The 137,003-nt window shown below is 53.0% G+C and overlaps 7 protein-coding genes across 21 annotated transcripts in view; 5 read left to right on the forward strand and 2 right to left on the reverse strand.

Annotated features, from left to right (window-relative positions):
- Nucleotides 1-6,139: 6,139 nt before the first annotated feature.
- Des (desmin) lies at nt 6,140-13,207 on the forward strand. 6 transcript variants are annotated; one of them, XM_027397296.2, is made up of 9 exons: nt 6,140-6,717; nt 7,900-7,960; nt 8,059-8,154; nt 8,256-8,417; nt 8,578-8,703; nt 9,148-9,368; nt 10,783-10,826; nt 12,242-12,324; nt 12,515-13,207. In XM_027397296.2, the coding sequence occupies exons 1-9, from the start codon at nt 6,140-6,142 to the stop codon at nt 12,554-12,556; spliced, it is 1,413 nt and encodes a 470-aa protein (XP_027253097.1). In that variant the 3' UTR covers nt 12,557-13,207. The 6 variants fall into 6 exon arrangements, with proteins under 6 accessions (XP_027253097.1, XP_035295137.1, XP_035295138.1 ...); XM_035439246.1 differs by having other exon boundaries at nt 9,169-9,368; XM_035439247.1 differs by having other exon boundaries at nt 9,217-9,368.
- A 7,583-nt stretch (nt 13,208-20,790) lies between these two features.
- Speg (striated muscle enriched protein kinase) lies at nt 20,791-76,031 on the forward strand. Its single transcript, XM_027397297.2, has 41 exons — nt 20,791-21,184; nt 29,918-30,007; nt 30,090-30,426; nt 33,164-34,467; nt 36,252-36,395; nt 36,844-37,026; nt 45,826-46,001; nt 46,219-46,307; nt 47,148-47,323; nt 49,785-50,045; nt 51,150-51,308; nt 51,424-51,613; nt 51,721-51,944; nt 54,484-54,603; nt 54,842-54,946; nt 55,105-55,311; nt 55,571-55,694; nt 55,781-55,956; nt 58,609-58,721; nt 59,193-59,361; nt 59,556-59,652; nt 59,776-59,976; nt 61,278-61,335; nt 61,870-61,947; nt 62,034-62,212; nt 62,635-62,661; nt 63,210-63,362; nt 64,174-64,216; nt 65,233-65,301; nt 65,518-67,486; nt 67,745-67,876; nt 70,692-70,808; nt 70,978-71,145; nt 71,239-71,361; nt 71,552-71,719; nt 71,832-72,411; nt 72,834-73,073; nt 73,156-73,379; nt 74,185-74,260; nt 74,543-74,692; nt 75,014-76,031. The coding sequence occupies exons 1-41, from the start codon at nt 20,791-20,793 to the stop codon at nt 75,204-75,206; spliced, it is 9,786 nt and encodes a 3,261-aa protein (XP_027253098.1). The 3' UTR covers nt 75,207-76,031.
- Nucleotides 76,032-80,300: 4,269 nt separating this feature from the next.
- Gmppa (GDP-mannose pyrophosphorylase A) lies at nt 80,301-93,136 on the forward strand. 5 transcript variants are annotated; one of them, XM_035441045.1, is made up of 14 exons: nt 80,302-80,632; nt 80,740-80,886; nt 81,389-81,449; nt 81,544-81,641; nt 82,909-83,012; nt 83,348-83,534; nt 83,842-83,901; nt 84,941-85,071; nt 85,997-86,131; nt 86,257-86,354; nt 86,525-86,571; nt 86,736-86,828; nt 87,004-87,172; nt 87,563-87,909. In XM_035441045.1, exons 3-14 carry the CDS (start codon nt 81,410-81,412, stop codon nt 87,661-87,663), a joined length of 1,263 nt encoding a protein of 420 aa, XP_035296936.1. In that variant the 5' UTR covers nt 80,302-80,632; nt 80,740-80,886; nt 81,389-81,409; the 3' UTR covers nt 87,664-87,909. The 5 variants fall into 5 exon arrangements, with proteins under 5 accessions (XP_035296938.1, XP_035296936.1, XP_027253111.1 ...); XM_035441047.1 differs by lacking the exons at nt 80,740-80,886; nt 87,563-87,909 and adding an exon at nt 92,961-93,136 and having other exon boundaries at nt 80,301-80,632; XM_027397310.2 differs by lacking the exon at nt 80,740-80,886.
- Nucleotides 93,137-95,471: 2,335 nt separating this feature from the next.
- Asic4 (acid sensing ion channel subunit family member 4) lies at nt 95,472-115,974 on the forward strand. Its single transcript, XM_035438845.1, has 13 exons — nt 95,472-96,095; nt 101,994-102,063; nt 102,895-103,191; nt 107,058-107,137; nt 111,257-111,401; nt 111,507-111,634; nt 111,819-111,981; nt 112,391-112,447; nt 114,285-114,438; nt 114,991-115,082; nt 115,162-115,241; nt 115,444-115,548; nt 115,701-115,974. The coding sequence occupies exons 1-13, from the start codon at nt 95,514-95,516 to the stop codon at nt 115,812-115,814; spliced, it is 2,067 nt and encodes a 688-aa protein (XP_035294736.1). The 5' UTR covers nt 95,472-95,513; the 3' UTR covers nt 115,815-115,974.
- A 752-nt stretch (nt 115,975-116,726) lies between these two features.
- Nucleotides 116,727-121,324, reverse strand: Chpf (chondroitin polymerizing factor). The gene is made up of 4 exons (XM_027397317.2): nt 120,804-121,324; nt 119,300-119,873; nt 118,692-118,871; nt 116,727-118,389 (listed from the first exon to the last, which is right to left on the reverse strand). The coding sequence occupies exons 1-4, from the start codon at nt 121,115-121,117 to the stop codon at nt 117,133-117,135; spliced, it is 2,325 nt and encodes a 774-aa protein (XP_027253118.1). The 5' UTR covers nt 121,118-121,324; the 3' UTR covers nt 116,727-117,132.
- A 162-nt stretch (nt 121,325-121,486) lies between these two features.
- Nucleotides 121,487-127,857, forward strand: Tmem198 (transmembrane protein 198). The gene is made up of 5 exons (XM_027397321.2): nt 121,487-121,921; nt 122,246-122,450; nt 124,673-125,248; nt 126,466-126,668; nt 126,995-127,857. Exons 2-5 carry the CDS (start codon nt 122,285-122,287, stop codon nt 127,130-127,132), a joined length of 1,083 nt encoding a protein of 360 aa, XP_027253122.1. The 5' UTR covers nt 121,487-121,921; nt 122,246-122,284; the 3' UTR covers nt 127,133-127,857.
- A 127-nt stretch (nt 127,858-127,984) lies between these two features.
- The window catches only part of LOC100766443 (obscurin like cytoskeletal adaptor 1), a 19,320-nt gene continuing 10,301 nt past the window's right edge, over nt 127,985-137,003 (reverse strand). The window contains exons 9-21 of one of the 6 annotated variants that reach the window (XM_027397311.2): nt 135,742-136,014; nt 134,934-135,209; nt 134,572-134,859; nt 134,139-134,414; nt 133,307-133,576; nt 132,906-133,178; nt 131,693-131,959; nt 130,798-130,910; nt 130,077-130,233; nt 129,755-129,916; nt 129,359-129,463; nt 128,771-129,040; nt 127,985-128,123 (exon numbers count right to left, since the gene is read on the reverse strand). In XM_027397311.2, the coding sequence (XP_027253112.1) occupies nt 128,116-128,123; nt 128,771-129,040; nt 129,359-129,463; nt 129,755-129,916; nt 130,077-130,233; nt 130,798-130,910; nt 131,693-131,959; nt 132,906-133,178; nt 133,307-133,576; nt 134,139-134,414; nt 134,572-134,859; nt 134,934-135,209; nt 135,742-136,014 (2,738 nt within the window). In that variant the 3' untranslated portion in view covers nt 127,985-128,115. Of the gene's footprint in view, nt 128,124-128,762; nt 129,041-129,358; nt 129,464-129,754; nt 129,917-130,076; nt 130,234-130,347; nt 130,439-130,797; nt 130,911-131,692; nt 131,960-132,905; nt 133,179-133,306; nt 133,577-134,138; nt 134,415-134,571; nt 134,860-134,933; nt 135,210-135,741; nt 136,015-137,003 lie in introns of those variants that run through there. The other 5 variants (XM_027397314.2, XM_027397313.2, XM_027397315.2 and 2 more) reach the window with 5 other exon arrangements.

Below are 137,003 nucleotides of genomic sequence, written 5' to 3' on the forward strand. Positions count from 1 at the left end.
GAATCTCCAAGTAGATAAAGCCAGATAGGGCTCGTGAGTAACCTAATATTTGTTTGCTCTGCAAATAGAAGTGAAACTTAATTGGAGCTGTTTCTTGTACAAGCTTGTGCTAATAGGAAATAGGCATGGACCAAGGCAGGAAAATCAGGCTGAGGTACAGAATAAGGTCCAGGCAGGTCTGGGCTACTCAGAAAACCCCCATCTCAGAACAAAACAAAGAAAGGAAGTGGGAAATATGGAGGGAGAGAAAGAAGGAAAGAAAACAAATAGAGAACTTAGCTCAAACAAGTAGAGACAGTTAAGAAGCACAGGCTGGGATTTCCAATTGGCAAGACAAAGGAAGGCAGATGCAGCAACCGATCAAGCATTGTCTTTGCTTTGTCTTTGTGTCTGGCCAGTAAATGCTTCACCCCTCTGCTCCCTGTATGGAACTCTTGAACCACTTCCCTTTGCAATTGCCTAAGCCAGAAGTCATTGTTAGCTCCAATAAACTCCAGCATCTGTTTGTTTTTTGGAACAAAATCTGTAGTCCAGGCTAGCTTGAAAGTTGCTATGTAGCCAAGAACTAACTTAAATTTCTAATCCTCCTGTCTCTACCTCCAGCGTCCTAGGGTTATAGGCATATGCTAAACGTGCTCAGTTTCCATAGTGCTAGGGACCAAATCCAAGGCTGTGTGTATGTTGGGCAATTGAGCTGGATACCCAGCCCTGCTCAAACCAACTCTTCAAGATTTGTTGGGGGAGAAGAGGTGGCTCAACAGTCAAGAGCACTGGCTGCTCTTCCACGGGACCTGGATGACCTTAGATTCCTAACATCCACATTGCAGCTCACAACCATCTGTAACCCCAGTCCCAGGAGATCCTATGTCTTCTTCTGGCCTTCTTTGACACCACATCCCCATGGTGCAAAGACATACACACCAACAAAACACCCATATACATGCAAATAATAAATAATTTTTTTCCTAAGATCTGTGCCTCAGTTTGCTTTTTGACGGTTTTTGTTGTTTGTTTGATGGGTTTACTTTTTTGAGACAAGGTTTCTTTACATCATCTTGGCTGTTCTGGAACTCACTCTGTAGACCAGGCTGGTCTTGAACTCACGGAGATCCTCCTGCCTCTGCCTCCTGAGTGCTGGGATTAAAGGCATGGGCCACCATGATTGGCTTTGACAGGTTTTATTAAGGGTAGGAAGGAGAGGCGGGTGGAGCATTATTGTTAAATGGTTGTGGAGTTTCAGTTTGGGAAAATGAAAATAGTTTAAGGATGGGTAATGATAATGAGTGCACAACAGCGAGAATGAACTTGATGCTGTTGATTTTTCTAGAAATGGCAAAAATGGCCAGGCACCGAGGCACAGGCCTATAATCCCAATACAGGGGAGAGCAGCAGGATCAAGACAAGTTTAGGCCAATTTGGTCTGTATTATCAAGGCTTAGGGTATCCAGGGCTACAAGGAAGAACCTGACTCAAACAAACAAACAAACAAACAAACAAACAAAGTCAATTTTATTCTACATATATTTTATAATAATAAAACTTCACTGTTACTAGGGTATTAAACAGGACACTTTCTAAGATGCCTGTGCTTAAATGGGTGTTTAACACAGCTGACTCAGCTGAAGACAGCTTGACTCAGAACAAGCATGTGAAATATTTTAAAAGGGGAAGAAGCCAGGTGTGGTGGTACACACCTGTAATCCCAGCTCTCTGGAGGTTAAGGCAGGAGAATCTTGAGTCTGAGACCAGTCTGGGCTACAAATAACAACAACAACAACAACAAAAATTTTAAAAGGTCAGTTCCAAATATATGCTCAAAGTGTCTCTAGGACAACAACAGCCATCATCTAAAATTTGGTTGTGTGGCTCAGGGGTGGGTACAGGGTGGGATGGTAACCATTATAAAATGGGAGACAGTAACTTTTCACTAAACTCTTGTGGTTTTGTTTGTTTGTTTTTTGTTTTATGAGACAGGGTTTCTCTGTGTAGCTTTGGAGCTTATCCTGGCACTCGCTCTGGAGACCAGGCTGGCCTTGAACTCAGAGGCAGAGATCCGCCTGCCTCTGCCTCTTGAGTGCTGGGATTAAAGGTGTGTGTGCCACCAACACCCGGTTTACTAAACTCTTGTGTATCTTGTGTTTTGACCACGTACACTGCCCAGCCAGGAAGATGATTATTTTTAGTGTGTCCATTTCCCAGTGACCTCCTCTCGAGGCCAAGGTCTTGCTCCAGTGGCACTGTGTGATTTGGAGTGTTTCTCTTTCACCTGCATTCTAGACCCCAGAGTGTTATTTCACTGGCCTCCACGGCAGCAGATCCTCAGGAGTGGAACTGCATTTTGGAAAAAGTCCCAGCTGGTTTGAAGCCAAGTCTGGTAGTTGTTGATTTTGACGAGAGATGATGCAATTTATTTATTTGTTTTCTGCCTCATTTCACTAAGAAACTAAAGGCCTTAGCTGGTCCGAAAGCCAATTCCCTTATGTGTCCTAGGGATGGTTGTTGAGGCCCCAGCAATGTCCTTTCAACAGTGTCACAGAAATGAATGTGCAATGTCCTTCACACCCCTGTTTCTTTTGGCTGGCTGAAGCCAACATCAAGGGCCTTTAGTGGAAAAAAAAGTTTATTGATCCAAGTGGAGGGCAAAGCATGAGACCATTCAATACAGACAACTGCACCCAGGTCAGCAGCTTCTCCTCCCCAGCTTTCGAAGACTAGTTTGTAGACAGCTCCCCTCCCCAACAAAGGATGGGGAGACAAGGCAACCACAAGAGGCCAGTTTATCACACCTCATTCCATTCACAAATTACAGAGGAGATCTTTGTACCTGTTCAGGGTCCATACACCTTGAGCCAATTCTTACTCTAGGAGATGCTATGATAAGACTGGCTAGGATCAGAGTCACATAGCTATTCCTTGAGCTGGTAACAAGAGGCACAGTGTCCTCAAAGTGAAGGAAAGGGCAAAAAAGCTTACGGACTGTGTTAAGTGGCAATGACAACGAAAGGTGCTGCCTGGGCTGTGTTAAGGACCCATAATGCCTCCAAAATCCTCTAGAAGCATACAATCTAGACTGGAACCTGAGACCCAAAAATAACTAGAACATAACAGCTTGCACTGATTTGAAGGCTGGATAAGAATATCTGAAACTCCTCATCCATCGAATAAGCTTGTCTCAGGAATAAAAATTAGATAGATGTTCAATGTGAGCATCACCTGCTATAGTCACATCCAGTCTGGGGCCAAAGCCTAGATCCTCACTGTGCTGAGCTACAAGAATGGGATTTACACCAGCCCATGCTTCATGAGGTTGTTGGAGACCTGGGGAATCATAGGCGTGGCGTTCTCAGCAGACATCAGTACATATAAGGCATTGTTGGTGTTATTGTTGTGATCTTTATTGTCTCCTGGGCCTGTTCAATGACCATTGCATAGTCATGCGAGGCTGCTTGTCCCCACTCTATGACTAAGGACACTGGGGGTTAGGGAGGTAAAGGACATGCTTTCTAGCAACTCTTTGTGAACAGCCCTGGGCAGGACCAGTGCTCCTAATCCAGCGCTCTGCTTCCAGGGTTAATGCTGTGGCTACTAATCTAGCCCTCTATTTCTAGGGTTTGCATTCCCAAAGGTTCAGTCCTATGAAAGACCTATAGAGGTCAGGGAAGGTAAGGAGCCCCAGAAATGTGCACGGAGAAACGTAGATGCCCTTAGGGCTCAGAGAGGGCCCTGTGCTGAGCGAAAGGGAAGGGCAAACCCTCTCTCTCTCTCTCTCTCTCTCTCTCTCTCTCTCTCTCTCTCTCACACACACACACACACACACACACACAGCTTTCATTTTTTGACTTTTTTTATTTGAATTACAAACAAGATTGTTTTACATGACAATCCCAGTTCCCTTCTCCCTCCCATCCTCCCCTACCACCCCTCAACTAAAACCCTTCCTATCACATATCCTTTCTTCTATTCTTCACCTGACTCAACCTTTCTGCTCCCTCATGACCTCTGCATTCTTCCTTTTCTTCCCTTTTCATTCTCGTAGCTCCCTCCCCCCTCTTCCCATGCTCTCAATTTGCTCAGGGGATCTTGTCCCTTTTCCCTTCTCCAGGGGACAATGTATGTCTCTCTAAGGGTCCTCCTTGTTTCCTAGCTTCTCTGGCAGTGTGGACTGTAGGCTGGTAATCCTTTACTCTATGTCTAAAATCCACATATGAGTGAGTACATACCATGTTTGTCTTTTTGTGATTGGGTTACCTCACTCAGAATGGTTTCTTCAAGTTCCATCCATTTTCCTGCAAATTTCAAGATTCCATTTTTTTTTTTCTGCTGAGTAGTACTCCATTGTGTAAATGTACCACATTTTCTCTATCCATTCTTCAGTTGAGGGGCATCTAGGCTGCTTCCAGTTTCTGGCTATTACAAATAGTGCTGCTATGAACATCGTTGAACAGATGTCCTTGTTGTATGAATGTGCTTCTTTTGGGTATATGCCTAGGAGTGGAATTGCTGGATCTTGTGGTAGACTGATTCCCATTTTCTTGAGGAGTCGCCATACTGATTTCCAAAGTGGCTGTACAAGTTGGCACTCCCACCAGCAGTGGAGAAGTGTTCCCCTTTCTCCACATCCTCTCTAGCATAAACTGTTATTAGTGTTTTTTATTTTAGCCATTCTGACAGGAGTAAGATGGTATCTCAGAGTTGTTTTGATTTGCATTTCCCTGATGGCTAAGGATGTTGAACACTTTCTTATGTGTCTTTCAGCCATTTTAGATTCCTCTATTGAGAATTGTCTATTTAGTTCTGTACCCCACTTTTTAATTGGATTATTTGGTGTTTTGGAGACTAGCTTCTTGAGTTCTTTGTATATTTTGAAGATCAGCCCTCTGTCAGATGTGAGGTTGGTGAATACCTTTTCCCAGTGTTTTGTTTTGCTGACTATGTCCTTTGCCTTACAGAAGCATCTCAGTTTCAGGAGGTCCCATTTATTAATTGTTGATCTCAGTGTCTGTGCTAATAACTGGTGTTATGTTCAGGAAGCAGTCTCCTGTACCAATTAATTCAAGGATATTTCCCACTTTATCTTCTAATAGGTTCAGCACACACACCTTTCTTGACACTCATATCTCCTCAGGTGCCTGGCCCCCAGTCCCCAGAATCCCTCTCCTGTACCTTGCTTCCTAGCTCATGCGTTCATCCTTGTCTATAAATACCAGCTCTGGTATTTCGGCTTGGCAGCTGTTGCTGCCAGGGAGATGGCTGGGTTGACACGCAGCTCCTGACAAAACACAAACCCCTGGTGTGAGTGGGTGTGGGTGGTATGAGTAGGGGGATGAATCAGAGAAGTGGGGGAGGGAGACAGGGGCTGCAGGAGTCAGGCGAAGGCAATGTTCCCCACAGTTGGAAACATTCACCAGAATCTTTCTGGACATTTTCTTGCTGGTTATAAACTTGAGGGAAACAGGAGGCCTGCCCTCCTCCAGAGGGAAACTGAGGCTCAGAACTAGAGCCCAGGTATCAGTGGTATGCATAAGCAGTCAGGCATTGGCCAGGGTAACTCTCTGCCTAATGTGTGCCCCCCTACCCTACAGGTCTGTCTAGAGACCCCTTTGATGATCTAGTAGACTCCTGTCTGGTCTTTACCTCCAGCGGCTGGAAACCTCAGCCTCTTCTAGCAACCTTTGCAAATAAAATACTTTGGGAGTTCCTTCTTGTTCATTCTAATGACCTAAAAGTTTCTCCTTGAAGAAGCAGCGGCCTCAAACTAATGAAAATCTCTAGCCTGCTCTCCCCAGGGTAAGGCAGGATTCCAAATGTAAAGAGACCAGTCTGGGGTCTCCTGTCAGCTAGCTGCCGGGTGAAACCCAGGCCTATCTGTTTTCTCTCCTCTTGGGGCAGCTCAGGGGCACAGGCCTCTTGCAAGGGAGCTGTCCTCCCCGCCCCCTCGCTTGTGGCCGCCCTTTCCTGGCAGGACAGAGGGATCCTGCAGCTGTCAGGGGAGGGGCTGCAGGGGGGGTGATGTCAGGAGGGCTACAAATAGTGCGGACGGCTAAGGGGCTCTGTCTCCCCTCTTCACATCTACTCTCCAGCCGGCTGCCTGCCCGCTGCCTCCTCCGTGCGTCTGCCCAGCCTCGTCCACGCCGCCACCATGAGCCAGGCCTACTCGTCCAGCCAGCGGGTGTCCTCCTACCGCCGCACCTTCGGTGGCGCCCCGAGCTTCTCGCTGGGCTCCCCGTTGAGCTCTCCCGTGTTTCCTCGAGCAGGCTTCGGCACCAAGGGCTCCTCGAGCTCAATGACATCCCGCGTGTACCAGGTGTCGCGCACGTCGGGCTCCGGGGCCGGGGGTCTGGGGTCGCTGCGGGCCAGCCGGCTGGGGAGCACCCGCGCGCCATCCTATGGCGCTGGCGAGCTGCTGGACTTCTCGCTGGCCGACGCGGTGAACCAGGAGTTCCTGGCCACGCGCACCAACGAGAAGGTGGAGCTGCAAGAGCTCAATGACCGCTTCGCCAACTACATCGAGAAAGTGCGCTTCTTGGAGCAGCAGAATGCCGCGCTCGCCGCTGAGGTCAACCGGCTCAAGGGTCGCGAGCCGACTCGGGTCGCTGAGCTCTATGAGGAGGAGATGCGCGAGCTGCGGCGCCAGGTGGAGGTGCTCACCAACCAGCGCGCCCGCGTCGATGTGGAACGTGACAACCTGATCGACGACCTACAGAGGCTCAAAGCCAAGTGAGGGCCCAGCGCCTCCCAGATCTTTCCCCTTTACCCCATCCCCTTGCAGGGAACAAGGCGCCCCCTCCGGGATCCTGTGACCCTCCTCACCCCATGTTTGGAGGTCATTCCCCCGTGTTCCCTAAAAAGAGATGGTCCCCCGATCTTTCTATTGCTCTTTCTATGTAACACTGGTGTAGTTTTCTTTGGGAGGTAGATAGAGAGAAGAAATGGGGGATCTTGGTGGGCCTATTGCACAGTGGGCAACCGCCTTTGAAAGGATGCTAAGTTGCTCTAGTGGTGGTGCTGTGGTGACTGTAACAGAGGCAAAGCAGAGGGCCAAAGCATGGTCAGAGGATGAAGGAAGAGAGGCTGGTGGAGCCTGGAAAGCTGGATGCAATGGGAAGAGTAGGAGGAAGGAAACCAAACAGTAACTTTCAGTTCAGCTGTGATGAAGCCCTAGGGAGGGGTGAGGTGGGGAGCTTGGCCCCTTGGCCTAGCTGAGGTAGTGCTATTGTACTAAGTAAAAGGATAGGCTTGAGTAAAGGGGACAGTGGATTAGGCCTGTGGCCCTTTTAAAGCTCAAGAAGACCAGCCCATTCTACCACAACCCAATAAGAAAAGGCTGAGTAATTCAGGTATGGGGGCACACCCCTGTAATTCCAGCACTTGGAAGGATGATTCAGGAGGATTGCTGTGATTTGTAGGTAAACCTGGGATGCAGAGCAAGTACCAAGCGAGCTGGGCCTACATAGCGAGACTTGTTTTAGACAATTAAAAACAAAAATTAAGACAGAAAAAGTTTTGTACATTCACGGTTCTGCTTCTGCTTACCCTGCTGAGCAGAGTTAGTTACCTTCTTGCCACCAAAGTCACAAACATTTATTTAGTTGCTACATGGGTCAGGCTAGGCCTGAGAACATAGAGGTGGGTAAAATAAAACACAGTTCCTAACCCCTGGGAGGTCAATCTATTTGGGACATAGACTTCAAGGGTGTGGCTCCAGGGCTGAGACTGAGCCACTTCCTGCCCCCCCCCGTGGGCGGGGCCTCTGCTATTTTTTTTCTGGGCCTCTTGTTTCTACCCAGCAACCAGGACTTGTCCCTGTGTCCTGAGCTGGCTCCCTGATAGGTCCCCAGCCAGTGGTTTCTATTGATGGCACTGTACCTCACCATTTTTCTGTCTGTCTGTCCTGGCTAGGCTACAGGAGGAAATCCAACTGAGAGAAGAAGCAGAGAACAACCTGGCTGCCTTCAGAGCGGTGAGCCCTCTTTGGTCCCTAGCAGTCATCTCTCTTTTTTCTCCCTCGGCTCCACTCGAGCTGTTCCAGACCCTAACATTGTTGTTTCCCTTATCCAGGATGTAGATGCAGCCACTCTAGCTCGCATCGACCTAGAGCGCAGAATCGAATCACTCAATGAGGAAATTGCATTCCTGAAGAAAGTGCACGAAGAGGTACCAGGGCCCAGCTAGACAGTGGGCTGACTTTGGAATGGGGATATGGAGGTGCTTTGGGAGGGTCTGGAAGGGGACTGATGCCCAGCTGTGTCCTGCAGGAGATCCGTGAGCTTCAGGCTCAGCTTCAGGAACAGCAGGTCCAGGTGGAGATGGACATGTCCAAGCCAGACCTCACAGCGGCCCTCAGGGACATCCGGGCTCAGTACGAGACCATTGCAGCTAAGAACATTTCTGAAGCTGAGGAGTGGTACAAGTCCAAGGTAGGTGGTCTGGCCTGGGGACCCTGGCACTTGTCCTTTATCTCCACTAATGCTTCCTGTACCTGATCTATGGAGTAGGGTGAACCTGGGATTTCCATACTCCCTTGCCCAAACTGCATCCTGCTTCTCTCCATCTCAGAGTCCCTTTCTCTGCCCTCAGGTTTCAGACTTGACCCAGGCCGCCAATAAGAACAACGACGCCCTGCGCCAGGCCAAGCAGGAGATGATGGAGTACCGGCACCAGATCCAGTCCTACACCTGCGAGATCGATGCCCTCAAGGGCACCGTGAGTCCTCCCCACCCCCACGAGCTCAGCCTCTTTCTGCCCACAGCTTAGTTCCGCACCCTCACTCTGTGACACTTTGAGCCTATTACAGATCCTCTGGTCTCCATCTCCTCAAATGTACAGGGAGGTAAAGGCAGATGGGTGGTGGATTCCTAGTTAGGTACTGAGGAGTCAGAGGACTCCTGGGGGTGTCTCCCTTGGAGGACTAGTATAGATGCTCCGTAATTAGGTGGTTTATTCTGAGGGGCCACCTAAGACTTCTCTAGAGCTCACGGTTCCACAACTGAGAAAGAAGCCTTTGACAATTCTTTTACCTGACCATGACCATGTGGTGTTGTCTCTAACCTCCAACACTGGGTCTCTTTCCACCCCAATTCTCTAGTGCCCTCCTTCCTAGATTTGCTCTGAGACTATCCTTGACTTGGGCCCCCTCACCCCCTGCAGAATGACTCCCTGATGAGGCAGATGAGAGAGCTGGAGGATCGCTTTGCCAGCGAGGCCAGTGGCTATCAGGATAACATCGCACGCCTGGAGGAGGAGATCCGGCACCTGAAGGATGAGATGGCCCGCCACCTGCGGGAGTACCAAGACCTGCTCAACGTGAAGATGGCCTTAGATGTGGAGATCGCCACCTACCGGAAGCTGCTGGAGGGAGAGGAGAGCCGGTGAGGATTTAGGGTAGAGTACTGGGAGCTCAGTCCATCACAGATCTCAAGAAGACCTGGCAACAACTCTGTATAAGAGAGACCACTATTCTGCCAGTCACAGAAAATTAACCAGGGCCACCTGGGTAAAGCAAGATGTAATTAACAGGTTTTTTATAAAAAGAGAAATGTAAGTATTCCCTTATCTACCTTTAGAATTAAGAACCCGCAGCATAAAATCATATTCAGCAATCAGTAATAAAATATTACTGCCAGTCTAGGGAGAGATGAAAGCAGAGTGGAAAATGAGGAGGAAGAAAGGGGAGGGGATCTGCTAGAGACAAACAGAGATGGAGAGGCAGGCAGCCTTGTACATGGAAGGCCGTAGAGCAAGGAGGCTGATTTAGTGCACACACAAGCAAATACAAGCACACCTCACAAAGGACAAGTCACAGACAATGTGTTCAAAGCAACCTGCCCAACCTCCAGATACAAGTAACAGGAGTGTAAGGGAGTCTTCTGGGAAACAGAAATAGTGTCAGTCTGTATTAGATGAGCAGTTACATGGAGACAGATACTTCTCAAGACTCACTAGATGTGTCCTAAAGGTTTGCCCATCTCATTGTATGCAAGTTTGACATCAATTTAAGACAGATCCACTATGCCAAAAAATGGTATCATTGATACTCATAAAAGTGTGGCAGTCATATTTAGGTATGGACTTACAAGGAGAATTCAGGATTTTTTATTTGTTTCTTTCTTTTGAGAAGGGCTTAAGGTAGCTCAGGCTGGCCTCAAACCTTGTTATGTAGTTCAAGGATGACCTTGAACATCTTGTCTCCATTTCCTAAATGCCGGGACTTGAACAGGCTGTCCTGTCATGCCTAGTTTATATGGTGCTGGGGGCTGAACCACAGCTTCGTGCATGCTAAGCAAGCCCTTTAGCAGCCCAGCCATATCACCAGCCCCTGAGTTCTGTAATGTGACATCTACATCCAACACAACATGGATGACCTTTTAAGGTAGCTAGAGCCAGATGCCCTTTTCTAGACTAGGCATAAATGGCCCACTCCTGGATCTGGCCTGCATGGGGGGGGGACACAAAGTGAGTATCACTACCAACTGCTGTTCATGCCTCCTCCAGTGCCAGAAGCGAGGAGGACCTGGGGACCTGGAGGGTACAGTGGGATTAGGCATCTTGGTGTCATGCCCAAAGTTAGGGTTAGAATGTGTGATCTTCTAGAAGGGGCAATTCCTGGTATACCTAGAGTTAGTTTTTGATCTGTGCATTGTGGGTAGTGAGAGTTTGGGGCTGGGATGACTAGGACAACTGGAAATAGTGTTTAGGGAGAAGTAGTCTAAAGAGTGATGGGAGTGATTTCCGGAAGTTTTGAGTGTCCTTAACCCTCTGGGGACATGGTCTCTCCCTTTTCAGGATCAACCTTCCTATCCAGACCTTCTCTGCTCTCAACTTCCGAGGTGAGTATGCTGGATGGTACAGGTGGGGCAGCAGGGGCCAGAGAGTCAGCTTGGGTAGCCCAAACCTTTTAGGTGAGAAGGATGGAACCCTGGAGCAGACCAGGTGTGAAGGAGAAAAAAGACTGTAGATAAGGCACCAAGACAAGGGCAGGGAGGTGGGGGTATTGGTTCCATCATGCTGACTACATTCCCTGTGCCTTCTGAACTGCTGGGTCTCGAGAATCAGGATGTGTTCTGAATGGCAAACTCTGGAAGCTGCAGGGGTGTTCCCCTGGTAGTAGGAGCATATCACGCACTGGGCAGGAAGATACCCCTTGCTCATGATCTGTCTGGCAGGCTGCCAGGGAGCACTTGGTACACTGTTCTCTGCCTGTTTGTTGAGTGCCTTGTTTGTGGGGAGCGAGATGTTGGATGCACGTTTGGAAAAAGGAAGCCAAATTTTAGCAAAGCCAAACAATGAAGAGAATGAGATTTGAGGGCATTCTGCCATTCTGACATTAGCAATATGCAGATCAAGTGCCTTCCCAACCCCAGAGAGCAGAGAAGCACTCACTAATGATACATTAGGAAAGGGAGTCGGAGATCTTGGCAGCTTCTCCTTTCCTAGATCAAACCTTTTACGTCTTCGATGTTCATTTCCATCAGGAAAAATACATGCTGTGCTCCATCGAGTCAAACGTTCATTACAGGCTACTTGCTTGCTAAGGGATTCATGAACGACAAACGCCTGACACCAAGGAACTAAATGTGACCCCCACTATGAAACTCAGACTTCTTTTTTCACTTAGTTGTTTATTCAGTTACTAAGTATGCATTTTGCATATAAAATCACTTTTGCTGCAAATCAGTAGCCCCGAGTCACAATCCGGGAAGTATCATGGCTGTTGTTTCCCAGAGAGGAAACAGGCACAGTAGGGCCAGTGCAACAGCCCAGTGAATCAGTGACTAGCTTTTGCATTAAGACATCATGCAGTTCGTCCACAGAAAAAGAACTGGAGCCTCTAAGTTCCTCCCACAGGTCCACAGGCCTGGGCTTTGGGGCTCTCTGTCTTAGAGAAGAGTCCACGGATACATACTCATGCAGGACTCTTCTGAAAATCCAGAGGCTGAGAGGGAACAAGGAGGGATAGGGAACTTGAGGACCGGAACTGGGTCTTGGGTCCCCTGCTATCCTGCACCAGCATTCTCAGCACCATCTTTTGGCTCTTAAAGTCAGCTCTTTAGCACTACTGGCTTTACAGAACCATCTGTTGGGTGCTGGATTCAAGGTTCAGGTCTTGAAGAAGGCAGAAGGTTGTCACAAGGAAGGTGGAAGTTGGCTAGCGTACGGGGCAATGCAGCCTGAGTGGAGTTCCATCCAAGGTGCAGCTTACGTATGAACCTGCCAGGCTGAGCTTGGGGTGTGTCTATTATAGAAACCAGCCCTGAACAAAGGGGTTCTGAGGTCCACACCAAAAAGACGGTGATGATCAAGACCATCGAGACCCGGGATGGAGAGGTGAGTGGTCTATTGGACCCCTTGTTCTTGGTGTGAGTAATGGTGTGTCTTCCAGCCAGGTGTCTTTCACCAGCTGGGTGACTTCCTACCTGAATGGGGGTGAGGAGGTCCTGCTGCTGTGGGGTGGAGTAAATGGGGCTGAGGCACTTCTTTGCCAGCACTGGATGGACTGCATTTCTGTCATGCTCAGGTCGTCAGCGAGGCCACACAGCAGCAACACGAGGTGCTCTAAGCCAGACACTGTCCTGGCCCCCAGCCTCACTGCCTCCTGAAGCCAGCCTCTTCCACTCTCGGATGTCACACCCAGCCACTCTCCTTCACTCACAGCCTCTGACCCTTCCTCACCGATCACCCCTTCGTGGTCTTCATGCTGCCCAGGAGACACCCCAGTCACCTCTGCAGACCTTACCATGAGTCCTGGCTGTTGGCAGTCGTCAAGCCTGGCTCTTCAGATAGGACCTAGTTCAAGTCATGACCCTTTCCCTCCCACCTTTGTAACCTCAGGCTCTAGCCTTTGGCTTTGGAGAGGGTACCAGAGAAGGTGTTGGGATCTGTAGGGTCAGAACAGAGCTGTATAGACACCCCCACATTCGACCCCCAGCCTGGGTCAGAGATGGAGTGAAGCCTCTCAGCTGAGGTGGGGGAGGGGCTAAAAAATGTCCGTATGCCCCCTCTCTTTCCCACCCCAGCCCAGGATGGGCTTAGAAAAGCTGGGGCTGTAAGAGGGAACCCGAAGGTGCTGGATGTGGGAGCAGGAGCTGCAGAAGGAGAGTGGATGGGTGAGCAGCTGGAGGGAAAAGAAGAGAGAGGCAGAGAGTGGGCTCAGGCTGGTGGGAGGGTACCGCCTCTCACGCCTGCTCCTCCCGCTGCAGGGGCCCTGGACAGAAACAATAAAGAGCCAAGCACAAACCTACATGCCCCTGCTGTCTTGACTGATGAGTCTTTCAGGGACCCTGGACCCTGTGATACCACCCGTCACCCTGAGATTGACTGTGTCACCCTCTTGCCCAGCTAGATTGCCCTATGGCCTCCCAGGCTGCAGTCTGTGTGCTGTATAGGGGAAGCTGGATAAGGGGCTTCTGTTAAATGCCACAGTGCCGCCCCTTTCCTTAAGCCTCCTATCCTACCTTCAGATCATCTGGACATCTGGGTGAAGGCAGGGCTGGGGACAGTTCTCTTCCACAGGCTGACTGGCTGGCCTCGAACTCACAGAGATCTGCCTGCCTCTGCCTTCCGAGTACTGGGATTAAAGGCGTGCGCCACCAACGCCTGGCTACTTTTTTCTTTTTTTTGAGACAGTATCTCATATAGCCCAGACTTGCCTCAAACTCCCTCTGTACCCAAGGTTCAACTTGAAATTCTTGATCCTTTTGCTTCAGTCTTCCAAGTACCTTTTAACCCTTTCTAAGGCTCTTTAATACCCAGAGGCCAGTCCAGGCAAAGTAACAATGTTCATAAAAGTGCAGACAAAATTTTTACATGGCTAAGAAGGCTCAACACTGAGAAAATGTCAACCTATCTTTCATCCATATGCAATTCCAATGGAATGTAGTGTCATTTACATACCAAAGGGAGCCAGGGGAGGTGTGCTGCACGTACCCCTACCCTTAGTGCTGGGACTCAAGAGGTGGACATTCAATGCCAGCCTGGGCTACTGAGTGAGACCCTTGTGTAAAAAACAAAAACAAATCCAAACAACAACACCCAAGGACACACAAAAGGAAAATTTGAGAGAGTAAGGGAAAACAAGAGGGGGTGTACAGGAATTATTAAAGAAAAGAAAAAGAAGAAATAAAAAGAGAAACTAGAATAAAACACATTGTGAGGCCACGATAACTTTGTATAGCAGTTCTCAACCTTCCTAATGTTGCCACCCTCAAATACAGTTCCTCATGGTGTGGTGACCCCAACCATAAAATTATTTTGTTGCTACTTCATAACTGTAAGTTAGCTACTGTTAATAGTTGTAACGAAAACATCTGATATGCAGGATATCTGATATGTGACCCCCAAAGGGGTCACGACCCACAGGTTGAGAACCCTGACTTAGAATGTTTTGTTAATGAAAAGGAACCGTATAAGACATTCATTCATGTACTAAAACAAGCTTCACATATGTATGGATCACTGGTGTGTGTTTGAGGAGGCATTTCAGTCTCTGGGGGAAGACTTATCAATAGCTTAGAGACAACTGAGTAGCCCAAAGGTCTGGGTGCAGGCATGAAGATTGTCTTTCTTTCCATTTCTTAAAACATGTTTCAGGTCAATGAACGATTTTAGGAACATGATAAGGCCTTGGACCTGAGGCTCCATGCTGCTCCTCCCATGTCTAAGTGACTGCCCTTTAAAGGAGGTAGAAGATCGTAGAAAAAATCAAAGAGATGATGAATACATTCAGGTGTAGTGGGGATTCATTCTGCCAATAGTTTTGAGGTACCGGCCTTAGGGAGGGGCTTTGGTGTGCCGACATAATCCCTTATAAGGAAGAGGAGGGTCTCTCTTGCTCTCTCTCTTGGGTGGTGATAGGAGACCTGATGGCAGGCAGCGTCCTGTACCTCCAGGGCTCTTTACCTTCATTGTGTGTGTTCCCCAAATAAATATTTGTTATTCTTTTGTTTTTGTTTTTGTTTTTGAGACAGGGTTTTGAGACAGGTGGCTTTGGAGGCTGGAACTAGCTCTTGTAGATCAGGCTGGTCTTGAACTCACAGAGATGCATCTGCCTCTGCCTCCTGAGTGCTGGGATTAAAGGTGTGCGCCCAGATCTTGTTATTCTTTTATTTGGGCATTCATGGACTTCCTTAATCTGCTCTTCATATAGGTTTCAGGTGAATAAACCAATGAGGCTTTAGCCTTAAAGTCCCTACCAGTCATTCTAAAACAGCTTTCCAAAATCCTTTAAGGTAGTGTTGTCTTTCTTCCCCCTTTGGATACACCTTTGTGTTACCAGTTTCCAACTTTCCTGAAGCAGGTCCATTTTGAGGATCCACTCCAAGTCCACACCTTAGCCACCTGGTCATTCCGTCTCCCACATGCTCTAATAGAGTCAGCCTCTCACAGAACACGGACCAGAATGACAGTCAGTGTCTTTATGTGAGTTTAGAGCAGGAAGCATGAGCAAAGAGTTGTCTATCTTTGAAACTCACTGACTTCTCTGGAGAATGTCTGGGCTGAGGCCCTGGCCCTGGTGGATAAGACTGCCATGGCAGCCTGAAAGAAGATTCTAGAGCCTTGTTGTTCCCCATCATCTGAGTGAATTATGTGTACTCATCTTCTCCATACAGGGCAAAAGGACACCTAGCTGGGGGTGGGGGGTAACCTCACTGTCCTAAAATAACAGCTCAAGTGTCCTTAGGGTGGTGGACACTGGGGGCTCCAGACTCAATGAGACCTCAGACATCCCTCATACAGGAATCCCCTTTCCAGCCTCATCCCATTGAATCCTTTGTGGCAGTACTCTGGAGGCCCCTCCACAGGGGATGCTCTGAAGCGAAGCCTTTCCTTCAGATACCTGTCTCCTGGGACTGCACTTGCCTGTCCTCAGACAGGAGGCCAATGCTGCCCTCCACCCCCAAAGGGTACATTCTGAGTAGAGCTTTTCTGAGCCTGCTGGCTCCTGTGAGCTAGCAGTGACTCAGGGATGGAGAAGACAGACCACAGAAGGTTCCAATCTCACATGGCTATGAACCTAGAGTCAGGTCTCCAGTCACCTTAGCCCAGTTGCTTCCATCGCAAACTCTCCCCGTTCCTTGAGATGCTGTGGAGCTTTCTACAAGACTCAGAGGCTTCCTATAGCCCGCAGGCCAGGCTCAGGCCATCTCCAATTCTCTCTGAGGAGGAGAGCAGGAAGGACTGTAGAGGCAGCTAGATCCCAGTGGGCACTTTCCTATCCCATCTGTCCACTCTGGCTGGACTCCAGCCCTGCCCTCTGAGGTCACTCCATCCCCCCTCCTTAGTCTCCACACAGCTCACCAGGGCACATATGCAAATGAATCAGTGACCTTTGATTCAATACCTAAAAATGTCAGCTGCCCAAGGACAGTTTTTATCTATTTTATTCACTATTATAGCCCTTGCACCCCAAAGAATACTTGGTACACAGTAGATACTCATTAAATATTTAAATACTTCCTGAATGAATACCCACTGGGCACGTTTATTTACTTTTCTCTATATTAAATATTCACTAGGAAGGGCTGGTGATACCCACTTCTTCACCGATTCAATGGATGTTTATCGGGGTGTCTCCTCACCTCATGTGCACATAGTATGCCATTACGACTTGGAGGATGGGGCTGGAGAGATGGCTCAGCAGCTGAGAACACTGGCTGATCTTCTAGAGGACCCAGGTTCGATTCCCAGCACCCACATGGAAGCTCACAAACACCTGTAACTGTAGTCCCAGGGGGAACCGATGCCTTCTTCCAGCCTCTGTGAGTATTGCATGCATGTGGTGTACACACATATATTCACAAACACTCACACACATAAACAAAAATAAAATAAAAATAAATAAAATCTCAAAAGCAAAAAACAAGGTATTTTATAGACCACTCAGAGGAACCAGGCACAACAGCTAGCACTGGGAAGGTTGAGGAAAAGTCATGAGTTTCAGACCTGACTGTTCTACATAACAAGTTCCAGGCTGACCTCTCAAGGCAAACAGACAGACAGACAGACAGACAGACAGACAGACAGACAACAAGCAAAAACAATTTAGATGAAACGTTCCTTGGCCCAGAGAGGTGGCATGATCTGCCAAGGTCACACAGCCATCTACAGCAAAGGAAGACAGGGCCTGTGGAGCCCAAATATCTTTCCATGACACCATAGACTTGTGATCAGAAGGCAGGACAGCCTGGCAGCACACACACCCAGCCTGGCGCCAGGATACAGGGTACTGTGGGGCCCATACTGAGGGACAGACAAACACCTTACAGCCAGCTGTCTTGAGCAACTGGCCTGACCGCAGCCTGACCTTTTCCAGTTGTCTCAGCTGAGCCAGCCTGGTCCAGGAGATGGCGCTAGCATCCAGCAGGGGCCTGAGCCTCCTCTACCCAGGCCCATAGAGCCTTGGGAGCAAGTCAAGGTATACCCTCTGAATGGACATAACAGGCAGGATATAAGCCATGTTCCAGGCCCTGTGCCAGGGCCTTTTAAATAGTTAATATTCGTTTTAAAATTTAATATAATTTAATAACATCACAACATAGGTCAGATCGTGTAATTCTCAAAACCCAGAGATGCCTTACCATTTTGCTGAGAATAAAGGCACCATGACCCACAAGACACTAGGCCATCTGGCCTTTTCAAGCTATGTGATCCATTTTGCCCTGACTGTGTTCATTCCCGTCAGCCTTGCTGGCCTTCTGGCTCTTTCCAGGATCCTCCAGGTACACCCCACATGGGTTGAAATGATTTGTGCAGCATCCCTCCCTTCCTCGTGCTTTCAAGACTGGCTTGAGACAGGCCTTCACCGTATAGCCAAGACTAGTCTTGAATTCCCATCTTCCTGAAATGCCGGGCCTGCAGGCATGTACCTACAGTCACTCTGATTACCCTATTTTAAAGCACCTCCCCCCACCACATCTGTATCCCCGATTCCCTGCTGAGTCATCTACATAGTATTTCTGTCCTCAGTCTTTACATTTTCTCTGTTGCTCTGTTTGTCAAATGTCTGCCTTTTCCAATATAAGCAACCCCAGGGACTGGCATCTTTGTCTGTTTTTTCCATGGCTATGTTCCTGGCCAATGGAATGGTGCCAGCCTCATAGGAAGAATTCATGAAATGTTTGCTGAAGGAACAAATACACCCCAGGTTTGGCTACCCCCATGCAGAGGTGAGGAAACTGAGGTTTAGAGATGTCACGTGACTTGTCCAAGGTCGCATGGTTCGTCCATTTAACCAACCAACTAGCCAATCAGCCAACATTTGCAGACCGTCTGCTGAATTCCCTGTATGGTGAAGCATGGTGTTAGTTAAATGGCTTTGGGTGGGGTGTTTTGTGCATGTGGTGTGTGGGAGTTGGCATGCAGGTGTACCACCCATGCACACATGTGAAGAGGACAGAAATTGGTGTTGAGTGTCCTTTCCATTGCTCTTCACCTTATATTTTAAGACAGGATCTCTCACCGAATCTGGAACGTCCTAATTCAGGTAGGCTGGCTGGCCAAAGAGGCCCTAGGATCCATCTGTCTCTCCTGCTTAGCGCTGAGGTTAGAGGTACGGATTTTACATGGCTGCTGGGAGCCTGAACACTCACTCCCATGCTTGCACAATAAGTGTTTTATGACTGAGCAGCCCTTCTCTGCTGATTGTGAGCTTAAAAACAAAAATGAAGCAGTATCTGTCCCTTTGTTCTTGGTGTTCTGTGCATCATGTCTTCCCCCACATTTTTAAACCCTTTTTAGAATTCAACTTACATTGTAGAATTCAATTCATCATTGGAGGTTGGCAGGGACTGGTAGACAAGGTGTGGCTGACTACAAAGAGGACGCACACGTGAATATTTAGGGCGATGGGACTGCTTTGTATGTTCCTAGGGTAGCAAATACACAATTTCATGCATTTGTCAAAACCCAGGGACCTGCACATCACAAAGAGTCAGCTTTAATGTATGCAAACTACATGAAAAGTCATTCCCCAAGGCTCTTAATCTTTATGGACATAATTCAGTGTTTAAATTGTTTCTTCTGTACTGCTCGTCTGGGAATGCAGGCTCACGCTCACAAGCACCATTACACACATGCATGCCTGCCCCCTCTACACACACACACTTTGACTTCAGTTTCCCAGAATGAAGATGGTTCATTTAACTGTCCAACAAGTCAAGAATGCTTTCCCCATCTCTGAATGACCCTGGCTTTCAGCTGTGCCCAGTGTTCATCCCTTTAGAGCTCATGGTCAGGTCTGGATCTCTAAAGGCATGTGCGTGTTTGTGTGTGTGTGTGTGTGTGTGTGTGTGTGTGTGTGAGAGAGAGAGAGAGAGAGAGAGAGAGAGAGAGATTGCAAATGGAACTGAGGGTCTCAGAAATTCTATGCAAGCGAGCCCCCTAATACTGAGATACTCCCTAGACCCTATACTTTAAATCTTTGTTGTTGTTTTGAAATGTAAAATAGTCAGCTGTCAGAAATAACACAGAAAGATCCTGGACACTTCATTTGTATTTTTCCAGGGGTGACATCTTGTACGCCTACCAGGAAAGTGACATTGGCATGGTATTCCAAGCTTATCAGATTTACAGTTTAAAATGCTCTCTTATTTATGTGTGCATCTCCCCAGGGGGATTCTCTCACTATACTAGTGAGAAGAGCTTCTGCACTATTGAGCAAGAGGTCTGTGTAGGTCTCAGGCTAGACTCACTAACTGCTGACCCTTGACCTCTGACCTCCATGTGGGAAGCCTCTCTACCTTGACAGTTTCCCTGCCCTTCCCTGGTGACCTGCCCTTCAGAGTGGGCACAGCTGAGAAAACTGAGCACCTGGAAAGGTAGTGAGGGACAGCAACCTGTGTCTAGTGGCCTGGGCACCTGTCTCTACTCGTGTGTGTGTGTGTGTGTGTGTGTGTGTGTGTGTGTGTGTGTGTGTAAAACCTCCACAACTATGGACAAAAGCTTGCAATCAGTCATAGTGCTTCCTGCCTTCGGAATGGAGCCCCACATTTCAAGCCCTCCAAACCCCTCTTTCACCATATTCTCCTCGTGGTGTCCTTCTGTCTCCATTGCCCTGGCTGCTTTTGCTGCTGGTTACATTCCTAGCCAACTACAGGTAAGGGCAGATTGCTAGAGGATTGGCGGTGACCTGGCCGGTGAAGGTGGGGTGTTGGCAGTAGTGAGTGCAGGACCAGCTAGGAGCCAAAACTCCACCAGAACTCCAGGGTGTGGGTCTTGTTGCTTACCAGCTGTAATGGAGATGCTGGGAGAGCCTTTTTTTGGTCCCTCTGCTCACCTCCGCTGGGGCCTGTTTCTCCATGCACCTCTCAGACATCTCCTCTGGACCTTTCTTCTTCCTCTCCTGCAGCCTAGTGAGGCTGGGGAGCTGGGCTGAAGAAAGGAAGTGGGCCTGAGCCCAGGGGTAACTCGACTCCCCAGCTACCGCTGCCTGGGGGCGGGGGTGAGGGGGACAGACATACCGTGGGGGGAGGAGATTCTTTTAGGCCAGCTCTGGCGATGGGGGCACTGGGAGAGAGAGAAGGAGCCACATGGAGTCCAAGTCCCCTCCTCTGCTACCCCCTCCCTTCACTGCTCATTCGCAACCCGAGCTGGGGGGCCTAAAAATAGTCCCCGAGGCGCAACCGCGGGCGGCCCTGGTGACCTTCTGGGTAGCACAGGCTGCAGGCGGGCGGGCAGCAGGAAGGCCGACCGCCGGCCCCATAGGACCCATCTCTTAAGGCACCATACCCCCCGGGGCGTCCCCCTGGCCACCCAGTTCTAGCGTCCCCTGCCCGTCTAGTCCAGCTCACAGAGGCCATGCAGAAGGGCCGGGGCACGCGAGGCGAGGACGCCGGCACGAGGGCACCTCCCAGCCCCGGGGTGCCCCCGAAGAGAGCCAAGGTGGGGGCCGGCAGAGGGGTCCTCCCCACCGGGGCAGGGGCCGGGGCGCCGGTCTTCCTGCGGCCCCTGAAGAACGCGGCGGTGTGTGCGGGCAGTGATGTGCGGCTGCGGGTGGTAGTGAGTGGGACACCTCAGCCTAGCCTCAGCTGGTTCCGGGATGGGCAGCTCCTGCCCACACCGGCCCCAGAGCCCAGCTGCCTGTGGCTGCGGAGCTGCGGGGCACAGGACGCCGGCGTGTACAGCTGCAGCGCCCAGAATGAGCGTGGCCAGGCCTCCTGCGAGGCTGTGCTCACTGTGCTGGAGGTCAGAGGTAATGCAGAGGTGGGGCCTGCCTGGCAGGGCTGGGGGCACAGGGGTAGAGACAGCGGCCCAGGCCATGCAATGCAGGTTGCAGTCCCTCACCACCTTCCCAGGTGTCCAGTTTTCTCAGCTGTGCCCAATGAAGGGCAGGTCAACAGGGAAAGGCAGGGAAAGTATGTCAAGGTAGAGAGGATTCCCACATGGAGGTCAGAGGTCAAGGGTCAGCAGCTAATGGGCCTAGCCTGAGACCCACACAGACCTCTTGGATGATAGTATGAAAGCTCTTCTAACCTAGTAGAGAGAAACCTCCTGTGGGAGAATTGCCCTCTTCTGCTCCAATGACAGACTTGAGACCTGGTGACCAGCCCCTCACAGATGTGTGTGTGTGTGTGCTTCTGAAGGGGCCATGGGAGGAGGATGGCCAGACCTTCTCTATTGAAGATCAACTCTGGGACAAGGATGGTGTGGTCAGGATCAGGCAAGGTGGAAGGGGTCAGATGTGTATGAATAGGGTCCAGCGCCTCAGCAGATGGAACTGAGGCTAGACATGAGAAGTGGCTGCTTGGGAATCCGTGTGCATTGCATGTCTGCCTGTGATGTGTGTGTCTCAGGCATTTGTGAGTTGTGGGAGGCTCCGGACTCTGGGGTGTTAATACAAATATGCAGAATGAGGGTAGACGGAGATGGTATTGAAAGCCTGTGGAACATATAACTACTAAGGTTCCCAGGTGAGTGTCCAGGTGACATGCTTTGGACCGATGTCCTTGCTATTGTGAGGGCAGAGTTCTAGGATGAGGTACTGAGGCCTGGAGAGGAGAGGAGCAGAAGCCTCACTCAGTCCTGTAGTATGGTCCTGTTGTAGCTGGTGGGGGGTGTCAGGCCAGGTTGATAGTCCTTGGGTCAATTTGGGGGTTTCAGTTTCTGAGCCAAACAGTTCTCTAAACCAAAGACAGTCTTGGACCTACAAAGCTTTGAAAAATGGAATTCTGAGGAGTAGGTTTCATTTGGTAGAGATGCAAAGGGCTGGGGGCAGAGGGCAAGTGTCACTGCTTTGGTCATTTGCTGAGAGACATCTCATTCCACTCGATGGTAGAGGACCTTCTCTATTGAAGATCAACACTGGGACAAGGATGGTGTGGTCAGGATCAGGTCTTTGGGACCTGGAGAGGAAGTCCAGAGAGGAAAGACCCCAGCAGGTGGAGGGGAAAGAAGGCTGGAATCCAAAGTACAGTCAGGTGTTGGAAGAGTCTCTCTCTCTCTCTCTCTCTCTCTCTCTCTCTCTCTCTCTCTCTCCCCCCCTCTCTCTCTCTCTCTCTCTGTGTGTGTGTGTGTGTGTGTGTCCTCTCTCCCTAGCTTCACACTGCCCATTTCCTAGAGTCTTCTTGTGGTCACAGTGGCCAGACCTGGCCTACAGAAGGCCAAGGGTGGCTTCCAATTGGCCTACAAGCTGCCAGTATAGACTTCCTTAACCTGGGTCTAGGGGCTGGAGCATGCTCTGGAAGAATTCTGAGCTGAAGGAGTAGATTCTTGCAGTTTTTATTTACCTATAGTCGGGAGTAAAAGAAGCTGAAAACGGACTGTAACTCAAAGATTAAGGTAGATAAATTAATAAGAATGCACCTGGGAGGAGAGAGAGAGATGAGATCAGGAAAAGGGAAGGCAGAGGAAGAGAGTGGTGGTCATAATGCTTGTTAGATGTTGGACAGGTCCACAGAGAACTGATGCTCCGAATGCTTCCTTGGACAGGTAAGAACAGTGTGGGCAAGAGAGGAAGGAGGTCTACACGGCGTAAGGGCTGGTTATGATGTACCAGGACTGCAATCCTGTTCCATCCTGGTGATCTTGGGGGCCTTTCTACTACTCAAGACATTCTGTGGGAGGGAAAGAGAGAGAAAGAGAGATTGTTCAGTGTCTTAGAATTCGCTACTAATCAGTTGGCCTGGCTTGTCACCTGTGAAGACAGGTTACCTCTAACCCGCAGCAGGGCTGTTTCCTTGCTGCTTTTGAATCAGGGTGGTATACTGGGCAGAGATAAGCCTGGACTGGACATACCTAGACATAGGGGTACAGTCTCCTGGCTGTCTTGGTGAACAGTGGGGACTGGAGTGAAGAAAGGCCTTGAGAGCTGCGGACCTGGGTTTAAGGCCTCCGACATTCACATTAGATGGGAGGAAGGGACTGAGCGGAAGCATGTCACCTTTGAGCACATACCCAGATGTACAGATACAAAGTGGCAAAAAGTTCTGCTGGGTGGGGGTGACTTTGGTGATTGTTGGAGGGTTAACTAGATGAGTCTGGCTTCTGCCCCTTCTATTAACCATCCCTCACATCCCTGCTCAGTGACAGCTCCTGGTCCAGGGAAGCTGAGCCAACAGCTCAGCATCACTCAGACTTCAAAGAAAACGCTCTTATTTGGAATCAACAGCAGAAACATTCCAGGAACCTGAGGAAGCCAAGCAGGGACCTGGCTACAGAAGGAAGGAGCAGTTTCCTGGCCATGACTGCTTTCTGGCTGGATGAGACAGGGCGATCTGAAGGCTCCTGGCACTCTAGAAGCCTGGGATGTTAGTTCAGGATGGAAGGGTCTTGGCAAGACCCTGGAAAACAAGTCTGCTGCAGGGTGAGAGTTTTGTAGAATGGGAAAACTCAGGTGGTAAAGGCAATAGGTTTAGAGTGTTGCAATAGGAAATAAAGAAGGTGGAGTGTCAGAAATTTGGGATGCTGGTAAAATCCTTAACATGTATTAAGGCATGCTATCTCATTTAATTATTTGATTAATAATCTCTGGTTATTATTGGACTTTATTAATATATAAAACAGCCAGGACTGAGGTAGCAGGGTTAGGTCTGGAAAGCTGGGACTTTGAGTCTGGTCCTCATTGCCCAGCCACAGAAAGAAAGGTGAGGACTACCTTTCTCCTGACAATAGCCCACTCCTCCTCCAACCCACCTCTAACACAGGTGAGCATTCTCTTTAGAAATACCTGGCTTCCATCCTTACATGGCTCCTCAGCAAGTGACCAGAACAAGTCTAGTGGTGCACTCAGATCACGGTGCATGTGTGGTTTAGGAGGAAGCCTTCTTGCACTGCAGGGCAAGGGGGTACAGAGAAGCTGAGAGAAGGGGCAAACAGGGGGAGCTGGTATGTGTTAGTTGGAACTTTATAGATATTGGTGTTAATCAGAAAGGCCAGTGGTTAATGGATGGCAAAAAACCATCCAGGGTACTTGAAGGCATGAAAGAGAGGTTAGATAGAATGAGGGACAGGTTAGGCCAGGAAAGGAGAGGAATACAGCAGAGCCCCCCCCCCCCAGGAAGGACTGTTCTATAGCCACCATCTTTTCCACCTGGACTTGGACAGTCTGTATAAAAAGCCATAAGAAACTACTGCGGAATTGGAAATGGGAAAAGAGTGTCACCATCCATGTGTGCATAGCACAGCAAGTGCCAATCAGAGGGAGGAGGAGGGGCCAGAGTGGAATCACAGAGGAACCCTGGGAGGTTCCGAGGGAAAAGGGAAAAGAAGAGCAGAGAAACCTCCCCCACTTTGCTGATTAGAGCAGAACGGTGGATAGTCACTTCTCCAACAGTTTTTTTGGGAATGAGCTGGGGCAGGAGAGAGGAAGGAAAGGCTGGATGAAGGGGGCTGTTCTAGAAGATTCACCACCAGTTCCCTACTGTGCCTTATCTATTGCTCACCTGCAACTCACTCCTGTGCTTACGGGGTGTCTCCTCTGTACCAGTTTTCCACCATTTTGAGTGCTTAGGGTACATAACAGGGTGTGTGTGTGTGTGTGTGTGTGTGTGTGTGTGTGTAGAACCAAAGCTATGACCAAAAGCAAGGAGAAACCGACAAAATGAGGCACCATCCCCTGTACAGTAGGGGAGCAACAGAGCAGGGTTGGAGGAAGAGAAAGAGAGAAGCTGAACAGTGGCAAGGAAGGAAGGTGGAGGAAAAAAGGGATGCCCATGGCTCAGAGGAAGGTCTGCCAGGAGGACAAGGCAGGCATGATCTTTTAAGAGTTTGGGGGGCTAAAGGGAATGCTGGCAGGGCTGAAATGGGGAAGGAGCAGAGTAGCACAGATGCTCTGCCATGAAGGAAAAAAAAAATGGGGGCGGGGTTCTTGCTTCGAGTGATCCCTCCCCAGCCAGGCCAGTCCTTCAGGTTGCTGCAGACTCAAGGCAGGAACACAAAATCCTGCCAGTCACTCTTCAAGCCCAGCTGTCCCATCACTCACGCCTTCTGCCCATTGGTTATTTTTGCTATGGAATGTGCCAGCCCCTCGGATTCTCCTGGGGAACAGGGGTTCATGTTACCCCCTCTGTCCACTCAGCTCCTCCATCTGTGAGATTGTGTATTTGGGGGTGTTCAGGGTCCTCTGGCTGGAACTACTATGGACAGACAAGTGTGCCCTCTCAATGCACATTTCTACACGGGTTCCCAAGTGTACCGTTAGCCGCTTGTCTGAGAAACAAGAATACCTATATGTAGCCAGAATGTAGGAGGCAGGATTTTAAGCCCCCCAGGTATGATGGTACATGCCTTTAATCCCAGCACATGAGAGGCTGAGTTTGAGGCCAGCCTGGTCTACATAGTGAGATCCAGGCCTGCCAGGGCTATAAAGTGAGACCCTGCCTCAAAACAAAACAAAGCATAATAATAATAATAATAATAATAATAATAATAATAATAATGTATCTCAAATGTAAACAACTACAGGAGTCAGGTAGAAACAAAAAAAAAAAAAAATGAGGGAGGTACCATTGTCAGCAGTTGAATGTGAGTGTGTTGTCTCACACTAAACTAAACCAAACTCATTGGGTCTGTCTCCGAATTTATTTCAGTGCCAAGGTTTTAAAGCAATAAGGTCAGGAGACACATGGACGAACCAGCATGTGGTTCTTTATGGCATAATGGTCAATAATGTACTCAGAGAACCCAGGCTCCCTCAATTTATTAGTCTTGCAACCTGGGACAAGTAATTGCTTTGTGCCTCTGTCTTCCTCCTTATGGGGACTAAATGAGTTGCTCACACAGAGTCCTCAGCACCATGCCTAGTGTAGACCAAGCAGGCAGTAAATGTTAATAATTAGTACTGTAGTCATAGCCGGGGACTGGCACCGCACCGGTGCATTCTGGGATAAGGAGACCTGTAGTGGTAACAGTTCTCTTAGCCTCAGCCACTTGTGAGTTAAATGCGGATGGGAATACTCCTAAGAGTTTCAGGCTCCTGGGGTTGTTTTGAATGAACTGGCATTTGTAAAGTGCCAGACACTTGGCAAAAGCTAATGAAACCTAGCTACATTATTACTAAGAAGGGAAGGTACAACTTTTTTGAGATGGCAATGCGTTGGCTGTGCTGAATAAGGTGGACGGGCAGTGGGGGAACACACCAAAACTCTTGTGAGATATAAGTTGACTTTGATTATTAAGGGTACTTATGAGCTCCTTAGCCTGCGCAGTTGTGTGTGTGTGTGTGTGTGTGTGTGTGTGTGTGTGTGTGTGTGTGTGTGTGTGTGTGGTGTAGATGGATGGATGGGAGGGAAGCATCCAGAAATTCGAGCCCAAGAGAGGAGGAAATCCCTTTTTTACTGTCCTGAGGAGCCTGGGTCCAAGTCAGCACATAGCCCCAACCCAAGGATCTTTGTGCTGAGTATGACCTAGGCGCCCCCACCCGGCGTTGTGCTCGGAGGTGAGTGGGGTGCTGTCTGACAGTATGCGTGTGCGCATGTTTGCGGACTACGCTAGAGAAGATGCTGATGACCTTCCATAGCCAACCTGCTGGAGGAAAGGGGATGCGGCGTGGAGGCCTCCTCTCGCTACCAACGAAAGTGGCCTGAACTGGAGGCTACTGCACGCCTTTCTGTGCCTCAGTTTCCCCATGTGCCCAGGGCCCGAAAGGCAGATGTGGGGTGGGGGTGCTGGCTGTCAGTGTCGAGAGGTGTTCCGCGGGGGAGGTGGAAGGCAGACGAGTACTGCCCCAGGGTGGGTAGAAGGGCTGCAAAAGGAAGGGTCGCCAGGTAGGGCTCAGGCTGGCGGAGGAGGGGCGGGCTCTGGGCGCAGCCGCCTTCTTCTTACCCCCACCCCGGCTTCCAAGGCCCGGCGGCTCCTTCCGCCACCCGCGCCGGCTCCGGCCCGCTCCCCAGCTCGCCCCCGGCCCCGCCTCGACTCCGCCCCGCCCCCGCCTGTCCCCTCCTCGCCCGGCCGCCGGCCCGGCCCCCTCCCCGCCATGAAGAAGCTGTGGGTGAAGAAGCGTTTCCAGGTGAGGGCTCCGGGGGCGGGCGGCGCCGGGAGGGGGCAGGAAGGGCTGGGCGCCCCGAGGGAGGGCGGGTCACCGCGGCTGGGCCCAGGGGAGGGGGCGCTGGAGTGGCGCTGGCCCCACCCCAGCCCCGCGGAGGGCGACGGGCCGGGCACATGGGGTGGAGGGGCTTACTGGCCAGCGACTGGAGAGCTCAGGCCCCTCCCCGTGCTGAAGGGCAGAAACCCCCATCACCCCCAAACCCCTCGACCTCTGGAGGCCCCGGCCACCGTCTCAGCACGCCGCGCACACTGTCTTCTTTGCCATCTCACCGGCATCCAGCCCTGGCCTCAGTCCCCGCCCTGCTTTTCCTGGGCCCCCTACTCCACAGCCTTTCGGTATTCCGGAGATCTGAAAGCAAAGCGCAGAGATGCGCGCTGAGCTCAATAAATTTCCCAAAGCTCTGTCCTGTCCTCTACGTACTGGGGCCTCCTTCCTGCATTAGCGAGGTGCTGGCCTTTGAGGGACCTTATCCTTTGCCAGCCCTTACCCTGCTTGCTTGACACCTATCCCAGGTATCTGCCCTTCCCCGCAGCAGTAATCTGGGTCCTCTGCCCTCCATCTCTATTCATTCTAGCGCCCCCACTCCATCTTCCCTCAGTCATGCTGATTTCCGTATCTCCTTCCTTGTGTCTCTGGGCGTGCTGCTCTGACCCCAGGCTCTGAGCCTCTAGCCCTTAGGAAGTACTAGGGTTTGCTTCACCGCCCTGCTGTTTCCTAGCCTTTCTTCCCTGGCTCCTCCCCAAAGCCCAGCTGGATAGCCTGGAGGAAGGAGAGCTGAGCCATTATGACTAGGGCAACCTAATGGCTCTGGTCTCTATGCCCTGGCCCTTAATTGAGTTCCTCTTTGATAATAGCAGATTGGGATAAACTGTATATGGACTCAGGAACAAGCCTCCTTCTCAACAACTCGTTCTGGCTTTTCTGTTTCAGAAAACCGGCCATTCCCGCCGGGCCTTTGGCCGACTTACCCATGGTGCGTGGACTTCCGGTTGCTGTAGCCCATGGCCACTTCTGTTCTATGCCCCTTCATGAGGCACCACAGCCCTGAAGATAGCCCATGAGATAGCCCCTCCGCATCTATCCATCCCCAAGAAAGACCACTATTCTCTGCAGCTGAGAGAGGCCCCAGTGTTTGGGAAGGGGCTCCCTAGCACACCCACCATGGGCCTCGGCTCTCTGTTGTCCATCTGTGGCACCAAAATGAGAAGCATTGCCATGTTCTGGCAATGACTACAGGGCCCCTGTTTGTTATGGTACCTGAAGGGGAACTGAGGCACAGAACATGATAGGCTCTGGGATGTTGAAAAAATACCCAGGGATCTTTGCTCCTAACTTAACCACAGCATTTTTTGAGGACCATTCAGTAGTAGAAAAGTTCTCGAGGAAAGTAGCTGCCACTGCTCGATGCAGACAGATGGCAGTGCATTTGCAAGGAAGGGCCAAAGTATAGTGCAAAGCCTGTAATAGAAGATGGGCCTGATGCCTAGCACTAGGGAGGCAAACCTGAGTCTGTGGCTGGGCACAATTGTGTGTGTGTGTGTGTGTGTGTGTGTGTGTGTGTGTGTGTGTCTAGTGAGAGAACCAGTAAGTGCTGAGGGTACCAGAATCACTGGGCATTTGAGATGACACCCTAAGAATGTGGCTCCCCAGTGTTGGTACATTCTGGGCATCTCCCGTCCAAATCCCACAGGACATCTCTGGTACCTTTGGGCACCAGGGACCCTTATGCTCCCTCTGTTATGCCTACCTCCCATGCCCCATCCCACAAACACTCTGATAACTGTCTGTCCACATCTCTCTCCTGCTGCTCCTATGGAAGCGAAGTTTTCCGCTCCTGCAGAAAGCAAAGTTACGGTAGGAAGCTGGCTGCTGCCCTAGTCCCTCATTCCCTTCCCCTACCCAGTCTGGGCTTCTCCTCACCCTGCCTCAGTTACACCCTGATGCCTTCCGGCTGGCTTGGGGTTCAGGACAGCCTGGTCCTGCTGTTGGTTGCGTGCCTTGACAGTCCAACTCTGAGGTGACTCCTCTTTGTTCTGGGGGGACCAGAACCTAGACTTTTGAACCCTGGAACTTAGGGCCTTGTTATGTGGGATGCCGCTATTCAAGACCTTAAGGTGTTATGGATGTGGAGAGGGTGGAAGAGGTCCTGGTAAGCCATTAAGTGGGTGGGGGTGACTTATTTGAAGGGGTCCATGGAGGAAAGGGTTATCATTCAAGGGTGAGTGGTCCAGAAATGGACACAGGCCATCATCATGGGAGGGGCTACCTCAAGCATCCCAGGCTGGACACGTGGGAGGCAGGAGCAAAAGAGAGTAGATTGGGTCCTGGAAGCTCTCCCTGTGATTAAGATGGAACTTGCTGTGGGGGAGGCAGGAGGCGACTAGGGAAGAGTTGGAGGCATAGGGAGGAGGTCCTTGCCCACACAGACCCCTTCTTCTCCAGACTCCGAGACTGCTGAGGATGACATCAGCGATGTGCAAGGGACCCAGCGCCTGGAGCTTCGAGATGACAGGGCCTTCAGCACCCCCACGGGTGAGCTTTCTGGGTGCTCCAAGAGCAAGCAGACTGGCTTCCCACAAAGGGTGCCTCTGTCTCACTGTGCTCCTTTCTTTAGGGGGCTCTGACACCCTTGTGGGCACCTCTCTGGACACACCCCCGACCTCCGTGACTGGCACCTCAGAGGAGCAAGTGAGCTGGTGGGGCAGCGGGCAGACGGTCCTGGAGCAGGAAGCGGGCAGCGGGGGTGGCACCCGCCCCCTCCCAGGCAGCCCAAGGCAAGCACAGACAACCGGGGCCGGGCCACGGCACCTGGGGGTGGAGCCGCTGGTGCGGGCATCGAGAGCTAATCTGGTGGGCGCAAGCTGGGGGTCAGAGGATAGCCTTTCGGTGGCCAGTGACCTGTATGGCAGCGCGTTCAGTCTGTACAGAGGACGGGCGCTCTCGATCCACGTGTAAGTAATGGCCTCACCTGGGCCCACACTGTCTCATCTCACCATGCTGTCCCTTGTGCTGCCCCGTCACTGCTCCACTGTTAGCCTCCATCCAATCTCCGCCTCATCCATCTCTGTGCACTCCATTCCCCACTGCTCCCACTCCTAGCACTGGCTACACACTCTCTTTCCACACCACTCCTTCCGTTGCCATCACCACCCACCGCCTCCTGCTCCCACCTGTGCAGGCTCACCGTGCCATCTTCATGGTCGTGTGGACCCCCTCTGTCCCTTCCTCTTCTCCTCTCCGGGCTTCAGTTTGTCAGGGCCCCTCTCCCGCCTCGCCCATGTAGGCTCCAGTTGTCCCAGGGTCCCCCCCCCCTCAGGGGCCCCCTCCATGCCTGCTGTCTCAGCAGCTGCTGCCTTTCATCTCTCTGCACATTCCTGTTCCCATGTGGGCCTTTTTCTGGGAGGAACAGAACCTTTCTGCACGGCAGCTCCCGGGAGAGCAGGAGAGAGCAAGGGAGCGAGACAGCACCCAGGAGAGAGAAGAGAGCAGAGCGAGGTGGTCAGGGGCAGCTAGGCCAGGGGGCCTGTGGAGGACACCGGGAGGTTGTGGGTGGGGGGGAGGCGGGGGCTGAGAGATGAGGAGCGGGTGGGGATACAGAGCTGGGGTGGAGGTGGAGGGTTGGAGTAACAGTGGCAGGGAGCATGGGATGTTCTCATGGACAACACCTGAGGATGTGTCCATGGCTGACCTGGTAGGGGGCAATGACAAGCGGAGGTGTTGGGGTGAGGTACTGAAGCCATTTTTGGAGATTTAGGGGATGACAGAAACAGGAGGGGGTGCTATAGCAGAAGAGGGGAGTGGCTGACGTTAGATGTAATGGTGTGTGTTTGGGTAACCGAAGAGGGGCTTGATTTGTGATGGGTGTGGGTGCTGGGTAGATACGGACGATAGCAAGGGGCCCTGGTGTGTTTTTTAAGAGTGTGGTTTGAGTGGCTAGTGATGGGCAGGGGAGAGGCCTAGGTCCATGGCAGGGGCCTAGGGAGCTCCTTTGGCTTATCTTATTGGCGATATCAGGCACTCCTTCCCTGCCTTTCTTTCCCAGGCCCCAGCCTGAGCCTGGAGTTGCTATGGCAACTTCAGAGGAACCCATTTCCTTAGTGATATCTATGGAACAGAGTGTGGCCTAGAGCTGCGAGCTGCCTGGCAAGAGGTCTGCTCTGCTGTCCCCAATTTCTCTCCAGGCCTCACCTAGTTCCCTGAGACCATTCCTTAAGGACTCTGCCGCCCCTCCCTCACAGTAGACTGTGGCAGGCATCTGAGGCTTTTCTCCTTTAGCCCTTCCCCCTCTTCTAGGCAGGGGCGGGTCTCCAGCGTGGGTGGTGACTCAGGTAGTCTAAAATATCCTTACATTGAAGCTCACATAGAACTTATGCTCCTGGATGGTATTGTACCATTTCTTCTCCTTTCCGTGTTCCCAGAAACCCAGGCAGTTGGAAGGGAGCAAAAGCTTAGGGATCAGGCTGCTTTTCATCCTTAACACCACTTCCTAGCTGTCACCTTGGGAGGGCACTGGCCCTCCTTGAATCAACCTCAGTTTATCTATCAGTAAGTAGGGACAATATCAGTCCCTCTATTGAGGGTCTTTTGTGAGACTTTGGATAAGTCAGTGAAGGTGAAGCCTTACTTCATGCCCGGCACACACTATTCAGTGAGTTAGCTTGCTCATGAGTTTTCTGCTCTAGTATGTCAGGTATGATACGAGCTCTCAGATGCCTTTTCTTGCCAGTCTTCATGTGTAACGTGACCTTTCCCCATACAGAGGGGGGAAACTGGGATCTAGCTCCTGGATCCCACCTATTTAATTTAAATAGAATTAAAATTTCCCCATACAGAAGGGGGAAACTGGGATCTAGCTCCTGGGGATCAAATTTCTATTTAATGAGGAGGTACTGGGTTGACGGGCTTCTTCACTGCTCATTCCCCATCCCCAACACACACACACACACACACACACACACACACACACACACACACGTACTCTTTGTGCGGCCCCACTTGGTAGTTATTTCTAAGCAGGACTACTTCTGAGTATGCCCCTAAAGGAGGACTTCTGTCCTCTCAGAAAGGTTTCCAAGGAGTCAGATTTTTTTCCCATGGAGGTAGAGAGACCTACACTAGGGGTACATTGATCAAAAAGTATGCCACAGGGATAGGACACTGATCTCTAAAGGCTATGCCTAGTGAGGCGGCAGTTCCTTTTTTTAGGGACCACTGTGAAGGACAAGTGCCCTGTCCAGACTGGGCAGGGCTGCTGTGGGGACCAGCTTGGGGCAGGAATGAGTAGCAGGCACATTCCTGAGAGGAGCCCCTCCCTATCTACCCCTCGTGTTTTCCCTCACTATCTCATCTTTGGGTCCTCATCGTCCTTTCTTTTTCTCTCCCTCATGCTCAGTTCTCGCTGTGTCCCAGCTTCCAGGGCTGGGGGGAGGGGGCTGGCCGGAACCTCTGAGGCTGAGTCTGTATCTGGACCCAGTTATTAACCCAGTCTTCTAGTGCATGAGCCGTTGGCCTCTCCCCAGCACCTGCTCTGGCTGTGCCCTCGTGGGGGTGGGGGTGGGACAGGAAAATCTGGCCTGTGTCACCCCAAGCCTGCCCAGCATGCCCCACTGCCTAATCCCTCTTACAAGCTAGGGGTCTAGGAGGAAAGGCCCCCTGAGTCCTCCACCCCTCTCGGCCTTGGTTCTACAGCAGCATTCCTCAGAGTGGATTGCGCAGAGAGGAGCCTGACCTTCAGCCTCAGCCAGCCAGTGATGCCCTTCGTCCACGTCCTGCCCTTCCACCTCCCTCCAAATCCGCGCTGCTTCCCCCACCATCTCCTCGGGTGGGTAAGAGGGCTCTGTCAGGACCTAGTGCCCAGCCCCCAGCTACTCCCACTTCACCCCATCGGCGTACTCAGGAGCTCTCGCTGCCTGAGGACACCATCACCGAAGAGAAGCGAGGGAAAAAGTCTAAGTCATCAGGGCCGTCGCTGGCGGGCACGGTGGAGTCCCGGCCCCAGACGCCACTGAGCGAGGCCTCGGGTCGCCTGTCAGCGCTGGGCCGCTCGCCCCGGCTTGTGCGAGCCGGCTCCCGCATCCTGGATAAGCTGCAGTTCTTCGAGGAGCGGCGACGCAGCCTGGAGCGCAGCGACTCTCCACCAGCGCCCCTGCGGCCCTGGGTGCCCCTGCGCAAGGCCCGCTCGCTGGAGCAGCCCAAGTCCGAGGGCGGCGGGGCGTGGGACACACCAGGGGCCTCGCAGGAGGAGCTGCGGTCACCTCGGGGCAGTGTGGCAGAGCGGCGTCGCCTGTTCCAGCAGAAGGCGGCCTCGCTGGACGAGCGCACGCGACAGCGCAACGCAGCCTCGGACCTCGAGCTCCGCTTCGCCCAGGAGCTGGGCCGCATCCGCAGATCTGCGTCGCGGGAGGAACTGGTGCGTTCGCACGAGTCCCTGCGTGCCACGCTGCAGCGTGCCCCATCTCCTCGAGAGCCCGGCGAACCCCCACTCTTCTCCCGGCCCTCCACACCCAAGACTTCACGGGCGGTGAGCCCGGCCGCCACCCAGCAGCCTCCTCCCAGCGGGGTGGGCAAATCTGGGGACGAGCCTGGGAGGCCCCGGAGCCGAGGACCGGTGGGCAGGACTGAACTGGGGGAAGGCCCTCAGCAGGAGATTAAGCGTCGGGACCAGTTCCCGTTAACCAGGAGCAGAGCCATCCAGGAGTGCAGGAGCCCTGTGCCGTCCGCCACCGCTGATCCCCCGGAAAGCAGGACAAAAGCCCCTTCTGGTCGGAAGCGGGAACCCCCTGCACAAGCAGTGCGCTTTCTGCCCTGGGCCACTCCGGGCGTGGAGGGCTCTGCTCTGCCCCAAACCTTGGAGAAGAACAGAGCGGGGCCAGAGGCTGAGAAGAGGCTTCGCAGAGGACCTGAGGAGGATGGTCCCTGGGGGGCCTGGGACCGCAGAGGGACCCGCAGTCAAGGCAAAGGTCGTCGTGCTCGGCCTACATCCCCTGAGCTCGGTAAGAGCACAGAGAGGGCTGAGAGCAGCATGGGTGAGCGGGCTAGGGGAACAGCAAGACTGTTTGGCGCAAACAGGTTTTGTTTGCTGCTTCTAGCATTGACACAGGGGTTGGAGTAAAGGTCCCGTGTTAGAATCTGCTATTGATGAGGGAGAAGGTGAGTGTGCTCAGTGGAACAGAGATGTGAGCGAAGCCCGGGCGTCTGCTGTACATCCTTTAAGGTCCAGCGAACTTCTAGGCAGGGGGACTGAGGGGCTGGAGGAGGCGCTGGCTGGAACCTAAGGAGTTCTCATAGCCCCCATCAGTTTGTGGGACGAGACAGTCTAAAATTACTGGAAAAAAATTAACCAAACTGGAAGTTCCCTAACCTTTTACTCTGTCCCACTGCCTCCTCCCCATGCCCATTCCATCACCTTACCCTTTGTGGCCACAAAGGTCTGAGGCACACTCATCTTCTAGCCTCCTCTGTCTTATCCTTGCATCCTGCCTTATTGATTCCTATAGATGATGAGCAACAACACCAATAGAATGCTACTGTCCCTAGCCCTGAAAGTTTCTAACAGCAACTCAGGGCGTGTTCCCGGAGAAGCAGAGGAAAGCACCCTTCACTTTCCCCCAGAGTGTCCCAGGGCCTACCAGTACCTGTATTATTTATTGCACTTAACACTTTGTAATTTTCTCTATCAAAATTATTTTTCATTTCCAGATCAGCCCCTCCAAATCTTTAGACATGTGTAGACTCTCATTCATCCTACTTAGTGCCATGACTGTGTTCCCACCATGCTGTCCCAGATGCTGTGTCAAGAGGGCCCATAGAGATGTCACTTCATTTCAGTCTCCGTGCCAGCTGCACAATGTCATACCTTCAGCTTCCCCGTAACATAGCAGAGCCTCAGAGAGATGATCTCTTTTGCTGAAGGTGATACAGTTAGAAAGACAGTCACCCTGGGATCCTCACCGCCCTTTCAGCTGCCTATGCTGTCCTTTATCTAGCTGATAAAATGTTAGTAGAAAACACCAGGGGAGGGGTTGGAGGTATGGCTCAGTGGAAAAACATTTGCCCTGAGAGGCTCTGAGTTCAACCTCCAGCATACATTTAGAAGGTGCCTAGAGAGAACCACAGCAGAGTGATTTTTATCTCTCTATGTGTATAGTATCCTATAAGCAGGCATCGTATCTTATTTCCCGTTGTATTCCTGGTACTCAATGCTCAGTGGGCAGTTAGGTAGGTATAGTGTTACTGTTTGCTGAAGGGACATAATCAATGCTGATCTTCTATGACCCCTCTGCCACTTTGGAATCTGGTGGCCTTACACATTTGACTATCCCTCTCACCCACCCACCCCCATTTCCCTGTGAACCTAGTATTGCTACTTAGGTCTTAGGGGGCTTGTTCTCTGTCCACTGGTGCTTAGATAGTCTGTGGTGCCCAGAGTGACTTCAAAAGATCTGCTAAGACAGACATAATGGCCAGTCCGTGTGAAGACACCCACTGCCCGTCATCCCACTCTCCTCCAGAAGCCGGTACCCGTTGTGAGTGGAATAGACTCTCTGTTGCCCTGACTAAGAACCTCTGCTCTGGCTTCCCCCTTCCTTTGTCTAGGACATTCAAGAGAGAGACCTTTGCTTCCTTCAGATGCTGCCTTCCAGAAACTCCTTGTGCAGGATTTTGGCTTTCTAGGATTCTGTACTGCCAGCATCCCCTCTCCCCACAAATGTCCCCCTATGCCCCCACATGGCTCATGTCCCCTTACCCTCTCTGCCTCTGCTCCTGTGTCTGGTAGAGTCCTCAGATGACTCCTATGTATCCGCCGGAGAAGAACCCCTGGAGGCACCAGTGTTTGAGATACCCCTGCAGAACATGGTGGTGGCGCCAGGAGCTGATGTGCTGTTTAAGTGCATCATCACCGCCAACCCCCCTCCCCAAGGTGAGCCATGGGGGGCGCTGGAGGCCTGCAGGTTGTGCTGCTGTGTGGCATGGGGTCAGGATAGGTTTCCTGGAATCCTCCTATGGCAGGGTGTGGAAGAGGAAAATTGTCAGTCCATGGGACTGCCCCAACTCTGGTGTATTCTGGAAGATTGTCCCCTACCTCCCCAGCTCAGGGGTAAGGCAGCCTGGACCTCTGGAGTGAGGGCAGATTCCTCAGAATTCCCCAGAGGGAGGAGAGCTGAAGGTACCCTAGTTGGTAGAGTGCTTGCCTAGCCCATAGCACTGCATAATGAGCACCTATAATCCCAGCTGCATAGCGAGCCCGGGCTACATGGACCATATCTCATTTTAAAAGTTGAAAATATATATAGATGGTGGGTAGGGACGCTATTCCCCAGCAAACCCTTTGTTAACATGATGAGCTGGTTCTTCCTCCTTCCCCACAGTGTCCTGGAAAAAGGATGGGTCAACATTGCACAGTGAGGGCCGTCTTCTCATCCGAGCCGAAGGCGAGCGTCACACTCTGCTGCTCAGGGAGGCCAGGGCGGCTGATGCTGGGAGCTACACAGCCACTGCCACCAATGAACTGGGCCAGGCTAGCTGTGCTTCCTCACTGGCCGTGAGACCTGGTAGGGAGCCTTCCAGATTGGGTTCTGGTTGGGGTGAACTGTGGTTGCTTCCTGGTGAACGTTGAGAATGTGGGTTCAGAGTCTCCGCACTTGTGACCAAGCACTTGGCTTCCCAGTGTGCATGATCCTTCCTTATGCTGGGTTTGACTCTCTGGTGGAAGCAATTTAAGTGGTCCTACTCTCAGGAAAAGGACACCCTAATCCAGAAAAATCCACTAAGTTGGTGAAATTCATCTGTGAACATCCTTTAAATGCTATCTTTTCTTTTCTTTTCCTTTTCTTTTTTTTTCTTTTTTCTTTCTTTCTTTTTTTTTTCTTTTTTTTTGGTTTTTCGAGACAGGGTTTCTCTGTGGCTTTGGAGGCTGTCCTGGAACTAGCTCTTGTAGACCAGGCTGGTCTCGAACTCACAGAGATCCGCCTGCCTCTGCCTCCCGAGTGCTGGGATTAAAGGCGTGCGTCACCAACGCCCGGCCTGAATGCTATCTTTTCAAGGTGATTCTCTTAATGGGGTCTATGGATAGGCCAGTTGTCTTTGAGTCTCTGAGATGTCCTAGTTCAAAGGATTTAAGAGGCACCAAGAGCTTCTGGGGTCATTTCTTTCCAGGACAAGAAGAAAACACAAAGTAAGAAAGAAGGGCCCACAAGCTGTGTCCATTCCTGTTGGATCTCAGGCCCTACAGAGACCACAACTGAGAGTACCATTGAGAGATGGTCATCCTGAGGCTGCCTTGTTTAATTTTATGAAGGCCCTCACTTGGTGTCAGGCTACTTCCTTTGGGTTTCAGCCCAGTATTTTTCTGGTTCAGGTAGGGCTGGACCAGTAGCTATGTGCATGGAAGTTCTACTCATTTAGGTGGTTGTGTCTAACAGTGTGCTGATCCTGGGTGGTAGGGAGGGGGTGGGGAGAGTGTTCTATCAGGAAAAGGTACTGGTGAGACCCACAGAGGTGGATGTTACCAATGGGAATGGGTATCAAAACTAGCTGGGAGGTCAGAGCTCAGAGGCCAGTGTTCTGGGATGCTTGCATTGAGACTTCAGGGTCCTGGAGTAGGCCAGGAGTCAGCACACTGTGTCTTGTGCCTTTCTTCTATTCAGTGTTTCAGAGACAAGCAGAAGAACCATGTATGCACTGTTCTAGAGCTTTAGCCCTCAATGCATTCCCAATTCAGGAGTTCTTAGTGGGCTCTGGTATTGGCATTTGGGCCGCGTTAGTTCCTTTGGTGGCATGCCCGTCTCGTGGTCCTTCATTCCACATCCTCCCTGGAGCTGTTTGTACTCTCTCCTCTCTCCTCACCCTCCTACCATGCTGAATCATGCCCACCCCTCCACTTCGTGCTTCCAGCCTTCCATCACCTCTGGGATCTGGCTTCTGACTCAGCTCCTAGCTCTCCTAGGGCCCCAGGCCTAGCTCCAGAACTCCAGTCAATACCTGGCTTAGACTGAGAGCTGGCAAGGGGTGGGGTGTGAGGTGCCCCAGTACTGGCTGGTGGCCATCCGGGAGCCTTTTAAGGCTGGGAAAGCAGCTTGGGGCACGGCAGCTGTCAGCACTTGCCTGGAAATTCTGTGTTTGCCACGTTGAATCTCCTGAGCTTCAGTTCCCTCATTTGTAAAGCAGAGATAATTATACTGTCCTCACGGATGGAAGCGAATGTGCGAATGAGCTTTATGAACTGTAAAGCTGTAGACAAATGTTAGTTGTTAGCGTTTGAGGGTGATGTTGTGCACATGAGCTCAGCTTTCCACGAGGATCTGGAAAGTGCCTTGTCCTTCTTTGCCCTTTTCTTCATGCTGTCTGTGTCTTGGGGACTCGACTCCTCCTCTTCCAAAGCCACTGTCTTCTAGATCCTCCCTTTCTCCAGCCCCTGGATCCTCAGCTTGTCATGACATCTCTGTGCCTGCTTCATCCTGGGGACCAGAAAATTTTCATTATGTCATTAGGGTACACCAAACAATGCAGCAGCCCCCCCCCATAAATTAGACTGGCTCCCGGGCCCAAGAGGCTGGCATGTGGGTCCAGATTCAGCACTGGTTATGGACCAAGCTAACTTTCTTACCCTACAAGGCACTGTTTGGTCTAAAGTGGTTGGATGGTGGCCAGGGGGCCCAGAGAGAGTAGCTGGAGCAGGCAGAACCAATGGTGGCAAAGGTGTTTGGCAATAGAAGGGGTCTCAGACCAGGTATCTGTAGGTACTGACTGGGAAGGGCTGGGAGGGTGTCTGGCTGTTGGGTATTGGGAGTATGTAGGGGGAAATAGCACTGTCTTGTGGAAAGAGAGACCTACCTCCCCACCCTTACACTCAGTGCCATGGAAACCAGGCTGGATTCCCAGTGCACTCCAGGGGTACCCATCCCATCAGGACCTGCTTTTAAAACCCACAGATGTCAGTTCTTGTTTGGGAACTGCATTAATCCAGGCAACTTGAGAATACAGCCATTGGCCTGGGGATCAGGGGCTACTGTGAAGGTTATCTTGTCTGAGCCCCCAGTCCCTCTCACCCTCTCAAGTTGATTGTAGATGGAGGGGGTCTCTGGAGTGTGAAGTGAAGCGTCGGATAGCTGTCACATCTGTCAGACAAGCCTCTGTTGAGGACTCACTGATGTTGGGTGCCCTGTCTCCAAACAGTTGCTTCTGTTTGCAGAGTGTCATGTGCTTTTTACAAATCTCTTCGTGTCTCTTTTCTCAGGCTGTATGCATGCATGGGTGTGTATAGATGGAGATGTGTGTGTGTGTGACTCTGATCTTACAGATGAAAAATACTGAATATGATTACATAGAACCTGAACCAGGCCAGCAGCCTGGGAATCTGCCTGGGAATGTTATTAACAATAAGTGATACAGTGATGGAAATTACTTATTCAAGTAACAAATTCGCATGTGTGTTTGATAAAAACAGCCACTATTTGGTATTTACTGAGTGCTTCCTATGTACTTGACTCACTGTTAATTACACAGTCACATTTAACTAAGCTGTGTGAAGTAGGGATCTGGACAACGTTTGAGAGAGCAGAGTACCAGAGTCTTCTCAGCCAGACTCAGCCCTCCCTCCCTGTTCCTGCCTGTCAGCATCAGGGGTACCTGTGGACTGACTCCCCGAGGGTATTATTTAGAATGGAGTTTATCTATCACGCACCACCTGTCACAAGAATGGAGACCTAATTTAGTGTGGATGCAAACAGCTTAGCTGACCCGGAGCAATCCACCATAATCATATGTGAGAAATCCAATCCTCGCCGGGCTGGGTCAGGCTAATCATGTGAAATTCTCACCAGTGTTTCATACGTTTCATACATTTAAAACTGAACCTGAAATATTCCCAGCAGTGTTTCTCTCGCCCCAGGGAGTTCTGGGGAAATGGTCATGCCAACACACTGACACAAGTCCTGTCTCCAAGCCCAGCCCTTATTTCCCTAACTTCTTCACTGGTGATCACTGTGGCAGCCACTTCAAAAAGTACCTGTACAGAACCTCCACAGGCAGTACATACGGGGGCAAAGGTGAAGGCCTGACCACATGGAAGTGCTGGTTAGTACCCAGCCCATACTTCCTTCCCCACAAACCATATGGGGCTCCTTTTGACCCTACACTGGGTCTCTACCTTCTAGACAAACAGGGCACAGGTCCCTCATGGTGGGGGAAGGTAGCCGGGGGTTCCTGCTGTTACACTATCGCCCCTTCTTTTCCATTTATCTTTTTCCATTTTTATCTATCACTTTATTCACCAGTTTTGGCTCCCTTTCCAAGCCAAAGAAAAATGTGACTAAAGAATTGTTCACCAGTCTCTGTGTAACAGCCCTGGCTGTCCTGGAATTCACTTTGTAGACCAGGCCGGCCTCCAACACACAGAGATCTGCCTGTCTCTGCCTCCCAAGTGCTGGGATTAAAGTGATACGCCACCACACCCAGTTCTGTGTCCCCTTTCTTATTATTTATTTATTTTTATTTTATGTGTATTGGTGCTTTGCCATGTGTTTCTGGTCCTCTGGAACTAGAATTACATACAGTTGTGAGCTGCTATGTGGGTTGCTGGGAATTGAACCCTGAACCCGGGTTCTCTGGGAGAGAAGCCAGTGCTCTTAAGCTATCTCTTCAGCCACCGCCCCCTTTCTTATTTGGCCTCCCACATCTGTTCCCAGGTAACTGGCAGGCCTCTGAGCCTACACTTCCTAACTCATGTAGTTTTTAGTTTTAGTTTTTTTTAAATTAATTTCTCTAAAGCAAACTCTAATTTAAATACCACTTCTTCCCTCATTCCCAGCAAGAGTCATCTCTGGGGCCTTTGTTTTAAGATTTTATATATTTATTATGTATACAGCATTCTGCTTCCATGTATACCTGCACACCAGAAGAGGGCACCAGAGCTCATAATGGATGGTTGTGATTGTGGTTGCTGGGAATTGAACTCAGAACCTTTGGAAGAGCAGTTGGTGCTCTTAACCTCTGAGCCATCTCTTCAGCCTCATCTCTGGGGCCTTTATTGGCTCCTCCTTTGCCACTTTGTCTCCACCCCTGCGTACTGATCGACTCAAATGTATCTGGCTAGTCTTCCTTACCAAGCCAAAGCCCCTGACTACACAACTGTGTCTTTCTACATCTTGGTCCTTGCAGCCATATCTGGAGGCCCTGCTAGACAGATTAGGGACTATGTGGATCACAAGGCTTGGGGATGAGGTAGAAGGAACGAGAGAAGCATTGTCACCTCTGTCACCCAAGCCTTTAAACCCAGTGCTTGGGAGGCAGAGGCAGGCTGATCTCTGTGCATTTGAGGTCAGCCTGGTCTACAAATCCAGTTCCAAGACAGCTAAGACAGAGAAACCCTGTCTCAAAAAAAAAAAAAAAAAAAAAAAAAAAAAAAAAAAAAAAGTAAGGAGAATCGTCCTGGAAGTTCAAGCCCTGGAAAGCACCTATGGGGGCAGGGAGGACACACAGAGTAATAAGGCTCCATCTGAGGTGGGAGGCTGGGATGGCAACAGAGACCAGAGTTATGGTCCACCGAGTCTTCGAAAGCATCAGCATCCCTTGGGAATGTGCTAGATGTACAGATAGTTGCCTACCTGTCAACCCAAGCTGTAATCCTAGCTGCTGGGGAGGCTGAGGTCATAACCTGCTACATATACAAAGTGAGTTCAAGGTCACCTTAGGCAACATAATGAGACCTCGTCTCAAAGAAGTAAAAAGAAGCTGCATTGCATGCACAAAGCCCTAAATTCAATCCCCAGTACTGCAAAACAAATGACCCAAACAGACTGTGGGCCCCAGTCCAGACCATGAATCAGAAACCATGGGGGAGGGTCCCAGGAGGCTGTAGCCTAAGGAACTCACCAGGTGATTCCAAAGTACAGCAAACTTTGAAAAACAGCCAACTGAACTGGGCAGTGGTGGTGGTGTGTGCCTTTAGTCCCAGCACTTGGGAGGCAGAGGCAGGTGGATCTCTGTGTTCTAGTCCAGCTTTGTCTACAGAGTGAGTTCCAGGACAGCCAGGGCTACACAGAGAAACCCTGTCTTGAAAAACAAAATCAAAAACTAAAACAAAGCAGAAGGAAGGAAGGAAGGAAGGAAGGAAGGAAGGAAGGAAGGAAGGAAGGAAGGAAGACTAACAGTGAAAAAACCAAAATATTTAAAATCACTGGCATGGAGTTAAAGACCTTGCTCATAATGGGGAGCTGACTGGTGCAACTGGAAACGCAAGGGCTGTGGAACCAGACTTCTGGGGTTACAGTTGTCCTCTAAAGTTGAATGGCCAAGTGCTCAGTGAAGCCACCTCTTTGGGTTCCCATCCTCCCGTGAGGATTTGCCTGGGTCTTGAAACTTTCATGTGCCTAGGAATCCCTAGAGTGCTTTTGAAAAAGAAATACAGTTTTTTGACTTCTCACTTCAGAAAATCAATTCCGTAGGCTGGATAAGGCTTAAGAATCTGTACTTCAAAATAAGCCCCAAGTGGTGCTGATGTGGGTGGTTCAAGCATCACTCTGACAGTCCTAATGGAAAGGGCCTGGGTGATGCCATTCATGTGCCAGATACTGGTGGCAGCAGGAGCTATGTCTGCAGGGAAGACACTACAGACAGTTGGAATCAGATGGATGCAGTGGCCCGAGGAGCTCCTGTTTCGTGGGCTTTCTAATACCAGGTTTTATTGAATGGCACCGACCTGAAAGCACTGCTGAAAAGGCAGCTATGTGACTAGAGTCAGCCAGTCAGAACTGGCTCAGATGCGAAGGTTCGATCCTTTAATGGGAAGATTCTGGGAACTAGCTCCATGTTTCCTTGCTGGTATAAGTGTATCTCCAACACTGAAACCTGAGTTTGTAGATTGAATGTTAGGGACTGGTTGCAAAGGTGATTTTGCCCATGAGGGCAGTGGAGCTTAGGATCTTCCGTCAACTTCCTTGGTGACACAGTTTGGGCTTATGGTGTAGCAGAGGCCTCTACCTTTTCGCAGAGAGCACTCATTCTACCTCCCTGGAGCCCAAGCCTCCAGCCTGTCCAGCCATCTGGCCCAGAGACTTGATTTAGACTTGCTGATTGGCTGTGTAGCACCTAGGTGCTATTCCCCTAATGGTCACCAGGGGTCTCTGAGGCACTCACAGACCTTTGCCAATCAGACAAATCTTTGCCCCGCCCTCCTTTCCTCAGCCTTGGAGCTGCCTCAGCACTGTCCAGCCTGGAGGTGACCCTGGAGACAGGAATCTAAGCTCCATGGAGGGAGAGAGCCCCCTTCTCTGAGGGTTGTGCCTATGATCTCAATGTCAGCTGGGGGGCCACGCCTCCAGCTGCAAGTGCCATTCTGATTGCTCTCTCCTCTCCAACCTTGAGACAGCCAACCTGAAAGTGGGCCCTCCTCTTGGCCCTCACCCCTCTTCCTCACTGGCAGTGCTGGGGAACACAGGTCATAGCTTGGGAATGTGGCTGGCCCTGGGTGGGGTGAGGGGATAGGGGCGGGAGAAGAACTTGTGGCCACAGCTTAACACCTCTGTCTCTTGCTCTTCCAAGCTCCTTTCCCATTCTCTGGGCGCAAATGGATGCTGGTGAGGACTGACTGACCATTGGTGCGGAGTAGCTCACACTTTCCTAGTTATGGGCCTTGGTGGGTTGATGGGTGAAAGGCAAGTTGCCAGCAGGAATCCAGTAGAGCCCATGTTTGAGTTGGACACAGGCCTGTGTCCTGAGGTACCTGTTTTCCCAGACTTGCCTAGTGCAGGACCTGGGAGGCAGCAGCCATGTGCTAAGTTTCCTTAGGTTGATAGGGGACAAATCTGGGAAGGAGGGCCAAATCCCTGGCAGTTCTTTGGTTCTCCGTGTCTGAGAAAGCTGGTTGCGGCCTGTTCTAGGGTTTAAAGCTGGCTAGTCATGCATTCCCATGTTGAGTCTTGTTGGTTTGGGCAAAGCGAGGGGTAGAATAGTGTCATTTGCTTTGGGCACCTCTTATGGTGGTCACTCAACACTTATGACCCAGGCAAGGATATTAAACACCACAGTGCAGGGTCACCTTACCCCATTCGCTCTGAGGACTGAGGTCCCCACACCTGCAGTCCAGGCCCTACTGAGGCGCTCAGCTCTTGTCAGTGCCCCAAGCTGTAATGAGAAGAAAGGCAGACGCTGGCTGCTTGGAATGAGCAGTGGCTAAATTCAGCTGGGCTGGGCTCCGCCCCTCCCCCTGTTCCTATCCCGCGGCTCCAGGGGCTGCTGCTCCCTGTGGTCTCAGCAGACACCACCTTCCCAGCTAGCGCCTGCCTGCTGCCCAGCCACTCCCTCCTCCTTCCCTCTCCTAGGCTCACTTCCCCTCCCCCAGGGCCGGCTCAGTGCGGGGGCCTCCGCTGGGTCATCGAGTGAGTGGGGCTGGGCAGGCTGAACGCCTGCTCCCTGGGGAGCTAAAGCCAGTGGGCAGTGGGCAGGGAGCAGGGGGGGCCTGGTGCCAGGGCAGAGGCTTAAGGAAGGTACAGGCCGGGGGTCCGTGTGCAAGGCCTCAGGGTGAGTTGGGGTGCAGTACTACAGGGGGCTTGGGGTTGGGGAAACAGGAGGAGGGGCCAGGGGGCTGTGGCCGATTCATGCCTGTATTTGGCAGTCGGATAAGCGCCAACTCAGCGAGGCTGGGCCCCTAGCCAGTTGGAGGGGAGAGCTTCAGGGCCCTGGGGACACCCCTCCCCCAAGGCAGACGCAGGTGTCCCCCTCCTCTTTTCCTAGGCTGAATCACTGTTTTCTATGGATGACTCTAACTCTACTTTCCTCTCCCCTGAGAATCTGGGGATCGTGCTGTAGGGACGGGGCCAGCAGGTGCCCCTGGGGAAGCTGAGAAGGGAGGGGGGGAAGGGCTGTCTGGACACTGCCACCTCATTGGCCCTGGACAGAGGTCAGGATGGGGCTTGTCTGAGGTGTGTGCTCTTTCTGTGCCTGGCCCAGCTCACCTAAGAAAGCAGTGTGTTGGTCCTGCTGTCGTGGGGTCCTACCACCCCCTTTGGAGCTTGTGACTGGTATTTGGAGGCCCACTTCATGCTAGTAACTAATATATTAACTGTTTCAGTAGAACTCAGGATCGCCCCCAAGGCTGAGTAGTGGCCCTTCTACCAGCCAAATCTTTTGCTCTAGGCCGTTCTCTGTAGAATATCATCAGAGTTGTCAGGGCTTGACAGAGGAGGAATCAGACTGAGGGAGAGGAAGTATCTGGGCATGGTCACACAGCAAGTGAGCTTCGCCAGGAGGGGAGGTCAGGGCTGGGCCTGCAGGAGCTGCCTCATCTCTCTCTCTAATGCTCACAGCCAGCTCTCTCCATCCTTTCTCTATGACATCACCTGTCTTTCCTCCAGGTGGGTCCACATCCCCTTTCAGTAGCCCTATCACCTCTGATGAGGAGTACCTGAGCCCCCCAGAGGAGTTCCCAGAGCCTGGCGAGACCTGGCCCCGAACCCCTACCATGAAGCTCAGTCCCAGCCAGGATCGAGATTCCTCCGACTCTTCCTCCAAGGCACCCCCAACCTTCAAGGTCAGACCCCTGGAGCTGATATCCAGCCTTCTGTGGACACCATTCTGTTGTGCACCCCTTATTCTCGAGGCCACTCTTAAGCGTTGCACCAATGGAACCTTGCCCTATTAACCCTTGTTACCCAGACTGGTGTAGAAGAGACCTCTATCCCAGGTCCCCCAGCCCTCAGCAGCTAGTGCTATGCTGTCACCCCTGATGCTTTGGAATTCTCCTTCAGGTCTCACTCATGGACCAATCGGTAAGAGAAGGCCAAGATGTCATTATGAGCATCCGAGTGCAGGGGGAGCCCAAGCCTGTGGTCTCCTGGTAAGTAGCAAAACACATATACCACCCACTAATGACACCCGCCCCCCCCCAGGCTAAGCCTAAGCGCTGGCTTTGGTAGAAGAGAGCACAGCTCTAGAGTGCTTCCCTTGGGATTCCCATCTCAGATACAGCCTTACCACTCCCCATGCCTGCCCAGGGAGGTGCTGGAGCAATGAGTGGCTTCATGTCCATCCACTTGGAATGAATGGCCAGGACTCCTCTGGCCATTTGGAAGGCTGTTCGTCTGTATGCCAACAGCTGATGCAGGGCGATTTTTGAAGCCATGTCTGTGGTAGACCCAGTCCTCACAATTTGTTTCTGAGCTGCCCAAGTCTGAGTTAAATGTAGTTCTCAGCTGCCATGCCTTGTGCATTCCAGGTGCCCAGACACTACTCAGCATGTCATCCCCCCCACACACACTGGTGTGGGTTCTATTTTTCATTTTTAAGTGATTATGTGGTCTCCGGTGTAATTAGTTTTGTTATTATTTTTTAAGATTATAAGTTCTTTAGTATCCCTTTTGGGGAGTAGGAATCTGTTTCTGTTACAAATAAGTGGAAATAAGATACGAGGACATTTAAGAGCTATTTAGAGGTGATGCAGGTTCTAAGGTGGGAGAGATCCAAGTGGGCCTAAAAGTACTTGGAGAAGGTAGGAAGGTGGAGTTGGAGTAAACCTACCTTAGGGTCCCAAGGTTGCATTGATCAGCCATATAGATTCAGAAATCAGTAAGGAGAGGCCTATAGCCAGTGTGGAGGCTCTAAAACCTCCCTCCTCCCGTTGCTAAGAATGGAGGTAAGGACTTCAGGTTCTGGGGCTGAACTTTTGTCTCATTGACAGGCTGAGAAATCGTCAGCCCGTGCGCCCAGACCAGAGGCGCTTCGCAGAGGAGGCCGAGGGTGGGCTCTGCCGGTTGCGAATCCTGGCTGCTGAACGTGGTGATGCTGGCTTCTACACTTGCAAGGCGGTCAATGAGTATGGCGCTCGGCAGTGTGAGGCCCGCCTGGAGGTCCGAGGTGAGAGGCCCGTATACTCAGGAAATCCCTGCCTATCCCGGTCCTCACCCTCCTGACAGCTCACATCCAACTCAGTTGTAGGATGTCACACTGAAAGGGCCATGGAGGTCCCCTCCTCCTCCAGTTGCTTATATTGTAGTTGGCTTCATTGAAGCCCAGAGAAAGAAAGTGACTTGCCCAAGATCACACAGTAAATAATTCCATAGTCAACTGGCTACCCAGTTTGCCTTCCCTGTGCTCGCTCCATCATGACAATTCCTGGTGGAACCTAGAAGCCCTGCATCTTGTAGGCAGACATCCTCCAACACACTTCCAAGCTTCTGTTGCGGGCTCTGTGCAGGCCCATTCTTCACTGACGCCCTTGCATTCATTCCTCTTGTTCCCCGCTTGCTATTCATACACATTTGATTGTTACACAGAAATTGTTGTGGTTGGGGTAGCGGTGGGGAGTGGCTGGTGGCTGGACCCGTTCGAAGAGAACCTTAGGTATCATCGTCATGATGGAAGGACAAAAAGGGTGCCAGGGTTACAGAGCCCTGGAGGATGGAAAGGGCTAGTCCCACACAGTTGGGGGGCACAAGGCAGGGCTCTGAGGCAGCCGGCATAATAGGGTCTATCCAGGCTGCCCATCGGAGGCTGCCGGGTCACCCTCCAGAGGCTGGCCATCCGCTTGACCATCCTCCATGTGATGTCACTGGATTAGGAACATTGCCTCAGCCCCTTACTTGACCATGGTCCTTCCCTGCCCCTCACTGGGCACAGTTCCTTCAAGCTGGCAAAGACCAGCTCTAAGGGCTTCCCAAGACACTCACTCCTAACGCCCTACTGGAGCTCAGACCTTCAGCCCTAGCTCCTCTGCCAGGCCTCGCATGCCTCTCTCTCTCTCTCCCCCCCCCCCCCCGGTTCTTGTTGCTGTGGTTGCCGCCTCTCTGAGCTCTGAATTCTTCAGTCCCATACCCTACTCTCTTCCTTCTCCGGGGTTGGGCTCTGCCTCGCTTTTCTGTGTTAACCTGTGTCTTGGTGCTTCTTTCTCTTTGGGGTCCTTCCAGCATTCCAACAGTTTTGGGGGTGCTCCTAATGGCTATGAACACCTCTCCCCTGTGGCTCAGGGTCTCTGTCGAGGAACCCAGGGACTAGGTTAACCACTGGCCCTTTCACCCCAGTGCTGATCTATCTACAGGGAACTGAAAGTAGCAGTTTTAGAGGCAGCTCCATATCCAGAGGGGCCCTAGCTAGGTCTGTGCACCTGTGTGCACGTGTGTGTGTGTGTGTGTGTGTGTGTGTGTGTGTGTGTGTGTGTATGCGCGCGCGCGCGCGTGCGTGCGTGCTCTCGAGTGTGTGTGTGTGCCGCACTAACCTGCCGCTTGCTGACTGAGGTTTTTGTCTGTACACAGGCGAGTGAGCTCAGGGGGCCACCTGCGCTGCCCCCGCTACCCTCCGAGCCGCGCCCCTGTCTCAGGCACCTCTCGGACCTCGCTGTGTTTCACTGCCTCCTGCCCACAGACCCAGCCGGCTCTCCGGCCCGGACTTATCCCTGCCTCCCCCTCCCTAGCCCATGAAGCACCCTGGGGGTAGTCCATGGGCCCCTGTGGATCCTCCCTCCCTAAGTGGATATGTGGCTGTGCAGGCCAGGAGGCCCCCGGAAGGACTGAGTGCTGGGAAGGGATAACCATGAGGGGTGCCAAGCTCCCCCAGTCTCCCTGTAGGGAGCATCAGTCGAGTGCATGTGCTATGTTGCTACAGGCCACCGTCCGTCTATCTGTTTGTCTGTCTGTGTGTCTGTGACAGTCAGGCAAGAATGCCTCTGAGCTGAGGTGGAACAAGACAGAATTAGATGACAGAACATGGCATTTACAGGATGGAGGGGCCCAGAGGGGCAGGTACAGTGGATAGGAGGCTCACTGGGAAGGGGCGGGGCACTGACCATTTCAGAAACGGGTTTTAAATGGCACAACACTTTCTATTCCACAAGAGACCAAAAGCCAGAGGTCTAGGGCTAAGCCCTGGCTACTGGCCAGCTTAGGATCCAGTGGGGTTCCCTCCTTCACAGCTCTGTCTGGGAATGAGACAGATAGCCAGGCTGAGACAGGAGCAGGATCGTAGTGGGGGTGGAGGCTTGCAAATACTATTTCATAGCTCAAATAAAGTCCAGTTTGTACCCAGCTAGTGTGCTGTGTTTTCTTTACCTCCGCCGCCGCCATTGCTGCTGCCGCCATCCTTTCGGACCCCCTCCCCCCAAATTCCCTTTCACCCCTCATCACTTCTCCCTCCCAGGAGCCAACACAGGTTCTCATCTCACAGCCAGGTCTAGGGACTCCTTGCTGTCTTGCTGGGGCGGATGGGTTTTCCCAGGCTCCAGAGGAACCAAATGCATCTCTCTCTCTGTATCTGTCTGTCTCTCTGTGTGTGCGTGTGTGTGTGTCTGCTCTGTCCGTGCCCCCTGTGGCTGCCTTCCCCTCAGCACACCCTGAAAGCCGGTCCCTGGCCGTGCTGGCACCCCTGCAGGACGTGGACGTGGGGGCCGGGGAGATGGTGCTGTTTGAGTGCCTGGTGGCAGTTCCAGCTGACGTGGAGGTGGACTGGCTGTGCCGTGGCCGCCTGCTGCAGCCTGCGCTACTCAAATGCAAGATGCATTTTGATGGCCGCAAATGCAAGCTGCTGCTCACCTCTGTGCATGAGGACGACAGTGGTGTCTACACGTGCAAGCTGAGTACAGCCAAAGGTACCTACTCACTCAGGTGCTAGGACTGCTGTGGTGTCCCTTTAAAGCTGGGGAGGGGACCGAAAGACAGGGTGCAGAGCAGATGCCCAGGAAGTAGAATTCTATCCACTGCGGGCAGGAGATAGTATGGGCCTCTGGCCCCCAGAAAATGAGCACTTAGATCAGTGATTCTCCTCATGCTGCAACTCTTTAATGCAGTTCCTCTTGTTGTGACCCTCCCAACCATAGAATTATTTTCATTGCTACTTCATAACTGTAATTTTGCTACTGTCATGAATCGTAACATAAATATCTGGTATGCAGGATGTCTGATATGTGACTCCTATGACAGGGTCATTTGATGATGGGGGTCACGGTGACCCACAAGTTGAGAACCACTGACTTAGAGCCATATCTGAGACAGAAAATGCTGTTATTCCCAGGTAGAGCTAGTCCATTGAGGTGGAGCAAACAACCTGACTTGGGTGTCTCTATCCTTGCCATCCATGTTGCCAACCACATGTCTTTGGACAAGTCTCTTCCTCTGTGTGAGCTTTATTCTATCCATCTGTGAAAGGGAAATGGTGCTAATACCTACCAGGCAGGGGGATTGGCAGGATTAAGGAGATAACCCCTGCAGAGAACAAAGCCCAGTACCAGTGGAAGGGTGGCCACTCATGGATGTCAGCTGTTTTCACTATTGATGGCATCTCTGTCCTGGTCCTGTTCTCTGTGAAGAACAGAGATGAGGGTGCCTGCCTCTGGGGCAGGGGGTATAGAGTGGGACCAAGAGGCATCTGCTCTAGGTCAGGTGGAACAGAGTCTGGTCAGGGGCTTCTCTTCAAGAACCTTCTCAGAATCAAGCTAGGTTTCATCTCGACTGGACAGAGGAAGGTAAGCTTAGTCAGGTCCTGTGCTCCTCTAGTGTCCCCAGCCCACCTTGGGAGGCTGCTGCCCATCATTGTTGACCTTTTGCCTCCTAACAAGGCCTGGTCTTTGAAGCTTTGCCCACTGCCTCATGCTCAGAGCCTTTGTAGGGCTCAGCTCAGGCTCTTAAGACCTGTGAGATGAGGTGTCTTGGCCTCCACAGCCACCTTTGACCCAGTGCCGCCCACTTCCCCACAGATGAACTGACCTGCAGTGCCCGGCTGACGGTCCGGCCATCACTGGCGCCTCTTTTCACCCGGTTGCTGGAAGATGTAGAGGTGCTAGAAGGCCGTGCTGCCCGCCTGGATTGCAAGATCAGCGGTACCCCTCCTCCCTCTGTTACCTGGACTCACTTTGGTATGGTTCCCCACGCTGACTAAGCTGAGAAAACATCAAAGGCTAAGATAGGGTGTGCCTAAAGGACAGGTCTTTCTGCTATCGTAGATTTGTGTCTTTGCCCTCCTGCCCCCAGGCCACCCTGTGAATGAGAGTGAGAACTTGCGGCTGCGACAGGATGGGGGTCTACACTCGCTGCACATTGCCCGGGTGGGAAGTGAAGATGAGGGACTTTATGAAGTCAGTGCCACCAACACTCACGGCCAGGCCCACTGCTCTGCCCAGCTGTATGTGGAGGAGCCTCGGACAGCCGCCTCTGGCCCCAGGTACCACCTAGGACTCCAGGTGCTGCCTGCAGTGCCTCTGAGGGACCCTTACCCTGAGCCAGGAGGGCGTAGCAGTGCACATCTGGGCAGACATGTGGTTCTTACAGCTCGAAACTGGAGAAGATGCCGTCCATCCCTGAGGAGCCAGAGCACGGAGATCTGGAGAGGCTGTCGATTCCCGACTTCCTGCGGCCGCTGCAGGATCTGGAAGTGGGATTATCTAAAGAGGCCATGCTGGAGTGCCAAGTGACCGGCCTGCCCTATCCTGCCATCAGCTGGTTCCACAACGGCCACCGAATTCAAAGCAGTGATGACCGACGAATGACACAGTGTATGTGACTGGGGAGGGACCCAGCAACCTCTTGGCTTTTTAGATCCTCCCCTAGGAATCCCTCAGGGTCTTCTCTTCATAATTTGGTTAGAGATGGGAGGGTCTGGGGAACAGAACCTTTAGGGGATCTGAGGTCAGTCTGTCTCTTCTTGAGCCCACACAGTGTCATCTGCTAAATCACCCCTGAGTGGTTCTGTTAGCACTTACTGGGCAGGCAGTCCAGCCTGCTGCTGACCAGTGTGGGGGCTGCAAGCAGGTTACAGAACCCTCAGTGCCCTTCCTCCCTCATTTGCAACTGAGCTGTGATGAGAATGAAATTGGTGATATATATCACCAAAAACAGGGCCTGGTAGACAGCAAGTGGTCAGCAAATGATAAATCTTATGACAGTTTTTGTTGCCACTACTCTCACTGTTGATAACGCCAAGCAGTCCATATGCCTGAAAAATCTCAGTGGAAGGGCTGGCATGCACAGGGTCTTGCTGAAGGGAAGCTGATCCAAGGCTGCTAACAAATGGTAAATGGGGAAGAGGGAGCCAGGGCTTACAAAGAACAAGATGTTTGGGTTGGAGTCCTCTTGCCTGGTTACTTTCCCAAGGGAACACTTGTGTTCCATTGTTGAAGTGACATGAATCTCATACGAGTTCTTCCTGCCTCCACCAGTGATGGTTTTCTTCTGTAGCTGCATCTAAGAGTTCAAGGTCGGAAGACCTGTCAAGGACAGTCTCACTTTGCCATAGGCCTGTGAAGCAGGTACTCATACCTGTTTGCAGATGGGGAAACTGAGGCTTAGAGAGGTATAGACACTTCCTCAAAAGGAAGCAAGGCCCTCTTGACCCAAGCCCATCTCTTTAAAAGCTGCTCTTGACTGGGGACGTAGTTCAGTTGGTAAAGTTCTTGCCAGCATCCTGGAAGCCCTGGTGTGACCTCTATTACTGCCTAAACTGGACATGGTGGCATGTACCTGTAATGCCAGAATTCAGGAGGTAGGATAGGAGAATCAGAAGTTCAAGGTCATTCTCAGCTGCATAGTATTTGCTAGGCTAATATGGACTACATGGAACTCTGTGAAATGAAAGTGTGGGAGAGAGGAAAGGAGAGAGAAATAAAGGCCGTTTTCAGTCATTCATGGTCCATTCTCCCAACCCCACCCTCATCTCATCTCTAGTGCCCTGACCCTTGCTCTCTTTAGTAGCTGTCATTACTCAGTCACAGATTTTCCTGTGTCCCCATTTACTTTGAGGCCCTAGGTGTCTGTCTCAGGATCTTAGCTGACGTCTCTGCTGTGCCTGTATCTGGGGCCACTGGCAGCCTTTGGCGTCTCTTCCCTTATAAATAGTGTAGGCAGAGATAAATGAATGGATGGCCATTCCAAGTGAGATAAGTACTAAAGGAAGACAGGAGTGTTTGGGGACATACCCGGTGTGAAAGAGAACAGTACAGACTGCCCCTTCTTCATGTCCTGCCAGAGACAGCCTCCTTATCATTGATGGAGCAGAGTGCAAGAAAAGAGCTTTGGAATGAAATGGAACTTAAGTTCAAACCATTGCTTCCTCATTTATTAGCTGTGTAACCTTGGACAGGCCAATTAATGTCTCTGACCTCATTGGTAAATGGGGATAATTTTGGAAGGGTTAGGGTTGAGAAAATCATGTCAAGTACCTGGCATAGGATGAACACAGAGCAGACAACACTTATTATAATTTATATAATGACACATATTTGGCACTTACTGTATGCAAAGTGTTGAGTTCTGGGTGGAACAATCAGAGCTGGACTGGAGCTGTCACTCACAGATGTGAAAAGAAGAACTCTCCAAAATCATTGGGACCTGGTACCCAGCAAGGAGCTTCAAGAGGGCTTGAGACCAAGGAAGGGCATCGTCAGGGTACTGGAAGGAGGGGTGGGGCCCTGGCAGGCTAGGCTTCATGGGCATGTGCCTGAACTATGTCTTAAAGGAGAAGGGAGTTTTAGGTAAGAGTTGAGAACATTCTGGAAGGGAGGAATTTGGTGAGCTAAGAGTCAGAGGTGGAACTCATATGGCCTGTTCAGGGACCCGATCATCTATGAGAGTTGGGACGGAATAGCCAGAAGGTGGGAGGGGCATTGGGGTCGCTGGATTTGGCTGATCTCCAGTAGACTTAACTCAGGCTCTGCTAGAGATGAGGTACAGGCTCTGCTGGGATGAGAAGAGACTGGGGGAGGGACCTAGTAGCAAAACTTTGTCACAACTTTGACTTGGAAGTTGTAACCCCTTGGAGGTACAGGAATGAAGGGGCTGTCATGGGGTTGGGGACACACAAAGACAAACCTTGTGTGAGAAGATGATGCCAAGTGACTAGACTTGAAATACTAAAGAGGAACAACAAGGACCAGCTTTGGCTACAGGAAGCGCATGTCTCTTGGCGGCTGCCCTGTCCTTCCCCCTTGCCCTCCCCCTGCAGTGGGTAGTGTACCTGTGGCCAGGCTTGAGCTTGCATGAGCCAAGCCCACAAAGTATTCTCCTGGTCAGCCATGTATCACTGTCCCTCCCTGACAGACAGGGATATACATCGCCTGGTGTTCCCAGCTGTGGGGCCTCAGCACGCTGGTGTCTATAAGAGTGTCATCGCCAACAAGTTGGGCAAAGCTGCCTGCTATGCCCACCTCTATGTCACAGGTGAGGCAAACACCCTCTCTAGCAGTTTTGTCCACTATGGCCTCTGGCACCACCCAAGGGCGAGACTGGAGGTGGGGGGGACTCTGTACCAGCTCCCTCTCCACTGCCGAGGGAGCAGCTGGCATTGCCCCTGTGCTCGTGGCTGAGCCTCAGCCCCAGCTTCCTGCCTAAGGGTTGATGATCCTGTAGAGCAGTTAGGCCCTGAAGCACCCTCACACCTCCCACCTGTGGCTTTCAGATGTGGTTCCAGGCCCTCCAGACGGTGCTCCGCAAGTCGTGGCTGTGACAGGAAGGATGGTCACGCTCACATGGAACCCACCCAGGAGTCTGGACATGGCAATTGGTGGGTCCGGGCCACACAGGTCAGAGGGTAGGGATGAGGCATGAGCAGAGAAGGCTCAGGCAGGGGCACTGAAAGGTCCAGGCTTTTGAGCTTATGATGGGGGACTGGGTAGTATGCTAGAAGGGGGACCAGGAACATCTCTGTTGTTTCTTGTCTAGACCCAGATTCCCTGACATACACTGTGCAGCACCAGGTGTTGGGCTCAGACCAGTGGACGGCACTGGTCACAGGCCTTCGGGAGCCTGAGTGGGCAGCCACAGGGTTGAAGAAGGGACTCCAGCACATCTTCCGGGTCCTCAGCACCAGTGGCAAGAGCAGCAGCAAGCCCTCAGCACCGTCCGAGCCTGTGCAACTGTTAGAGCATGGTGAGCCCAATCCTGTGTGGGTGTGGGAGGGGTCAGTGATGGAGGCTTAAAGGCTGCTCTAGACTTGGTAACTATAGTGTGGATAGCATTGCTTGGCAGGATCCCATCCCTTAGCTGCTTCCTAGCTCTGTTCCAGCACCCTGAGCCTCAACTTTCCTTCTGTAAAACTGGAACTTTAGTGGGAGTGGGGGTGAAGGTGCAGAGGGTACCGTAGCCCCATTGTAAGCCCAGCACAGAACCTGTGTTCTCCTCTCCCCAGGCCCACCCCTGGAAGAGGCCCCAGCCGTGCTGGATAAACCAGACATAGTGTATGTAGTAGAGGGCCAACCTGCTTGCGTCACTGTCACCTTTAACCATGTGGAGGCCCAGGTTGTCTGGAGGAGGTAGGAGTCCTTACTCACCGGTCCCCTACCTATGATGGTCCATCCCCAACCCCACCTGGCCAGATCACCCATTGTATCTTCCTTAGCTGCCGAGGAGCCCTCCTAGAGGCTCGCACAGGTGTGTATGAACTGAGGCAGCCAGATGATGACCAGTATTGTCTTCGGATCTGCCGGGTGAGCCGCCGGGACCTGGGGCCCCTTACCTGCACTGCCCGAAACCGCCATGGCACAAAGGCCTGCTCGGTCACCCTGGAGTTGGCAGGTGGGTGACAGCTTCTTAATATTCCTCCCTGTCAGGCATGCTACCATTGCCGGAGACTCAATTCCATGTCCTCCCTCTCATTCCTGTCCCTCTAATAATAACAACAGTATTAGTAATAATAAGAGACATAATACTAATATTTATTGAGCATGCATGGTGGCATGTTCTATAATAACTACCTTATTTAATGCATCAACCTTGTGAGGTGGGGTTAGTTGTCATCCCCATTTTGCACATGAGGAAGCAAGGTCAGAGTGTTAAGTAACCTGGCCCAAGGTCACAGAGTCCAATATGTTCAGGAGCTGGGCTCAAGTCCTCATGTCAGACTGCAAAGCCCTGCATACCATTGCTTGTGTGCTAAAAGCAGTAAGGAAACAGTGTCTAGCTAAAACAGTATGGAAGGAGGAGTTGATTAAAAAGCAAATGTCCTCAAACACAGTTTATCACCTAAGGCTGCACTTTGGCACTGACAGGTTGACAGTCACTGTCACCTTTAACTATGTGGAGGCATAGAACCAAAGTCCCTTTCTGTAATTTCTCCTTTCAAGTCAGATCTTCTGGAGCTGTAGGGTGCATTAAGTAGCCATTGCTTTTTGTGTTTTGTTTTGTTAGCTCCACTGGAAACTTCAGATCCTCCTGAACGAGATATTCTTACCTGCTGAATGGCTATGATCCCAGCCAAAAGCACAGAAAGTGACATTTTAGTTAGCACAGATTGTCTATGAATAAGGAGACATTTTCTGCCAGAAAAAAGAAAGGAAGGAAGGAAGGAAGGAAGAAAGAAAGAAAGAAAGAAAGAAAGAAAGAAAGAAAGAAAGAAAGGCCAGGTGGTGGCAGCACACACCTTTAATCCCAGCTCTCAGAGGCAGACAGATCTCTGTGAGTTCGAGGCCAGACTGATCTACAAAGTGAGTTCTAGTACTGCTATTATACAGAGAAATTCTGTCTCAAAAACAAGTCATTGACGTTGACTAAGTACCTCTAGAGTTTTGACCTTGATAGAGTGCCTCCTCCCTCAGCAGATGAGGACCAAGCTCCTACAAGGAAGACAGCTGTGAAGTGGGTACAGTAGCCACAGGGCTAAGAGGAGGACCTGGGCCGTTCCTGACCTGTGTTGATGGGGTTTCCATTTCTGGAGTTTTGCTCTTGCCCAGCTCCCAACCCTGCACTTGCTATTCAGTTACCACTCTGCCCCCAGACCATAGCATCTGCTAGACTGACTTGTCTTCCTTCCCAGGTGTAGCCAGATTTGGGGCTTGGAGAGGCCTAGGAGCCCTGCATCCTAGCCTGACATGGATGGAGATTGAGAGAGACTATCTTTTTTTTTTTAATCATTTTTTATTTGAATTAGAAACAAGATTGATTTACATGACAATCCCAGTTCCCTTCTCCCTCCCATCCTCCCCTACCACCCCCCCAACTAAAACCCTACCTATCACATACCCTTTCCTCTATTTTTCACCTGACTCAACCTTTCTGCTCCCTCATGACCTCTGCATCCTTCCTCTTCTTCCCTTCTCAGTCTCATAGCTCCCTTCCCCTCTTCCCATGCTCTCAATTTGCTCAGGGGATCGTGACCCTTTCCCCTTCTCCAGGGGACCATGTTTGGAGAGAGACTATCTTAACCAGACAGAGCCATAAGGGACCTGGGGCTTATACCAAATACTGCTTTATGCTTGGTCCTGCTTCCCCATCAGCCAGGCAGGGTAGGGAGAAAGGCAGCCCCCTTTTCTTCATGTCTGCCATGTAACAGCCTCTTGCCCAGATACAATGGCCTCTCCTGTTGTGTATCTGAAGCTAGGCAAGTCCCTGGGAGGTGGTGGTGGTCTATACCCAGCTACTCTACTTTTTCCTTGGGGCTTAATTACTCTCACTCCTCTTAAAGCTGGGGTCCCGAAGATGTGCTCAGAACACAGGCCCTGGAATTCAGTCTTTACCCGGCACATTGCAAAGCGTGTTTGATTAGAGGCAGGGAATAATGTGGCCATATGGTTTGTGGGTGAAATAAGCTGAGAGTTGACTCCTCGACTGTCCGGTTAATATTTGAGCAGGGTATTTTTGTTCAGCTTGCCATCTCCTAGAAGGTAGACAGCTTCCTAGACGTTTAAATAAGATTCAGAGAGAGCAACTTCACGATAAAGGCAGTGTCTTTGAGGGGTTTAATTCTAGGTCACAGCCCCAGTCTCCTCCTGCAGGGGCCAAGTAAAGGCAGTCAGAGGCCACCAGGCAGGGTGTTGAGAAGAGCAGTCACCCACAGGGGGCAGCACTGAGCCACACTGCACCAGCTTCATGGTTTCTGCAGGGAAGGAAGGGCTGGATATAGCCAGACAAGAGAAGTGGAAAATCCAGATTTCTTTTGTGTGTGAAAATGTCCTCATTTCAAAGCCATCAGATAAATCCTAGGGGTCTCACAAAGCAACCTGTACCAGGGGCAGTGCTTCTGAGGCCTGGAAAGCATCTTCCTTAGGATTTACAAGGAGAGCCATGTCAGGCGCTCTGGTGTCCTCAGGCAGGGGTGAGGGGTGGGGGATGGGCATCTGGGAGGCCAGGGCCTGGTATTCTCACCATCCAGTTGCTGATAGGGACAGGGCCTGAAGAGGCAGGTACCTGTGGTTATGATATCCAGTCCTCTTCTGTCCCTGTGTGTTGCAGAGGCCCCTCGGTTTGAGTCCATCATGGAAGACGTGGAGGTGGGGCCTGGAGAAACCGCCCGCTTTGCTGTGGTAGTTGAGGGGAAACCACTCCCAGATGTCATGTGGTACAAGGTCAGAGGGCAATGTGGCTGCAGCAGCTGGCAGGGAGCCTGGGGTTTGTGCAGTGTCTGGGCAGAGGCGTGGTTAGGAGCAGGAGGAGGTGGGACTCAGGGGACTAACTAGGGGTTAGGGGCTTTCGTTTGTTTGTTTGTTTTGATTTTGGTTCTTCTGAGACAGGGTTTCTCTGTGTAGCCCTGGCTGTCCTGGAACTCTGTAGACCAGGCTGGCCTGGAGCAGAGATCTGCCTGCCTCTGCTTCGGGAGTGCTGGGATTAAAGGTGTGAGCCACCACTGCCTGGCACTGGTTAGGGGTTATTAACCCAGAGATAAGGGAGAGGCTGATTCTGGTCCCAGGTTAAGAGGAACTGAGTGGAGACAGAGTGGGGCTTGATAGGCAGGCCCCTGGCCTCAGGGTCCAAATGAAAGGCTGGCTGGTATAGCGGTAAGGCCAGACCTAGGCTGCCAGTGACACCTATCTCTGCAGGATGAGGTGCTGCTGGTCGAGAGCAATCACGTGAGCTTCGTGTATGAGGAGAACGAGTGCTCCCTGGTGGTGCTCAGTGCAGGAACCGAGGATGGAGGTGTCTATACCTGCACAGCCCGGAATCTGGGCGGCGAAGTCTCCTGCAAGGCAGAGTTGTCTGTGCATTCAGGTGGGTTAGTGTTTGGGGGAGAAGGGGCAGGTGACACCCTGCCCTTCATATCTTACCACACACATCCTCTAGTCCCAGCACCTGACTGACTACCAGCATTCTGTCCTTTGTCTTTTGAATCTATCCCACATTGCCTGTCTCTGGCCTCATCTCTATTTGCTCCATTCCCAACATGGGACCATCTGTCTCCCCAGTCCAGACAGCTATGGAGGTCGAGGGGGTCGGAGAGGATGAGGAGCACCGAGGAAGAAGACTTAGCGACTACTACGACATCCACCAAGAGATTGGCAGGTGTGGGGCCAGGAAGAGCTGGCATCAAGGACTGAGAGAGGCTGCTGGGTCTGAGGGCCAGGAAGGATGAAGGTCAGCACTATAGTGATGGCAGGGTCCTGTCACCCTCCCTGTGTCCTCCAGGGGCGCCTTCTCCTACCTGCGGCGTGTGGTGGAACGGAGCTCTGGCCTGGAGTTCGCAGCCAAGTTCATCCCTAGCCAGGCCAAGCCCAAGGCATCAGCAAGACGTGAAGCCCGGTTGCTGGCCCGGCTCCAGCATGACTGTGTGCTCTACTTCCACGAAGCCTTCGAGAGGCGCCGGGGACTTGTCATTGTCACCGAGCTGTATCCTGGGACCAGACTGGGATGAAAGACTGTCCTTTGTAAAAGCAAATTGGGAACAGGTTTTGCCCTTTGCAAAGTGGTCCTTTGAGCTAGGGCTGTCACTGGGGTGGGATCTAGCTCATCTAGCATGCTCGGAGTCCCTGGTTCAGTTTACAGCACTGCATAAAAGTGAGTGTAGAGGCACATACTTGTAGCTCTTGTAGACCAGGTTGGTCTCGAGATCTGCCTCACAGAGATCTGCCTGCCTCTGCCTCCCAAGTGCTGGGATTAAAGGCATGTACCACCACTGCCTGGCTCCTAGATCCTTTGTTTAAACAAACAAACAAAAAAACAAACTTAAGTTCATGGTGGTGTACACTGTGAGGAGATGGGGACAAGTGGATCTCTTTGAGTTCAAGGCCAGCCTAGTCTACAAAGAGAGTTCCAGGACAGGTAGAGCTACATAAAGAGACTTTGTCTCAAAAAAAAAAAAAAAAAAGAAAAAGAAAAAGAAAAGAAAGCCTTAAATTTGTATACCATTTAGTGTGTGCCTGGTGATGTTGCATGGATTTTATGTTTAATACATACTCAGTCCTCATGTTTATCTACCCAGTAGAATTTCATCCTTACTTTCTGGCTGATAAAAGAGGTATAAAGAGGTTAAATAGTGTGTTACTCTAAGGTCCTGGAGCTAGCAAACACCATATGTTTTCATCACAGGATGCAATGCAGTGTATCTGCGCATTTGACAGGACCCTGCTTCTGATGAGAACTGATACCTTGTTTTACTCATGAGGACTCTTTTCACAAAGCCACACCTTTCTCTCAATGTGCTAAACAAAGGCGCATTGCGCTAGCCCTGCTTGTCGTTGGCTTGACCCTCCTGGAGCAGGGAGAACACCAGTCACTCAGTCTGCATTGTTCAAATCCAGACCTCAGCAAAATGACAAATAATCTCATTACATGGACCTCTGGGTTACTCTCAAATATAGTTGAGGAGTTCCATCTATAGTCAACAAGATTCTGCTGTAATTTGAACCCTATAAAATGCTGTGTAGGCCAGGAGAGGAACCGTCACCTTCATTTCACTCCATGAGGAAACCTATGCTCAGCAAGGGTAAGGGAGTTGCCTGAGAATTCAAAGTTCAAGCAAGTCTCCCCATGTGTGTAACCTGACGCCAGGAAAAGGGGACATAGTATCTGGACCTGTCTGACCATGTCAGATATGCTTTGTGGGGATGGAGGGCCCTGGGCTCAGTTTTGGGGCTGAGCCAGGTAGTTAGTAGTTAGTGCTTGATGCTTCTCCTTGACCTATGACACAGTTGTACAGAAGAGCTTCTAGAGCGCATGGCCAGGAAACCCACCGTGTGTGAGTCTGAGGTGAGGGCAGTGGGTGGTAGGGGCTGGGTTGCTCACCAGCTTTCACCCATGTGAACTCTAAGAACAATGGCTGGGTCCTGTGCATACCATTGGTACCCACAAAGAAGCCCGGGGTGGTGGTGGAGTGCACAGCAGAATTCCCTATTCCACAAGACAAGACTTGCTCTGTCTCTTGTAAACAACAGCAGATGTATTCCAGACCCTAACTCCATTGCTTCCCCATTTCGCTCACATATACAGTCTACAGAAACTACTTAGACTTTTATCTCACTGTATGGCTGTACAAGCTGTCTATTGCACAGTGCTACTTAGAATAATATAAAATCACTATCCTCTCTATGTGTACTGTGCACAACTTGTGCAGTCGTATTTGGTGACCTTGAGTCTTAGCATCCCTCATCCTGTGTGGTGGGCTGCATGACCCATCTGAAGGCCACTGCCCAGGCATGGCCTGACCTCTTGCCACATCCCTGGTGATGATCAAACAGAATGCTCTCCCACCTCCACGGACTCTGCCCACCCCTGTTTCCACAGACCCGGGCCTATATGCGGCAAGTGCTAGAAGGAATAGGCTACCTGCATCAGAGCCATGTGCTACACCTTGATGTCAAGGTAAGGAGAGGTGTGGAGAACAGCCAGAGGGTGGGACTGTCGTGTGAGGTGTTCTTCCTTAATCGCTTCCATGCTTTTGGTTATAGCCGGAGAACCTGCTAGTTTGGGATGGTGCAGGGGGTGAAGAGCAGGTGCGCATCTGTGACTTCGGGAATGCCCAGGAACTCACTCCAGGGGAGCCCCAGTACTGTCAGTATGGCACTCCCGAGTTTGTAGCACCTGAGATTGTGAACCAGAGCCCTGTGTCTGGAGTCACTGACATCTGGTAATGCTGGCATGCTGGCTACGCTGGGTTCTTGCTCGCTGACTGGGAAGAACTTCAGGAGACTGGGGTTCCTCTTCTGATAGTGGATAGCATTGTTCCTAAGGTTGCCCTTCCTGCCCATCGTCATTCAGGGCTGAGCCAGCTCCTCTGGGCCTCAGCTCTGTAGTCCTCAGCTTCCAGCTTCCCTGGGACTGAGCCTCCCCAAGTAAGATGGATATGAGCTTATTGGTCCTCAAACTTCTGGGATTCCTCAGTCAGCCCTGCCATGACCCCTGACTTTGGGTTGAGTGCCTACCTGAAGTAGGTACTCCTATGCAGTGTTTCCCGGGAGGACCCACCCTTTTCAGAATGGTGGTGGAGAGATCTTCTCATTTCTGGCTGGAGTGAACTGGCCTCTCACCCGTACTTCTGGTTTCCCACAGGCCCGTGGGTGTCGTTGCCTTCCTCTGGTAAGGACCCCTCTGCAGTCTCCTACTGGTCTCCTGATTGGCCCACAGCCCACCCACTCCCTTCTCTTCCACACATACTGCTCCTTCCTCTCTTAAGGGGTTTCACATGCATGAGGCTGGTTACCCTGGTTGGCATTTCCCAGTTCCCTATGAGGTGGGCGCACTGGATTCACAGAGGCCAGTGTAGGCTTAGCACCATTTGACAGGGAACTTCCTGGTCCTAGGAGGTCCAGAGCATGGACTAGAAGGAGGAGGAGAGTCCCCTGGTGGGAAAGCCACACTGGAGGTGGACAGTTTTATGTTATCCAAAGCAAGGCAACAGGTTCCCAAGGCACCACTGCCTCTCTTACTGTCTGATGTCCTCAAGTGGGAGCAGAACAAGAATATGAAAACTTTGGCTTCCTGTCCAGATTTTCCCAGCCTCTGATGTCCCCACATCCTCTGGCCTTTGCTTGTTCCTGGCCCCTTACCACAGGCATCGCACCTCACCTTAGCTTCAGCCTCGAGGTCCTGCCTATCTCTTACCATAGTCCACTCTGCCCCTGCAGTTTGACGGGCATCTCCCCATTTGTGGGGGAGAATGATCGGACAACACTGATGAACATCCGAAACTACAACGTGGCCTTTGAGGAGACCACATTCCTGAGCTTGAGCAGGGAGGCCCGGGGCTTCCTCATCAAAGTGCTGGTGCAGGATCATCTGTGAGTAGAAGACCCCTTGACTGCAGAGACCGCCCTCAAACCATGCTTACTCCTAGCAAGCCTCTGCCCTTAGACACGCAACTCCTGACTCTTTTGCTTTTTTTCTTTTAGTATTTTTTAAAAGATTTTATTTATTATGTACACAGTCTTCTGCCTGCACTCCAGCAGAGGGCACCAGATCTCATTCAAAGTGGTTGTGAGCCACCATGTGGTTGCTGGGAATTGAACTCAGTACCTCTGGTAGAACAGTCAGTGCTCTTAACTGCTGAGCCATTTCTCCGGCCCTTCTTTTAGTATTTTTAAGATTTTCTTTTAATTTTATTTATTTAGTTTTGAGTTTTTTCAAGACAGAGTTTCTCTGTGTAACTCTGGCTAGCCTGGAACTCACTTTGTAGACCAGGCTGGCCTCAAACTCACAGAGATCCACCTGCCTCTGCCTCCAGAGTACTGGGATTAAGGGCATGAACCACTACTGCCTGGCTAGTTTGTATTATTTTTAATTGTGTGTGTGTGTGTGTGTGTGTGTGTGTGTGTGTGTGTGTGTGTGCGCGCGTGCACACATACATACCAGTGTGTTATGTACATATGAGTGATGGTATCTGTGGAGGCCAGAGGCATCATACCCCCTGCACATGGAGTTACGGAAACTGTAATCTGTCTGATCAGGTACCTTGGAAGAGCAGTGGTTAGATGTGCCTCTAACTGCTGAGCCATCTCTCTAGCCCCAAATCCCTAGTTCTTAAGAGGTTCCATTTTCTCAACCATTCATGAACAAATGAATGATAAATCATTGCTTCTCATTCCTTTACAGGAGACCTACTGCAGAAGAGACACTGGAACATCCTTGGTTCAAAGTGAGTCTGGTCCTACCAAGCATGCTACAGAGATGGGGAAAGAGAGAATGTTACTAATGGCTCCATTTACTGAGCATTACATGTGATAACTATGAAATGCATTTATATACATTTTATATACATTAGCCTCACAATGGATCTGTAAAAGCTTCTAACGTTGCTCCCGTTTAGTAATAAAGACACTGAGGCCCAAGTCAATGATCAAGTTGGAGTAGCTAGACTCTAAGCATAGGCCTGAACTCCTCTTCCTCTCCTGGGGAATCCTCTTCAAAGTTCTTACTGGTGTTCAAGACCAATCCTGGTCTAATTCTCTCCTTTTGTGTGCCCACCTCTGTCCTGGGTTGTTCCATACACTAGTGGCTGGGAGGCCTGGCTCACTCATTTATCATGAACTTTACATGATCAGGGTTTTCATCATTTTCAAGCCCCAGCATCCTGAGCTAGGCACTGGTGAGGAGGCCATCAGCAAATGAGTCCAGAAAAGGCATCTAAATAAACTTGCCATTGGGTGAGACTATGTAGCTCAGTGGCAGACTGCTTGCCTAGCACTCAAGGCCCGGAACTTGGTGTCCATCATCCTACAAAACAAAAGACTTGTCATTGAGCACAGTGCTGGGCCAGCTGAAGAGAAGCCACTCTGCTAGCAACCCTTGACGTGCAAGCTTCCTTCCTCAGACCAGAAACAAGCAGTAGTGGAGTGCGCCCACTGGAGTGAGCTGGGTGGGATGCTGCTGGCAGCCTTGTTAGTCTGGACCAGCAGGACTTCAGATGTCTGGGATGCCTGTCATACATAGAGACAGGAAGGTACCACAGGGTACCCAGTATGCCAGGGAAAGTCACGCTCCCTCAGGTACTCTTACAATCAAAGAATTTGTCTCAGGTGTTCCTCTGCCCTGACAAAGTCACAGGGACAGACCCACAGGAACCCATACTTCTAGTTCCAAGCTCCACAGTGAGCTTTGGCGTTCTGGGTTGGCAGAGTGCTGGCCCTCAGGTCCTCTTTTCTGTGTTTTCAGACACAAGCAAAAGGTGCAGAGGTGAGCACAGATCACCTGAAGCTCTTTCTGTCACGGAGGAGGTGGCAGGTGAGTGTATCTGTCCTTTCCACACTGATTTACTCCCACACAGTTGTTACTCCCTCCTTCCTTCCACACAGTCGTTCCCCTCCCCCATGGTGATCCCTACCTCCCACTCCTGCCTGAGCTGCCTTCCCAACTCTATATTTCTTTCTCCTGGAGTTGAAAAGGGCCTGGTTAGGCCTCTGGGCCTTTCTGGTCTGACTGTAAGTACTTCGTTTGCAGCGCTCCCAAATCAGCTACAAGTGCCACCTGGTGCTGCGCCCCATTCCAGAGCTGCTACGTGCTCCCCCGGAGCGGGTGTGGGTGGCCATGCCTAGAAGACCACCCCCAAGTGGGGGACTCTCATCTTCATCAGACTCAGAAGAGGAAGAGTTGGAAGAACTTCCCTCGGTGCCCCGCCCCCTGCAGCCCGAGTTCTCAGGTTCTCGGGTATCCCTCACTGACATCCCCACTGAAGATGAGGCTCTGGGGACCCCGGACGCTGGGGCTGCCACCCCCATGGACTGGCAAGAACAGGGAAGGGCTCCCTCTAAGGACCAGGAGGCCCCCAGCCCTGAGGCACTCCCCTCTCCAGGCCAGGAGCCCCCAGATGGGCCTAGCCCCAGGCGGCCGGAGCTCCGTAGGGGCAGCTCTGCTGAGAGCGCCCTGCCCCGAGTCGGGTCGCGGGAGCCGGGCCGGAGCCTGCACAAGGCAGCATCTGTGGAGCTGCCGCAGCGCAGGAGCCCCAGCCCGGGTGCCACCCGCCTGACTCGGGGAGGCCTGGGTGAGGGCGAGTACGGCCAGAGGCTGCAGGCCCTGCGTCAGCGGCTGCTGCGGGGAGGTCCCGAGGATGGCAAGGTCAGCGGCCTCAGGGGCCCCCTGCTGGAGAGCCTAGGGGGCCGTGCACGGGATCCCAGGATGGCGCGGGCTGCCTCCAGCGAGGCTGCACCCCACCACCAGCCCCCTCCCGAGTCTCGGGGCCTGCAAAAGAGCAGCAGCTTCTCTCAGGGTGAGGCAGAGCCCCGGGGTCGGCACCGGCGCGCTGGGGCACCCCTCGAAATCCCGGTAGCCAGGCTTGGGGCTCGCAGGCTGCAGGAGTCACCCTCTTTATCTGCCCTTAGCGAAGCCCAGCCACCCAGCCCTGTGAGGACCAGCGTCCCCAAACCCAGTATTCCCAAGTCTCCGGAACCTCCAGCTGCTACACCCAGAGACTCTCCCCAGGCCCCCGCACCCCTGCCCGCCCCAGAGAAGGTCCCAGAGCCCAAAACAGAGCCAGTCCGAGCTGCCAAACCAGCACAGCCAACGCTGGCTCTGCAAATGCCAGCGCAGCCTCTCACCCCCTATGCTCAGATCATGCAGTCGCTCCAGCTGTCCAGTCCCACCCAGTCCCCACAGGACCCTGCTGTGCCTCCATCAGAGCCCAAGCCCCACGCGGCTGTGTATGCCAGGGTGGCCTCCCCATCTTCCGGAGCCTCCGATAAGCGCGTGCCTTTGGCCAGAACTCCCCCAGTGCTAGCCGAGAAAGCCCGAGTCCCCACGGTGCCTCCCAGGCCAGGCAGCAGCCTTAGCAGCAGCATCGAGAACCTAGAATCAGAGGCTGTGTTCGAGGCTAAGTTCAAGCGCAGCCGCGAATCGCCACTGTCACGGGGCCTGCGGCTCTTGAGCCGCTCGCGCTCGGAGGAGCGCGGTCCCTTCCGTGGGGCGGAGGACGATGGCATCTACCGTCCCAGCCCGGCGGGAACTCCGCTAGAGCTGGTGCGAAGACCCGAGCGCTCACGCTCTGTGCAGGACCTCAGGGTAGCGGGAGAGCCAGGCCTCGTGCGTCGCCTTTCGCTGTCCCTGTCGCAGAAGTTGCGGAGGACCCCGCCCGGGCAACGACACCCAGCTTGGGAGTCCCGCGGTGGAGATGGGGAGAGCTCTGAGGGTGGTAGCTCAGCACGGGGCTCCCCGGTGCTGGCGGTGCGCAGGAGACTCAGCTCCACGCTGGAGCGTCTGTCCAGCCGTTTGCAGCGCAGCGGCAGCAGCGAGGACTCCGGGGGCGCCTCGGGTCGCAGCACACCCCTGTTTGGACGGCTGCGCAGGGCTACTTCGGAAGGGGAGAGCCTGCGACGCCTCGGTGTTCCACACAATCAACTGGCCTCTCAGGCTGGTGCCACCACACCTTCCGCTGAGTCTCTGGGCTCAGAGACGAGTGGCACATCGGGTTCCTCAGGTAAGGAGGGACTAGGTGAGAAGTGGGTATGGTGTGCTCTGAAAGGAGAAGGGGGCTCTAGAGGCCTGAGGGTGGTATTGGCATGGCTACAGAGAGAGGAGGAGAAAGGTGGAGAGACAGAGGCTAAGATGGGAACAGGAAGAGGAGGGACAAGGCGGCTTTGATTTTTTTTTTTTTTTTTTACCTTGAGAGCTACAGGGATGTGGGTGCTGACTGATAGTGGCTACAACAAGAGCTCATGAGTCTGGGTTTGTACAGCTCCAGGGGAGAGCCGAAGCCGGCATCGGTGGGGCCTTTCCAGGCTGCGCAAGAACAAGGGCTTATCGCAGCCAAACCTCTCCGCCAGTGTCCAAGAGGACTTAGGTCACCAGTATGTGCCCAGTGAATCAGGTAAGAAGCCTCAGGTTGCTCTCCTGGCTGGATGAGAGTAGTTCATCATGAGGAGCTTGGGCAGCCATGGAAGAGGCCTCCAGTTAGGGAAACAACAATGATAATTACAGTAGCAGCTGCCATTAATTAGCAGAGGCAAGTGTCCTATTAAGCATGTCACAAACGCTGTCTTGTTTAACACCGCGGCATTCTTTAGGAGGATGATCTTCAGCATTGTAGTTTACCGGTGAAAGAAGCAGGCAGGCTTAGTGAAGTGATGCCCAGTAGTTTGTCCAAGTCTCAGGTCTAATAAGGGAGAAGCCACAGCCCAGAGCATCGCCAGGTCACTCTATTAAGGCCTTTGTTTGACTGGCCTTGTGTCTCTTGGAAGACCTTGGAAGGTTTCTGAATCTCAGTGTAATTGTGAACCAGCTCAAAATCCTACTTTTGTGCACCCAGAGCCCCAGAGTGTGTGTGCAATCAAAGACACCCTTTGTCTCCCAGCGTGAACTACACCCTCAGCTCTCTACAACTCTGAACTCCTGACTGCCTCTCCTCCTCACCCAGAAGGCACATCTTCAGAGAAAAGTGGCCCTAGGGCTTTTTTTTTTTTTTTTTTTCTGGAGTAGAGGCCTGCCACATCCCCTAGTCTATTTCTTGCTCAAGTGTCCTTGTTTGCAGGGAGGGAGGTATTCCCCACCTGGTGTCATTCCACCTGGAAAAGAGGCCAGGTTTCCAGGCCATGGGGTGGTCAGGAGGAAGCCACCAAGCAAGGCTATGCACGTGACCTTTAGAAGCTGTCAACTCTATCCTGGCCTCGTTTGGGGTTAAAATGGTCAGAATGGGTCTAACCTTCCCTTTGCTCCAGCTGGGCTTGCTTGGGAGGACTGTTCCAGAGCTCTAGTCAGGGCTGTGGGGCTGGTATGGTAGGGAGGGAAGACCAGCTGGCTGGGAGAGAATGGAAAGTAGGGGGGTGGAGGAGAGCATGGCAGAGAAATGCAGGGTGGCTAATTCCTTCCCACCTGGGGCCTCCATTTTGCTAGTGTAGCCAGTTCCCTGATGAGCAGTGCCCTCTGACCTATCTCCCTGCAGGAAGAAGCCTCTCCTGCTTCATCAAATGGGGCTGGCCCTGAGGGAATGACAGTAGGACTGTCAGGGCTGGGCCAGGGTCATCTTTCGCCTCTTACCCTGACCTGTTTTGTTCCCTCCCTGGTGCCCCAACTAGGACTGGGGGCAGCAACTGATGAGGCTATCCCCAGTACACTGGAGGATGAGATTAGGACCCCTCCTCAGGCACAATAGAGTACACTGTTCGTGTGCGCCTGCTGAATTCCAGATCCCTCCTGGTCCTTCAGATCTTGGTTTCCCAGAGGTCTTTAGCGCTCTTTCCCCAGTTGAAGAAGACACACCCCACCTTCCGTGACCCAAACCAGATTAGATCTTAAGGAACAATTCAGGGGTCACGATTTCAAATCATCCTGCCTCTGAGGAACTCCAGCCCAGTAGAACTGGCTCAGACTCCAAGCCTCTTGCCTTGGGCAAGGTCACCAACCAGTGTCCAGGCAGTTTTCTGCTTTGTTCAAACAATTCCTTTTCCCAGGTTCAGCTCCTGGCTTCTCTGCTGGGTGTGTTAAAGAGATAATAGTAACAACCTCAAGAAGAGCTAATGTTTGTTTGGGAGCACGTCCTTCATGACGCACACGAGCCAGCATGAAGAACCTCGTTTTATTCTTACAGCAAACCCTCCCCACCCAAGCTTGACTGGGCTCAGTCTCTCAATTCGCAGACTAGAAATGGAGCTCCTGAAGGGGCTTGTGACTTGCTTAGGGTCCTGTAGTCTCAATTCTGCACTCTCAGAAGCTCTTTAGGGGTCTGAGTTGACTATGCAGAAGTTGGAATGTCAGGAACCTTGCCTATACCCCAGGGAGGCCGAGATATAGATACCCTTCTAGAGGCTGCCCACAGAGGGCGCTGGCTTCAGAACTCTGGAGAGTGCAGGGTTTTTTTTGTTTGTGTTTTGAGACTGGGTCTCTCAGTGTATGTAGCTCTGGCTGTCCTGGAACTCACTATATAAACCAAGCTGGCCTCGAAATCACAGAGATCCATCCTCCTGCCACTGCCTCCCAAATGCTGGAATTAAAGGCATTTTTCAAACATTTAAACTTTTTAAACACTTACATTTATATATTGTTCATGTGTATACACACACACACACACACACACACACACACACACACCTACAAGTGCATGCCATAACATGGGTGTGGAAGACAGAGAGCAATTTTCAGAAGTGTGTTTTTTTTCCTCCCATCATGTGGATCTCTTGAACTGAACTCAGGTCATGGGGCTTGGTGGCAAGAGCCTTTATGTGCTGTCCCCAAGTCCACACGTTCTGATCACAGATTCTGCCTGCAGCTCAGGTTAGCTCAGGTCACTGCTGTTTCCCCCTTCGCATCCCACTTGCCTTGTAGTGGCCCAGAGGGAATCTAAATTACAGAATCTTAACTGTTACCATTTTTCAAAATGTGTTTGTTTTTATTTTAACAAATGCTTATAGAATATGCTTAGTGCTGGCCGGCTCTAAGTGATTTACAAAGGTGAGGGATGCACCGAGCATCTCCAATCATCAGTCAAGAAGGTGGTTCTGCATATGCTGAGGGCCTGGAGGTGATGCTTACCACAAGAAAATTCTTGAAGGCATGGTGGAGGCGGCCGTGTGGGGTTCTACTCCCTGCGTTTGGCTGGGAGGAGAGACCCAGTCGCTGTGTTCCCTCATGCATCTGCCCCTCTCTCGGCAGCAAGCAGCCAGGGTCCTGAGTTGTCTCTTTTCCTTCAGATTTCCCCCCAGTCTTCCACATTAAACTCAAGGACCAGGTGCTGCTGGAGGGGGAAGCAGCCACTCTGCTCTGCCTGCCAGCAGCCTGCCCAGCACCCCGTATCTCCTGGATGAAAGGTAAGTAGATTGCATCTTCCACAGAGTAGGGTAGGCAGGGAGTAACAAGTGGCTCCCAGTAAAGGGTGTAGGAGAGGCTAGACCACAGGGAAGCAGAAATAAAGGGCCAGTGAGAGAAACCTGGCTTTACTCAGCTGCCCCTCCCCCCCCCGTGCCTTCTTGTCCCCAGATAAGCAGTCCCTGAGGTCAGAGCCCTCAGTGGTCATTGTGTCCTGCAAAGATGGACGGCAGCTGCTGAGCATACCCCGGGCTGGCAAGCAGCATACTGGGCTCTATGAGTGCTCGGCTACCAACGTCTTGGGCAGCATTACCAGCTCCTGTACTGTGTCTGTGGCCCGTGAGTTAGGGGGGCAGGGCCCATGCAATAGGGATGAGGAGGTGGGGTAGAGCTTGCTGAACCCTCAGCTGGGGCCTCTGCTCCTTCTCCCAGGCATCCCAGGAAAGCTAGCTCCTCCAGAGGTGCCACAGACCTACCATGATACAGCGCTGGTGCTGTGGAAGCCGGGAGACAGCCGGGCACCTTGCACCTACACTCTGGAGCGTCGGATAGATGGTGAGGGCGAGGCAGGATGAGGGGCAGCATGAGGCAGCCGGTGGCAGACCAGGGGTTGCGGGTGGCGGTGCCGCTGAAGAAGGCCAGTGTCTTCTCTAGATAGAGGCATCTTCTCTGGGCTCTTTATAAATAGCACAGAGAGCTGGGGCCATCCCTTCTGTGGCCCTAACTCTCCCTGTGCTGCCGGCAGGGGAATCTGCCTGGCACCCTGTAAGTTCAGGCGTCCCCGACTGTTACTACAATGTAACACAACTGCCTGTCGGTGTGACTGTGAGGTTCCGTGTGGCCTGTTCCAACCGTGCTGGGCAGGGGCCCTTCAGCAACCCTTCTGAGAAAGTCCTCATCAGAGGCCCTCAAGGTCAGTGGAAGGTATAGGGTGGTAGTGGCAAGCCCAGGGCCTCCACACTCCTTGGAGCATCATAGCTTTGCTCCCAGAATACTCAGTGATCATTTTCTTTGTCTCCTCTTAGATTCTTCAGCTCAGCCAGCTGCTGCTCCCCAAGATGCCCCTGTTACCTCAGGGCCAGCCAGGGCCCCACCTCCTGAATCTCCTACCTCACTGGCCCCTACCCCAGCTCTTGCTCCCCCAAGCCCCCAGGCAGCCACTCTTAGCTCTTCAACTTCCCCCATGTCTGCTAGCCAGGCCTTGTCCTCACTTAGGGCCATGGGTCCACCACCCCCAACCCCCCCACGAAAGCACAGGGGTCTGCTGGCTGCCCAGCAAGCAGAGCCCACCCCACCCAGGATCCAAGTCACCCCAAGTGAACCCAAGTCTTTTGTCCCTGACACTGGAACACTGACCCCAACCTCTACTCCTCAAGGAGCTAAACCAGCACCTTCCCCATCTTCCTTGTATATGGTGACTTCCTTCGTGTCTGCACCTCCAGCCCCTGAGCCCCCAGCCCCTGAGCCCCCTCCTGAGCCCACCAAGGTGACTGTGCGGAGCCTCAGCCCAGCCAAGGAGGTGGTCAGCTCCTCCACACCTGAGAGCACCACTCTTCGACAGGGCCCCCCTCAGAAACCCTACACCTTCCTAGAGGAGAAGGCCAGGCAAGCAGGGATGGGGAAGGGGAGTTGGGAGAGTGGAGGGGACCCAAGGAACACAGAGCTTCAGAGGCAGAGCAGACTGTCCTGGCTGGACTTGGAGGGCAATGCTGAGAGATGTGGGTCTTTAGAACTATCGAGTTCAGCTAGGCACTTCCCCGAGCCTGAGCCACTTGCTGTCATTTCATCTTCACAACTGTGAGGGGAAGGCACTGCCTTGTCATCATCACCCATTTCACAGATGGGAAAACTAAGGCTACAGGATCTTCCATAGGTAGAGATGCCAGTGCGTGCTGGAATCTTTGTTCCTAGCACTGAACTCTGAAGCACTGCAATCCAGTTCCCAGGGTCCCCGCTTCCCATGTGAGCTCTCTCTCACACGGATAGTGCCCGCCCTGAAGTCTGTGGTATGCCTCCTACACACACAGGGGCCGCTTTGGTGTTGTGCGATCATGCCGGGAGAATGCAACAGGCCGAACGTTTGTTGCCAAGATCGTGCCCTATGCGGCAGAGGGCAAGCATCGAGTGCTGCAGGAGTATGAGGTGCTTCGAACACTGCACCATGAGCGGCTCATGTCCCTGCACGAGGCCTACATCACCCCTCGGTACCTTGTGCTCATTGCTGAGAGCTGTGGCAACCGGGAACTCCTCTGTGGGCTCAGTGACAGGTAGCTAGCTGGGTGTTCCTGGGGAGCGGGAGTTGGGGAAGTTGGCTGGAAGATCACCTATCCCATGTCCACCTCACCCCAGATTCCGGTATTCAGAAGATGATGTGGCCACCTACGTGGTGCAGCTGCTACAAGGCCTGGACTACCTCCATGGCCACCATGTGCTACACCTGGACATCAAGCCAGACAATCTGCTGCTGGCTGCCGACAATGCCCTTAAGATTGTGGACTTTGGCAGTGCCCAGCCCTACAACCCTCAGGCCCTGAAGCCCCTTGGCCACCGCACAGGCACTCTGGAGTTCATGGGTGAGAAGACCAGCAGCTGGTCATGGTAGAGGGTTGGGAACTGCCAGAGGCGCATGCCAGGTTCACCCCTTCACTCACGCATGTACCATTCAGCTGTTACGTAAATAATGAACGGAGTTTTTTCCATTGATCTTTACAATAGCCCCAGAGTTTGGCATAATAGTACTCCCTTTTTATAGATGAGGAAAGAGAGGAACCCTGACGTTAAGTATTCGTCCAATTAGACAGTTACAAATAACTGCAATGGGATTTGTAAAAGCTGGGAAGACGAGAGAATCAATTATGACTGTACTGAGCAGGAAAAACCAGCGGTCATTTAGCTACCTGCTAACTGATGCTTATTGTCTCTATTCCTTAGAGTTATTCTACAAGCCACACTTCCTAGATGAGACAATGGAGAGCTAGGCTGGCTTAGGAAATGGCCCAAGGTCCCACAGTTAGGAGGGGCAGGCTTGGGATTCGAGCCAGCCTGGCTGATTTCGAAGGCTCTTAAACTTGGTGTTGGCCACATGGAACTGATCCAAGGCAGCTTGTGAAGTTGAATCTTAGGTCCCCTGGAACCTCCATCATCCAGTGCCTCAGGTGGCCCACCTCTCCTGGTGGCCACACCCATTTTGTCTTGTCCACTGACCTGTAAGGCCTGCTGCTCTGATTTTACTCATGGTGTGGTAACCTGGCCGTGGTCCTGCTGGTCCTGCTTCCTCCTGCTCCTTAAGGCCCCAGAGCCACCCCCACCCCAGCCTCCCTCTTCCTGTTCCCCTGCCACAGGGAACCTAGAGTTCAACTTGACCTCTGTCTCCTGCAGCTCCTGAGATGGTGAAGGGAGATCCCATTGGCTCTGCCACAGACATCTGGGGAGCAGGTGTGCTCACCTACATCATGTAAGTGATCTGGCCCTGCTCTAGCTCCCTGCTCTCCTCTACCCATGATCCTCTCCCTTGGCCCACTCTAGCTCTCAGCCCATTTCTGCCCACAGCTCCTCCTTCATGCCCTGTCTTCCCGCCACACATCCAGTGGCAAGGTGGCACAGTCCCTGTGTATTGTGCCCCTCCCTGATGCCCTACACTAATGTCTCTTAGGCCTGACAACTGACCATCATTCTAAGGTAGAGGCAGTAAGAGGGGCATCTGAGACTGTGCCAACTCACCTGTGTTCCACAACAGGCTTAGTGGATATTCGCCATTCTATGAGCCAGACCCCCAGGAAACAGAGGCTCGGATTGTGGGGGGTCGCTTTGATGCCTTCCAGTTGTACCCGAACACATCCCAGAGTGCCACCCTCTTCTTGCGAAAGGTCCTTTCAGTACATCCCTGGTGAGTAGGCCTCCTGCTTGCCAGCCCTCCAGTGTCACCTGCCTCTGAATGCAGACTGCCTGGCTTCATGTGGCCAAAGACTCCCACCCCCTCCATATAGTGAGTGCAGCAGCAGCAACGGTCATTGCTGCCTGCCATGTAAAGCTGGTGACAGCCCTGGGAAAGACAGAATTGCTGTCCCTATTCCAGAGACTGGGAAACTGAGCCCAGTATCACACACATATTGGTGAATCAGAATTAATAAAGGGCTTGAGAGAGGGCACAGCCTGCCCTCTCCAAGAACTTCTTTCCTGGTTCATGATTCCTGACTTGGCCTGGCAGGAGCCGGCCCTCACTGCAGGACTGCTTGGCCCACCCGTGGCTGCAAGATGCCTACCTGATGAAGCTGCGCCGCCAGACACTCACCTTCACCACCAACCGGCTCAAGGAATTCCTGGGTGAGCAGCGGCGACGCCGGGCCGAGGCTGCTACCCGTCACAAGGTGCTGCTCCGCTCCTACCCTGGCAGCCCCTAGGTGGCATGGACCACAGCTCTGCCACGGGCATCAACTCGGGTTCTCACGCACGCTGCCAAGGGACATTCCAGAGCCCATGAGGAGCTGGACAGGCCGGGGCTTCAGATACCAGCAGCAGCAACATCTGGCTGGGCTATTACCTCATGGACCTAAGGGGACAAGGCCCCTGGGGCTTCAGCCGGATGTCACCCCGGCTACAACCAGAGCAGGAGACCCACTGGTCAGACTGGGCAAGGGTGAGAACAGAAGGAGGCAAGAAGGGAGTGGGGAAGTGAAGGGTGGAAAAGTAGAGGCTGGGGAGGAAGGAACTTGAGGAAGGTTCTGGCATGGATGGGAGAGGTATACCGGATATCTCAGGGAGTGGCTGGAGAGGGAGAAGGATCCCATGGTGTGGGAACAATAAGCTGGGCATGAGTATAGAGAGGAGGGCAGACCATTGCTACATACCAGGAGCCAGAGCAGAGAGGTGGAAGGGAGGGCAGAGAGCGGGCTCAGGGCTGGCAGGGCAGGCCAGCAGCTGAATCTTCAAAAAGAGAAAGGAGAAAGGCAAAGCGATGTGGACCTCAGGCCACCAAAGCTGGCCTCCTGTCCCAGCAGATGCAGTTCTGGGCCCTCTACACTGGCCCAAGGATGTCCCCACTGCTCCTCCATGCCTTTGCCCTTCTTCCTATTTGTATTTATTTATTTATTGCCTTTTGTGGAGTTTCCTTTCCATCCAAATCCCCTATTGCCTATGTTGTCCTGACCATCCCCTCAGCCATCCAGCTGTCTGTGCAGCTCTCTGTCTGTCTGTCACAAGGAAAATAAAAGCAGCAAGCAGCAGGACCTGTGTGTGGTCTCTGGGTGGGGTGGGAAGGAGGAGGCTGACAGTTTGGCATGAGTTCCGAGTGGAGTTTAGCCTTCTCTAGGCAATGACAGTGATTCAGGGGTACAAAGGGTATGTCAATGAGCACCTTGGGACCTTATAATCCCTCCCTTGGCTCTTACTCCTTTTTATTCCTAGAAGAAGGGAGACTGTAGTCACCCATTGAATTCCCATAGCCACCCTCTGTCTAGATTCCAGGAACCCACCTCTGTTCCTATGCTTCCTCTTTGAAGAATACTGGGCTCTGGGATGGACCGGTCACACTCTCGGTCTGTCTTAGCCTCCTTTGCTCTTGTCCTTCCCCAGGACTAGAGAGAGATGGATTTCATCTCAGTAACTGGTTAAAAGAGACAGTGTGAAGAGCTGTAGGAAGAACTAGGAGGGGTCCTGCCCCCAGCCTCTTGGGATTAGAATACAGAGCCGAATGCACAGAATAGGTGTGAGTGCTCGGGGCAGCCATGCCCAGCATTTTCCTTCGGTTGAGCGACACATCAGGCTAGACCTTCCTGTCTCCATGGCAAGTTAGGAGTCTCCTGGACCCTGACTGGATACACCCATGCAGCACCCAAGAATGGTCACTGGCTCCCAGAAATGAGCTTCCTGGACCTGAGGTAGGGGAAAGTGGGATCCAGGTTGTCTGTGACCTATCTTGAAGCTCTACTCTTGGCAAAATGCAAGGAGCAGTCTTCTGACTGCTTGACTCGTGACACTGCTTTGAGGACCCCCTTGACTCAAGCTCAACAGCCATTCTGGCTTCCCAAGACCTCAGGAAAGAGACAAGGCTCATCATCACAAAGTAACCAGTGTTAGAACCAATGGGAAGGGAAGAGAGAGGCACCTTGGCCACCTGTCATTTCAGCTATGGAGATATACACTTTGCCTGCAAGGATCTCCGACCCCTTACACACTGCAAATGCTTTCATATAAAAAATGAAGTGCCTGAACGCATATCTTGATAAATGGTAAAAATTCCTCTCCCGTCCCCCTTTGATCTGCAGTTCCCTTCCCATCTCCATTGGAAATGGCATGTGAACTGCTTATTCCAAACCTGGAGGAGCAAAGGTAATTTATGTCGGCAGAGCGGTGTCAAAATTGCTCTGATCAAAAGGTGACAGGGCCCCATACCTGAATGTGTACTTGCAGTGAGTGGAAACCATGCTCCTACTTGATGCCCTCGCCTGCACAGACCTAACTCCACTCAAGCCCCTGAGAGATGCCCCTATACTCCAGTTTATGCCCCTAAAGGACTCCGGCAGTCCTAGGGGTTGGGGAGCTTTCGAGTGCTAACCTTCAAGGATAGTACTGACCAGCCAGGCCCTGTCCTGTCACAAAGAGGGAAGTGAGTGGGGAATGAAGGTAGCATTGGGGGTCAGAGTAATGGCTGTTCTCAAACATCTTTCCTATACCCCCTTGGTTTACTTCCTCTAACCACCAGGGGGCATGGTGTCAAAAGGACTCTTGGGGTAAGGGTGGCTGTAAAGGTAAGGTGATTCCCATTGGATTTGGCAGCCATGTGGTCCTTTTACTATTGGCTGTATGGACCATAACGTTCAAGGCTACATTGGTTTTCTTTAAGGATACTTTCACAAACACCTGTACCCCTTTAACTTACAGTGTCAGGAAAAGGGCATTTTATATGACTGCCTGGAGGTGGAGATAGATATACAGTCATAGCTCTTATTTGCCACATCTGGTTCCCCTGGCAGTGGGATCAGTACCTCCTTGCCCTGAAAAGGGATGGGTCATATTCAGCTGTCCAGCTAGCCAGGTGCTGGTGTATCCCAGAGCAGTTCATCCCAGGCATCCTTGAGCTATAGAAGGAGGTCCACGTGGGTCAGTGGGTGAGGGCTGGAGTTCCTGGGAGGATTGGGGACAACCATGCCAAACAAGGCAAAAGCCAGAGCCTGGTGCTGATTACCTGCCCCACTACTGCAGTGACATCCAGGAAGGTAGTTTATATTCCTGGGCAAGGCTTCAGACAGTCTCATCCTAGGTGGGTGTTTTCCTTAAGTAGGGAGTGGTTTGAAAACCAAAACCTCTGGCTCAGCCTGGACCCCATGCTTGATGTCCATTCTTTGGATGGCCAAAACAGTTTATGTATGGGGAAAAAACAAACCAAACAACAACAAAACGGAAAAACCAAGACAAACAAACAAACAGCTGCCCCACCTCCAGGATGTTGTTACTCTGGGTGTCAATATCCCTCAGGTTCAGAATACCTCCATCTGCATCCAGGCCTCAGACACAGCCACAGATGAAGGAGTGCAGACCCATGGAGAGGAAGGCTGCTAAGCCTGTATTGTACTTACGATGGGACCCACAGGTCACTGGGCTTAGGGAGAAGTCGCTGTAGTGTAGAAAGGGTGCTGGCAAGAGAGGATTTTTTTTTAAGGAACAGTTCAGGGGTAGCCCCCTTCCTACCTACCCTGATTTCCAGGTTAAGTATCTAGTGGGTCAAGGGGAAGGGGCAGAGATAGTGTGCTAGCAGACTGGGCGGGGAGCAGGCCTCTGTACTATTATGGGGTGGTGGTGGTGGTGGTGGTTCTGGTTTCAAAGGAACTGAGGGAGAAGGGCCTACCCTGGGTTCCAGAGCCACAGAAACACAGTTCTTTCATGAAGGCAGATTAGCCATGCGGACTTGCTGAATTTCAGCTATCCAGGACCTGTTTATCAGCTGGAGCAAAGATGCAAGGAGCTGCTCCATGTGGTGGCTCAGTGGTGCAGGTGAGTTGGCCTACCTAGACCAGTATAGCATCAATGTAGCCAACCCCTTCTGCTGGTGCTCAGACGGTGTGCCTCTGCGTGGAAGGGCAGGTGCCATAGGCCAAAACAGCACCACCCTGTGGACTTCAGCAGTAGTAGGTAGGGGCCAGGCTTGGCATGCCTTTGTAGCTGGGCCTAGTCCAGACAGAATGTTGAGGAGCCCAGCCTCCGCATTGCCTGGAGGGCATGACAGTCCTAGCAATTTCCTCCCCTATTTCAGGACCTGGTTCCACCAAGCCTGAGAAGTCAGCAGTGGGTTCCCATCTTACAACTTGGGGGCCCAAGGTCATAGAGTGAGCCAAGATTTAAAATCCAGTTCTCTGGCTCCCAACCCAGGGCAATTTCCTCTACTCAAAGCTGTCTCTGAAATACTGTGAGAACTGTATCTCTTTTGATCTTCTACTCGACCTAGAGAAGGAAGGACAGGGCTAAGTCCTGTTTAATAGCTACAGAGATAAAACCTTAGAGGCTAGTCGTTTGTCTGATATCATAGTGTGAATTCAAATGCACATTTGGGCCAGATATTAGTTGGAGAAGTGATGCTCTTACCCCACCTTGTCTTTAGGTCCTTTCCTGGCCGGGTTTCCCTGTCCTTCATCTAGTCCCCAATACGATTCAAAAGGGACCTGATAACACTAACAAAGACACCATAGTGACACTGACCGCCCAGATGCTGGGCTAGCCTCCTGTGGATGTTCGCTGGATGAAGGATTGAGAGGACATAAAAGACTACGACAGGGAAGGACTGGGATCTGTAGCAGGGCCTGGGACTGGTAATGCTCCCAGGCACCTTGAAGAAGGATGAGGGTCGCTGGACTGCAAAGAACAGAGCATTCTAATTAACTAGGTTCACTATAAGGGTAAATTGACCCACAACTCCACTCTCCATCTCTCCACACCTTCACCAGGGTGTTGAAATTGGCACCAACACCACCACGTGGGCCACACCCCACGACAGCGGCAAGTGTGAGGTGTTATCGAACAGCCTGAGCATGGACCCAGCGCTTCGCTGGGGTATACGGGTTTACGTGGCTTGAAAGGGACCGTCAGACCTTTCGCCCTGGCTGCGAGCCCAGGGCTCAGTGGGACTCAAATCATCCTCTGTCTTGCTTAATAAAACTGCTTTTTTTTTTTTCCTGACCCTGTGAGTCTTAATCTGTTTTTTTGTTTGTTTGCTTTTTGTTGTTGTTTTTTGGCGTCGCCATTTACTCCCCCCCCCCCCCGGCCCTATACTTATTCCAAGACCCACAAGCCAAGGTGGAGTCACTAGGAAATCCGGAGTGCGAGCCTAGTCCGGTGCTTCATTTCACAGACAGTAATCCGGAACAGGATTTGTGTCAGTGTCAAACGTCCCAAAGACGGGACCTATGACTCCGCCTTCTATTCTTTTGCTCAGCCTAGGGGCGTCGCCTCCCGGCTGTGGGCACCCTAGCCCTTGCCCCTTCCAAGGCTGACCACACCCCTTTCTCCTCTAGTCGAGCCTCCTGTGACCTAGTTCTCCGCTGTCCCTGAGCCCGTACTGGGAAAGCGTAGGTCTCAATATTAGCTTCCCTGCCTAACTTCTCTGCCTTCACCTTCACCTCTCTCCCTTCTCATTTACGCCCGCCCCTCGATCCCTTGGACCAAACTCCGAGTTTCCAGCACGCCTCCCGACTGTCTAATAAAGTTGGAGAGGACTTTCTCAAAACTACAATTCCCGGCATCCCCTATGAAAGAGCTCTCGCGAGTTGTAAGGAGACACGTACGCGGAAGGAGCCAGCAGAAGCAGGCGGCAGAGCTGGCGTAAAGGGAGCTAGTGGTAAAAGGACCTACGTGGTGGAGGGGTGGCGGGCAGGGTAGGGGTAGGGAACAGACCCTAAACGTAGGGCGGACTCGGAGGTCCTGTCCTGCTCTCCTCATGTCCAGGATTGTGTTGATTCCATAACCCTTGGCTCCGGGAAACTAACGTCTATTGGACAGACTCAGTTGTGGGGTCTAGAGGGTCAGCAGCCAGTCCTCGGAATCCAGAGATTTGGCACCAGTCGTCAGTCAGTACCGGCATTGTTGGAGCTTGTAAGCTCAGTGTTTGGCATGTCAAGGGAACCTGTCCTTTGTTTCGCTCTTTAGCACATGCAAGTAGTTGTAGGATTCATATTCAGCACCTAGAGGTGTTAGGATTGGTGCCCATCAAAGTAGATTGGTGTTTGTTCAGTACTTGGGACTCATCTTTAGGATTGAAATTAAATGCCCAGGGCTCACGCGAGGTTTGCGGTTACATATTCACCGCTGGGATGCAGGCGTTTGCCAGTCATTGGGATCAAGGCTTCAGAGTTTTGAGGTTTGGGGAACATTGGGTTCCCGAGTTTAGAGAATTTGTTCATGGCCAAAGGGAAGTCTTTAGAGATAAAAGGGTGGGATGCAGGTTTTTGTAGGCAATTGAGTTCTGGATTGGGATGAAATTTGTGGTGGTGGAAGGGAGTGTACTATACTTTTGAGTTTACATCCCAGGATTGGACTATATGTTGCAGTTTGGGGTGTGTGGTCTGAGTGTAATTTTCTTCTATTGGGGTTTGAGGTTTAGGTAGCAGTCTCCATCATGCTTAAGGCTGTGATTCTCATCGGAGGCCCTCAAAAGGGTGAGGAGTGGGGGAGGGGGAGGAGGCTGGGGCGGTAGGTGGGGTTGGGACAGAAGGAAGTAGGAGGCTAAAGTGTTCTCCTCTCCTCTCTCAGGGACTCGCTTCAGGCCTTTGTCTTTTGAGGTGCCCAAACCACTGTTTCCTGTGGCAGGCGTCCCTATGATCCAGCACCATATAGAGGCCTGTGCCCAGGTAACCCTATAGGTTCTCCTGTCGTGCTACACTTCCGTCTCTTTCATGCTGTGTGTCTTCCCTTTCCCAGCCATGATCTTACCCCACCAGGTATAACTCCAAGGGCTGTCATTCACAGGTATGTGTGTGAATGGACTTCTTCAGGTGGTGCAGGGAAGCTAGCCCTGTTGACTTCCTTGCCTCCTGCTGCTTAGATTTCACACGTAGTTTTACGGTGTGGAATGTGACTTCAGGCAGGGATCTTAAAAGATCATTTAGAGCCATGGCATGGGGGCCCTTATTGATAATAAAGCATGGAGTTCATGCTGTAGCTCACTCATTCTCTTCATCGCTCTGTTATTGGGATAGGTGAGGTTTGAGTATGAGTCCAGTCTCCCTGCTGTGACCTGGAGCAAGCAAAATTTATACCTTCTTTGAGCTCTGGTTTTCTTATCTCTAAAGGAGAGATTAGACCTCCTCTGTAGAGTGGCAAAGCTATAAAGTACCTCATTCAGTGCCCTCGGTATACCCTCATCTTGTGCTGGTTTCAAACTCAGAGTAATATATGATGGGAGATTGTTCAGTTGCTACAGTGCTGGCTCACAGAAACACCCTTATAAAGAAGCAGTCATGGTGATGGACACTTGCAGTCCCACACTGAGGAGGTAGAGAGAGGAAGGTGCCTGGGGCTTACTGGCCAGCCAGTCAATCCTAATCATTAGGCCCCAGACTCCAATGAGAGACCCCCCCAAACACACACACACACACACACACACACACACACACACACACACAAAACAACAATAAAGTAGACTGCTCCTGAAGAAAGACCCAAGATTGACCTTGACCTTTGACCTCCAGGCGTGTGTACCCACGTATGCATGCACCCACATACATGAGCTACAGACATAGCTCAGAGATGGAGCACTTGTCTAGTATGTGTAAGGTCTTGGGTTCAGTCCCCAGTACTGAGTGAGAAAGAGGCAGGCCTGGAGAAGGAAAGGGAAAAGGATGACTGGATGATAAGTTAATGTCACTTGGTAGATAAAGTCATTCTTAGAGTGGCTTCCAGTTCAGGTGCATGGGAGAATATTAAAAAAATGGAAAGACCTGACGCAGAGAGTTCTTCTCACTTCTGCATTGTCCAAAGGAGAGGCAGGCCACAAGGGTTGATTGCCCAGGATATGCAGCTGAAACTGAACTTGTAGCCTCTGGACTTGTGGACCAGTACCAAGATCTTCCCAGTTCCCATCGAAATTTTCTCTCCCAACCTCTTCTCTTGTCCTAGGTCCCTGGGATGCAGGAGGTTCTGCTCATTGGCTTCTACCAGCCTGATGAGGCCCTCACCCAGTTCCTAGAAGCTGCCCAGCAGGAGTTTAACCTTCCAGTCAGGTGTTTGAACGTGTGTGTGTGTGTGTGTGTGTGTGTGTGTGTGTGTGTGTATTTTTTATATAGGTATATACATACGTACATGTGTAAACATGCATACATATCTGAGTCTCAAAGTTCTTGGGAATGGGTTGAGTCAGTATTCTCCATACCCAAAGGATTCATATTTTGGGCATCAGAATTGCTTAATATGAGATTTCTCTGTAGGCCTTGACCAGAAGTACTGACAAGGGCAGAGAGGGGTTTTGGGGGAGGGTATACAAGGGTATTGGGGGAGGGTGTGACGTGTGCCCTGACTCATGGTGTCTCACTGAGCTGGCTGGGGTTTCTGGGGACAGGTACCTGCAGGAGTTTGCTCCCCTTGGCACAGGGGGTGGTCTCTACCATTTTCGGGACCAGATCCTGGCTGGGGCGCCTGAGGCATTCTTCGTGCTCAATGCTGACGTCTGCTCTGACTTCCCCTTGAATGCTATGTTGGATGCTCACAGACGCCAGCGTCACCCTTTCTTACTCCTCGGCACCACAGTAAGAGGGCTGTGAGGGCTGAAGGCTGTAGAGAGGCTGGGGCCACTCTAGGTCTTGGAGTAGGAGCGGGTGTTGGGAGGGAGATGTGCTTCCCCGACGGGAATGGAGGTGTCATTGGCAACCCTGAGCCCTTTGGTTGCTGGGAAGTAGGGAGAGGGAGGGCAGCTGTCAGCTCTTGACTCTGCTGAAGGCCTGTCAGTGTCAGAGCTTCGTGCCAGGTGCTAGAGGGGAAGGAAAGGAAGGAAGAGAAAACAGCCTTGGCTGCCCTGGAGAAGGCAGGTCACTGTCTTGGATATGTTTGTCTCAGGCTAACAGGACACAATCCCTCAACTACGGCTGCATCGTTGAGAATCCACAGACACATGAGGTGAGAGCAGAATGGGGGCTGGGTACCGCTCTGTAAGATCAGCCCCATACCCTACACCTTTAGAGAATACTGAGAACACCTTAAGGTGGGGCCCATCATGTCAAACAGATAGGACAGTTTGTGTGCCATTGCTCCTACCCCTCCCTGATTAATTATCTTGTAACCCTTTAAGAGAGACTGACAGGGAGGGGTGCCAGTTCATTTCTGTAGGTGTGCTGTTTTAATAAATGTATGCATGGGAACACAAAAGAGGGGCCCAGCAATAGCCTAAGGTGTGTGTGTGGGGGGGGGGGCGGCAGGGTTTCCTTCAGGAGAGGGGTGGAGATGAAGCAGACTGAGGGTTTTGCAGGCAGAGAGAACAGTTTGTGCAAAGACAGGCAGGAAGTACATGGTGCCCCATAATTATTGAGATGGGAACATAGTCCCTAAGGCAAGAGGGGCATTGTCCCTGTTTGTGAGAATCCCTGCCCCTGAAACTCACTGACTTTGACACAAAAACAATTTTATTTTGTTCATAGTTTAATATATATAAAACATATATGTAATGTACCTATGTGTGCATATGTACATATGCAGTTTTGAGGCAGGCACCAGCTAGACATGAGAGACACAGAATCACAGAACACCTCTCCGGAAACCAGGTCTAGCAGGAAAAAGAGTCAGAAGCCAATCCTTGGAAATGGCACAGTGGCCTAGGTGAGGTATGGCCAGAGGTCAGGGGTGACAGGCCTGAATAGCCAAGTGGAGCTGGCAGGAGAGGACTGGGGAGTAAGGATGTCAACTGGGTTGCAAAAGGTGTGTTTCTCAGAGGAAGAGGTGGGGAAGGACATTCTAGTGGCCTGGAGTTTTGCTCCTGAAATACTGGGAGTTAGTTAGAGCAGGTCGCCCCTCTGGGAGCATAAAGCCAGGTAGGGGCAAGGTGTGAGCTACCCTTTGGGAAGTTGTCCCTGTCAATAGATGGGCCTGGAAATGAGAGTATGCGATTGTGTTGGTGGCAGTGGTCTGCCCTCCACTATACATTCTGCCGTCACTTCCTTAGGTCCTGCACTATGTGGAGAAACCCAGCACATTTATCAGTGACATCATCAACTGTGGCATCTACCTTTTCTCCCCAGAAGCCCTGAAGCCTCTTCGGGATGTTTTCCAGCGAAATCAGCAGGATAGGCAACTGTGAGGCAGGCTCCATGACCCTGTGACCCAACCCCAAACATCCTAGACCCAGATCCCTGCCCCCTGCCAGGCTCTGCAGGTTCTATGTCACCCTGATCCACATCTCTCCCTTTGCCCTTTCCCACTGTCATCTCTAGCTAGTCTCCCTAAGTCCCTCCCCTTCAAACCTCATTCTGACCCTCTTCCTTACACACCCCAGCTCCTCCTCTGTCACCGCCTGCCCATTCCCCTTCTGGTCCATTTCTCTCCAGCCCTGGGTGTCCCACAGACATCTTTCAGAACAGACGGCAACACACACTTGGGTGCACATTTGCTCAAGTGTGTGTGAGCGCGCGCACGCGCGCACACACACACACACACACACACACACTCTCTCTCAGGCTGCCCAGAGCCCTGCTTGTTCATGTGAGGTTTATCCAAAGCCTGAAAGCTTGCTACTAGGCTTCCCCCATCCAGCTCCCATCTCATGCCTCATTCATTTGCTGACAACCATTTCTCACTCCACCATGTCTCTGCTTCTCCCCATCTCTCCTGGCTTCTTTGTCTCTGTTTCCGCTGAGCTGGCATCTCTACCATCTCTTTCCCCCCCTCTCTGTGACTGTCTCTGCCCTCACCAGCTGCCTTGCTCTGGGGTGAGTTTGTTTTGTTGTGTCATCCAGTGAGGGAGTGGGAGGTAAATGGCGGGGGTGGGGGCGGTGGGCATGAGCAGGGATGGGAGGAGTGGGGTCCAGGCCTGGGGCTCCCCTGGTGAAAGCCATTTATCCAGGATAGTAGAAGGGGTGCCTAGGATTTGGATAGACCTTGATAGAGGAGCCAAGCTAGAGGAGGACTTGAAGAGGTGGCGAAAGTCCCTTCAGTTCCTTCCTGGAGAGACCCCATATTCAGTCTCAGCTAGGGAACTGATGTCTCCTCCTTTCCTGGCCAGAGAGGAATCTCCAGGCTCATGGCCTGGGGCAGGGACCATCCGACTGGAGCAGGATGTATTCTCAGCCCTGGCTGGGCAGGGCCAAATCTATGTGCACCTCACCGATGGTATCTGGAGCCAGATCAAGTCTGCAGGGTATGTGGGCGGCTGGGGAAGAGCCTGTCCGTGCCTCTGATCTTGAGGCTCTAAGAGTGTGGCATTGGGATGGTAGGCACAGGTCCTTCTGGACCCTGATGCCTCACCCCCTTTTTGGTCCCCAGCTCAGCCCTCTATGCCTCCCGCCTCTATCTGGGCCGATACCAGATCACTCACCCAGAACGGCTGGCCAAGCACACTCCAGGGGGCCCACGAATCAGAGGTACACAGCCCAGCCCAGCCCAGCCCAGCCCATTATTACCCTTTACTCTCCCATGCCCTTGGAGCCTACACTCTTCACCTTAGGGGCAGAAGCGAAGGCTCACTCTCTTCCCTTCCCTGTCCACATGTGTTTGGGGGAACCTGCCCCCAGGTTGTTTCTTCTGCTTCTAGGAAACGTTTACATCCATCCAACTGCTAAAGTGGCCCCATCAGCTGTGGTGAGATCTGGTCCCAACCTCAGGGAGAAGCTGTTGGGATTGGTGGGGATTCCCAGGGACTCAGCTTGGGTGCTGGTCTGTGTCTTTGCTTTTATACACCTGTTGTGTGGCCTTGAGCACCCTCACATCCCCGCACTCTCATGGTATGATGGTCCTCTCCACAGCTGGGCCCCAATGTCTCCATTGGGAAGGGGGTGACTTTGGGCGAGGGTGTGCGTCTGCGAGAGAGCATTGTCCTCCACGGAGCCACTTTGCAGGTAGGTAGGAACCAGGCACACAGTAGTGTGTGGTACCCAAAAAGCTGAGGGGGGAGGGCCCAGTTATGCCTCCAAGGTGAGAGGGGTGGACCCAGCCCCAGGCTCTGTATCTCCCTTCCACACATTCTTGTGCCTGCCTCCCATTTCACTCACCTTGAACCACCCTACTTGACAGGAGCACACCTGTGTCCTTCACAGCATCGTGGGCTGGGGAAGCACTGTGGGGCGCTGGGCCCGTGTAGAGGGGACGCCCAATGACCCCAATCCCAATGACCCCCGAGCTCGCATGGACAGTGAGAGCCTCTTCAAGGATGGAAAGCTACTTCCTGCCATAACTATCCTGGGTATGGTTTGTTGGGGAGGAGGGAGGGGGGTTAGGGGGAAGAGTTGGGAAGCTTCACAAGTGATATCTAAGGGAACATTCGTTCTTGTATATATTGTGTGTGTGCGTGCGTGCGTGCGTGCGTGTGTGTGTGCATGTGTGTGTGTATTATTCTTTCAGCAAGTGTGTGTGTGTGTGTGTGTGTGTGTGTGTGTGTGTGTGTGTGTGTTATTCTTTCAGCAAACATTTACCAAGATCCAACCATGTACCCGGCCTGAATGAGTTACTGGGAGATGGGACCAGGGACACAGATGGGCAGGGAGGGCTTCCCCCTTGATGGCCTAGCCAAGGGCCCAGCTCCCTATCACCTCTCATGGCCTCCTTGCTCCTGGTGCCCTCATCCATGCTTCAGGCTGCCGTGTCCGGATCCCTGCTGAGGTGCTCATCTTAAACTCGATTGTTCTGCCACACAAGGAGCTGAGTCGAAGCTTCACCAACCAAATCATCCTGTGAGGGTGCTACATAAAGGCCCCCAGGACTCCTGCCCACTCTCCTTAGGGCTGCTGCCTGCCTGGCCATCTCTGTCCAGAAAGGATCTGAGGAAGCCAAGCCAGGCAGAATCTTCCCTTTGCAAGGAGCCACCAAAGGGAGCCACCTGTGTGTGGTGTGTGTGTGTGTGTGTGTGTGTGTGTGTGTGTGGCAAGGGACGTCTGGCCTCCCTCTCCACTCCCAAATAAACCCCTCTGAACCTTGGAGCCAGCTTGGACTCCCGCTTGTGCCTGGGCTGGGGGTGGAGGTGCAAGAGGGGCAGCTGAGCCAGACCCCCCCACATTAGCATTTAAATTGGAGTCGTTGCTGCTGGCTCATGAATAATGAATCCTGGTAAATCCCCCCCTCCCACTGCCTCGGCCTTCTGCACTAGCTGCTTTAGAGGAAGGCCCTCCAGGCTCCCTGGCCTGCTGGCCCCCCTGACCTTCGCCCTGTTTGCCTGCCTCCCTGGGCCTGGCTCTATAGAACTGGGAAAACTGAAGGATTTCAGTGGGCACACTTGCTGGGAGGCTTGGGCCCAGGCTGAACACCCAGCAGCCTGCTCTCCTCAGCTCCTGCCAAGACCCAGCCCTGGCCTGTTTAACGCTTTGCCAGCTCCATCTGCTCCCAGACTGGCTTTGGGGAGTTGGGGGTTTTGCCCCTTCCCAAGGGCCTCCCAGGCTCTGTCTCCCACTCCTCTGGCAGAGGTCTCTGCTCTGGGAGATGCCTTGTTACCTTTTGGCAGCCTGATACCTTCTGGTAGGTCCAGCCCTGCTCTTCTCACATCTCTCATGTTTGCCCATGACCCCAGTGTGCCCCTCTTGGCACCCCCCTTTCCACAGCTGTGGGTGCTGAGCTTAGTTGCCAGATGAGCTGGTAATGATCGTAATCTGCTAATTGAGAGGAATCTAATTACCCGAAGAGAATAGGGGGGCAGGGTTTGGGTGGGAGGCAGGAGGGGGTCCTGGCAGGCAGCTTGGGTGGCAGGCAGCAGGGTATTGGGGCCTTGTTGTCAACACCAGGGCCTGGGACAGAGCCCAGGACATCATAGTTTCCTAGGCAGGCTGTTAGAAAGATATACGAAAGCTAGACCAAAGCTGACCTGGGGACTGGCCTACATATGACCTCCCAGGTCCCCGAAGCTGGGAGATAGCCATGGGAGATGGCCCAGAGTCTTAGCCATCCTAACCTGTAACCTGCGTCTCCTCGGCCCCTTTTCTTGGTTTCTTCCCAACCTGCCTCCAGTAGAGACCTATCATCACCATCCGCAGAGGGTTGCAGACCCACTCAGCCTGGGGTCACCTCCCTAAGGAAGGGGCTAGGAGAGGGCTGGACCACAGGGCCAAGCTCTGGGTCCCTTTCCTCTCCTCCCCCTGTCCTGACCCTTCTGTTCCAAGTGGTTGGCAGAGGCCATGGCAGCTCCATCATAAATATGATAATTTAATTATTTTCTCAGCAAAACACCGTGAAATCCAATAAGTCTGTGTCAGGCCCTGGCCCCCGGGACCCCCCTCCTAGACCCAGTGGGGGTGGAGACATGATGGCAAGAGGCACTAGAAGGGGAAAGGGTCAGTGTTTGAAGGTGGGGTGGGGCAGGGAAGTTGAACCCTTCAAAACATTCCCCAGGCTGGGAGGGGGGGTCACAAGTACAAAGTGTCTTAACGGTGAGGGGTGATCTCCCCCACTTCTCCCTAGCACTGGGAGAAGCCAAAGCCCCATCTGTCTAAGGGGGCACTCACAGCCCACGATGTGGGAGCACTCTGCCTCAAGAGGTAGCAGGGAGCCCCCTTGTCTGCTACACTGGGACCCTGCACCCAACCTTGGTCTCATGGAGGTATAGGTGTAGGAGGGTGCTGGCTCAGGGATGGGTTAGAGAAGGGAGAAAGCAAAAGGAACTGTGGTGGGAAGTGGGGGAGGGAGAAGGGGGAGGGATGCGGGGGAGGGGTGTGCTCCTGCCATTAGTGCTTTTTTTTTTTTTTCCAGTTTCCATAAAAAGATTATTCTGTAAAATCAGCGAAGGGGAGCGAGTTGGGGGCCGGGGAGGGGGGGGTAAGTCCCTGGCATCAAGCTGAATGGGGTGACAGGGGAGGAGAGCTGAGGACAGGGACTGAGTATGGAGAAAAATTTGGATGGGCTTCAGGAGCAAGCAAGAGAGAGCAAGCCAAGAACATTGAGTGGGGCTGGAGGAGGCAGTGCCCTCACTCATGTCCCTTTGCTGGGGTTGCCCAGGGCCCAATCCTACCTCTATCTTAGTCCCTTCCCCTGGCACTTAGCAGCCATTATGGGGGAGCAGATTGCGGCCCCCTCCCCCTTGCTGGGAAGCAGGCACAGCTGGGGCCCGCTACATCTGCCGCATCAGCACGGAACACAGCTGGGTGTGCCCAGAGCCATGCTCCCCAAAACACAAAGGGGGTGGGAACCAAGGAGAGCCCAGACCCCTGAGATAGACACACTGACACCTCTGCCAACAGACACTCCTCAAAGTGAAGCAACACCCACCAACACACGCTCCCTCGTGTGCAGAGACTGAGAACTGGCAAACACGCAATTACCCAGCCCCGCCTGCCACCCCCGCTCCCCTCCCGCAGCCCCCTCTCTTTCCCTTCCTTCTCCCTAAGGCTGCTTTCTGTCGCCAAGGCCATCTCTGAATTGTCCTAGGCTAGGTCTGGGGGAGCAGGGGTTTCATTGGCACTAAGAACACCCTTCTACTAGGGCAAGAGACGGCAAGGAATGCCTCGGGGTCCTGAGGGCTCACCCTGAGAAGCAACTTACCCTTTTTCCAAGATTACACCCCTCCCCATAAGGAGGCCTACCCTCAGACAGGAGGGGTCTCCATGCCAGTGGACCACCAATGACCCATCCCTGTGGCTCGCCTGTGTTCCACCGGCCACCGCAAGGAGGCGCTGTGTGCTCTCAGCATCTCCAGACCTGTTCTGAGCAGCTCCAGGGGCCAGCCTCTGCCAAACCTATTATCCAGTGGTCCTCTACCCTCCTCAGTTCATCGCTTGGTTTAGCTCCGCCACCCCGGGCGTGTGTGGGGTGTAGGATTCTTTCCATGACAGAAAAGTCCTCCTTCCCAGAACGGATGATCAAGAGTTTCTTCTTTCTCCTTTCCTAGTTAATAGCCCCTGATTAAACCTGCCTCCTCGAAGATCTCATTTCCCTGCTCGTCTCCTTGGCCGGGCGTCTTGCCCTCAACTCTCCTCCCTGCCCCCTTCCATCATCCCACACGGCGCCCACCCCCCACTCCCCATGCCCCTCAGAGCTTTAATCCCTCCTGCTGCCGTGCTGCCTTATCTGCTCCCAGCAGCTTTGCTGCTGCAAAGCCCTCTCCCCCTCCTACTCGGGATCTTCTCTCTCTCCTTCCTGCTCTCTCTGCTCTCTGACCAGCGCCCCCTCCTGCCTAGCCTCTCTGTCACTCAGCCCCCTATCCCGAAGCTCCCTGGCTGGCACCAGATCTGTACTTGATGGCCCTCTCTCCAGCCTCAGCTTAGAATCTGTAGACTGCCCGCCCACTCCCACTCTTTCTCGTCTATCTCAAGCCTCTCCACTGACCCCGCAAACTTCGTGGGTTTCTGGCCGGTCAGGATTTGTATCTTCTTCCTGGCCTCCCTTTCCACGTCCCCTCCCTAGCTCCTCCGGATTCCTCTAATCTTGAACCCCAACCTTTCCATTCCTGGTGACCAACGACCTTCTCTTGAGAATACCCAAATAGGGATAGATGGTGTGAGTGAAAAACAGAGGAGCACGCGCTTCCCTGGGATAGCCCAGGGAGAGCCCTGTGGGGGTTCAGAGAGTACTGGTGACAATGGGGGCAGGGCCTGACGGTGGGACGCTAACCCTCTTCAGTTGCCTCAGATCACGTCCGGGCCTCCCCATCCCCCTTCGCCGGGACTCTCATTAACCGCTTCTCCTGCCTCGTCCGTGGCATAAATAACCCAGATAAATCAGCCGCCATCCGCCCCCCGCCCCTCGGCCCCCGCACAGCCCGTTTGTCACCGCTGCTCACTCGCCAGCCAGGCCTGGCCGGGCCAGCGCCGCCCGACCCCCATCCTTGCCCCCTTCCCGCCCACATCTGTCCCACACTGGTTTCCCACCCCATGGTCATCACCAGGTCCAGGTTTCTGAGCTGGGGTGAGTGGCAAGAAGGTGTCCCTTGGGATCAGGAGGCTGGGGATTCGATCTATAGAATGCTCCTTAAGAGTTCAAAGGTTGTATAGTTTATGTATGGAGCCAGCTACCCTGCGGTGGAGTCAGGAGCCCACAAATGACACGAAGGAGCAGAAACAGCTTCCTTTGGGGGCGTCCCTGGGCTATGAAGAGGTTCCCTGACAGCTCTTCAGGTTGAGTCCTGGGAGGCTTGGGTCCCCCCTTGGGGACATTTTGCTCAAGTAAAAACTCTAAGCATCCTTCCAGCACCCTTAGGCTAATTCATCCTGCTCTCCCTGTGGCCTCCACCCCTTTCCCGGCATGCCTAGCCCGGTGTATTCTAACCTTTGCCTCCCTCTCTTGCTACCCTTCTCTTTCCCAGTTTCAGAAAGCCTAATTCGTATCTCAGGGCAGGGAGAATTGGGCTGTGAACAAATCTGAGAAATGGGGATAACTGAAGAGCCCGAGTGGGGCTCACATCTGCCTGAACCGAAAACCCTCCCCACACATCCAGTTCTGGGATCCCTAGAAGCCCCTCCCAGTTGCTCACAGCCCGCTTTGGTCCAGGCCAGCTCCCTTCAACCCTGTTTCCCCTCCCTGTAAGGGGCAGCTGGTCTCCAGGGAATGGGTGAGAGAAAAACAGGGAGGGGCTGAGGGAGCTTGGGCGCAGGGCTGGGGGTGGGGGGTGGGGAAGAAACTGGGCCGGGCCCCAGGGACCAGCTGGGCAATGAGCCGGGGAAGCAGCCGGGAGGCTAAATGAGGGAGATTATCACCCAACTGCAGCCGGGCAGAGAAGGAGGCAGGCAGGGAAGCAGGGAGAGGGGGGAGAGGGGACAGGGCCAGAGGCGAAGGGGGTGTGGAGGGATAGGAAGAGGGCCAGAAGGGGCTGGGGAGGAGTGAGTGGAAAACACCAAGAGATGGGCTGGAAGGATGGGGGCCCCCCCACGGAGCATAACCAGATTCCTAGAGGCCTGGGAGACTGGATTGTAGGGGCTTGGGGACAATTAGAGACAGCTGGCCACCGGGCAATGGTGGGAGTCTGCATGCAACAAACTACTGCTTCATTCCAGTGGCCTGGAGTTCCCCCACAGTCCCCCTCCCCTTCAGTGACCACCCAATCTCCTTCCTTTTAGAGGTGGAAGAAACCCTGCTGACCTGAAAGGGGGAAGAGGGTGTTATCCGGGCTCGTGATGGAGGCCAGTGTGCGGTGGAGACGGCTTGACCCTGAGATCTCAGCAGACAGCAGACAAGGTGTCAGAGGGACAGCAGTGGGTGCTGGGGAGAGATTGGGGGGCAGATCCCACTTTCTTGGCAGAGCCCCAGACTGAAGTAACCTTAAAAAAGCAATTAAATCACCTTTTTAAAAAACCCAGTAAAGAAAAATCGATATTGGGAGAAAAGGGAAGCCAGGGAAGGAAAGGAGGAATGGTGTGTGTGGCTCGGGGTGGTGTGGGGTGGGGGTGGGGACTGTGGAAGGGTCTGGGAGTCGAACAGGGAGGGGAGAGTATGGGAGAGCACTGCTGGGGTAGGGGGTAGAGAGGGAGCTGTCTGTGGTCACTTGGACCCTTGCATAGGAGCTCAGCACCTCTGCCAGTGCCGACTCTACTTTCTCCTGCTGTGTCCCAGCAAGAAGCCACACCTGAACCTGTCCCCAGAGGTCTTATCTCCCCAGCTTTGGGAGCCCGCTGACCTAGACTCATGGGAAGCTTGTGGGTGAACCCAGCTGGGAGGCCTTGGGAAACCACTTTGCTGAAAGGTTGGGGACATCTAGTTAGAGCACCATGCATGGCTGGGACCTGGTGTGTGGGTGGATTCCACACTGGGGTGACCCTCACCAGGGGCCTGACCTAGCCCTGCAGCCAGGGTGATCTGAGCAGCGACCTGAACCCAAGGGGAACCACACTTGGGACCCTCCCTAGGGGCCAGTCTGACGCAGGGGAGGGGTGGCCGCTGGGCCACGTGGACCTCGGGCTCTAATCCCCAGCAGCTGCCGTTTCCCTCAGATCGATTCCCTTCTCACTTTTTTTTTTTTTTTTTTTTTTTTTTTTAGCTGCTGGTTCCGCGGCTTGGATCGATGGAGCCGCCTGCCCCTCCCCTCTGAGCTTCCTCTCCCTGCTGCTCATTAGCGCCCCGATTAATCAGCCCCCTTTTCCTCCCAGGACAAGGCTTCCTGCCCTCATGAGGATTCACACTTTCACATACACCCCCCGGGGGGGGGCACAAGTGGACCATTCTTGCTACACCCAAGAGGAGGTACAAATGTCCTCCCCACACCCAGTGAGCCAAGAGGGGCTTCTTTCCACCTCCTCTTATGATGGCCCATGTGTCCGAATCCTCCTCTAAGATAGCAGCCTGCAGGACTTCCCTACCTGGCTCTGCCAGTGGACGGGGCATTCTTGGCACTGATTTCCTTAATATAGCCCCCATTCATTTCCCCACTCCCTCTGATAACACCTCTGGGCTCTTCCTTTCCTTCTCCCCTGTCTCTGAGCTCTTTGCTCCCTGGCCTGGCTCATACACACGCACAAGCACATGCACGCGCGCGCGCACACACACACACACACACACACACACACACACACACACACACACACACACACCTTTTCCCCAAGCCTGGTCATAGCAAGGGATTTGGAGAACATAGGACTAATAAAGTGGCCACAGATGATCAAGTCAGCCAGGGTGGCCTCTGCCCCAAGCACAAGAATGAGTAGACTCCGGTTTGGGGGTGAAGCCAGAGGAAGGGAGGCAGTGCCCCTCCTGGAATAGGCAGGGTGTGGTGGATGTGGAGATCACCAGCAAGGCTCTGAGGAAGGAGAGTCTGAGTGAAGCCACAGTTGTCTCTTAATCTTGCCTGCCCTCCCCTTCTTTCCCTCCCTCATTCAAACAAGTGGCTGTCTCAAGGAGTTGCTGGAAGCTGCTGTGAGTGGGGCAGTGAGATCAGCCGAAGGCTAGAGTCAGGAGTCAGGGAAGCCAGGAGCCGGGGGACAGAGCTGATTGACCCTTCGTGGGGCGTGGTCCAGGAAAAGTGGCAAGGAGTGGGCTGAACACTCTGAGGATAGCATTATTCCCTGGATGGCCTGAGACTGGGCTCTCTGGGGCCCCCACAATTGACTAAGGTACAGCAAGAGTTTCAGAAGCACCCCTAGTGCTGGGCTCTCCATCCTGGGCTGGGGTAGGGTGTGCGGGGGTTGGAGGGTGTCTTCCCTCCCTGGCCTGGCTCCTGGCTCCCGTGCCAGTGCCCGACGGTGAAACGCTGTTGACATGTCCTGAATTATTAAGCACGGGGTGGGCTCCAGAGCACATGCTGAGCGGAGCGGCTGGGGCTGCGCGGCGTGGCGGAGCAGCGCTTGCTCCCTCGCTCACTCGCTTGCTCGCAGGGACACACGCAGGGGCTGACAGCTGTGCTGGTGCTGATAAGGGAAGCCACAAGGAGACGATCGAGGAGAGAGACAAGCGGCAGCAGAGGCAGCAGCGGCAGAGGCAGCTCCGGGGCTGCGGAGCTGCTGGGAGTGGGAGTGACGCCCCCACCTCGGGCCCCCACCCTGTCCCCATCCTCCTCCTGATTGCCCTGAGTTTAGAAGAGCAGCCGCTGCTACCACCACCACTCCGGAGGGCACCAGGGCTGCTGTCCAGGGAGGGACAGTAGCAGTGAGGCTCTGGCCAGTCCCAGCAGCCGGGGACAGATGCCGATCGAGATTGTGTGCAAAATCAAATTTGCTGAGGAGGATGCAAAACCCAAGGAGAAGGAGGCAGGAGATGAGCAGAGCCTCCTGGGGGCTGCTCAGGGGCCAGCAGCCCCTCGGGACCTGGCCACCTTTGCCAGCACCAGCACTCTGCATGGGTTGGGCCGGGCCTGTGCCCCAGGCCCCCATGGACTGCGCAGAACCCTGTGGGCACTGGCCCTACTCACCTCACTGGCTGCCTTCCTATACCAGGCAGCCAGCCTGGCCAGGGGCTACCTGACCCGGCCTCACCTGGTAGCCGTGGACCCTGCTGCCCCAGCCCCAGTGGCGGGCTTCCCCGCTGTCACCCTCTGCAACATCAACCGCTTCCGGCATTCGGCACTCAGCGATGCTGATATTTTCCACCTGGCCAACCTGACAGGGCTGCCCCCCAAAGACCGGGATGGGCACCGTGCAGCTGGCCTTCGCTACCCAGAGCCTGACATGGTAGACATCCTCAACCGCACTGGCCACCAGCTTGCTGACATGCTCAAGAGCTGCAACTTCAGTGGGCACCACTGCTCCGCCAGCAACTTCTCCGTGGTGAGTTCCACTAGCTGGGCCATCTAAACCTGGGGTGGCCAGAGGCTGAAGTGGGGGTGGAGGGTGGTACTTGAGGGCATCCTCAACAGGGCTTCCCTTCCTTCTGCCAGCAGAGGCAGGCCTCGTGTCTCCCCCAGCTGGTGTTTCCCTCTGGTTCCTCAGCCCTGGAGCAGAGGATGCTCAGAAGGGCTTACCCTCGGCGGTACAGCTCCTCTTCTGCTGCTGCTGCTGCCTCTGTTGCTGCAGTGCTCAAGGCTGGGGGCCAGGGGCATTCCCCGGGGATGGGCTCGGGGCCCTGAAGCTGGTCTTCATCCCACCGACAGACAGACTGAGCGCTACTTTGCTCTGTTGTCCTTTTCTTCTGGGGCTACTGGATTCTTCTTCCCAGCAAATGAAAGTGACGGGGAGAGGGTTGCTAGAGGGGAGAGGTGTCCCTGTCAAAGGAAGGAGTCAGGGCTGCCTTCTGGAGAGCTGGCCCAGCCAGCCAGCTGGATGGAGATGGTTTTCGTGTATACTGGGTGCCAGTCTCTTCCGTCTCTGTGTCTTTCACACACACACATACCCCTTCACAGCCGCCCTCACACATCCCTCTTTCATGGTCCCCTTGGTCTTTCCTGCCTGCCAGTGCCCCCACCCCCTCCAGCCCCTGTTCCTGCTGCTCCCTTGCCTGGCTCTGGCTCTCACACTGGGAATCACTCATTCCCTCTATGGGCATAACTCACCCTCGGAGCTGGCACGTGAACACACACACTCCTACTGTTCAGGGACATAGTTTCCTTGCACACTCCCTGTCATGCACATTCCGTGTCCCTGTCACTACACCCATATGCACACCTGCACACCCACACACCCAGAGAGCTATTCATTCCATGCCTGAATCCCAGCTCATAGCTGCCAAGGATGGGGTCATGCTTGGGATGTCATCCCAACTCCTGACACCACCCTCCCAATCTACCCCAACCTCTTCCCTCCATTCTCCACGCAGGGACAACTGTCTGTCACCATCGCCCCCATGTATGTGAATACAAACACACGTACCCTCACCAGAAGCGGAGTGTCAGCTCCGCCTGCTATGCTCGCACTCCTCCCACAGTCAGGTGTGTGAATGTGGAGGGTGTGTCTTGGACTCTGTCAGGTCTGTCAGGGTTCCTTTCACCCACACTCAAAAGCTATTATTCACAATGTGCTTGAGATGCCTGTCCCCAGTCCCCAGTCCATGTCTATCTTTATGTATGTGTGTGTGTGTGGTTTCAACCTTGTGGCTATTGCCTAGTATATGAGCAAATCTGTGGTATCGACCTGATGCCCACTGGCATCCAGCCCTCCAGCAGCAATGGGTACTTTCCCTCTTAAGAGCCTAGCTCCTTGTGCACAAGCTCATCCTCACTGCCTCAGTGTTACCAGGAAACATGCATCAAACAGGTTCCTGGCCCCACCATGTCTGCAGTGTCTAGGGCCTCTTGCTTTGGGTTATGTGGGTGGGTTTGGTGGGTGGAGGAATTAACATGAAAAGAGGGACAGGAGGGGGGAGATTGTGCCAGGAGTGGAATTAGGGAATATCAGCCTGTTGTCTAGCTAAACACTCTGTCTTCTAGGAAAATAAAATACTGCTCTCCCAAGCCAGAGCTGGGAGAGTCCCTAAAGAGGAAGTGATGTATAGAGTGTGAGTGTGGCCTTGGGGACCCATGGGACCCCTGTCTTGCAGTCTCACCCCTCTGTGATGGGGGGTGGGGAGGAACTCAGTCCCAGCAAGTGCTGCTGAGATAGAAATCAATGGGGTCTTTGTGTCCCTGAGTTTGTGTCTTAGCTCCAGTTGGGGTGGGCAGGAAAGGGGAAGGGTAATGATGACACACACCAATGGAGGAGAGATGGAGGACACTTAGGAAGTGAAGGGGAGGTGACAGAAGGTTTCTGTTAGGGTAAGAGGTGTCCGGATAATTCAGGGACAGGGATTCCTTTGATCCAAGCTAAGAGTCCCTGGAATCCTAGGGATAGCAGGGGTAAGGGGGGCAAGGATAGCTTTCCCTAGGTCCTTTGGTACCCTGGGGCTGGAGAGGGAGGTCAAAGCTTATACATCTCTGCTGTGGAGCTGTCCCAGGAACATCAGTACAAGCGGGGCAAAGCAAGAACCCGGAGGGACAGAATTCCCCCTCTAGGGTTCCTGTTTACCATGTCCACCTAGCCTAGACTCATAACCCCCTGCCCACACCCCATCCACCACCTGCTACATGCAATTGCCCCTGGCCCTGGAGTCTGAGAGAGTTAGGAACTGGGCTGGGGCCCATGGAGATGGAGAAGATTGGATGCACTGCCTGGGTGAGACTGGAGAAGGGAATGAAGACTGGAGACCTCCGGTGAGGACATGAGGTCCAGAATCAGCTCTGTGGTGAGGATGTTGGCTACATGATGGAGATTTGAGGGCCTTTGGTAAGGAGCTGAAAATGAGAGCCATTTGCAGTAACACCTGCCAGGGAGTGGGTGGTGGAATGGTCAGTGACTGTGACAGACAGGCTTCGGTAAGGGACCATTATGTGTTTTCTGTTGCTTTCCCTGTTTCCTCCTTCCCACTCCCCACTCTGCTGTGACCTTTCCTCCGGAATCCAAGTTAATAAATGTCACATTTTCCAGCCTATTTTTACTCTGGGTAATGTGCCCTCCCCCAGTCCCCTAAGCTTCTGCTCTTGCTTCTGGTACCTCTGAAATCACTCTCACCCCCACGCTCCCAAATATCCCTTCATTTACTCCCAGTCAGCCATTCAGAATGCGGTTCTGTGTACCTATGCATGTTGGGTTCCTTGCTAGGACCTAGGCGGGGACAGCAAAGAAGGGAAGCCCTAATCCTCAGACCCTGTCCTCAAAATGCCTTCAGTCTCATGGAAGAACAGGGACAGGGATGCTCAAAAGCTTAAACAAGCATGCAAGAGTTAATCAGCCATGCAAGCAATGTCATAAGGTGCCAGGATTAATTGCCAGCTGAGGTGCATGGACGGTAAGAGCCCGAGTTCAGAGACAGAGGCCACTTTGGGCTAAAAGAGAGCTGGGGAGGTTTAAGGATGAGGCAGCCAACTGAGGTTTGGAGAGGAGAGAGGAGAGGAGGGAAGATAGGCAAGGTTTCTTTCTGAGGGTGCAGTGCAATGGGCTTTTCCACACCCCTGTCCTCCACATTGGCCCCTGGCTCGTCTCTTCCTTCCCCTTTCTCCTCTACTGGCCTCACACCAGCCCACTCCCATTTCTACCTCATACTTTCAACACCACCCCCCCCCCCAGACACTCTAGGGCTCTCCCTTGATTCCACTATCCCCCAACTGTGGGCCAAGCCCCAGTTCCGCCTCCCCCATCATGGCTCACTCGAAGTCTGTGGGCTTGGTAGGAGGCAATCACTTTCTCCCTAGCCTTCATTGCTTATCTGTACAAAGCAAAGGTGGCTCTAAAAGCCACCATCTCCTCTCAGCAGGGGGACTAAACACCGTGTGTGAGTTCCGGAGCTGTCTGATCGTGAGGGCTTGAACCTTAGTTCTATTCAATTTCGTGGCCTTGAGGATATCATTTGTGTATTCGTTACACAGGCCATAGGGAGGTTGTGAGGGCAAGGAACTGCAAAGGAGTTTAGCACACTGCCTGGCATGCACATGGTATGCACTCTGCAAGTGACAGTTGTCACAAACACAACCACCTCAGCTCCTGACCATCTTTTAACCTCACAGTTCTCAGCATCACCAGGTGGTTTCTGATCCCTGCTCTAGAACAACACTGCTCTCCATCCCCTAGTCTTGTCCCCTCATAGCCTTCGACCCTCACTGTCCTCTCCGTAGTTACAGTCCTCTCAAGCAAGCACACACATGTACATATGTGCATATACTATATAGGTCAGTGCTAGACCATAAACCTTCTGTGGTGATGGAAACATCCTATGTCTGTATTGTCCAGCACAGTAGTCACTAGCCACCCATGGCTGTCGAGCATTTGAAATGTGATTTGGCACGTGCAACTGGTGCATGTTGTACAACATACTCGTGAATAAGGTTCAGATTGCCTGGCTCAGGCAGGGCTAGAATTACTGATGGGACTAAAGGATGTGCTTACGATGATGTTTTGTGGGCTGTGATTAGAAGGCAAGCTGAGGTCCTAGGTTAAGCTAAGGGCGGGGCCAGTGTCTTGGGGTTGGGAGCTTTGGGGTGTCTGAAAGCATCATGTGAATGCAGATACTTCTTTCCCCAGAGGCAGACATGACCTTGGTCTCTTCTCTTCCATGTCCCTGCCTGAAAATCGAGGCAGGACGGAGGAGGGAATCCCTTAGGAGGTAGGGACAGGTCCCAGATCCTGGTTGTAGGACTCCCCAGGATCAAAGGTGCAGACAGCCCCTAGAAGGGTAGGAGGCTAAAGCCCCGTGGGTACCTCACTGTCTCCATCTCCTCTTGGCTCTCAGGCTTCCCTCCCCCTCCCAATCCTCCTTCCCCACACGCTGGTGACTATTAATCACTCGCCCTGTTCTCTTCCTCTCTACTAATCAGGCACAATTAGACAAGGCCTCTTCCAGCTGGGCAGTCCCCCCCTGCCCTCTCCCTCCCCTCACAGCCCTCCCCACCCGCTACCCAGGACAGCTCTGAGGCAAGGAGCACTTCATACAAGCCTCTACGACTCTGGTTGCCCTGACTCTCAGTTTGGGGCTCTTCAGCAATCTCCTCTTTCCGTTCCTTTCCTCCCTCATCCCTGCTTTTGCCTAATGTGTCAGGCCGATATTGGAAGGCTCTACCTCTGACCACCTACCATTGTCTATAGAAGGGACTATCCTATGCTCACCTCCCAACTCCAGACCCCCCCCTATAACCCCTTGACTCTAGAAAGGGGGGTATTGCTTCTGATGTCAACCCAGACCTTTTACATACCAGGTGAACTTTGTTAACTCTGCCTGAATCCCCCCACCCGGTCCTCTGTCCCTATGGTCCCATTATGTCTCTAGGTGTGAACCTTGTGCACATTTAGTGAACATCTGGTTAAGGGCTGCTCCTGCCTTGGGGAGCCGGGCAGGTGGAGTCAGTGAGAGCAATACTGTGAAGGGGGGGGTCTCAGCCTCGGCTCCAGCTAACTGTTGCCCTGTGTGTGTGAGTGTCAGTAATCTTCTGTGCTGTCAAAAGAAGCTCCAAGTCTAGTTTCTTTCAATAAAAAAGTTCTCCAATTTTAGTAACCCTGTAGTCTGCCTACAGGTCAGATAGCTGAACCCAAGCGGGTACTGCACACCTCTTCCTCGGCACTGGCTGCTGCTCCTCGAGTTCTCCTGGAGGGGGCGCTCTCAATCCGGATGCATTGGCAGTGAAATTGGTGGACACCATTAGAGAATTCTGTCTGTAGGGAATGGCAGGGAAAAGCGTCCCAGAGGGCTGGTCTTCAAGGGCAACGGGGAGGGTCATGAGAGGCATGCCCCACCCGGCCCCACTCCAGAAGCCCTGTGGCCTCTTCATTAATCAGGAATCAGCCCCGAGCTGGGCTCATTATCAACTCAGCTTCTCCTCTCACTGCTGGAAGATGCTGATTAGCATCTGAAGAAATGGCCCCCATACGTACCCCCCCAGCCTCTTTATGGACCCCCATTCCTGTCCTTGGGCTTCCAGGAGGAACCTGCCCCCTCTTGTGGCAGAGAGCAGGGCTGCCTGACCTAGGTCTGGGATGAGGGGGAGAAAGGATCAGAACCCTGGAGGCAAGAGGGTCCTAGGGATCCCAGAGAAAGTCCAGTCTCTACGCTACTGGACCCACCCCTGGACAGGGAGTGGAGTGAGTGGCCCAAGGTTGGCCCAGGAGAGATGGGCAGCCTCCCTGGAGGAGGAGGGACAGCAACCTTAGGTTGGGGAGACACCAGCTTTTCCTGCCCTTCCTGGCTTTCCTGCATTCACCTTCTTTCAGCAACTGGATCAAGGAAGCGGGGATCGCCAGCTCGATGGGCAGGCAAAAGACAATCTCATCTACCAGAATTGTTCGTTTTGTTGTCATTGTTTTTGCGTTTGGTGGGCTGTGACAGAGGCTTAGGGTCTTTAGAGTACCCCGCCCTCGTGCTGTGGGGGTAGGCAGGAAGACAGAGAGTTTGAGGCCGAGAACAGCAAAGGTCTAATGCTGTGTGTCTTCTGGAAAAGGCCAGGGATGCCTGCATTTCTTCCCATGACTCCCAAGCAGGGGGTAGCAGGGCTGAATACCCAGCCCACCCCCTAGATGTTCACAGTGCCCTTGGGACACCGCTTTGGGTTGGAGGGGGAGCAGTTCCAGGGAGATAGGCATAGACTGCGCCAGGCGAGGCAGCAGCAAGAGTTCAGAGAGGAGCCACGGGATGATTAAGGGGAAATGGAGGATTGATTTAGGAGGAAAGATTAAAGGAGCTAAATCCGTGGCGCTTGGCTCAGCGGTGACTAAGCGTGGACAGGATAATAGCTTACAAATGTGTGAAAGGTGTAAATACCAAGCGGGGGGTGGGGGAGGCAGCTTGGCTGGCCAGGGGAGTGGGGACAGGGGACTGGGCAGACCCCGGGGAAGGTTGGACAGTCCTGAGGGACTGCACGGTGGAACAGGCCTCTCTCTAGCTGGGGTGCAAGTGGAGGCTGAGGTGTTTGAGAGTCTCTGATTTCACGAGGAGGTTCATTTCTAGGGCCCAGCTCCCCGGACCTAAGGGTGAGTGACCTCCACATTTCACTCCACCCGGGCTAGAAACTGAGGTCGAGGGTTCAAAACTTACTCAAGCCCTTCAACGCCGCCCTAGCACCAGGCCTATTGATAGTTCTCAGGCTCACTGGCCACACCCAACCCTGGTCCCCAGCTGGGTCTACTCCTGTCTGCGCTGTCCCTGCTCCCACCCCTTTGATCGCCTCCCAGGCCACAGCGGGCGGCGGGCGGCGGGCGGCGGGCGACGGTGTCTCCCTCCGCGGTGGAAGCCTCTGGCGCTGCTGTGTGCACGGAGGTCACTTTGCCGAGGAGCCGGGAGCCGAGGGAATGCAAATGAGGCGAACCCAAGGAGGAGAGCCGAGGAGCCCGAAGGAGACGGAGGGAGGGCGCTGCTCGGTGATGGATGCCTGCCCCGCAGGAGAGGCAGCCAGCGGGGGAGCGTGGCCCTTGGGTGCGGCCTCGCGGCGGTGCAGCGCGGGCAGCTAGGTCTGCCCTGCCAGAAGTGCGTCTAGGGCAGGGGTTTCTGATGGGCGCCCACCCACTCGTGCAGCGGACACACACACACACACACACACACACACACACACACACACACACACACACACACTACTGCTGCTGCTGCTACTACCACTACTACCCCAGGTCTCCCCAAGTCTTGTTGGAATTGAAAACTCCCGCCCACCAACTGTGAGTGTGAAACTCTTTGTGAGTGTGAAACAGCTTTGTTTGCATCGAGCGGTGGGAGTACAAGGGAAGGACTTAGTTACCAATTAAAAACATTATCGCCTGCAAAATTTGTCTTTCTGGGGTTTAATGCTTAGGCAATGGCTGACCAGGAACAGGTGTAACTGTTTACCTGGGTCCTGGAGCCCGGCCCTGGTCCGCTTGGGAAGCAACCCTGAGCCCCCATTTCATACTTTCACTTCCGGTGCCCCCTCCTATGCTCTGGTCGCTGAGCCTTAGCTAGTTTCTCCTTCCCAGCCACCATGGTTCTTACACGTTGGAACAGACACTACCACCATTCCCAGACCCACCTTGGAGGAAGGCTCCCTGAAAAGCACGGGGTGGCATTGAGCACTGGGAACTGTTGAGTACGTAGTAAAGGAGTGTTCCACCCAGGGTACACTCCTACTATTAGACCTATTGGAAGTAGTGTGTCTTCCCTAAGTCTAGCTGATGTCCTTCCTGGGTGGTGGGCCAGCCAGCTTATTCAAAGATGCTTCCCCTAACCATCCAACTGGAACCATACTCCTGTTGCATCAGCAGTGGCCTTGGCTGGGATCTCCATCACAGCATGGACAGCAGCCAGTAGCATCTATTGTGTGATTGATTGTTAGGTTTGTGCGTTCTGTTCCCTCTTGTTGACCTGGCACTTTGAATATGCCTGGCACATGGAGTAGGTGCTCAGCGAACACTTTTTTGAATGAATGCATGTTTCCACATTAGACAGCAAACTCCCTGAGACAGACTGGGTTGTTCTACAATGTATCCCCAGTACCAAACACTGACTGACACATAGTAAAAGCTCCAGGACTACTGTCTGACATATGAGCTGTTCCAATACCCACCATTCTCTGCTACATCACTTGACCCTGGCAAAGTTACTTATCCTCTCTGTGCCTCTACCATCTTGTCTGTGAAATGGGGACAATGAGAATAACTTCTATAATATTTTTCCTGAGCATGAAAGAGTTTATTTATGGAAAGCACTCAAATCTGTGCTCTGTTCAGAGGACTTAGCTGTTGCTAATGCGTTATGATGTCTTTTCTCATTTCAACTTTGAAGGGTACTTGATTTTATTCCCATCTCACGGATGAAAAAATGGAGGACCAGGGAGGTTAAATAACTGAATCTGAATCCCACAGACTTTAGTAAGAACAAGTCCCCGGCAGTAAGCCAGGTTGAGCTTTCCATCTGCCGGAACAGCCACATCTCAGAGCCTGTGCGCTTTGCTCTGAAAGCGCTCCATGCTGACAGCTCCTTAGGGCAGACATCTTTACCAACAGGCAGGAGGCCCTGAGAAGATGGGCCCAGTGGGAATCCAAAACCAAAGCAGCTGTGCTGTGTGACTGGAAGCTCCCTTCCTGAGTGGGCTCTCCTTTCTGAGTGCCTGCCATGCATCACTCAGGAGTATATCTCTAATCTGCAGTCCTCACCTGGGGTGGAGGTTTTGCTGGTTGCCTCTTATGGAGGTGCAAACCAAGGCACTAAGGCACCCAGCTCCTGATCACTGCCTCAAGCTGTTTGTTAAGGTTGATGGAAGAGGTGGGACTTGAACTCTGCTTTGTCAGGCTCCAAACTCTCTCCCCTCCTCCATGTTGTGACTCTTCTGTATCTATTCCCAGCCTCACTGACCAATGCTGGGGTGTCATGCATATGATTTCACTTTACAAATGTCTGTTTACTTAATATGGGTCTCACTGTATTACCCCAAATTCCTGGACTGAACCAATCCTCCTGCCTCAGAGTCCTAAGTAGTGGCGACTACAGGTGCTTGCCTTTGGGCTTGCTATTTTTTCTCTTTTCAGACTTACAACTATCCCATGAAACAAGGCAGGCAGAAATTTTCTGGAAGGTTCCATTTGACAGAAGACAAAACTGAGGTTCAAAAAAGTAAAACAAAACAAAACAAAAACCAACCAACCAAACAACAACAACAAAAAAACAGTAACCCAGGCTGTCAGAGGTAGACTGCAGCTAGACTCAGTGTCTACTGACTCCCAGGAAGGTGACAAAATTAGTGAAGAATGCTGGCACTGGTTGGGGAGACCAACTGGGTTATAGCGCTGAATCATATTCCTTGTGTGCTCTGGGACATGGGGCTGGCATCTCTAGGCTTCTGCTTTAGCCTCTGTTCAATGGGGGGGGGGTGGTACCAGTGATCCCAAGCTTTTGACCAGCACAGACATCCAAGCATTTGGAGTTGGCACTATCTTTCTTCCTCTGCCTGAGGAGAGGAGAGAGAAGGATGAAGCACTGAACCTGGATCCTGGGTCACCCTTGTGTAAAGCCCTGGCTTAGGAGCTCTCCCACCTAGAGTGCTAGTCAGGGTTGGATGAAGATGTATTCAACCCCTTCTATTGGTCTGCAGTGGACTCCTCTGGACTGCAGGGTAAAGGGAAGTTCATTCCAGGGCACCTAAGAAGGAGGCATAGGGGTGGACCTCACAGAGGAGGGCAGAGGGATAAAGGAGAGGGTCTACCATCCACAGAGAAGTATTTAGGGGGAGGTGCTGGGGTCTTGGCAGAAGCTGGGTGCCCAGAAGGCGGTGGAGATAAAGCCCAGGCTGCAGATTAGCTATGGGATTAGCTGCCTGGTCCTTGCTGCTTCTGGCTGCTTCTTATCTCCTGGAGGCCCAGGGCCTTCTCCCACATAGCTGAGCCCTGGCCCTACTAATTGGCTATTAACCCTGTGGGCTCTGTGGCTACAGGGAGGAAGAGGATCTAGGGAGGGTTGGGGAGGGGGGAAGCCAGCAGCCAGGCAGGGAGAGCTATCTTGGGAAATGGGAGCTGTGGATGGATGGAGCTCAGAGGGCTGAGAGAGAAGCCATCGCTCAGGGGAGCAAGCTCTGGACAGATCTCTTCCAGCTCCTGATCATTGTCTCAGGCAGATGGGGCGGGTTGGATTGGACTGGGGGGAGGGAGGAGAATAGGGAGGACGTCTGAATAACCTCAGGTCCATAGTAAAGTCTAGGAGGAAGACAAGGCATAGAAACGGAATACTCACATGCAAGGATGGACAGAGAGAAAAGCAAATAGGATAGAGGTAGAGAGGGCAAGGGACAAAGAGGCCAGAGGGCATCGAGGCTATGGGAGAGAAAGGGATGCTGGGATGAGAAATGCGTTGGCCAATGGCTAGAAGCAGAGAAACAGAGTCCAGAGGGACAACTGTTTGGGTGCCCAGAAAAGGTCGACCAGGGAGCTAGAGAAGAGAAGGGACTGAGCAGGAAACAGGCAATGACTCGGGCCAGCGCTGTTGGGAGAGACAATGAGAGAGGGACCAGTAGAAGGGTGGCTACAGGAAGCTGGTGGAGGGATCTTAGGTGTTCTGTTTATAGTCAGTCCATCTATTTTCAGCTCAGGGAAGTTCCAAGAGGTTATACACTCCAGCTAGGGCTGGTAGCATGGGATTGGAAACCGACATAGAGAGCAGGTGTTAGGGTTTTGACAGGATCAAGGCCCCATGGGCAGCACTTAGAAGCTGAGGTTATCTGGAGATGGCCCTTCCACCATCAGGACACTTCTTGGCCCAGCGCCAACCCTCTCTGTGGTTGGGTCCCGAGGCTCTCAACTCTTGTATACACAATCTCTTTTTAGGCCAGTCCATGGGGAGGGAGCAGTGGACAGCCAGTGGGACCTTGTGGCTGAACAGCCGTGCCGTCTCCATGGAAGAAGCTGTGGGCTGTGCTGCCACCAGAATTCTACCACTTAGGAGCCAGTGACTGGCTCCACCACCAATGCCTGGGCCAGGGACTGTCTCCGGGGCAACGACGTGCTCTTCCCAGCAGTGGGGCCTGACCCAGGCTGTGCAGGTGGCCCAGTCCTGACAGTCTGGCCTGTCCATTTTCTGTAGAGTGTCCTTTGAACCTGGACTACATCTTCTGTGTCACTCTCTGCTCCCCCCGCCCAGTATAATTTGCTAGGTAATCAACTCCTCCCAAGTTAGGGGTGAGCTCCACTGTGCAGGGGCGGACTCACTGTCCAGTAGCGTGTGTCTGTGTACATATGTTGAAATATAAACCTACAGTACTGTTCCACCAAGGGAGCATTTGTCATCCATTGAGCCCACACCAGGTATTTTATAAGAACTGATTGTATAGTACATGGGGTCCCATCGGGTTCAATCACTGCCCTTTGCTGGCTGTGCACACTTAGCCAAGCCACTCTCCCTCTCTGAGATTCAGTTACTTCATCCTTCAGAGAGGGCAACAGTAATTAGCTCATGTGGCTTGTGTAGAGGGTCCAAGGAGAAAATACACCAAAAGCACTTCTCAGAAGACTTGAGATGCCAGCAGTGGTGGGACACGCCTTTAATCCCAGCACTCTGGAGGCAGAGGCAGGTGTATATCTGTGAAACATGTATTCATGTATGAAATTCTAAAAAGAAAAAAAGAGAACTTTTTGATCTTGGACAAAATGAGGATGTTTGATCATGTTTGCCTTTCTCCTGCCCTTTGCCCCTCCTTCTACTAATCTCACTGGACTTTGGGAATGCCAAGAGGGAAGAAAGCAGGATTCCATGCTTCAGGGATTTGGAGACCTGTGAGTGAGGCTAAGCTTCAGAGAGACCATGGCGCGGCATTGCTTGGCAGACATGAGTGAGCAACATAGACCCAGGGTTCCCTCGCATAGCCTGGGCCTCATTTAGCCTCTCAACTCAAGCATGCACTCAAAACTGGCTGAGTTGGCAGGAACTGATTCCAACAACTTCTTGGCCTGGAACAGGCAGATGTTGGGCACTTCTGTAGTCCCTGTATCTGCCTTTCCCATATCACTAGGGAGACAGGAGTCTTGCACTCAGCCCACTTCAGGTTCCTCTTTCTCCACAGACATGTCCCGAGAGACCATGACTAGGCCCAAGCTGTCTTGCTTGACTCTTGTATCTCCTCTAGTTATTTTCAGTTTCAGCCCCAGAAATGGAGCATAGGACCTCCCCCACACTAGGCATTCACTCTACTACTGAGCCATACTCCTGGCCCTCTTTGCATTTTATTTTGAGACAGGGTCTCATTAAGTTGCTGGAGCTAGCCTTGAACTTAATTTGTAGCCTCGGCAGGCCATGAACTTATAGTCCTCATGCCTCGGTGAAGAGCTGCTGGGATTACAGAGCTGTGCCACCATGCCTTGTTCAACTAGACCTTTCTATTTACATTGTGGTCCAGGGATCAGCAGCTTTGTAGAAATGCAGATTTTCCTTCCAGGGAGTCAGTCTACCTCCAGGTATTAAACCGGAAGCAGCACTTTACAAAGGGGATCTGGGTACAAATTGGCATTTGAGAAGTGCTGCTCTTGGAGACCTCTGCCACCTGGTCCAGTTCTCCAAACTTCTGTCTCCTCACCCGCTGAATGAGGAGATAGTAATACCGCCCTAAGGGTAGCCGTGAGCGTTTGATTAGACTGAGCCTGGAACCTAAGATGCCTGGGGTACTTTGAATGCTCTGAGGTGTCTGTGATGCCCACTCCTGTGAGGTCCCTGGGATGCCCCAGGTGATGGAGGGTACAGATGGAGACAGGAATGATACAGATGGAAGGAAGGACTGGAACCAACCCAGAGGATGGGGAGGCACAGGTGAGGAAGAGAGAGGCAGAAGACCCCGGGAGGGAAGGCAAGGAAGGGGCTGAGGAGTGGAGCTGAAGGAAAGAGGAGCAAAGGACAGGAAGGAGCAGTGGAGGCGCACCCCATCTCTTTCATCCTGAATTGGAGCTGGGTGCTCTGGGGTGGGGGGACACGCGCAATGAATTATGGGAGTGGCTGGGGGTTTCCCAATGAGCTCCATCCAGTCACTAGCTGTGTGGCCTCACGCCAGTCACTTCACCTTTCTGAGCTTCAGATTCCTTCTCTGTAACCAAGGCCATTAAACGCATCTAAAATCAGAGGCCCTGGGTGGATGACATGGCATAGCAGTAGATGTTTCCGTGTTTTGTAAATGTCAAGGTGCCTGCTACGCGTATTTTGTTGTTTCAGAAATCAGTTGGGTGAAGGAAGAACTTGGGGGGTGGGGTGGGGGGAGAAGATTGCTGAAGCTGCAGGTAGGTAACTCACCAGAGGAGGGAGGCAGAACTCCACCCCTCAAGATGTCCCTGGAGGTCCCCTCGGATTGCGTTGAAACTCCACTTGCCAGCTCTCAGCCCAGTCTCTCCCGCTACAGTCAAGCCTGAGGAGATCTTTTTCCTCCATGCCACTTCATGCTCTTTCTCAGCTCTTACAGTGTGAACACATGCGTTCCCAGGAAAGGGGTGGGAGTAGTGCTGGAGCACTCTGACCCCTTGCCCCCAGAGAAGGTGCTGCCTGTGATGGGTTTGACCCAGGGGCACGTCTCTGTGGGGTGAGCCTGGCGGGGGGGGGGGGGGGGAAGGCTAGAATCCGCCTCTTTCAGTAGCTCTCCCATTCCAGCTGCTCAGTGACTCCAGGCAGCCACTAAAATCCCCTGCCAGAGCCTGTGCCTTCATCTTTGGGTCACCAGCGCCATCTGGCGTCGTTGGGGAAGAATGCTCTTCGAGGAGACTGGGCTTTGGATTGTAAAGGTTTATATGGAAGTTCCTTAAGTGCCCCACAGTGGGACAAGGGTATGGGACACCAGGCAGGCTCACTGCTCCTGTACAGCATGCTCTCTAGTAGGGGACATGGGCAATGGACAGTGAAACGAGTAGATGAACAAGCTCTCAGGTCTTGATTTATATACTGAACAAATGATCCGGGTGAGCATGGGGTGTGAGCTGAGTGGAATTCAGGGCAGCTAGCTCTGCCACTCCTGGAGAGGGAGTGACAACAAAAGTCTGAGGTGAACAGATGTTTGAGGTTGTCACAGTTTCAGGGGTGGAGGGACAGAAGAGGGCCAGGGGCACGCTGAAGGGCAACTTTAAGGCTAGGGAAAGAGTCTGACTTTATTCTCTGGAAAATGGAAAGCTATCATTATTTAGTTTCTAGTTTAAAAATAAGTTTTACTGGGGCTAGGGGATGGCTCAGTGGATGAAGGGCTTGCTGTGCAAACATGAGGACTCTGAGTATCCATGTAAAAGCTGGGCACTGAGGCATGGGCCTGTAGCCCCAGAGCTGCAGAGGCAGAGACAAGCGGATCCTGGAGCTCACTGGCCAGCCAGCCTGGCCAAATCGATGATCTCCATGCTTGGTGAACGACTCTGTCTCCAAAAGTAAGGTGGAAGGTGATTGAGGAAGGTACCTGGCTTTACTCTCTGGCCTCCACCACAATGTACACACTGGGTACAAATGCACACATGCGCAAAGAATCAAATATGTTTTATTGTGTACCTCTGAGATTTATAGCATGATATGTACGCTACAGATAAAAATCTGGCAGGGGAACTTGGTTGGCTTGAGCGCTTTGACTGCTGTGTGGAGAACAGAAGGAAGGGATGGATGGAGGGAGACTAAGTAGGTGTAGATCATGTTGGATTTGCTGTGAGAGTGAAGGAGACACAGGTTTTGTTTTTGAGATGCAGATTTTTAGGGATCCTAACTCAAAAAACTAAGTAGCAATAGGAGGACCCTTTACTCATGGAGGGAAGGCAAGACTTGGGGGAACAGCAAGAGGCTGATTCTGCATGGGGGTATGCACACCTGTACGCCCAGAGCTTGTGTGGTTAGAGTAAGAGGATTGTGAACTCAAGGCCAGCTACATGGAGGGCTGTTGTTCACACAGTGCAGCAACTCTTGGGTAGGGGAATTCCTGGGGTGCTGCAAGGCCCTGGGGAGGAGCACATCCAACTTGAACTACACAGTCAGAATCTTCCAGACTATATGAGTTCTGTTAATGTTATGTTCTATCTCCATCCAGGTCTACACTCGCTATGGGAAGTGTTACACCTTCAATGCCGATCCTCAGAGTTCACTGCCCAGCCGGGCAGGTGGCATGGGGAGTGGCCTGGAGATCATGCTGGACATCCAGCAGGAGGAATACCTACCCATATGGAGGGAGACAAGTACGCAGGCGGGAGGGGAATCAGGGTCAACTCAGGGATGGGGTCTGGGCTCTGCTCTCTGCCTGGAGTAGGTTCTGAAGAGGTCTCCTCATCTCTGCTGTGCAGATGAGACATCATTCGAGGCAGGTATCCGAGTGCAGATCCACAGCCAGGAGGAGCCTCCCTACATCCATCAGCTGGGGTTTGGTGTGTCCCCAGGCTTCCAGACTTTTGTGTCTTGCCAGGAACAGCGGGTGAGCATCCCCAGCTAGGCCTAGCCTGGGCACAGGGCAAATCTGTTTGAAGGGATACTGGCCAGATCTGCCTTGCAGACACTCAGTCTGGTAGCCCTATGGCCCTTGTTGGGGCTCTTGACACTGGAGGACTGGCCCTGACTGACACGCTTGGCCTTGACCTTGTCATGCCCCATCTCTGCAGCTAACTTATCTGCCCCAGCCTTGGGGCAACTGCCGGGCGGAAAGCGAGCTCAGGGAGCCTGAGCTTCAGGGCTACTCAGCCTATAGTGTGTCTGCCTGCCGACTGCGCTGTGAAAAGGAGGCCGTGCTTCAGCGCTGCCACTGCCGGATGGTGCACATGCCAGGTGGGCACCTCCAGCCAGTCTTTGGTGCCACTCTTCTGGGCTCTTGAACTTCCAGGGGCAGAAACATGTGTACAATACGTACCCATGTCTACACTCATGAGCATGTGCTCAGGTGTATGTTTGGATAGTTATGCATGTTTTCGTATGTTTGGGAATGCATGTGTACACAGGCTTGTGTGCATGCTAATATATATTCGTGTGGATGTGTGCGTGTCGGGTTGTGTAAGCAAGAGCATGATTACATGCATACATGTATATATGCATTTTCATTGCTTTTATGCATGAGTGAGTATATACTGATCTGTATGTGTATGTGCACACATGCATGTATGTGCATGCCCACATGGGTGTGTGGTAAGGGAGAGGGGAAAGGACTGTAGATCTCAGAAATACTCTTCTCTCCTTTCAGGCAATGAGACCATCTGCCCGCCAAATATCTACATTGAATGTGCCGACCACACACTGGGTGTGTGCTGCCTGCCCCTTTCCTGTCTCTTTCTCATCGCTCTCTTCATCCCTGTGTGCCCTGCTCCTCTGTGTCTTCTCACCTCTCCTCCCAACCTGTCCTGGGGGGGTCTTGTTGAGGTTGAGCTTTATCTCACACCTGGGGGGGGCGAAAAGGCTTCTTCAGGTTCAGACACTTGGGTAAGTGGTGACAGATCATGGGGAGATAGATGCTGCAGAGAACCCAAGACTGGGAGTGAAGGGCTGGACTTCCTGTCTCAGTCTCTCTCTCTCTCTCTCTCTCTCTCTCTCTCTCTCTCTCTCTCTCTCTCCCTTGTCTACCCCCTCTCTTTGAGAAAGTGAAATGACTTCTCTCTGAGCCCTAGGAAAAATACATTGCTGGATGTCAGTATGGGTAAAATAAACTCCATCTTTCCACAGGCCTCACATGACCTGCAATTCATCCGTCCATCCACCCTCCTAACAATTGACTGACTGATTCATTCTCTAGACCTATTCCATGTGTTCTGCATGTTGAGGAACCAAGGGCCTTGTCCATGAGTACTTACTGAGGACAGATGCTAACGGTGTTACAGTTCTTGATTAGGTGTATCTTAAGGGTGTTAGGAGTCCCAGGGGAGGAACATGTAGCCTCAATCTAGAAAGGCAGGAAGGATTCTACATGAAAAACTACATTATTAGCAGAGATTTGAAGGGTCCTATGTAGTAATATCTTGTGACCTGAGAAAGCATGCTTTGTCTAGGGCACCCAAAGGTCAGTATGGCTGGAGGGCAGAGGTCAAGGGAGGGAGCAGAGAGTAGAAGAGGGAGGTTCTGGGAAGCCAACAAGGGCTTGAGGCTAAGTAGAAAGGTGAGTGGGTGAGATGCAGAGTGGATAGCTTGAAACAGGACACCAGTTAGGAGCTCACTGCAGAAAGCTAGCCGTGATGGGCCTCTGGGGATGCGTCTGAGATGCTGGGGCAGCAGACTGGTAAACGAAGATGTGCTCTGTGCCCCCACACCACCTGCATCTGTCAAGTGTGTGAGGGAAGAGCATTCAACAAAGGAACAGACGTCAGCTGGATAAGGGAGCCACAGGTATGGTGAGAGTCCACAAACTAAGTGACAGCAGGGAGCCTTCATTCTCAGGCTTGAAGGTATGAAGGAAGGAAGCACCATGGAGCTAATTGGGGGGCGGGGCTCGAAAAACACAGAGATACAGAGAGACAGAGACGGAGAGAGCACCTAGGGCTGTCTGAGAGGAGCGTTGATGGCAGTGTGGTACCAGAGGAAGAACGCAGCCTCTGTGGCCAGGAACTGAGAAACAAGAAAGAAGTACACAGGAACCGCTGCCCTCTTACTTCCTGGCCTGCCTGTCCACAGGCTGGAAGGCAAAGGTGGCAAGGAGATGCATTTGACAGGGATCTACAGCCTTCTGGGGGCATAAGGCAAGGAGAAAGAGAGTGAAAACGGGGCCTGAAGGGGCAAGCAGGAACATCCTAGCCTATCAAGTGGGTGAATCCTGTCTGTTCTGTCCATCCATTCTCCCTCCCTTCCACCCCAACACCCTTCCACTAACTCGTTGTGTGTCTGAGATCTCACTGACTAATGCTGGCAGATACGCTCTTACATCCTTGTCCCGGGGAGCTGGGGACAGAGGGAGAGATTTGTGGAGGTGCTGCCATCATGGGTGGTTTAAAGTTGGTCTGAGGGGGACCCCAGTCAGAATGTTCTAGGAGGTGGCAGGTCTGGCCCTTTGAATTGACTTGCCAGCTCAGGACAGCCTCTGTGCCTGTCCCCACAGCTATTGGGCCGGTGGACCACCCTCCCCACTGTAATTGGCTGCCTTTGTGTTGCAGACTCCCTGGGTGGAGGCTCTGAGGGCCCATGCTTCTGCCCCACACCATGCAACCTGACTCGCTATGGCAAAGAGATCTCCATGGTCAAGATGCCCAACAGGGGCTCAGCCAGGTACCTGGCAAGGAAGTACAACCGCAATGAGACCTACATACGGTAAGACATGCCCACGGACGGGCTTTGAGCACAGGGCTCTTCAGCAGGCTGGGACACAGCGGAGACTGAGAATGAGCTGTCTCTTTGTGTGTATTGGGTCTCCTGCCAGGAATGCCATTCACGATCTTTCTAACTGCCATCCTTCAAGTTACACCCTGGTCCACTTCCAGGAAAGCTCATCCCAGTCCAAGTCTGAGCTGCCCCAGCTCCTTGTACACACCCCTGCCACTCTATAGATCCCATTGTTCTAGACCTATAATGCCTTTCTCCTCATATACATAGGGAGATCAAGGCCAGCTTGGGCTCTATGAAACCCTTTCTCAGAAAAACAAAGCAAAACAACCACACACACACACACACAAAAACAAAAAACAAAAAACCCACCAAGCTAACACAGCTGGACCTAACTCTCTTTGGGGGTCTGAGGCCACCAGATCGCCAGCACATAGGGGTCTTAGACCAGGATTAGCTAGCTAGACTGAGGATGCTCTTGCCAGCTGCCTCCTCAAGGAGCCCATCAGCCTCATACAGGTGTCATTTCATGTCTCCCAGGGAGAACTTCCTGGTCCTGGATGTCTTTTTTGAGGCCCTAACGTCTGAAGCCATGGAACAGCGAGCAGCCTATGGCCTGTCAGCCCTGCTGGGTAAGCCCTGACTCTAGCCCCAGCTCATGTGTGGATCAGCCCAGCCTGTTCCCACTGACCCCAATCTCCTGTTCCTCAGGGGACCTTGGGGGACAGATGGGTCTGTTCATTGGGGCTAGCGTCCTTACCTTGCTGGAGATCCTTGACTACATCTATGAGGTAAGGGCATGAGGAAAGGCCCTTAGTGGGTGTGGCTCCGGGGTGGGCTGGTCTGGCTGGGCAGTGGGCTCAGGGTTCTAGAAGTGCTTGAGGGTCTGACTCTAAAGAAGCTGGGTTGGGACCTGGGGACCCCATGAGAGGGGGTTGCTAGGCACCAAGTCCTATAACCGAGACCCTTCTATACCCCACCTTGACCTGCAAGGTCTCCTGGGATCGACTCAAGAGGGTGTGGCGACGGCCCAAGCCCCCCCTACGGACATCCACCGGGGGCATCTCCACTTTGGGGCTGCAGGAGCTGAAGGAGCAGGTGAGTAAATCTGCTCTCCTCCCAACCCAGAGAACACCCCCTCTCCAGGGCCACTTCCTGTAAGTTCCCAAGACACCCCAGAGAAGGAAAAGCCATTGTTGAGACTTGAGTACACAGCTTGACCACTGTCCCATCCCCTTTTCATTTTACAGAGTCCTTGTCCAAGCCGGGGGCGTGTGGAGGGTGGAGGGGCTAGCAGCCTGCTTCCCAACCATCACCACCCTCACGGCCCACCAGGAAGTCTCTTTGAAGACTTTGCTTGCTAGGATGGTGCTGTGTGTGTGTGGGAAGTACCCATGTTTCTGGGATTCTACCCAGGCCCCACACATCTCCTGCTCCTGGGACAGAAGGCGTGGGGCAGCCCAGGGCTAAGGGAAGGGGTGGTGCTCACTGAGAGACCAGGACTGGGGTCCTGCTCTCCCCAACCCAGGCTCGGCTGCCTTGAACAAGGGTCCTTCTTGTCCACACTCCCTGCTCCTAGGCGGGTGTCCAGGAAGGGCTGAAGACCAGACTAGAGGCCCCTGAGGAGGGGAGGGAGGAAGAGAAAGATGGGGGAGGTGGAACCCTGGCAGGGCCCCTCTGTACATTTGTATATATTTGGGGACTGGGTGGGGGTGGGACACAGACATAGAAGGGTGGGGCTGCGGGGGTGGGTGACACAGGATAGTCAGGGTCCCAGCCCAAGTAGCAGAAGGCAACTCTTTGGGACCCAGGCATGTTTGGCTGGTTCTACTTCCCTCTCTCCAGGCCCAGTTCCCCTCTTGGCAGGGGGAGTGGGTGGCCCAGCAGGCCTGGCCCAGCTCCCAGCTCCCCCTGTACCACCAGCCCCACCACAAGTTCCCTCCATGGGGAGTGGGCGGAAGACCTTTCAGACCTTGGCTGAGCTTAGGGGGAAGGGGAGTGGCCTTCTCAGTCCTTGCTCCCTAAAGACTGGTTTTATAAAGTACAGGCAAAATTGGGAATAAAGAGTCACAAAGAATTCTGTGTCTGTGTCTGTGTGTGTGAGAAAGAGAGAGAGAGAGTGTGCTGGCATACACTTGCCGGAGGCTGGGCAGCTCTATGACTTGGTCCATGTAGAAGGAAAAGAAGGTCCCCACAGAAACAGGGCTCCTCCATCCTTAAGAGTCAATTCTCCCTTCTCCCATGCCTGTTCAAAACTCTGAATTACCAGTCTACACTCATTAGTCCACACGTAGCCAGTTTATTAAAGCCAGGGCTTCATCATGGATCCAGAAGGGAGAAGGTGGTAATACCATACCCCTCCTTTCTCTGCTTCCTCCTTCTCTAACAACTTATCTACAGCCCAGCCCCCCGGACAAGATCCCAGGAACCATGGCTGGCGTTGGGCATAAATACATAGAGGCCACAGCCTGAATCAGCAGCGTCAAGGGGGCAGGGAGACTGGACAAGAAAGGATGGCTCTAGGGCATCTCTCTCAGGGCTTGTCCTGAGCCCATGGGCCCACAAAGCAAAAGACAAGGGACCAGTGGGCTGCCCTAGGGTCTGAGGCTACAGCCAGCCCTGTCCAGCGAGGCTGGCATGTGGCTCCAGGTTATCAGGGAAGATTAGGGAACAGGTGTGGGCCTAGGTGCTGTTACCCTGTTCCTGCTCAAAGAGTAGCATGGCAAGCTGGGTGCGGGAGCCAAGGCCCTCGAGCATGCTCTGGCGACAGCGGTGGTACAGATCCTCACTGAGCCGTGCACTGCAAGGCTGGGCCCGGTAGCGTTGTAGCAAGGCCGGTTCCACCGCCCGCAGCACATGCAAGCTGGAGAAACGCAGAAACAACTCATACACATCCAGGCTCTCTAGCAGCTCTTCCTCCTGCTCAGAGGCTGCCACCAGCCGTCCACGGGCCGTCACGTAGTCAGAGTTGTAGAAGCACGCCTCACTGGCAGCCTGGCGATCAAAGTGGCCAGTGTCACGGCCCAGTTCTGGTGGCCCAGGCCCCTGAGGTGGAGCCACGGCAGGGTGGAAGGCCTGGAAGTGCATGGGAAAGAAGGCCTGCCAGCCAGAGATGGCATGCATGCGGCAGCGGTTCAAGAAGTCAGGTGTGAGCACTGTGTCTGGCCCGGCCAGCAGGAACAGAGTGTCTAGTGGGTGCTTCTTGGAGAGTAGATCCATGAGACGCAGTGGAGAGGGTGCAGCTGTCTGCACGCTGAGCCAGGGCACTCGGGCACCAGGGAAACGCCGCTCTAGCTCTGCCACATGGGCCTTGACCGGTGCGAAGACATCTGCATGGGCTGCCCGCTGGGCCTGGCGTGGCTCATACAGTAGCAGCAGGGTCAAGGAGGCTGCGTCACCAGGCTCCAGTGCTGCTGTGGCAAAGGCTTCTAGGAAGCTAGAAGCCAGGTCACGCTCAGCTGCGGCTATCGGCAATAGCACAGTGAGCCGAGAAGCCTCAGTGACATAGGGCACAGGCAAGATCTCCACTCGGCTCAGGGGCCGGAGGAGCTGTACCCTTCGGGTGAGGGGCCAGCGGCCACCCTGGGGCGTCAGCGCTTCCAGCTGCAAGTCCAATGTGTACTCCATGCCTCGGGCTGGATCAAAACGCCGATAGCCATTCACCAGTTGCTGCTTCTGGAGCCGCAGTGCTGGTTGGTAACGGCGGTTGAGCTCTTCTAAGGCTGTCCCCAGGACATCAGCCACATCAGCCTGGTCAGCCCCACGCAGTGGGCAGCGTGGCGAGCCATCAGCACAGGAGAAAGTGTACTGTTCTGTGAAGTAATCCCAGCGCAGAACCTCAAAGCGTGAGGCAGGGCGAGATGGTGCTGGAATGCCCACTGGCCAGGTAGAAGCCCGTTCTCCATCAGCAGCCAGTCTGCTAGTATTCTGGATCTCCAACTGGGCCAGAAAAATAGGTCATGAGCAAAGTAGGGAGCCATATAGCCAGTCTACAACTAGAGGCTATGTGGGCAGTCAGTGAGAGAGGACCCCCAGCCTACTGCAAACCTCTGCTCACCCAAGGGCCCAACACATTCTCTCCACAGGTTGAGGCAGCTTGAAATTTCCAGAGGGAATTTTCCAGAGGTTCCACAGAGGTCAAAGACCCTGGATTTTAGCACTGCCTTCTTATTCCCCGCGATCTCTCAGAACCTGTTCCCCTTCAAGCCTTTACTTCCCCAACCCTCAAGCCCAGACTATACCTGCAATTCTCGAATCTCCTGGTACGTGCGGTTCAGCTCAGCCCTGGCAAACGCCTTGTGCAGCTGGTACATGTGCACAGGGTCATACACAGGGTGGGCTGTCACGGCATTGCGGAAACGAGGGTCCCCCTCCTGCAGAGGTTCCCCAGGGCTCAGCTCCAGAGAGTTGTAGTGCACACCCTGGGGAGAGGAAGGGAAGCATCCATAATGGGAACAATGACAGAACTGTCTTTCCTCCATCTCTTAGCCAGTGTCTCATTTCCTAATCCTACACCTGGTTGTGGACTTTAAGTCTATTCCATCAGTTGATGCTGTACAACCCTGGTTAAGTCTCTTTGAGTTCATCTGTGAAAACTAGCTCAGAGGTGCCCACAGAACTAAATAGAAGAACTGACAGTGAATACATACAGAATCTCTCATGTTTCCATAACATCAGTATGCATGAGACTGCTGAAACTCAGATCAGTAATTTACCTAAGACCACTGGGATTTTTTTAAATTATAGATTAACATGAAAACCCACACCTGTATCTCTGCCACTCCATATCTCTCCTGGCAAGCATGCAAGCTCTGAGAGGAGACACTAATGGGGAGGATTATCGTCCTACCTCATGGTCACCAGTACAGCCCACGCCTGTGGCATCAAGGATGCACCGTCCCAACCACTCATCTGGGCGAGCACTGACGATGTCATTGCGGCAGCTTTCCAGGTGGGGGCGCAGTTGCTGTAGCAGTGTGCGTGACAGTAACACTCCAAAGCCCCCGTGGCAGTATCGGCCTGGGGTGGTCTCTCCACCGATGAAGTCCTGGGGCCGACCAAGATAGAGATGGGTTGCCGAGGCAAGGCTGAGGTGGCCAGCTAGACGTTCCAGTCCATGCGCCTCAGTGTAGGTGGCATCAGGCACTAGGAAAAACCAGTCAAAGTCATCGCCGTGTTGCTCCAGCAGGTGGCGCAGCGCCAGGTGCAGGTGTCCGATGGGCCGCTCTTCGCCCAGGGTCACCACGGCCATGCCTGAGGGTGTCCGGCGGCCCCGCGCACCGGTCAGGAACACTACACGCTCCAATCGGTGTCCCAGAGTTCGGTTCACAGCCACGCCCAGTGTAGGCAACGTGGCCTGTGAGGTCAGCACTGCCACCAGCAGCTTCTGCCTGATGCCCAGCTCCGTGCTGATATACCGAGTTCTGGGAAAAGACAGTTACGAACAAGATAGCACACAGGCTCCGCTTGTTATTTCTTCTTTGGGCCTGTTTTGCACCCATGAACAGGATAAGAATAACATCTTTCCTACGAGGCATAAAAAGTTACTGGTCTTTGTGTTTAGGAGATAGCAATTTCCATGCAGGTAAGAGAGAGAGATATTAGATCTAATACCAGGTTTCTCAGGATAGAAGTTGTGTCCCTGAGCATACTACTTAATTTGAGCCACCTGTAAAATGGGACTAACTGTATTTAAACAGTAAAATGCTTGGCACACCGTGCACATACTTCCTGCTATATGAAGATGCTGTCACCCCCCCCCCCAATATGTCCTATAAATGATGTGCAGGAACATATGGCATAGGGATGTAGAGAATGTCTTTCCAGAAGGGGCAAACTGAGACAGTGACTCACCTTCCTAAGGTAGAAGGTAAGCTGTACAACTGGAATTCACTGTTACTTAGAAGAAATTACTTCAATTCGTGGGCAGAGACAGCAATGTGATGAGTACATTCCTCCCTCTCCCATCTCATCCCAAGGTGGCCCTTGAAACCCATCTAGGAACGAAATACAGGTAAATTCCAGGTCCCTCCTTTTTTCTTTCCCCTTCTTCATACACTCATCCTCCTTAACACTAATCCTAAACAGACCAACTAGGGGCTAAGAGGGTCTCTGGAGAAGTATGGGTGCAGCCCGTTTAGCTCAGCTCAGACCCGGACGTGATCCAGAAAAAGCTTCAAACTGGCCCCCTGCCTCCCTGGAAAGCAGGGTAATAGGAAGTAATCGAGGCCCAAGGACTTCCTGGCCGGCCAGCCCCTTCCTTCCGGAGCCTGACCCGGCCTCCGGCGGCCTCCCCAGCGCGCGCGTCCGGGCTGGTACCCGGGGGGGGGGGGGCGGACGGAGCGGATCAGTACCTGACGGCTTTCTTGGCGGCCTGGCCGGGCTGTGCGGGATGGTAGGGCAAGACACGAGGCTCCCAGCTCTCACCGGCGCCCGCGCCGGCCCCGGGTCTCTCGCGCTCCGCTCCGGGCTGCACCAAGTTGGGCCGGCGCGCCGCGTTGGTGTTGCCGCGCGGCGGCAGCTCAGGGTCTCCGGGTTGGGGCGGCCCCGGGCCGCAAGGCTCCTCCACCCAGGTGACGCTGAGCAGGCTCAGGGTGAAGCCCAGGGAGATGCCCACGGCCACAGGCCCCGCGGGCCGCAGCACCGACAGCAGCAGCGACGCCCGCATGGCGTCCCGACAGCGGGCCCCCCGGCCCCCGCGCAGCCCAGGGAGGCTCCGAGGGGGCGGGACCGGGGAGGGGGCGGATCCGGAGGGCCCGAGCCCAGCAGGCGGGCCCGCTCCCTCCCCGCCGAGCAGAGCCGGCCGCGAAAGCCGGAACCCCCCGCGTTGGTCCGCTGCCCCTCCAGCTGCGCTCCGCGTCCCGTCCCGGCCTCCCAGGCGGCTGCTGTCCGACGTGTCAGGCGAGGGCCCCGCCTCCGAGGTGGGGTCTCGGCCGTCAGCTACCGGAGAGGGAGGAGGGGGAGGAGGTTAAAGGGGAAGGACCCCCGGAAGTGCCCCCTCCTCAGCGCCGGTGAGGCCGACGCCGGGGGAGGAGTCCCCTGCTTCCCCCGGCGTGGTTGGTGCGTGCCGGGTGACGTCAGAAGCAACCCGCCCCTGCCTGGATGGTGCACCCAGAGTGACGTCAGGAGCAGAGGCCGGAGCTGTCCATCAGCACCAAAGGCCGCCGGCGGGCTCAGGGCATGGGGCCGCGGCTCCAGGGCAGCCCGAGCTCCTGCTCTTGCTCCAGCTCCTCTCCCTTCCCCGGACCGGGTCCGAGTCCCCGGGCCGTGGGGCAGCAGTGCCAGCCGGTGTTAGAGGTGGAGCGGCGACGCCGTTGCACAGAGACCAGTCTCTCCGGCCCAGCAGCCCCCTTCGCACGGCGGACTTTGCCCGGACCCCAGTCAGTAGGAGCCTCTGGCGTCCCACAACTCCGGCTCCTCCGGCCCCTGAACAGCCTTTCTCGCTCGGAAGCCCAGGTCACCTCCAGCCCAGGTAGATCTTGAAGAAATCCAAATTGAGCCTCTCACAGATGGTGCTCGGGCTGCCTCTTTTTTTTTTTTTTTTTTTTTTTTTTTTTGCCAGCTGCACCCTACCCTCATCTGGTCCCATCTAGTCCCTCTTTTAAGTCCACCCCAACGGCCTCTAGCCAGGCACTTGTTTCCCTTTGTCTTTCTTCCCGTTCCAGAGCAGCTTCCAGAGCTGCCTGATGTGGGCACCATTCCTTTGTCCACTGTGCCCTTGCTCAATTCCCCCACTCGCACTGTTATCCTGGTGGAGATCCACGACTGACTCTGACCCCAATTCCCTCCCTGTCAGGCTGACCCCGGAGGGTGACCCTCTTCCATTCCCAGCACTATGCCGGGTACTATGGAAACTCTGCGGTTCCAGCTGCTGCCCCCGGAGCCAGATGATGTCTTCTGGGGTGCACCCTGTGAACAGCCTCTGGAGCGCAGGTATCAGGCACTGCCGGCCCTCGTCTGCATCATGTGCTGTTTGTTTGGAGTCGTCTACTGCTTCTTTGGTGAGATCCCCCTCATTCTTCACCTGTGCCCCTCCACTGTTTCCCTGAGGTTCCTTTTCTGGTGCATCCCAAATCATTTCCAGCACATCTCGCCCCCATGCCTGTATCTTTCTCTTGTTGATCCCAGATATATTTGTAGATAGTTGACTCTAGATTCTACAGAGCACAGGTTTTTAAGTTAGGCTGTTTGAGTTTGATCCTGGCTCTATATGTTAGTCACTGTGATGTAATGGGTATGTTAATCTGAGTCTCAGCTTTCTCACCTGGACAAGGGCAACAATGTTTGTCTCATATAGACATGAATTAGTAGGTACTCAAAGAATAGTAGCTATTGTCATGAAGATGTGTTTGGATCACCGGGCTAAGCAGACAGTTAGCATGGTGATTAAACATGGTCCCTTACAACAGGACATATTGTATGGTGGAGGCGAGACCTGGAATATTCACACTTGTGATACATATTAGTGTGGGCTGGATGGTAGTCACAAACATGGAGATCGCCTACAAGGCAGATTCCCATAAGGATGGTTATTGTGAAGAGTTGTATGGGGGAGGGCGTGGTATGTCTGTAATCCCAGCATTCAGGAAGCTGGAGCAGGGGTACGGAAGCTGAAAGCCAGTATGGATTACATGGTGAGATGGTGTGTGTGTGTGTGTGTGAGAGAGAGAGAGAGAGAGAGAGAGAGAGAGAGAGAGAGAGAGAGAAAGAGAGAGAGAGAGAGCAGTAACTGCTGGAGTTCAGTTGAACAGGTGAGTGTGGGCCCAGTTGACAGCTCTCAAGGTCTTGGCCTAAGGTCTTAGCTACCATCCTTAGAGAAAAGTATACCTTATTCTCACTTCTACAAAGCTGTCAATCACATAGACTAGTGGCAGCTTACAGTAAAAATGCCCAGTGGATCCTTCAGAAAGTTATAGAACTTCACAGTGGAGACTGACTTCTAAGGGTAGCGACCCAAAGAAAGCCTCCAAGAGGATTGTGAGCATCAGAATCAGTTTGGGCAAAAAGGCTGGCAGGTTTGCCCCAGTGTGGCAGACTCTGTACTCCCTGTGAGAATAATTGAGAATATGGGGTTTGTGTCAGGTGGTCTTTCTTTTACATTTTTGCAGAGTGGCAGGAGAAATGCCCCCCCACACACACAAGGGTTCAGGACATGTAATGGACCTTCAAACCTCTCCATGCCCTCTGCTCTGTGCACTGACTCCCTCTGCATGGTGCTCTGGATAGCTTCATTCCTTATCCTTGGCTCCTGTGTCATCCTACCCATCCTGGATGCTCCTACCCTGGGATTCAGAGCCTTGTTATAAACCCTGCTCCTCTCTGACTCCAGAGCCTTCTGGAATCTGACAGCCCCACTCTTGGGACCAAATCTCTCCTTTTTGTCTTCATTATTTTTCTCTTTGGCTTTCCCTGCCCTTCCTTGACTCCCAACTCTGACTTCCACCTTCTACACCCCTTCCTCTTTCAAGTACTGCTAATGGGTGTAAAGTCCCTATCAGCCCCTCTTCTGAAACTCCACAACTTCTCCACATAGTCCTTAGGATTCCTAACAACTCTGTATGGGTCCTAGCTCCCTCCCATCGGTTCTCTTTGATCCCTGTAACTGTTGCCTCAGGAGACTGTTGCCTCACACATACTGATGCCATTTCTCTGGCTTCAGTGTTCCCCTTTGTCTTTAATAATCTTAATGATTCTACTTTTGCCCATCCATCTCCAAAGACCTCATCTCCCCAAACCCAGCTCTGCTATCTCGCTAACCTTCCAGCAGTGCTTTAACTATGAATGAAGCCCTATGACCATACGAAGATCTCATCTGTCTAAACGTATGTGTCCTCACTTCTATACATTTTTTTCTGACTTCCAAATACTTCATCTCTAAATAGTCCCTCCTTAGAGGCCCCAGGCATTCCATTGTTGATCCCCTTGCGATTCCAATGAGTGATCTCTCTGAACCCTATGATTCCAGAGATCCTATTGCCCCATTACTGATTTACTTAACCCTAGTGATCCTTAACTCTGACCCTCAAAAACTTCAAAGCATTATTCCAATAATCACGTCTTCCGAATGATTCCCAGCAAACATCCACCACTGAGTCCTTGTGACCTCCAATTCTCTTACTTTAGCACCTATGTCTCTGATTCCCTTGTGCCTCTATGTTCCCAGCCCTCTGACTTCCTGTCTGGAAACCTCACTTTGGACCCCAATGGCCCTCTTCCCCTCCAGGTTACCGCTGCTTCAAGGCAGTCCTCTTCCTCACTGGATTGCTGTTTGGCTCAGTGGTCATCTTTCTGCTGTGCTACCGAGAGCGGGTTCTGGAGACGCAGCTGAGCGCAGGAGCAAGCGCAGGCATCGCACTGGGCATTGGGTTGCTCTGCGGGCTGGTAGCCATGCTGGTGCGCAGCGTGGGCCTCTTCCTAGTGGGGCTGCTGCTTGGTTTGCTGCTCGCTGCTGCCGCCCTACTGGGCTCGGCACCCTACTACCAGCCTGGCTCCGTATGGGGCCCACTGGGGCTGCTGCTCGGAGGCGGCCTGCTCTGTGCCCTGTTCACACTGCGCTGGCCCCGACCACTCACCACCCTTGCCACGGCTGTGACTGGTGCTGCACTCATCGCCACTGCTGCAGACTATTTTGCTGAACTGCTACTGCTGGGGCGCTACGTGGTGGAGCGACTGCGGGCTGCGCCTGTGCCTCCCCTGTGCTGGCGGAGCTGGGCCCTGCTGGCACTCTGGCCCCTACTTAGCCTGATGGGTGTTCTGGTGCAGTGGAGGGTGACAACCGAGAGGGACTCCCACACAGAAGGTGAGAGGACACAGGCTAGGGTAGGCATGGGAAGATGGGATGGACAAAGATGGGTGGGGTGATTGAGGGATTAGTGAGACAGGACAGAAGCTATACACACCAAAATTGGAAGGCCTCAATTAGAAAGTTGACTTGGCCTGAGTCTAGGAGAACAGGGCTAAATAACAATATTGATTCAAAAAGAATGGGTGGGACACTGGCTCTAGGTCAAGCCCATTCCAGGCACTGGGGTGATAGAGCAGAGATGAAACAGAAGGACAGAGGATGCAGCTCAGTGGTAACATGCTTACCCAGCATGCAAAGGGCTCTAAGTTCCATTCCCAGGATCACAAACAAACAAAGGCTACCAGAGATGGGTTCATGCTCTTATGCGCATACATCCAGGGCAGTTGAGAAACAGATAATAAATATGCAAACAAACAAAGTGAATTCCAGTTGTGCAGAGCGGTATGCAGTGATACAAGGCAACATGAAACTGTAATCTTATGGAGCCAACTGCAGAGTGGCCAAGGAAGGCTGCTTGGAGCAGGTGCAGTTTGTGAGATAGGCTGATGGTGGTGTCGACCCTCCCTCTGGGCTGAACTTTGTTAGGACAGTGAGATGCCCACGGAGGAGTTAGATTAGGGGAGGAAAGAACATAGGTTCGTGTTGGGGAATGTAGAACACATTGGAGCAGTGGGTCTCAACCTTCCTAATGCTGCGATCCTTTAACACAGTTCCTCATGTTGTGGTGATCTCCCAAACATAAACTGATTTTTGTTGCTACTTCATAACTGTCATTTTGCTACTGTTACAAATTATAATGTAAACACTCGTGTTCTCCAATGGTCTTACACAACTCCTTGTTTCACCAAGGGGGTTGAGACCCACAGGCTGAGAACCACTGCATTAGAGGGAGGCAAGGGGAGAAAGGAAACAGGGTAGAAGCAGCTGTCCAGTTGACAGATGATGGCAGCTGGCCTGGGTCACCCAAGGCCTTCGGATTGGAACAGCAACAACAGTAGCAGAGGGGGTATTGCACATACAGGCCTTTGCAAGAAAAGAAAAACTATGGGAAGTACAGTCTTGGAGGTGGGAAATCAGGAAAGGAAGTAACAGGGAGGAAGTGGGGGGTCATAGGCAAGGGCTGTGGAAGCCTAAGGCCCTTTGAGGAGAAGGCAGAGGGCTCAGGGAAGAGCCAGTGTGAACTCGAGTCTTCTGTGCCCATCCCTCTATAGTGGTCATCAGCCGGCAGCGAAGGCGGGTGCAACTGATGCGGATTCGGCAGCAGGAAGAACGCAAGGAGAAGAGGAGGAAGAAGAGACCCCCTCGGGCTCCTCCCCGAGGTCCTCGGGCACCTCCACGGCCTGGGCCCCCAGACCCTGCCTATAGACGCAAGCCAGTGCCCATCAAACGCTTCAATGGAGATGTCCTCTCCCCGGTGAGGCCCCGGAGCCCCTCCAGCTCTAGGGTGACAGAAATGTGTAGACTGACCATGCAGGACGGAGCCTTAGGGAACACTGGCCTTAAAGGCCTGTGTTTGTCCATCAGAACCTCTGTATCTGGGTCCTGATGGATCCAGCTTTATAGGTGACCAAGTTCAAGTTCTGATATTAAATGGATATGGTATATGGTGCATTTTAGGGCTGTGGACTCAAGTGTGGAGATGCCTTGGGCTTGTGCAGGCCAGGAGAGTGTCAGGCCTGGGTGGTAGAGGCAGAGGTGGTTGTGCAGCAGGACTTACAGCTGTGCTTATTTCCCTGACAGAGTTACATCCAGAGCTTCCGGGACCGGCAGACTGGGAGCTCTCTGAGCTCCTTCATGGCCTCACCCACGGACACGGACTATGAGTATGGGTCCCGGGGGCCACTGACAGCCTGCTCGGGACCCCCTGTGCGGGTGTAGTCATGTTCCCACTGTCTAGACTCTGCAGTCACCAGCTCTGCCAGCTCAGAGAGTCCTGCTAGGCCACTACCGAGGCCGCAAGGCCCTGTGGTCTCTGGCTGTCTCTCTCCCCTCCTTGGAGAGGGTTGGCCAGCCACCAGAAGGGAGGCTGTGTCTCAGGCTAGGTAGGCCTGGCCTGAAGGAGAAGCTCCGGTCCAAGCTCCCGAGGGACTTGGGATGTGAGCCCCACTGGGATGTGCTCAGGGTTGCGTGTTGCCCATATATGCGTGTGTGAAGGGGTAGGCTTTGAGGGGACACTGGGACTCTTGCCTTAGATTTCTGATGGGCAGGGCTTCTTCAGGGCCAGCCTGCCTCCTGTCCCACTGCTGGGGTCCCATGGGCCACTCTCCTGCATGTCTGTATGGAGGAGGCCTGCCTGCTTCCCCTATTGCTCTGACTTGCAGCCATCTAAGGGTTCCTGTCATTGTCCATGGAGCTAATGGCAGCACCCTTCACTCTGGTCCCCTGGCCTCTGCAAAGCCACCAGCCTGAAGGGCAGTGACAGGGGATGGAGTGGGGAGTGTTGTTCTGGGTTGGGTTTGGGAGGAGGGGGGAGGGAGAAGGGCTTAAATGCACGGTGCATGTCTGGAGTCTGCCATGCCACCCTGGACACCTCGTGCTTCTATCCCCTCCCACCCTATTTAACATCTTTTATAAATGTGCCAAACTATTTGGCCTCTGCCAGATGTCTTCAGTAACCGACCGGTACTTCCATCAACCAAGTTGGTAGCACTGCAACCTCAGAGCTATGTCACTGACTACAGGGGCTCCAAGCACGGCCTGCCCTCCCTGGTGTACAGACAGGCGTGGGCATGAATGGTAGCTTTTTTTTTTTATTATTGTTTCCTGATTCTCTCTGGCTCCTTCCTTTCCATCATGCCCAGTATAAGGGTACATCTCCTTCCAAACTGTCCGAGGGTACCCGCTTGGTCTGGGTCAGTCCTCTAATCACCTGTAGAGGGGTGGCTGCATGTAGACTGGTGGCAGGGAGACTAGGGTAAAACCCATTTCTTCCCCCTGGCAGAGCCTAGATACCCACGAGGGAAAGAGCAGGGTCCTACCCTCTCAGAGCCTCTGTCAGGGTGTCTATGGGGCCAAAGAAGTGGGGGCAGGAAGGGTGGAGCACACAGAAAAATGTGAAAGATATGCAAAGATTTGGGGTAGAGTGGGCACCTCCTATGTGAAAGAGGAAAGAAAGGAAGTTGCTGCCCAGGCTGCTGTTGAACCCACTTAAGAGAGCAGAAGCCTGCAGGACAACGGGCAGGAGGGGGTGGAGGTCAGGTACCAGCCGGTACTGGTGGGTAGTGAGGCACATTGCTACAGATACTGGTAGCAATGGGGTCTTCTGGGGAGACAAGCATGAACCAGAAGCAGAGGAAGTAAGAAGCCCTAGCAGGAAGGGTCCTAGGAAGGTCAGAGAAAGTTCTCTTGAGACTCGGGGCTCCCTCTCTTCTTCAGCCTTGGGTGTAATCTCTCCGGTCCCTCCCCCGTTCCCCACATGCACCAGAACCTACTGCCAAGGGTCTTTCCCCCATAGGGTGGCACCCCTGCCTGGTTAGCCTCCTGTTCGGGTGACTCTGCCCAGTGGGCTTTACTCACCCTCTACTAGCAGCTGTGTGTCGGCACTGTCCTGGCCCGCCTGGCAGCTGTAGGTGCCCTGGTCCTCAGGTCGGACATCATGGATGACCAGGCTGTGGGTGGGGCCGTGGCTGCGCATCTCATACTTGCTTCCCGGACACAATTCGATCCCCTCCCGCAACCAACACACGTGGCCTCCAGGGCGGGACACAGTCACCTCCAACACCGCCCTGCGGCCAGCCAGAACCGTCTTCTCGCGAGGTGGGCGGCGGCACATCTGGAGAGGCAACGCTGCGGTTGGGGGGACAGGAGCTTAATAAGGACACGCACGGCCCCTAGGGGACAGGTGCATCTTCTCTGCCTACGACCTCCATCCACTCCTGGCACAAGCCCTCCGTGCCATAGTCGGTTTCCCTGCATGCATGGCTCAAAGTCTCTTCCTCTCCATCTCCTCTTGAGGAAATGAGCTGCCCTCTGTGACCTGCCCCAAGAGAGCCCCCTCGAAGAGGAGAGATGAAGGAAGCAGCATCTCTAGGACCAGCGGCCAGTCAGTCAGTCCCAGGACCGGTGATGATGCCCTTCCCTGTCGCCTTCGCCTCAGAAGCTTACCCTCCACCTCCAGTCGAGCCAAAGACTGGGCGGGTCCCGCCTGGAAGCAGACTTCACCGGTGTCCTCGGCTCGCAGCTCGCTCAGCACCAGAATGTGTTTCTTCCCTGGGGGGGGGGAGGGGAAGGTAGCGAGGCCTCAGCCGCTTCCCGGGAGGATTCGAGAACGACCCGAGCAGGTCCCAGGGGGGCTCCGAAGAGTCGGTGCGCGCAATTGCAGATAGGAAGCGAAAAGGAGCTAGACTGGACACGGCGGAGGAAAGTCCGGGAGACCCTGGCAGTGGGGCCGTGGGGCGGAGCTGCTCGGGCTAGAGGCGGGGCTAATCCTAAAGGGGCGGAGTCTGCCTGCACCCTGGGCAAGGTAACAAGGGGTCACAGAGGGTAGGAAAGCGACCAGACCTTCCTGTCGGATGCGGACGCGGCCTCCGGGTCTCAGGACGCGGCCTCCGAGCTCCCAGCGTCCGGTGGTCTCGGTCTCTGACACAGTGCACTCGAACGTGGCGCTATCTCCTTCTCGGGCGCTAACGGACCGGAGCTCACGGAGCACAGACACCTCGCGCTCTGGGGCGGAGCCGTGGGCGTGAGGCGGGGGCGGGGCACACAGCCAGGACACACCCCCACCACGCCCCCTTACTAGAAGTGAGTAAACTGTCGGGGAAACACTCTTCCGCAGTCTAAGCGCCTAAAGTAGTACCCAGCCCGGGCACCCCTGGGTACCCACCGCGCACTGTCAGGCGCGCAGGCCCGGAGCGGGCCGTTCCCACAACGCAGCTGTAGGTCCCAGCGTCCGAGGAATTGCAGCGCCGCAGCAGCAGAAGGCGGCGCGCTCCGAGAGCCTGGAGTCGGAGCCGCGGGCTCGGAGAGAGTGCCTGCCCATCCTAATTAGGGCGGGGATTTGTAGTCGGTTAGACTGAGCCCAGCAAGACTCTGGAGGCCACGGCCCTGGAAGGTGGCGGTGTCCTCTGTGCATGCCAACCTGTCTAGAGGCTCACCAGGGGTTTCGTTGCGTTCCCCTGGTAGGGTTGGACTGATCCTCATCTTCCCTTTCTGATCACTTCTCGGAGAAGGTGCCATCCCTTCGGACTTTAGAGCCAAGAATTGACACCAATAGCACCGAAAGCCCAGAGCTCTGCATGGACCACTCCTCCCCCCACGAGTATGGATTCTAAAATTGGTTTCCAATGTAGGCTCTACTCCCTTTTGTCTGCCCTTGAGCAACTATGTTCATCCCACAGAACATATGTTATCCAATATAATAACCAATCTTAGATAACCAATCTGGTGATAATAAGGTGTACCTATCCAGGGTGTTGTAAGGACTAGAGAGGATTAAATGTGCCATCAATCTTAGCCTAGTGCCAGTCTCACAGGGCCAGTGAGTGTTAGCGTCTTGTCCGAATTATTGTTATGTCCATAGTTCTGCACTGGGGCCATGCTCTGACCTTCTCCCATACAACGTCAGCCAAAGTCTGGGAAAGCTCGCACTCGAACGTCGCTGTGTCACCTTCAGTCACTTCTAGGTCCTGTGGCCCCCGCACAATAGTCACTGGGACTTCTGAGAGTGGGTAAGGGAGGACAACGCCAAGAGGTGGGGGTAAGTGAGGAATGAAGGCCCAGTTTTCACAACACACAGGCACGGGAGGTCAGTGGCAGTCACATGCAGGTGGTCAGTGGAGGCCACTAGTGAGTGGAAGACATTGGACGACAGGAAGTTCAAAGGAGATGCTGGAGAATGGGAGACGCAGCAGGGCCAGAGAGCCAATGGCACAGGAGTGACTAGCTGGGAGTCACATTGTGAGGTAGTCAGCAGGGGACATGCTGGGGTTGGAGGGGAAATGGCAGAAGGTGAAGAGACGCCACAGAGATCACTCATAGATGCATGGACAGCAGTGGTCACATAGCTGAAATGGATAGTTGAAGACACTGGGCTTGGGGGTACATAAAAGCTCCACAGAGCACTGAGGTGATTAACCACACCTTTAAGGTTAATCATTAAGGCTGGAAAAATGGGGGCCCTCAGGCAGAATTAGTGCACTCTTTGGCGGCTCTTCAGTGGAAGACCTACAAGGGGCACACTTAGGCAGCAAAAGTCAGAATAAGAGTAGTCAGTGGGGCCATGTCCAGGTAGGCAGACTAGGGATTGTTCAAGGTAGCACGGTTTGCAGGGTTACAGGCATCTGGGCAGACAGTCTTGTGCTCAAAGTGGTCACTGTGAGGGCCACACAGATTCCGAGGGTCTGGGGATTCCCCACTATGGCAGGGTGGTCAGTAGGAGTCACGTGGTTAGATCAGTGGTCACACACAGGAAGTTAGCAGGCAGGGGCCCAGAGGCCACACCTCTCACTGAGAGCCGAGCAGCACATCGAAGGGTGTCCGCAGTAAAGGAGATACAGCCTGAGTCAGCCAGACCCAGGCCACTGAGCACCAAGCTGTGAGTATGGCCTTCTGAATAAATGTGGCACTTGGGCCCTGGGTGCAGCCGGACTCCACCCTGGGCCCACTCTCCAGTCACACCCTCCTGGGACAGCTCCACCTGGAAGGTGGCACTGCCCCCCTCAATGACGGTCACATCTTCCAGAGGCCGAAGTTCCCTCAGCTGCCGTGCTGGTGTGGGGAGATGAGGAGAGAGGGAGGATGCCAGATGGAGCTCTGGGCAGGGTTCGGGGTCTCACTCACCCATTAACACTCTGCACCCCCCGCCCCCAGCCCATGCATGCAATTGAAGGTCCTAACTATAGAACTATAGAAGTTCAGACCGGGTGGGTGGGAGGAAAGGCAGACACAATTGGCTAGATTTGGTCAGGGGAGAGGTGTTAGGAAAAGGAAAACACATGAAGGTAGGGTTAAGAGTTTCGGGGGAGGTTGAGAAGCGTGGGGAGCCACACGGTGTGGGGTTCTGTGACACTGGAAGGAACAGGAAATCTGAAGCCAAACCCATTGGGATTGGAGCCTAGCTTTAACACATAATTTGTGCATGCACTGTGTGATCTTTGGCAACTGCTCTGGCTTTTTCTGGCCCTCGGTTTCCCTATCGCACTAGATAAAAGAGCAATGAAGCTCTGCGTTATACTTCGATGAACACGTATCGCCGGTGACAGCCAATCACCAAGACCTGACATTTCAGCTAACTTCCTCAAAGTCTCTAGAGTAGCGATGGACCTCATCTTTAGGAAGACTTGTTTGAGAGAGATGGCATGAGGTCACGGAGGGCTCTAGCATGGGGTGGCGGGTGAGAAGTGCTATTTGCCAGCCATTCCTTCAAAGAATAAATAGAGAGAGTCTTTTTGGAGTATAATATTTATATTGCTAGCAAAGCCATCCTGGAAGTTAGAGGTAGAAAGCAAAGTCCAGTTTGACTTCTGAGGTAACCAGAAAACATTAGAAAAAGAGGTTTTCCTTTGATCAGGGAGTCTTGAGGCCCAAACCCGATTAAGGTGGCCAGAGCAGACTTTTCCTTAGCAGAAAGGAGCACTTTGGTGTGTGTGGGGGGGTGTCTCGGGGACTCTGGGCCAGCCAGTGGGTGTGAATTAAGAGAAGACAGGGCACTCACGCCTCACACTGAGCCTGGCCAGGGTTCGATCATGGTGGCTCTCACAGCCGTAGGTACCCTGGTCGCTAAGTAGGACACCATGGATGGAGAGGCGGTGGACATGGCCATCCTGGACAGTGGTCAGGCGAGAGTCGAGGGGAAGAGGCTCCCCACCTCGTAACCAGCGAACAGCTCCAGCTGCACCCACTCGGCCCGTCTCTACCTCAAGGCACACATCCTGACCTTCCTCAGCCCGCACATCCTGCAGGCGCCTCAAGAATAGCAGCTCTGTCTCTGGAAGGGAAGAAAAAAGGAGGTCATGGAGCCCTGATCTTGAAGGCTGGTCCTGACTATCTCATTTCTAAGCCAGAATTGTGAGGGGGTTTCAGGAAATGGACATTTTATTCTCAGTAGCACTAAACCTCGGACATGGAGCCTGGCGCTTGTGTCTGTGGCTCCCACTCGTGCAGTCACGGTCCCTGTGTCTTTGAGTTGGCACCCTCGGATGATCAAAGTGTGGCTTGAACCATTCTGGACCATTTGCAGCTGGGGCCCTGGAGTGACAACAGCTCCATTGCGTAGCCAGGTGACTTGGGCGTCTGGTGGTGAAACTTCACACTGGAATGTGGCATCATCACCCTCATGGACCGTCAATGGTGTCAGTTCAGAGACGAGTTTCACTGGTGGGGGTTCTGGAAGGAGGGGTGAGGCAGTGAACTGGGTACCTCTTTCTCCCTTTCTCCTTCTCTCCTCTTCCTCATGACTCAAGCCCTCATTCTCCCACCAATTACTACAGCTTGAGTGAGATTTTACTGTGTGTTGGTCACGGAGGTTCTCCCAAAGACCAGAATGCCAATTCCTTAGTAAGCTCCCTGCAATCCCAGCCTGGCACCTCTTCCCAAGTCATTTACTATGGGCCCTGTGACAATATCTAATAGTCATAGAAACCTATCTGCTGTCCCAATTCAGAGTTGGGGCTCAGAGAAGTAAAACAATTTGGCTATGTCACACAACTCCCAGACAGCAGAGACCCCAGGTGAGTTGACTCTAGAAGCCCTGTTCTTATCTACTGGGCCATACAGCATGCTAGGGTCCTGGAAAAGGGAGTTTGCTCTCTCAGGGTGAGGTCATGCTCACACTGGTGGGGACCACAGACAGCAAGTTGGGTGAGATGTAGATGAGAAGAGCCCAGAAGGACAGGAGGTGGTCTTTGTGGGTGCCAGAAACCAACTCGTGTGAGGGGTGCACTGTTACCTTCCACACTGACGATGAAGATGCGACTGTCCTGGGGTACGTCACACAGGTATTCCCCAGCGTCCCCTCTCCGTGCCCCCCGCACCCGCAGCACCTGCCTGGCCCCGGCTTGTTCCAGCTGCACCCGCCCCTGGTCCGCCAGGCGCTCCCCGTCCTTGTACCAGCGCACAGGGCCCCCTGGCCTGGAGAAGTGTACCACCAGCTCTAGGTCCCCGCCTGGGGTGCTTCGAACCCTCGTCTGGGCTGCCTCGGGGGCCACTACCCGCACCGGGGGCTCTGTGGGGTCAGAGCTAGGGGTCACTGAGAGGGCAGTGAGGAGGACAGGGAGGCAAGCTGGGGAAACTGGGCAAGCGGACAGATGTGGTGTTTTAGGAAAGTGGGGGAGCCCTGGGTATGGGGTGCTACTAAGGCTTTCTGCCCAGGCTGTACTCACCAGCCACCTGGACATTGAAGGTGAGGCTTGGGGACTCTGGAGCTGCTCCAGCCTGGCAGGTGTAGACACCCGCATGACTTAGGTCTGCAGCCTGGATGCAGAGGATTCGGCGAGGACCCTCAGCTCTTAGCTCTAGGCCTTCGCTCTGCTGCACGGGGCTCCCATTATGGTTCCAGAACACTTGTGCACTCGCTCGGGACAGTTCACAGCTCAGCACCACTGGCTCCCCAGGAGCCACACAGAGCGGGCTTGGGGCTGCCTCTGGGGCCAGGAACTGCACTGGGAGCTCTGCATAAAGAAAGGAGGTTGTAAGCCCAAGCCAGCCCCTGCCTCCCCACCCCAGGGTGGCCCGGCACACCCACCAGCCAGGCTGACGTTGAAGGTGACAGCCTCATCTCGGGTCTCACACACATACTCCCCGGCATCCTCAGGCTGGGCGTGGGGCAGGGTGAGAGTGCGGGCAGGCCCCTCAGCACCCAGCTGCAGTGAATCGGACACCTCTACCTCCAGCCCATCCTTGTACCAGCACACCTGGGACCCGGCTGGGGCCACTTCGCAGCGTAGCTCCACATGTCCTGGAGCCGCAAACTGCAAATCCAGGGATCGGGCTGCTGGGTGCACAATCCTCTCGGGTGGGGCTGGTGGGTGGGCAGAGAAAGGGGCACAGGATTTTGACTCAAGGCCTCTCTCCCTGCCTCTCCAATACACTTTATGGTTAAGGACCTGAGGGCTCCTATGAGGAAAAGGACTTGCCCAAGGTCACAGAGGCAGGTCAGACTCATACCCAGATCTATCAGGTCGATCCTCCCTAGATCCATCCCAATTTCCTTCCCTGCCATGCTCTGCCTCTAAGTTCCACAAGCACAGAAAGCTGTAGATCACTGGTTCACTTTGTACTCCAGCATCTAGGATGGTGCCAAGCATACACTAGTTGTTTGACAAGCATTTGTTAAATGAACGAATGGTCCTAACCACTGGGCTCCCTCTCACCAGGCCTGTGGTCACTGTCCCGGCTTGGCTTCTCTAATGGTTAAGACTGAGGAGACTGTGAAGCAGAGGTATGGGGAGGGGGAATGGGATCCCTAAGATGAGGGAAGTTAGGACAGTTGATGCCTGCCCATAGCACCCTATTTCTCTACCTCCCTGGAAGTGCCCACAGAAACTACCCACCTGTGACAGTGACAGTGAAGAAGGCAGAGTCATCTCCAGCATCACAAACAAACTCGCCCCCGTCCTCTGGCTGGGCAGCAGGCAACACCAGCCGGCGACGAGGCCCGTCACTCTCTAGCACCAGGGCCTCGCTCTCCTCCACCTCCAGCCCATCCTTATACCAGTGCACAGGAGCGTCCTCTCGAGACAGCTCACATGTCAGCACCACACATTCCAAACTCACAGCAACCAAGGTCACCTCATCCTGGGGATATATGATCCGCACGGGAGGCTCTGTGGAGTAGGGCAAACAAAGCTGTCACCAACTGGAAGGACTGGAGCCCTGTTGCCCATGTGGTAATAATAGTCCTGAGTACTGTGTAGCACAATAGTAAGTAACAATAGATACCCAATATGTCTCTGGAAATCCCTAGGGCCAGGCTTTTACAGAAATCAGAATATTTCGAAGTCTAAAAAGGATGCATTTCTCATTTAGAAGACACCTTCAGGCCCTGCCCCCACCCATTATAACTATTCCAGTTAACATTTTTGCTGTGTGCAACATATTTGCCCTCAGCAAGACATATTAAAAGATACAGTCACATCTCACAAAGATACAGATATACAAGCCCTACCAGATAATTAAAGAGTAATTAAGTATGCAGCAGCTAAACTCAGCTTTAGTGAAATAAATTTGATTTCCAAACTTTTCTTTTCTTTTCTTCCTTCCTTCCTTCACTTTTTTTCCTTTGAGAAAGGGTCTCACTATATAGCCCTGGCCATTCTGAAACTCATTGTGTAGACCAGGATGGCCTGGAACACACAGAGCACCACCTGCCTCTGCCTCCCGAGAACTGGGATTAAAGATGTACACCACATACCCAGATGACTGCTGAACCTTGAACAGGACTTTTGATAGTGAGGGTTTGGGGTCTTTCAAAATTGTGTATAAGGGATGGTCAGGATGCGTAAGAACATATACTTCCCAATGCTCTAGCAATGGCTGTAAGCACTTTGCATGGTTAACTTCACAGTGATGTCTGGAGAAAAGTACTATGCTGACTCCATTTCCCAGATCAAAGAACTACGGCACAGAATGATTACACAATGAATTGTCCATCAGGTCACAGATGACTACAGCTCCTGGGGACAGCAGAAGCACCTTCTGTTCCAGGCAGGCTCTCCTGCTGCTGGCAGTAGGAGGGACTCCAAGCCCAGGCTTGTGGCAACTAGGGAAAGGTTTTTGTTCCTATATACCAGACTTGCTAACACCTGTCTAAAAG

The sequence above is a fragment of the Cricetulus griseus genome, chromosome 2 (genome assembly GCF_003668045.3).
Source record: "Cricetulus griseus strain 17A/GY chromosome 2, alternate assembly CriGri-PICRH-1.0, whole genome shotgun sequence".
Classification (NCBI taxonomy): Eukaryota; Metazoa; Chordata; class Mammalia; order Rodentia; family Cricetidae; genus Cricetulus; species Cricetulus griseus.

Bases quoted from the DNA above. Each gene is read 5' to 3' on its own strand.
- Speg (XM_027397297.2), top strand. From the start codon at position 20,791: ATGCAGAAGGGCCGGGGCACGCGAGGCGAGGACGCCGGCACGAGGGCA. The intron at 65,302-65,517 runs GTGAGTGTATCT...CTTCGTTTGCAG, and splicing joins TGTCACGGAGGAGGTGGCAG to CGCTCCCAAATCAGCTACAA. The intron at 73,380-74,184 runs GTGAGAAGACCA...TGTCTCCTGCAG, and splicing joins AGGCACTCTGGAGTTCATGG to CTCCTGAGATGGTGAAGGGA.
- Gmppa (XM_035441045.1), top strand. From the start codon at position 81,410: ATGCTTAAGGCTGTGATTCTCATCGGAGGCCCTCAAAAGG. The intron at 83,902-84,940 runs GTGAGAGCAGAA...TCACTTCCTTAG, and splicing joins AGAATCCACAGACACATGAG to GTCCTGCACTATGTGGAGAA. The intron at 85,072-85,996 runs GTGAGGCAGGCT...TTTCCTGGCCAG, and splicing joins AATCAGCAGGATAGGCAACT to AGAGGAATCTCCAGGCTCAT.
- Asic4 (XM_035438845.1), top strand. From the start codon at position 95,514: ATGCCGATCGAGATTGTGTGCAAAATCAAATTTGCTGAGGAGGATGCA. The intron at 96,096-101,993 runs GTGAGTTCCACT...ACCTTCTTTCAG, and splicing joins CCGCCAGCAACTTCTCCGTG to CAACTGGATCAAGGAAGCGG. The intron at 111,982-112,390 runs GTGGGCACCTCC...CTCTCCTTTCAG, and splicing joins CCGGATGGTGCACATGCCAG to GCAATGAGACCATCTGCCCG.
- Chpf (XM_027397317.2), bottom strand. From the start codon at position 121,117: ATGCGGGCGTCGCTGCTGCTGTCGGTGCTGCGGCCCGCGGGGCCTGTG. The intron at 119,874-120,803 runs GTACTGATCCGC...GTCTTTTCCCAG, and splicing joins GCCGCCAAGAAAGCCGTCAG to AACTCGGTATATCAGCACGG. The intron at 118,872-119,299 runs GTAGGACGATAA...TCCTCTCCCCAG, and splicing joins GCTGTACTGGTGACCATGAG to GGTGTGCACTACAACTCTCT.
- Des (XM_027397296.2), top strand. From the start codon at position 6,140: ATGAGCCAGGCCTACTCGTCCAGCCAGCGGGTGTCCTCCTACCGCCGC. The intron at 7,961-8,058 runs GTGAGCCCTCTT...TCCCTTATCCAG, and splicing joins ACCTGGCTGCCTTCAGAGCG to GATGTAGATGCAGCCACTCT. The intron at 12,325-12,514 runs GTGAGTGGTCTA...TGTCATGCTCAG, and splicing joins TCGAGACCCGGGATGGAGAG to GTCGTCAGCGAGGCCACACA.
- Tmem198 (XM_027397321.2), top strand. From the start codon at position 122,285: ATGCCGGGTACTATGGAAACTCTGCGGTTCCAGCTGCTGCCCCCGGAG. The intron at 122,451-124,672 runs GTGAGATCCCCC...CTTCCCCTCCAG, and splicing joins AGTCGTCTACTGCTTCTTTG to GTTACCGCTGCTTCAAGGCA. The intron at 126,669-126,994 runs GTGAGGCCCCGG...TTTCCCTGACAG, and splicing joins ATGGAGATGTCCTCTCCCCG to AGTTACATCCAGAGCTTCCG.